Source organism: Phaseolus vulgaris, chromosome 11 (genome assembly GCF_051622355.1).
Source record: "Phaseolus vulgaris cultivar YP4 chromosome 11, ASM5162235v1, whole genome shotgun sequence".
Lineage (NCBI taxonomy): Eukaryota > Viridiplantae > Streptophyta > Magnoliopsida > Fabales > Fabaceae > Phaseolus > Phaseolus vulgaris.
The window spans coordinates 49,386,335-49,494,883 of record NC_143508.1 but is presented as its reverse complement, the minus strand read 5'-3'; the positions used below and the strand labels follow the sequence as shown (position 1 = coordinate 49,494,883).

General features: G+C 31.0%; 6 protein-coding genes across 6 annotated transcripts; 4 read left to right on the top strand and 2 right to left on the bottom strand.

The window, feature by feature from the left end:
- The first annotated feature begins 17,997 nt into the window (after window positions 1–17,997).
- LOC137809355 (uncharacterized) lies at window positions 17,998–21,644 on the top strand. Its single transcript, XM_090297873.1, has 2 exons — window positions 17,998–20,998; window positions 21,151–21,644. The coding sequence occupies exons 1-2, from the start codon at window positions 18,058–18,060 to the stop codon at window positions 21,453–21,455; spliced, it is 3,246 nt and encodes a 1,081-aa protein (XP_090153999.1). The 5' UTR covers window positions 17,998–18,057; the 3' UTR covers window positions 21,456–21,644.
- Window positions 21,645–35,332: 13,688 nt separating this feature from the next.
- LOC137831043 (embryonic abundant protein USP92) lies at window positions 35,333–37,223 on the top strand. Its single transcript, XM_068638549.2, has 3 exons — window positions 35,333–35,429; window positions 36,196–36,301; window positions 36,415–37,223. Exons 1-3 carry the CDS (start codon window positions 35,391–35,393, stop codon window positions 37,065–37,067), a joined length of 798 nt encoding a protein of 265 aa, XP_068494650.2. The 5' UTR covers window positions 35,333–35,390; the 3' UTR covers window positions 37,068–37,223.
- Window positions 37,224–42,046: 4,823 nt separating this feature from the next.
- On the bottom strand, window positions 42,047–44,881 carry LOC137811159 (large ribosomal subunit protein uL5). The gene is made up of 5 exons (XM_068612792.2): window positions 44,767–44,881; window positions 44,543–44,650; window positions 44,408–44,450; window positions 42,762–42,957; window positions 42,047–42,460 (listed from the first exon to the last, which is right to left on the bottom strand). The coding sequence occupies exons 1-5, from the start codon at window positions 44,767–44,769 to the stop codon at window positions 42,265–42,267; spliced, it is 546 nt and encodes a 181-aa protein (XP_068468893.1). The 5' UTR covers window positions 44,770–44,881; the 3' UTR covers window positions 42,047–42,264.
- A 17,222-nt stretch (window positions 44,882–62,103) lies between these two features.
- Window positions 62,104–63,845, bottom strand: LOC137828406 (uncharacterized). Its single transcript, XM_090297869.1, has 3 exons — window positions 63,582–63,845; window positions 63,046–63,415; window positions 62,104–62,957 (listed from the first exon to the last, which is right to left on the bottom strand). The coding sequence occupies exons 2-3, from the start codon at window positions 63,365–63,367 to the stop codon at window positions 62,257–62,259; spliced, it is 1,023 nt and encodes a 340-aa protein (XP_090153995.1). The 5' UTR covers window positions 63,368–63,415; window positions 63,582–63,845; the 3' UTR covers window positions 62,104–62,256.
- A 3,614-nt stretch (window positions 63,846–67,459) lies between these two features.
- LOC137811152 (uncharacterized) lies at window positions 67,460–69,514 on the top strand. Its single transcript, XM_090297872.1, has 4 exons — window positions 67,460–67,567; window positions 67,684–67,887; window positions 68,055–68,437; window positions 68,526–69,514. Exons 3-4 carry the CDS (start codon window positions 68,116–68,118, stop codon window positions 69,227–69,229), a joined length of 1,026 nt encoding a protein of 341 aa, XP_090153998.1. The 5' UTR covers window positions 67,460–67,567; window positions 67,684–67,887; window positions 68,055–68,115; the 3' UTR covers window positions 69,230–69,514.
- Window positions 69,515–101,542: 32,028 nt separating this feature from the next.
- Window positions 101,543–105,398, top strand: LOC137823506 (Protein kinase superfamily protein). Its single transcript, XM_068628679.2, has 2 exons — window positions 101,543–102,884; window positions 103,921–105,398. The coding sequence occupies exons 1-2, from the start codon at window positions 102,416–102,418 to the stop codon at window positions 104,511–104,513; spliced, it is 1,062 nt and encodes a 353-aa protein (XP_068484780.1). The 5' UTR covers window positions 101,543–102,415; the 3' UTR covers window positions 104,514–105,398.
- The last annotated feature ends 3,151 nt before the right edge of the window (window positions 105,399–108,549 follow it).

Sequence of the window (108,549 nt, the reverse complement as noted above, 5' to 3'; positions counted from 1 at the left end):
ATAGCTTAATTGGTACACTTCTTAACATTAACGGGAAGACGAAGGATGGTCTAAATGCTCGTTTGTGCTCATTCTTCTCTTCCATCTGTTGTAAAGTCATTGATCCCTCAAAACTAGATGAACTTCAAAATGAAATTTTTGTTATCTTGTGTGAATTGGAGATGTTTTTTCCTCTGTCTTTTTTTGACATCATGGTTCATCTAGTGGTGCATCTGGTAAGAGAGGTTAGATTGTGTGGACCAGTGTACTTAAGATGGATGTATCCTGTTGAGCGGTATATGAAAATTTTGAAAGGTTATGTGAAAAATCATTATCGTCCAGAGGCTTCGATGATTGAAAGGTACATAGCTGAAGAAAGTATTGAATTTTGTTCAGAGTACATGACAAAAGCAAATCCAATAGGTGTTCCAGCTAATTCATGGCACCACAGGCGTTCTACAAGTAAATGTTTACGTGGTGTGAATATTGTAAGCAAATCTCTATCAGAAGTCTTGCAAGCACATTTGTACATATTGAATAACACAGATGAAGTTGTACCTTACATAGAAGCTCATAAAGCCATTGTGAAGGCAAATAACCCAAGACAAACTGAGAAACGGGTCTTGATGGAACATAATAGAACTTTCATGCCTTTGTTTAAAGACGAGGTGTTCAAGGATTCAACGGCATCAGAGACCTTGACCTAGTTGGCTGCTGGATTGAAGTTTGATGTCATCTCATGTACAACGTACGAAGTAAATAATTGTATATTTTACACGAAGTCCATGGATGAAAAGAGTACAGTTCAAAATTCTGGTGTTACTCTTGAAGCCGAGTCAATGCAGTTTTCGACTTCGAAAGATACAAATCTAGTACTTGGATCAATGGCATACTATGGGTTTATAGAAGAGATATGGGAGATTGACTACACTAAGTTTTCCGTTCCAGTTTTCAAGTGTAAATGGGTTGACAATAAAAGTGGGGTTAAAATTGATGATTCAGGATTCACACTAGTGGACTTTCGAAAGATAGGGTATCGAGATGAGCCATTTATAATGGTTCAACAAGCATCTCAAGTTTTCTACGTGAAAGATCCTACGTCAGCACATTGGTATGTCGTTTTACACGGCAAAAAACAAGGGGAGACTATAGATGATATTGAAAATGGTGACCCTTGTTCATTCACACCAAAGATAATTAATAAAGATGACGATGTAGTTGATGATGTACATGCAACCCGTAAAGACCACAGTGAAGGAATTTACATATGAACTTTCAACCCCCATGCAACCTGTAAATAAGCATTTTAGATTTATATTTTTATGTATTATTTTTATAAGATTTTAATTCGATGCAGATTAACTAATGTTTGTTACCTAACTTTTTTAACAGAAACATGGATGACGATCAGACCCCACTCAAACCTCGATCTGGACGAGGCAGCAGAGGACCTACTAGATTGAAGTGTCTCGCATTGAGACGTGTTGCTGGTGAGAAGACACGTGTTGACATTGACGTCAACACTGGAGTGGCTTTGGTCCTAAGGCAAATGAGTTTATGAGCTATCTTGGAGTTGTTTCTCGTGAGAGGCTCTCCATTCTGATTAATTCATGGGATGAGGTGTCAGAGGTCGACCGTAACATGATCTGTGAGGATGTTCTGGTAAGCTTTACATTTTGATATAATGCTTTTTAATATTCATTGATTAATTTTAATTTGCTGATGTTATTTTGCAGGCAAACTTTGAAATTCCTGATGTGGAACCGCTTCGATCAAAGATTATATTCAATATCGGACTCAAATTTCGTACCTTTAAGTCAAGACTGACTTCGAGATACATTTTTGGCGACCTTAAAGACGAAAATCCATGTTTAAAGTACAAACATATTGATGAAGAGACATGACGTCTTTTTAAAGAAAGCCGTCAAAATGAGGCTTGGATGGTAAGTGAAGTAAATTTTTTGTTTATATAACATTAATAAGTTTATCTTATTTACTTCAGTTTGTTTATTTCAATTATGACAGGATCGTAGGAAGAAAGCTCAAGAGATAGCTTTGAAGAATCTTACCCCGCACGTTATGTCTCGCTCGGGGTATCGAAAACTTGAGCTAACACTGATGGTGGAAAAGGAGAAATCTAAACGGGGGACGTCATCTGAGAATGTGGAAACAGGGGTCACTTCTCCTCCATCACCACTTTTTCGCCATGTAAAATGGAAGAGGGCCCGAAATAAAAAGTCGGGTGCACCAAGTTCTGAGCAATCCGGGGTTATCATCGAAAAAATTGTAAGTTATTTTTGTTATTTTCATTTATTTTAAAGCATTAATTATATTAATGCTTGAAAATATGATTTTTGTGTACTCTTGCAGGATTCCTTGGAATCCGACGGTAAATTTGTTGCTGAAGGTAGTCACGATATCCTAGTTGAAGCAATTGGACGACCTGAGCACTCTAGTCGTGTTCGTGCAGCTGGACAAGGGGTCAGAATTAAACTATATTTTGGAGTTTCAGAACGACAGTCATCCTCCTCCTCCAAAGAGAACGAAACTCAAATGAAGACTAAGATACGTGAAGAATTAATGGAGGAGATGAGAAAGGAGACTGATTTGATGTGGCTAAAGATGAAAAAGGATAATGATCGAATGCGACAAGAGTTTCTATCGCAACAAGTTTGTGCTGAGCCGATTGAACCCCTTGTTAGTCCCACTCCCAAGAGCACAAAGGGGAGTTGTGCGGCTCCTCCAACATTAGGGGATGATATCAATGGGCAGATGGAGGATTGTGAGCTACTGGTAGTGGGCGGCAAACTTCCTCAGGTGGTGGTCCTTGGAAAAGTCTATCAAAACGCCACCACCTTACATAACGTTCCTCTCTCCCTGATGTGGCGAAGGTAACAGTTGAAAAAGTACGATTTCCTGATGCTCGTGTTCCACTACCTTCAGATGAGGTAACCACTGTGGCCGATGCATTTCAGACATTCGTTGCCTGGCCCAGAGAGCTCATTCGATCTATGCCCAAACCTCATGTAATAATTTCATTTCATTATATTATTTTTTATTTATATTTATATATTACATATAATTTAATACAAATGTTGTTTATCTTGTAGAAACCTTTTCGGCCACCAAGTTCGAAAAAGAAGCGTGAGGTTCCAATTGACGATCCTATAGCTTCCTTACGTCTCATTGCTAGTCAGATTGGCAATGAACCTTTTCCAGTTCCGTGGGATGATACATTTTTTCAAATAAACACTGAACTGCCACTGATGATTTACAACACAGATTTATCAGAATTTATATCTGGGAAACAGGAGCTCAATATAAGTATAATTCAATTTTTTATGATGTAAGTATCTTTACCTATTATTCAATTTACTTTATGTTAAATTATTATTGATTATGCTTTAACTAAAAACTTGTAGGTTTTTGCATAGAGTCTGTATCACTGAGGGGAAGGAAAATATGTATGGATTCTTAGATCCTGCATATACTAATCCCGTTGGACCAAACTCATCTGAGACTCAAGCATACATCACTAACACCCTGGAAAAAGAGGGAAAACAAATTTATTTATGCCCTTATATTAATGAGTAAGTTTAATTATATGTCATCAATTATTATTATTTCATGTTTTAAATATTTACTAACTCTTTTCATTGATGATATAGGCATCATTGGCAGTTACTTGTCTTATCAATGGTTGATAAGACTGCTGTGTGGTTCTGTTCCCTACACAAGAAGATTCCCACAAAATTTAAGGATATCATTGATACGTAAGTACATTATAAACTGAACTTTGTATATGTTACTAATTAACCATCTACTAACGAGGTTTTTTATATTAACCAGTTCATGACGTGGATATAACATCCTAAAAGGTCGATCCAGTTCAAATAATTTGAACTGGATAAGAATAAAGGTTTGTAATTTTTTTCTTTCTCTATTATCATTTTTTATCAATATACTAACATATTACTTTTTATTGAATTATAGTGTAATAAACAACCAGGAAGCTATGAGTGTGGCTATTACATTATGCAATGGATGATTACCATTATAAGACTAGGTGTTAAAACTGGTTGGAAAGAGGTACTATATGTTAAATCATTTTTATAATTCTTGAATATATATATATATATATCTAAACACTAATTTATGTCAACTTTGCCATGCAGTTATTAACAGAAGAAACACCAATGAATGAGGAAGGCATTTCATATGTTAGAGATTCTTGGTCCACATATTTCATAAATTTTTATAACTCTAGCATAGGTAAACAATAATGGTTTTATTATATGTAATTTGATTACTTGTAAATGTACATTTTGATGATCTCAATTGATTACTATATTTTTGTATTTGTCTGGCTGGGTTTGATCATTATGCAGGTTATTAATTTATATGGTTTATGCACAATACAAATTGCACTTTAAAAAAAACACTATTTACAAATGCGGTCATTTACTAAAACCGCATTTGTAAATGTGATTTACGAATGCGGTTATTACCAAGACCGCATTCGTAAATCTTAAACCCCTAAACCCTCATCCCTCATTCAGAATAATATACAAATGCGGTTATTTAAAATAACCGTATTTGTAAATCTAATTTATAAATGCGGTTCTATGGCGGCATTTGTATATCTCCGATTTACGAATGCGTGCTGATCAAATGTGGTTCTATAACCGCATTTGTAAATGTAAAGTAGCCGCATTTATTTTACATTTCTGCGCTAGTGCAGACTCACATCATTTCCATGGATGTCCTGTAAATATAGTTCACAGCATAAACAAATATAAATTATCAAAGAAAAACTTCTTCCAACCAGTTATATACTATTCGTTGTCAAAAGAAATAGATTGGCTTACCTCAGTTTTGTTTTTATCCTTGCATAATTCTATTTCTGACTTGTTGACATTCTTTATGCTTTGCTCGGTCTTTGATTTTAAATAAGCTTTCACGACTCCAACAGGTTTTGTCACCTTGAAAAAACAGCATGGAAATGAAAAACTAAGCAGCTATTAGACATAACAAATCTCCTAATACTTGTCTTAGGGTGCATAATAGAACTTCAGAAGGCATATTAGCAGGCATATACACAATATTTGTTTCAAAGTTCAAACAGCTTTCCCAATTCATCAAGGATACTTTTATTCTGTTAAAAGAAAAGACCATTATTGAAGTGGACATACTGGTTTTTTTGCTAACACTGCTTCTCTACTGTAGCTTAGTTAGTAAACCATTGATGTTTGTATTGTAATCAATTTAACATGTATTGTAATCAATTTAATTACATAATCCTCAAAAAGTAAATGATTTTTCATTCTAGTCCATGAAAGAAAGAGATGTAACGAAATGCTTTATTTTGAATTGGTACTATTCAGATCTTCTAGATGGGACTTTTAGTATGTTATATGTTGCATGCAGTGTGCTAGAGTGAACCCAGGAACAATAGTCAAAATTATATAAGGTGCAATACCAAGATTATATAGATTATATATTTATTATTAGGAACATCTTTATTTAATAGGAATACATATTAATAACAATAACTTTGAAATTAATGGTAAAAAATACCCAAAACAACAAGTTTGATGCTATTAGAAATTTGAAAAAGAAAACTCTAGTGTGACTTCACTCAAAATTACCAGACATGAGAGCCTCACACCTAAGATCAATCTAGGCAACAGCAGAAACAAAGGTGGTGGTGCACTCTCCTAGTCCTGCTCACTAAAGCTACACACCAATAACTGCAGGGCTGCTACTCCAAGGCACCAAACTGAAAATAAAAAAAAAGACAACCAACTGCTTGAGGCTTGTTCTCCACCACTTAATCTGTGTCTCCAGCAGCACCAAGAGGAACCGTGCCTGCAAGGGAGTATATAGAATAGCCTAGATAACCAATATATTGCCGATTATCGTTTTCTTCACCATATATAACCAATATATTGCTTACTGTTATTTGTCTTCCACTCTAATCATCCCTTCACTTACAATTACTTAAGGGTTACGTTAAGTGTGTTTTTATTGCAAGTTCTAAGTTTATTGTTCTACTGCTTTCTTTTTCTCTCATCACAATCATTCTCTTTTCTCTTCACTCTCTCTATCCCATTTCTCCAAAACCGTCACAGTTTATTACTATTCCCATCTGCATCATCATTTTAATCCTCTTATTTTATTATCATAGTATTCCCAGTAGGTTTCTTTCTCTTCTTCATTCTCTCTGTTTTTTCCTCCACCAACTACTAGTTTCTGCTAGCTTCACCAAACTCAAGGTTTGTACTTTTTATTCCTTTTAAATTATTCTTTTTTTTTATCAGCAATAAATTAATAGAATAATTAGAGACACTTAAGGGTGTCCCAACCCTTTTACAGAACCACTCTAAGGTTAAACGAGCAACAGTATAAACTAGAGTTACAAATAATTCACTTAACACTAGAGGGGCTACAAGGGAAAGCTAGCTGCTTCTTAGAACATCCTACCCACCAACTAGCCAGCCCCACCTCTATTACTGGACAGATACCATACCCTCTTATTTCTTCCCTCTTCGTACGTGACATGGTCACTACTACAGTAATATAAAGCTTTCGCTTACTCTCTGAATTAACAACTGCCAAGAAAGGTAATTATATCAGCAACAACCACTAGACAAATAGTAGCAGTAGCACTTCAATATGTATCACCCTTTATCCCTTCAATTTGCTGTCAGGCATATACTTCCCACCGTAACCAACCAACTCTCTGTAGAACATTGCACACCTTCATGATCTTACATCAACCTCCGTCTGCCCAACATGGCCGCTCCTAATACAAGCCAAATCACCCAACTCCATCTGCTAGAACAACAAACCATTCTTTTTCACTACTTCCCGAACCAGGTTCCCAGTTGAGACAACCTTATATTCGTACTTAATGCCATGAAACTCTTCATATTTGTCTCTCAACCCTTCCAATATTTCAATGATCTCATCAACAGTTGGTTCAGACATAACCACCGGTTGGAGACGCCTCTGCACTGTTGGATCCTTCGTTATGTACTTCTGGTACTCATGAACAATTATTGCTCCAGCACTTGATCTTTGCTCTTGAAAGAACTGATTTCAAATCAATGAAGAGAATTATTTCCCCATCACTTTCTTTCACTTCTTCAATCACCTTTACCAGCCTCTGCTCAAAATCCCTGCGATATTTGGTTCAGCAGCAAGACGTCCCATTTCTAGGGTAATCACCATTTTCCTATGAGTTTCAGTGGAACAGTTTCATCAACAATGCCCTGAGCAAGCCCTTCAGCAGATGCAGTCTTCCCTACACCTGGATCACCTACAAGACAAGGGCTATTTTCCTCATTTGGCATAGTATTTGTTGAACCCTCTCTATTTCTTTACTCCTTCCTATAACTGGATCTAACTTTCCCTACTGCAGCACATCACTTTTGATTCACTTTCCACTCCAGCAACATACCAACTCATTGAGGCTCATTACTTTGATAAAACAACCAGCAGATATGATGCATCATCATCAGAACATGGACTGCACAGATGCATTACCGGGCTAAGCATAACTTCATCTCTACTTTATACCAGCACTTCAGCGTTTATCGCCTTGCACCCCCTCAAAATGGTTATGTTATACCTACATAAACTTCAACAAACGTTAATTAACATAATTCTGGTAGCTACTACTTGTTGTCTTAAGTTTGTTCCGGCATAGACTTTCCTTCGAGATTGTCCCAACATAAGATTTAATTGTCTTAACATCATCACCAACAGTTATGACATCATTGGCACCAAACCATTGGGTAAATCTTTCTTTAATTGGTAAGGGCAGCATCCTTAGTTCCATAAACATATGCCATCAATACACCATCCAGAAATCAGTCCAGCCAATAAACCTGCCAAACTACACCCGTTCTGCCATCCAAGTCACTTCCATGGATTCTCAGTGAAATGGTCCCCATACGTGACTCTGGCGTAGTTCAACACCAGCTGCAACCAAACTGGATTTGCACCAAACCATGCCACAGAATAACCAATTCCAGAAACCAACATCTACATATGGCTCGAGCCTTGGCCTTCAAACCTCTACCTCCAGCAGGTATGACTAGGTCCATATATTTCTATAGGCATTCCCTACTCTCCTGTAGTCCACCACCTAGCAGAGAATCAGTCGTGACATTGGAGGTCATCTACTTCAGAATTTTCCTCCAAGAAACACGTTCACAAACCAGCAACCATCCAGGGATTATAATACTACAAATGTATTAACCATACCTCACCATAATCCACCACCAATCAACCCTTGCCACTACCTTCTTCTCACTCCTTTTAGGGATCATTTCTCCGGCCTTGGACATTCGAGTCTGCTAAGACAACCTCAAGAAACATTCATCATAAGCATCTGCACAAACCAAACAATACACCACACCCACCAGTGATGCCTTGAGACATCTCCAATACAACGGAAACAAATAACACCATCACCTCCATCAGCAACACATCAAGCTCCAACCCCTATTGACATTCCCCCAACAACCACACCAAGCCCCAAAAACTCCCATCTCCACTTCAGATCACCGTCTTATACTGCGTTCGCCCCCCACCTGGACTACTCGAGGGTTATACCTCCATGGAACCGAAACAACAGTAACATGACCAGGCTCACATTATAGCAGACTAAATTCAATTCCTTCCTCTTCCAAAGAGATCCTCGCTTTCTAAAAGTCCACATTAAGCTCAAGGGGCCCTTCTTCCACGCCTCTACTTTACTTATAACTACAGATGCAGGACCAAGGATTTAAAATCTAATCAGAGAACGAGTAAGAGAACTTGTGACCCTTGTGCTTCAACCACAACCACGATTTGAGTTGGGCCTTCTGCAACACTTCTTCAGCGTCACCTACTCCTTCTCTAAACACCACTGCATTTCTATGCTCCCATAGGCTCCAAATTATAGTTCTCCATACCCCTTTCCAAATCAAATTCTGTACTCGACTACCACTTACCAGATTGAAGCTCTCAAAGTGTATCGTAATGTCATTGTGTTGAGTAGACAGAATACCTATCCATTTATAGCACATGGACCACACCCGCTATGCATGTTCACATTCCAAGAAAAGATGTTGGTTGGACTCCTCCGCAGATAGACATAGCGCACACATGGTAGAGTTCATAACAACCCCCCTACTTCTCAAACTCAGTCTTGTAGGGATTCTCCCTAGCAGTACCCTCCAGACCAAGAGCATAACATTAGGAAAAGTTTTCACCTTCCAGAGGAGGGTATACACCTCTTTCTTTAGAACCCTTTCAGGCTTTGACAAACACTTATACGTTGAACTTACCGAAAACACGCCATCTTCACTGCTCCTCCACAGCAGGGTATCCTCCACATCCTTCCTAACTCTGACCCTGGAGATGTGGTTTCCAAGTTCATATTCCAAATCCGATTCCCATTCAAATCTACTTCTCCTCCAGTTTAGGGTCTACCTCCACATCAAATCATCCCATACTCCTACCTCTTCCACCTTCTGACCTTGATTTAGAGAAAAAGAATACAACCTTGGATACAAAGTCTTCAACATCGAATTACCAACCCACACATCCTCCCAAAATCTAACTTTATCACCACTTCCTAGATTCCCCTTGTTCTAGGAACCACCCTTCACCTCCTCCTTCTTTACACACCTTCACCAGATCTCTCCACCACCATGACTGCAATTTCACAGGTACATGACCAAAGCTTGTATCCAATCCATACTTTGAGTTTAACACTTCATTCCACCTCCCTTCATGACCAGAGATAGTCCTCCACTTCCACTTTTCCAACAACGCATAATTAAACTTTCTTATGTCTCTGATGCCCAACCCTCCATCCCCTTTCGGTTTGCAAATATCTTTCCAACTAATCCAAGAGATAGATTTATTTCCCTTCCCCCAACCCCACAAGAATCTCCTTTGTATGCTAGTAATACTCTTGCATACCACCTCAGGTGCTTTAAACAGGGACAGGTAGTATAGTGGAACCGCCGACAGGACTGACTTGACCAGGCACAATCTTCCTGCCGTAGACAGAAATCTCCCTTTCCATACACTTAGCCTGGATTTAAGCTTGCTCAACACAGGCTCCCAGAATTTCTTCTTTCTCGGATTACCCCCCACTTCTATACCCAAGTAGATAAAGGGTACCTCCATCTGAGAGCAATTTAGGGTCTTCGTATAACAATCCATATTGCTTTTCCTAACATTTACACCTGCCAGCTTTGACTTATGGAAGTTGATCTTCAGCCCAGACGCTAGCTCAAAACCCCTGAGAATGGCCTTCAGTATAAACGCATTAGAGTAAGAGTCCTGGCATAAAAACAATGTGTCATCAGCGAACTGTAGTATATTTATCTCCACCTCTTTCCTTCCAATATTAAGGCCTTTGTAAAGATTAGCCTTCGCAGCTTGCCTTACTAACCCTGCAAGCCCTTCAGCTACCACTATAAAGAGAAAAGGAGCGAGGGGGTCTCCCTGCCTAAGCCCCCGTGACAGACAAAATTCCTCCGTTGGACTTCCATTTACCAACACCGATACCGTTGCACTAGCTAGACATCCTTTGATCCATGTAATCCATTTACAATGGAAACCCAGCCTTTGGAGCATGTCAAAAAGGAACTCCCTTACTTCTCTGAACTTTCTGTTCCTTTTTTTTTCTACTCATTCTTCTATTTTATTTTCCTCTGATGTCAGGTATCACAAGCGTTGCCCCAGACTTCTAGCAACAATCACTACATCACTGGATATTATCAGCAAACACAATCTGAAATCGAGAAGTTAAGGTTAGTGCGAAAGATTAAGAAAGGAGAAGGGAAACTCACTGTGAGTACAATCGCTCAATCGTTATCGCTCCATTGCTCAATCGCTCTCGCTCAAATGCTCATGGTCCACTGCTCAATCACGTTCACGGTCACGTTCAATCACGTTCCAAATGCTCAAATGCTCCACTGCTCAATCACATTCCAAATGGCTCAAATGCTCCACTACTCAGTTACTCAAATGCTGAAGGTCACATTCAAAATGAGTTTACGCCCCAAAAATGGAACTGTTGCATATTTTGACTTTCACAAATTGTTTATTTAAATTTAATTTTAAAATCATAGCGGGGCTAAACCTTCAAAATTTAAAATAGGAATAGCGTGGGCTTAACCTTCAAATTTAAGTAGACATAGCGTGAGCTTAACTTTCAATTTTATTATTATTAATTTTATTTTTTATTTTTCTAAGTTTGTGTGAGTATAACCCACGCTTTCCCACACTTTATTTTATTCTTTAATTATGAAGGTTAAACTGACACTATTTAGTGTCCACAAGTGTGTCATCACTTTTCTTTGCAGCTAAATGTAATTTTTCTTGTAGTGTAATATGGTGATTACTTCTCTTATTAGGAAGGTAAATAATATTTTTAGAACAAAGATTAAAAGAAATGAACATATTTAAAAAGATAAATGTCTGTGTAATTAATTAAAAAAAAAAAAGTCACGAGTCAGTGTAATTTAATAAAAAAAAACACCTCTTTCATGAACTTTGCTCTTTCCCTGGTCGAAGAAATATATTTACAATATTTGTATGGCTATTTATTACAAAAGTAGGTTTAAAATAATATGCTGTAAATTTTCACTCTCTATTACATTTGTTCTTTCACTCTCTAGTCTCAAAATTTCTGTCACACAACCATGTAAAATTTACATGTAATTTAATTACTATTCCTAAATATTTAGGTAATTTGATCTACTTGATCAAACTCTCTCTCAATATAATAATTTCCTAGAAAATATTTCTATACAAATAGTATCATTACAAAGTCTTGATACCGTAAAGCTTGAAGCAAATAGTTTTTCTTGATGGGAAAAACGCACGCGGAAACAACACACACAATCACGAATCAACTGCAGAAAAATAAACAACACAAGATTTAACGTGGTTCGGTTACCAACTGCAACCTACATCCACACGGGCAACTATTAGGTTTACATTATATCCTGTTGCACACCAATTACAAGTACAATGATCTCTTTAAATAGAGATAATAAAGGGACACAATTGGTCCTAGCTTCATACCCAACAATCTCCAACTTGAAGTCACGGAACAGTGTTCACCTACGCTTCAACTGTGTACATGATGTCTTGTCAGTCCAACCCAATTGGTCTTGACTTCATACCTAACATTTCTGTCTTAATTCCAAATCAACTTGATAATTTGGTAAAGTTATTACATTTAAATTTGAGTCAAAATAAATTTAGGAAATATTTTCAAATTCTTGATCTGAACATTAACATTTTGAGTGGAAAAATACCATCATTGTTCAGAGGGTAAAAAGACCTGAACAATCAATTCCTTCAATTTGGTTCATGGAAAACATTATTACTAAAAAAATATATGTAAATGTTAGAACAATAATCATGTTTATGTATTAAGTACACTGTAATTTCTTATTGTTTTGACATATAGAACTACAAATTTTACGTGTCTGGTTTTTCTCTCTATTATGCTTTATGTTTTGTCGTTTTGTTCTATTTCTATGTTGCCTATTTAATAGCTTTCCACCCTATCTCAATTTTAATTTTTTCTTTCAATAAAAAAATGTTACTTTAGGTTTCTCTCTCTCTCATGTCCTTTTATTTCCGTTTCTTAGTGTTTACATTCCTTATGTGTCATTTCTTACTGCACTTCTTCATGCGCACACACACGAAAGTTATGCAGTGTTTCTTTCATATCTTTATGATATTGAATCTATTATTCCACACTTATACCATGGAAAATTCTCAATATGGTATCAGAGTGGGCTGAGACCCACCCTGCTTCACCTATCTCTTTTTCTATCTTTCTTGTTTTCCTGGTCTTCTGGTCTTGTTTTTTTGTTTTGTTCATTGCTTTGTTGTTTTCATAGAGAGTTTGATGGATGCCAACAATATGGACAATCCCCAAAATCCTTCCAGTCCCTATTTGTTGAACTAAGTGATGTTCAAGCTTTGAAGAATTCAAACCCTTTGAAGGATGTTGAAGGCTTGGTTGTGCTTGCTGTTGCTGAGTTGTCTTAGTTAGGATCTGGGGTAGTTTGAGTTTTGTAATCCACTCTAGATTGAATCCAAAGCATAGGCATTCTCAATCTTTTAAAAGAAAAGTGTTTTTCAAACTAAGTGAAAAACAACCGATTGTTTTGTCGAAATAACCGATTGTTTTATACTTAGACGTTTTTAGAAAAGATTGAAAACTGTTTTTCAAATGGTTGAACTGTTAAAACCAAAACAACCTTTTGATTCGAGGAAACAACCGATTGTTTGTTTTGGTACCATAACAGAAAAACTATTTTAGCTTTGACTAAGCTTTAAATGATTCTAACTGCTTACGCTCCAGTCTTTAATGCTTTGACCAATCTTTAAATGCAATGAATAAGTTTGTTAAGATTTAATAACAAACATCTTTGAATAAATTCAGAAAAACATATTTGAGAAATAACAACAATCTTTTGAGAACAACAAGATTCTGATTTTCAAAGAGTTGAGATTGCTTAGAGATTGAGATTGATCAAAGAGTGTGAGATAGGATTTCTGCTTGTATTGATTTCAGATTTTCTTCTGTAACAAGTGTAATCCTTGTATTCTGTTGAACAAGTTTATTTGTGTGTTTGCTGAGAAGTGTTGTGTGTTCTTGAGAGGATCAAGATCAGCATTCTTAGTGTTGGTGTGTTGGCCAAGAGAAGTGTGTGTCTTGAGGGGATCAAGGTCACTTTCTTGGTTGTGTTGTAAGTGATCTAGGTTTGATTACTTAGTGGAATTCCTCAGTGGTTTCTGAGAAGACTGGATGTAGCTCTGGGTTTAGAGTGAACCAGTATAAACATCTGTGTGCATTCTCTCTATCCTTAGTCTCTTTAAATTCAGTTTTGATATTTGTTTACTAGTATAAACAACTTATTGTTTCTGCGAAACAACCGATTCTTTTTCTGGTGTTGTTGTTTTTGCTTATTGTTTTGGCAAACTAGATTCCTTGTCAATTGTTTCTTGAGATAATTTCATTCTTGGCTTAAAAGTTTTCGAAAATCCTCTTTAAACAATTCACCCCCCCCCCCTCTAGTTTAAAGTCATCCATTCTAACACTATTATCTTTAGCCTAGAGAGAATCCCGGTATGATCTTGATAAACATGCAACTCAATGGTGCCAATTATCACACGTGGAGCAAGGTTATGAGGCGGTCCTTACTTTCAAAGAAAAAATTGAAGTTTGTTGACAAATCCTTGGTTATACCGAAGCAAGGAACATCTCTTTATAAAGCATGGGAGAGAGGCAATGTGATGGTGATTTAATAGATCACATGACTGTTAGTGAACAGATAACACAAAGCACCATATACATAAAAAATGTTGTATAACTTTGGGAGGATTTAAAAAAGACGCTTTCTAAGGGATATTATTTTAGGATTTCTAATCTTTTGCAATAAATTCATTCCATCATGAAAGGAGAAAGGATTGTATCTGAATTCTTTACCGACTTGAAGATCCTATAGGAGGAACTTGAGTCATTGAGACCAACACCAAAATGTAGTTGTGAGGTAAAATGTAGTTGTTCTTTGATGAGAAACATGATCAAGTATAAGGACTCTGAATATGTTATATGTTTCTTGAAGGGTCTCACCTATCTTTATGGTATTGTTAAGATACAAAAATTACTCATGGATCCTTTACCCGCCATTAATTGTGTTTTTTCTTTTGCCTTACAATAAGAAAGGCAGTTAACCGGGAGTTTAGCTTTTGATACTAAATTCTTAATGAATACTAGAAACCAAGGAATTTGTAACAAGATAAGAATAGTGTAACTAGTTGGAGATCACAAGGGAGAGGAAGAGGGCGAAATTTGAATTATGGTAAGTAGTTTAGTTATAAAATGAATCATACCGTTGATGAATGATTTTCAAAACATGGATTCCTACAAGGTACAAACACAAAAGTGATCAGGTTATCAACAATATAGTTTCTCAAAATAAGAACCATGTTGCTATTGACAAGAATGAAAATAGTGATCATGAAAACCAATATTCCCCTAGTAAAGACAATGTTCAATTCACACAAGAACAAGTTAGGGCTCTTGGAAATGCTCTATAGGCCCTTACTTGTGTGACAAGTTAGGGTTTCTATAATGTCTTAGTTTCATCGACAAAGTACTATTGAGAAGAATTCAAAATACAGTAGCTATACATGAATATTCTATTATTTACATTTTATGTAGGGATGGCAAAGCGGGGCGGGTCGTGCGGGCCGGCCCGCTGCCCGCTGGTAAAAAACGCGGGGCGGGCTTACCTTTTCAACCCGCTAACCTGCATTAGCCCGCCCCGCATTAGCCCGCAGCGGGACGGGGCGGGCTGGCCCGCTAATCCACAAGAAAAAAAAATGGATGAAAGTTTTTCTAAGGCGGCATCCAATGTTATTGAAATAGAAGAATGTCAATAATGTTTATCTTTAATGTTTTTGCATTAATGTTTATGTTTATGTTTAATGTTTTGGAATTAGGTATTTTTAATGTTTTGAAAGTGGAAGGACAGTGATATTTGATATTTATCTTAATGTTTAATGTTTTGATGTTTGACTATGTTTGAAAAAGAAGAAAAAAAAATTTAGGTTTGATAATAACAAATATATAGGTTTAATTTGACAATTTTTTAATAACAAAATGTAAAAAAAAAAAAGAACGCGGGCCAGCTATTATGCGGGGCGGGTCGGGAATTCTAGCCCACAATAACTTTGCGGGTCGGGCCAACTCGCCCCACATTTTTACGGGCCAAGCGCGGGGCGGGCCAATGCGGGGCGGGCTGGCCACCCCTAGTTTTATGCATGACTAGAAGTCATAATGGAGCACATGATGAAAGTCTTTTGACTAATGTCTCCTTTCTCTATTCTTCTAGTCATGGCATGAGTCAAAGGTCCTATATGAATGGTGTTGGATAATTATGTTGCATATTCTTGGTGTAACATCTTTAACATAATTGGCCAAGATTGAACATATTATTCTTCATTGAAGGAACATACAAAACATCATGCATATAGCTATCTTTCCATCCTTTCGCATAATCAGCACTTTGCAAATCCCTTCTACTGCAATGGTGCTATTATCAGCAAATCTCACTATTATTGACACTCATTCATATCTATAAACCATTCTCTATTTCCATTCATGTGATTGGAACACCCGGTATCAAGATACCAAGAAGAATATTCTTTAAAGTTTGTAGTCACCATTAGTAGCACATGATCTGAATCAAAACTTTCATCATCTTGTACTAAGTGTGCTTCATCATCCTTCTTGCTTTTCTTTTGTGTATTGCTATCGTGCCAACACTCATAAGAGTAATGACCAAACTTGACACAGTTGTAGCATTGCACCTTTCTTTTAAAATTCTTCTTGCCTCTGTACTGATTTCCACCTCAGGAAACATAATTTTCTTTATGCTCAAGGTTGTTGTCATCATTCACATTGTTATGAGAATTTGAATCTCTAATTCTAAAACCACCTCTTCCTTCTCTTGACTTGCCTTTTGATCTTTTACTAATTCCTCCACGTCATTTATATTTATTTGGACTCGTTCTAACTTGAAAGTCTTGTTCAACAATTTTTTCATCGTTCTTTTTCTCCATCACATGCTGCTCATGTGCATCCAAAGAATTTTTTAATTCTTCAACAGTCACGTTTCCAAGTTCTTTTGACTCTTCAATTGCAACCACAATATGATCAAATTGAGAAGTTAGAGTTCGATGCACCTTTTCAACAATCTTGTTATCTCCTATACTTTCATCACATGCTCGCAAAAGATATAGAGTAATATGAAATAGTTTCTTGATCATTCATTGAAAGATGCTCTTACTGTCTTCTAAATGTTTGCAATTTCACCTTTTTTATTTTTTGAGATTTTCCATAAACCTGTTTCAAAGTGTCCCACGTCTGCTTGGATGTAGCAGCCTTTGAAATTTTCTGGGAGATAGTTGTTAAAACACACTGGTGCATTAGTACCCTTGCCTTACAATCCAACCTCTTGTTTTCTTTAAATAATTGTCTTTTGCTCTTCTCTAGCATTCTTGGGCAGTTCTTGAAACCCATTCTTGACAATTTCATAAACTTCTTGAAAGTCAAGAATTGCATCCATGTTAACACACTAATCATCATAATCTTTCCCAGGTCAGATGTCCTAGTATGCCTGCAATAATCATGGAACACACTGTAGTAATGTATGATGAGTCACAATATTTATTGTTTTTTCACTCCTTCACAGGTCCAAAACCTCAGCTCAAGATACCAATTTGTTGGGTTAAGGCACAATAGTCACACACATTCACTCAAATATGTTAAACAGGAACACACTATTTTAGAAAAAATAAGAGATGATTTTCTAATTCTAAATATACATCAAACACGTATTTATAGGCTATATTTATCCGCTAAAGCAGTTACAATTAATTAATTTGATTATTACAACCCAAAAATAACTTCATCTTCAAATTACCATACTTGAAAGAAACATCATATAGTATGATATATTGATAAACTACTCATTATGGTTGTGTATTTTCTAACATTATAAAAATTAAGTGATCTTTTTGTTTGTTTTCTTAGGATATGACTATGGTAGGAATGTGAATAAAGATTTCTCCTTCCTGCCACAAAAGTTTATCTATTTAAATTAAATCTAATCACAACTTAGATATTTAAATTAACGTCTTATACAATTTAGAAGTAACTATAGACTCTTGACCAAAAAAAAGTTATGGAAGACTTGCAAAAGACCTTAACGCACCATGCATTGACGTCAACCATCCAACTTCATATTCACTCCACAAATCATATCCACAATTCACGTCCAACTTCAGATTCACTCCACAAATTTCAAATAATAATCAAAATTCTCATTTTTATTAAATAATAATAAGAAGAAGAATATTGAATATGAATTTTCTCATAAACCTTATATAAACTTCTGAAAGTTGAAGCATCTTCAATTCATCCAAACTTGGTTTCTCTTAGAGAATCAGTGATTGAAGAATCGATCCATAGCAGCCATGGTGTTCTTATTTCCAACGTTTCAATCCATGAAACTCCTATCATTATGGCTGCTTCTACTTGCAATGGCCAATTCTGTCCATGCAGCAGTGTATTCCTCACTCTCATCACTTCAACACACAGAAGCAAACGCTCTGTTGAAGTGCAAAGCAAGCCTTGACAACCCAAGTCAGACATTGCTATCTTCATGGCATGGCAACAGTTCATGCAACTGGCTTGGAATTTCTTGTGACTCCTCAGGATCAGTCTCCAACATAAATCTCACAAACATTGGATTATCTGGTATGCTTCAAACTCTCAATTTTTCAACACTTCCAAATATCCTCACTCTAGATATGAGTCACAACTCCTTGAGTAGAAGCATTCCTCCTCAAATTGGAGTTTTATCCAAACTCACTCATCTTGATCTAAAACACAATCATCTCACTGGATCTATTCCAAAATCTATTGGAAATTTGAGCAGTCTGTTAAGTCTAGATTTTTCCTTGAACAACCTTTACGGACTTATTCCCCAAGAAATAGGTAAGTTGCGGAACCTAAATGCTATATATATGAATGAAACCAATTTATCTGGTAATATTCCCGTGGAAATTGGGAAGTTGGTCAACTTGATCAAGTTATGGGTTTTCAATAATAGTCTTTCGGGTTCTATTCCTCAAGAAATTGGAATGATGGCAAACTTGGAAGAACTTGATTTGTCCCATAACTCTTTATCAGGTACAATTCCTTCTACAATTGGAAATTTGAACAAGTTAGTCTATTTGTACATGTATGACAACTATCTATCTGGATCTATTCCTAATGAAGTGGGAAAACTCCATTTTCTTGTGACGATCCAATTGTTAGATAATAATCTTTCTAGGCCAATTCCATCTTCCATCGGTAACTTAGTTAATTTGGAATCTATTCTCCTTCGTAAAAACAAACTTTCCGGAACAATTCCTCCGATTATGGGTCACTTGACAAAGCTCGCCACACTTGATTTGAGGCTTAACTCTTTGTCGGGTACAATCCCTTCTACAATTGGAAAATTGACAAAGCTCACCATACTTGATTTATCCCGTAACTCTTTGTCAGGTACAATCCCCTCTGCAATTGGAAATTTGACAATGCTCACCACACTTCAATTGTCCAGTAACTCTTTGTCTGGCACAATCCCCTCTACAATTGGAAATTTGACAAAGCTCACCACACTTAGTTTATTGTCAAATAAGCTTGGTGGATACATTCCAATAGAAATGAATATGATAAACAACCTGAAAAATTTTCAATTATATGACAATAATTTCATTGGTCATTTGCCTCACAACATTTGCTCAAATGGAAAGTTGACAAGATTTAGTGCTAGCAAAAACTATTTCACAGGTCCAATATCTAAGAGTTTGAAAAATTGCTCAAATCTCAGAAGAGTTTCACTACAGCAAAACAATTTAACAGGAAACATAACAGAGGATTTAGGTGCATACCCAAACTTGGATTACATAGACCTGAGTGAAAACAACTTTTATGGCCATCTTTCCCCAAATTGGGGAAAATGCCATAATCTCACAAGCCTCAAAATCTCCAACAACAATTTATCAGGTAGCATTCCAACAGAACTAAGTCAAGCAACCAATTTACATGTACTTCAATTGTCTTCAAATCACCTCACAGGAGACATTCCTGAAGATTTAGGTAATTTGACCTACTTGATCAAACTCTCTCTCAATATGAATAATCTTTCAGGAAATGTTCCTATACAAATAGCATCATTGCAAAATCTTCACACCTTAGAGCTCGGAGCAAATAACTTTTTTGGCTTAATTCCAAATCAACTTGGAAATTTGGTCAATTTATTAAATTTGAATTTGAGCCAAAATAAATTTAGGGAAAATATTCCATCTGAGTTTGGTCAATTAAAATATCTTCGAAGTTTTGATCTGAGCATGAACATTTTGAGCGGCAAAATACCACCAATGTTGGGAGAGTTGAAAAAATTAGAAACATTAAATCTCTCACACAATCATCTTTCAGGTGATCTCTCTAGTCTTGATCAGATGATAGGCTTGACATTTGTTGATATATCATACAACCAATTACAGGGTCCACTTCCAGACATTCCAGGCTTTCATATGGCTACCATTGAAGCATTGAGAAATAATAAAGGTTTGTGTGGTAATGTCTCAGGCTTGGAATCATGCCCAACATCACGTGACAAATCCCAAAATCATAAGACTAACAATGTCCTCTTGGTACTTTTACCCACTGGTTTGGGCATTTTCATGCTAGCATTATTTGTCTTTGGAGTCTCATATCATCTTTGTAGAAGGTCAAAGACAAAAGAACATCCGGATGTAGAATTATCCGGCCAAAATCTTTTTGCGATATGGAGTTTTGATGGACAAATGGTGTACGAGAACATAATTGAAGTCACAGAAGAGTTTGACAATAAACATCTCATTGGAGTTGGAGGACAAGGAAGTGTTTACAAAGCTGAATTGCAAACAAATCAAATTGTTGTTGTTAAGAAATTCCATTCAGTACAAAATGGAGAAATGTCCAATGTTAAAGCTTTCAAACGTGAAATTCAAGCTTTGACAGAAATTCGACATCGTAACATTGTGAGGCTATATGGGTTTTGTTCTCATTCCCGATTCTCATTTTTGGTGTATGAGTTCTTGGAAAAAGGGAGCATAGATAATATTTTAAAAGACGATGAACAGGCAATTGCATTTAATTGGAATAGAAGGGTTGATGCAATTAAAGGTGTATTAAATGCTTTATGCTATATGCATCATGATTGTTCACCTCCAATCATTCATCGAGATATATCAAGCAAGAATGTTCTTTTGAATTTGGAGTATGTGGCTCATGTCTCAGATTTTGGAACAGCCAAGCTTCTTAATCCTAATTCAACCAATTGGACCTCATTTGTGGGAACTTTTGGATATGCTGCTCCAGGTTAATTCCTTTCCTCTTTTATACTGACAATATAATGATTTTGTAAGTTTTCTTTGATAATCTTAAATTCTTGTAGCAAAACCTACGATGGATAGTTGTAGGTTTTGTTTTATTTTTGGAAATATTATGATAACTCTTTTAATTTTGTACAGAACTTGCATACACAATGGACGTGAATGAAAAATGTGATGTGTACAGCTTTGGGGTATTGGCACTAGAAATACTTTTTGGAGAGCACCCTGGAGAATTTATACCTTTGTTACTGTCTACCTCCAATGCCATGAATTCAACACTTGATATTCCTTCGTTGATGGGTAAGTTAGATCAACGTCTCTCATACCCTACAAATATTGCTAAGGAGATAGCTTTGATTGTAAGGATAGCAAATGCTTGCTTGACTGAAAGTCCTCGTTCTCGCCCTACCAAGGAGCAAGTTGTCAACTACTCTTCAGTGTAGAAATCATGTTTAATGGGTTAATTTCACATTGTCATGAAAGTTGAAATGTTGAATTTATCGAATATGTTTCATTGTAATTCTATTTCTTGTCTTCATGTTTCATTTCAGTTCTTCTGTTTTGTATAAGTTTGGTTTGGTCTTGCACTATTTAATTGGTGTATTTTGTGCAGTGTCATGGGTTTGTTTAAAGAATGTTCCCTTTTCATATAGCTTTGGCATGGCAAAATCTTATAAGGTTGTGATATATATTTTGAATTGGAATTGATTTTAATTTTATATGTTACTAGCTCGATAGACTTCGAAGTATAATTTTATATTTTTGTCTCTTTATACTTTTAATTAGTTTTTTCTAATTTGTTTAATTTCAAAGTTATTCGCGAATTAAATTATTTAAAAAAATTCAAAATATTACAAATAGGAAAAGAAAACATAAGGAAAAGATTAAGAGGGGATGCAAAGGACCGAGAGAGAAAATTGAACAAACAAAAGAGGAAAAGAACATTAGGGGTAATTTTGTATTTTATCCATCTTTGTAGCGGTGCAGAGAGAGTTACAGAAATGGAAAAAAGAAATACCCATTGACGGTAGTTCAAGCCAACTAATTATGGGCCACTTTTAGTGGCACCCTTTTTTTCCTGCACCTCTATAATTCTTTAAATTTTAAATCCCAAAAATATCCACTATCAAATGGCACAAAGGATTCACCATCTATCTGAGGAAGATAAAAAAGGGTGTGTGCGACTGAAGAAGATGAAGAAGGGTGAGGAAGATTAAAATGGTAATTTCATGATCCCGTGGATTTGTAGAATGAAACCATGGGGTGGAGGAAGAAATGGTCCACCCAATGTATTCGACCTATATCCCATTTTTTCTTTTGTCAAAAATACCTTTACTAAAACATATTTTCATATCTTTATACAAAAAAGAAGTGACAGTTTCTTCTTGTATCCCTACATTTTCTTCATTCACCCCCACAATGTATTTATGCATTTCCTTTTCTCTTACTTTGCATAACTTTAATGAATGATGAGTAAATAAAATATTAATGTATTCTGGATTCAAAAATCCATAATTCAATAAAAGTATTACGGATCCACCAATTCATAATAGAAATTAGGCTTTTGAATTTAGCAATTCGGAATTCAATAATTTATGTAAACTTTGTTTTCGGAACATCCCTCTTCTGGAAAGCAACACAATTCACTTATTGATTGATGAATTCGTAGCACACTCCCGAATCCCAATTTTCAGTAACCCTATAAACTTCAATTTTTTCAAATAAAAAAGGTGAAAACCAGTTTTAGGATTTACAAAATTATGGATATGCAGGAAGAAAAACGTAGAGATGCAGAACGTAGAGATGCAGAACGAAGAAGCCAAAAGAAGTTTCCCCGGAGGCGTTCACTCCAATACAAAACAAACAAAATTGTGTTTAACATAATTTTCTAAATAAAATTGAAACACACATTTACGTTTTGTTTTAAGCAAACATTATTGTTTTATCTTTTCTCTCATTATTATAAATATCTCACCATTTTTCTTAGTTCATTTGTTTATTTAATTTATTCTTTTAAATCAAAAGTAGTAAAACAAACACTTTATATTTTTTAAAAAGGAGATTGCATCACGATTCTGTATAACACCAATTTCTTAAATATTTAATAAACATTAACATACATACAATTAATTATAGTGTCTTAAGTTTTGTGCAGCATATAGATTCTTGTTAAAATAGTATTTTAGTATGTGCATAATAAATATTTATCTTTATATAATTACAAGTTATAATAAATAGAAATGTTTAAAAATATAAAGTATATTTATATTTATAAAGTTACTTGTGTTTTTTCTAATTCTTAATTGTTTTTCTTTATAGAGGTGAATAACCTTTTCTTTTGTCTTTGTCTGTTATGATTCTAGTATTTATTGATTGATTATTTCTTTCTTTATACCTAGAATGAGTGTACAACTAGTATATATTCAGACTATTTGTTCTGATTTCAATACACAATTGAAGAGATATTCATTTTCATATCATCTCTCACAAGATCTTTGTTCACCTTACCATGTTATTCATCATATAATTCATCCTTGAATAGAGTTTGCTTTCTCGTTACAAACAAGAGAGGAAAATTTTTGGTAATCAATCCAAGACAATGATTGCTACTAGCAAAGGAGGTTATAAAAACAATGCTACGACCTATGGCATATGTGATTAGCATATATTTATTCACACTCAATAGCTTTAATCATGGATTATTGGACTATAATAATAACTAAATCCATTGTTTTAATTTAGATTTATATAATTGGGTTTATTTGGGCCTTAACTATTATTATTGTTAATTTTATTTTTTTAGAGTAAATTATTCGGAGGAAGCATCTACCTTTGTGAATGGGCCAAATATTATAAAGTGGACTTTAAGCCTAACTCAACCCCATAAAACCGGCTCATGGGGGAGAGGTTTGCACTCACTTATATACAATTAAATATTTTCATCTCTAGTTGATGTGGGATCTCCATGTCCATGCCTTGAGTTGTGCCAACGTGAAAATCTCGACACAATCTACTTTGTCATTCTTAAAGATAACTTGATTTCTTTTTTTCCCATATTTCCCCTACCACCGCTATCCACATACAACCCCACATCTTATTTATCTTTGGTGTTTCCCATCCTAACTTAAATGACTCAAAATTGACTCTAGCATCCCAATGAAACGCCGTTATCCACGCGTTGCACATACACCAAACACTCCATGCAACTTTACACTTAAAGAAGACATGGTTGTTTGTCTCCTCCTCTTCCCCACACATAACGCGGGCGTTATTATCCAGATTTATCCCTCTCTTTTCCAGATTAACCCTTGTTGGGAGTCTGTTTGCCAGAACGCGCCAAGCAGTCGTCATCTTAGAGAGCAGTACATTAATACTCTAGAAAACTCGTATAAAGACCTTAATTCCCCTTCTCCCTCCGTCTTTAGTACCTTATACGCTGAGTTGACCGTGTATTCAGGTTTTTCATCTGGCGTCCAGAGTCAATAGTCTCCAACTCCTTTGACTATTGCTTTATCTTTAATAAGGTGTATTAAATTGTTCACCTCATCCACTTCCCATTCAAACAGCTCCCTTCTCCACTCCATTTTCCATTCCCACTGACAATTATTCCAAACTCCTAACTGGGACAAATTCGTTGTTTTATCAGTGAAGATTGAGAACAACCTGGGGAATTTTGCATATAAAGCCTCGTCAGCCACCCACTTATCTTGCCAAAATCTTATACTCTTCCCATCACCTATCTTCCAAACAACGTTATCCTCATAATTGTTTCCCAGTCTTCTGACCTCCAAACTCTTTTTAGATCCTTCTACCATTTACATTCCTTAGAGTTACTACTTGGATTTTTTAATTCTCTTCATCCTCCATACTTTGACTCTAGAATCTCTTTCCACAGGCCACTCTCCTTCCATTGTAATCGCCAAATCCACTTCCCTAATAATGCTTCCTTAAAGCGTCTGAGATCTTTAATTCCTAAGCCTCCTTCCGCTCTATCTTCGCATACTTTATCCCATGCAACCCAAGCTATTTTCTTTCCGTCCTTCCCCCATCCCCATAAGAAATTTCTCTAAATTTTGTTTATTGTATTCACCATAGCCGCGAGCATCTTGAAGAGGGACATGTAGAAGAGAGGAAGGGATGTCAATACCGACCTAATCATACAGACTCTTCCTGCCAACAATAGGAATTTCCCTTTCCATCTATCCAATCTTTTCCTGAACTTTTCTACGATATTCCCCCATAACCTAACTCTCCGCTGATTTCCACCCATTTTCCTTCCTAAATATGTAAAAGGGGTGTTCATAGTCACACAGTTAAGCATTGACGCATACATGCTCATATGGGATTGGTTAATGCCCACCCCTCCAATTCTACTCTTTGAGAAATTAACTTTAAGCCCTGATGCCATCTCAAAGCAACATAGCAAAGACTTTATCACCATTACGTTTTGTATGCTATCTTTACATATAAATATAGTGTCGTCCACATAATGTAGCATATTGACATTTATTCTTCTTGTCCCAACTTCCACGCTTTGTAGCATATCCTTATCTACCGCTTGTTTGACAGCTCCTGCCAGGCCTTCTGCCACTATTAGGAAGAGAAACGGGGCAAGAGGATCACCCTGTCTGAGGCCTTTCCCAGGCTTGAATTTCATTGTTGGGCTACCGTTCACTAAGACTGATATTGAAGCTAACTCTAGGCATGCTTTTATCCATATGACCCATTTGTCCCCAAACCCTAACCTGCCTAGCATATAATAAAGGAAATCCCAACTCATTGGATCATATGCTTTTTCATAGTCCAACTTTAAGTATAGGCATTTTTCTTTCTTTTTTCTCACCTCCTCCAAAGTCTCATTTGCTATGAGCACGTTGTCCATAAGATCCCCCCCCCCCTCTAAAAATGTTGTCTGTCTAGGATCTATTACTTTCTGTAGCACTCCTTTAAGCCTTCTTGATAATATCTTGGCTATTATTTTATAAATGCAACCAACAAGAGATATAGGCATGCATTTGTTTAGGTTCGTAGGGTTATTCACCTTTGGTATTAGAGCTATGAATGACGCATTTATCCCCTTCGGCCACTTCTGACTTTCCTCAAAATTCTGGACCACCTTAACAAAATCCTCCTTCATAAACTCTCAGCCGAACTTTATGAACCCAAAATTAAACCCATTTGGGCCTGAGCTTTTGTTCCCGTCACTATCCCATATTGCTTCCTTGACTTCTTCTTTAGAGAATCTCCCCATCAATCTAGAATTGCCATCCTCCAGAATAGACTTAAATGGGATGTTATCCAATCTCACATGAAAATTCTCTTCCTTCTTAAATCTAGCTTCAAAAAACTCTTTCACTTTCTTTTTTACTAACACAAAATCCTCAACCCATACATCATCCTCTAAAAATCCATTTATTCCATTATTGCTTCTTCTCCATTTCATTACAGAGTGAAAGAACCTTGTATTCGAGTCTCCCTGTTTCAGCCACTTGCATTTAGCCTTTTGATACATGATTGCCTCTTGTTTTTTCCTACTCTAACTTAGGTCTGCTAGTAAGTGATTCCTCTCTAACCTTTCACCAACGCTCAACCCACTATCATCATCCTTTTCATCCAGAACTTGTATTCTTTTACTTATCTCCTCCACCTGTTGATTTACATTTCCAAACACCTCTTTATTCCATTTTTTTATGTTGGCCTTGAGCCTTTTTAATTTTTCTTTGAGGATTAAAAGCCCAGGTCCTTCATATCGTAGCTCTTCCATTTCGAAGATACTAGGTCCTTAAAAGTTGCATCATGTTGCCAAACGTCTAAAGTACGAAAAGGCTTCGACCCCCAATCAACATCTATGTTTTTCAGGACCAAAGCACAATGGTCGGATACCGTTCTCCCCAGTACATATTGCTTACAATTCGGCCAAACATCCAACCATTCTCTTGTTACCATGATCTTGTCGATTCGACTCTTTATTGTTCCATTCGGTTTGTACCACGTGAATTTCCTTCCTAACCTCAGAATATCTTGTAGTCCTGCTTCTGCAATAAGCTCATTAAACCTTTTGATTTCTAAGTTATAATTCCCCTAGTTTCCAATTCCCTTTCTTTCCTCGTTTGACCTGATAGCATTAAAATCCCCCATTACACACCATGGTTTTGAGGTTTATTTTTCCCTTACTTGCACTATCTCTTGCCACACCTTTGATTTTTCACGCAAGGTTCCAAACCCATACATGTTTACTATAGTGACCATGCTTTCGTTTTCCTCCTTCCAAACTCCTTCAATAATACTATAATTTGCCTCATTCATATGACTTGTCTTTTCAAAGCTACTACGCCTCCACATGGTGACTAGTCCACTAGCACCTTGAACTGCCTCATTCTCAACCCAGTCAATGTCGTTATTTCCCCATAACTGAGCATACGTTGCTAAATCTAACTTCGTACTCTTAATTTCCTGTATACATACCCTACCTGCTTGTTCCTTCCAAATAAGATCCTTAATATATTTTCTTTTAACACTACCTCCCAAACCCCTAATATTAATGCTAATTATCTTTGTCAGATAAATTTTTATCCATACCCTCCGTGTTACTTAGTCTCTGTAACAGCTTATGTTACTCTGTTATACCAGCCACTGTACTCACACCCATATATAAATATACCTATGCATGGCACTGTAGTTGCAATATGTTTCATATAGAGAAATAATACAGAGTCTCTCTCTTCCCACTTATTCTCTCACTATATTCTTTTTCTCTCTCTCTCTCTCCTTTTTACTCACATGGTATCCAGAGCCAATATGGCTGACAAAACACCCACCCCGGCCGCTGCATCTTCAAGCAAAACCACAACCCAAATTTTCTCTTCTCCCGCCTTTTTTCCACATATCTTTACCACCCCTATTCACTTCAAATTGGAAGAAGGTAATTATCTGATTTGGCAACAACAAGTCATGGCCACTCTTCGAGGTCTCAATCTCACCAAATTCTTGGATGCTGCATCTACTCCTCCCCGATTTTCCTCGCTGCAGATGAATCTACCTCCACCTTCTCTCCTACTTTACTTGCTTTGGAACGCCAAGATTAGGCCATTGTAGCCTGGCTCCTTTCTTCCATTTCTCCTCCTCTTCTTACCAACATGGTGGGACTCTCTTCCTCTCATCAAATCTGGTCCAATCTTTAGATTCACTATGCATCAAAGACCCGAGCCTGTGTCAAAAAATTACGCATGCTTTCATGCACTCCCAAAAGAAAGCGTTCCATCTCTGTTTATCTTCAAGACATCAAGAAATCTATTGATTCCTTGGCTGCCGCTAGATCACCCATCTCCATAGAAGAACACATTGAAATAATTCTTGATGGCTTGCCTAAAGAGTACGATGCCTTCATTACCTCTGTCACATCCCGCACAAACCCTTACACGGTAGAAGAAGTTGAGGCTCTCCTTTTGGCCCAAGAAGAACGCTTAGAAAGATATCGCAACAACAACGATCTTCTTTATCAGGTTAATACCACTTCTTTTAATCATGTTAAATCTTCTCAAAATGCGCACAGAAACACTCGTGGCTTCTCAAGATCCAAGTTCAGTTCCAAGTCTTCTCGGTTTGCCGGTGACAAATCAACACCAAAACCATAATGGCTCTCTTCTTCATCTTCTTCCAACTTCACTTCTTCCACCAAGATTCAGTGTCAAATTTGCTGGAAAACTGGACATTATGCATTCGATTGTTGGCATAGGTATGACAGAAAACCTTCATCTTCTTTTTCTGCTAACCATTCACAGTTTGCTCCTCCATTACGTGACAATGATGAACCATCCATTCTCGGTTCTCCTCCCTCCACCCATGAATCTCTTTGGTACCCTGACAGTGGTGCATCTCATCACTTTACGCATGATGCTTCCACTCTCCATGACAAAATCCCTTATACTGGATCCGAAACTGTCAAAATAGGTAATGGTTCTGGCTTATATATCAAACATACTGGTTCTGCAGATTTCATTAATCCAACAAATCATCATATATTCTCTCTGAATAAACTATTACATGTTCCTCATATCAATAAAAATCTTCTTAGTGTCTCTCAATTTGCTCATGATAATGTTGTTTTCTTTGAATTTCATCCTCACCATTGTCTTGTCAAAAAGCAGGACACCAAGGAGATACTTCTTCAAGGAAGGCTTAGAAATGGTCTATATGTTTTCTCAGATTTTGTTCCTTACTTTCCATCATCTGCTCATCATACTATTGTTTCACCTACTACTGACACTTACACTCTATGGCATGCACATTTTGGTCATGCTAATGACACTATTATTCATCGTATTATCAAACACTGTAAACTTCCATTTTCTGCAAAAACTGGTTTCTGTGATTCTTGCATTCTTGGTAAAGCTCACCAATTACCTTTTTCTGATTCTCACACTGTTTACACTGCCCCCTTACAACTTATATATATTGATATTTGGGGACCATCTCCCACTGCATCTTCTAATGGATCATATTACTATTGCTTTTCTTGATGCTTACACAAAATATATTTGGTTTTATCTTTTACAACGTAAATCCCAAGTTGCACCTATTTTTAAATCTTTCAAAACCTTTGCTAAAAAACAAACCGGGTATCAACTTAAAGTTATTCAAACAGATAATGCAAAAGAATTTTTATGCATTAAACCATATCTTGTTGAACATGGCATCCACCACTGTTTAACTTGTCCCTACACCCATGAGCAAAACGGTTCAATTGAAAGAAAGCATCGTCACATTACTGAGGTTGGTTTGACTCTTCTTGCTCATACATCTCTTCCTATTAAATACTGGGGTGAAGCCTTCACCACTGCTGTAACCATCATAAATGTTTTACCATCACTAGTTCTTATATTTGATAATCCTTATCACTTGCTTTTTAACAAACAACCTGATTACTCCTTTTTCAAGATTTTTGGTTGTGTATGTTATCCTTTACTGCGCCCATTTTCCAAAAATAAACTAAATTTTCGCTCTGTTATCTGCTTATTTCTTGGTTATAGCCCTCAATACAAAGGGTATGTATGTGTCTCCAACGAAGGTAAGACATATATCACACGGCATGTTGTTTTCAACGAATCTCTTTTTCCATATTCACAATTCTTTACCTTACCCAATACTAACCCCACACCCTTGCATAGCTCTTCATCTCTACCCTCATTAACTGTTTTGGATTTTGCTTCCCCTGCATCTCCTTCATCATCTCCTTCTTTAGACATTATTTCTTCTCACTCTCCTGCATCACCATCCCATAATTCTCCTCCATCTCCTATTGACACACCACTCGAGCATCCACCTATCACTCAAAATATTCACCCCATTATCACAAGAGGAAAGTCTGGTATCTCTAAACCACGACTATTTTCATCTACTGTTGATATTGAGGTTGTTCCTTCCACGGTCAAAGAAGCCCTCAAACTTCCTAACTGGGTTGTTTTTATGAAGGAAGAGTATGATGCGCTTCTCGCTAATCATACTTGGACTCTGACTCAGCCACCGCAAGGCATTCAACCAATTGGTTGTAAATGGGTTTTCAAAAACAAGTACAATGTTGATGGCTCCTTTCAACGTCACAAAGCTCGCCTAGTTGCTAAAGGCTTTCATCAACATGCAGGAATAGATTACTCAGAAACATTCAGTCCTGTAGTCAAGCCGGCAACCATCCGCATCATCTTAACCATAGCTCTCTCCAAACAATGGCCCATCCATCAAATTGACATCAACAATGCATTCCTCTATGGTGATCTCCAAGAATCCGTTTATATGCTTCAACCTCCAGGTTTCAACAATGATCCCACTCTAGTTTGCAAACTTCACAAAGCAATATATGGTCTTAAACAAGCACCCCGTTCGTGGTTCCATAAGCTAAGTCAACTCTCTTTTCTTTTGGTTTCTCTGCAACTAAATCAGACACTTCTTTATTTATCCAAACTACCAAAACTATTACTTTATTTGTTTTAATTTATGTTGATGACATCCTAATCACTGGCAGTTCTCTTATTGTTATATAGTCCCTAATCTCTTCCCTACAACAACACTTTGGCCTCAAGGATCTTGGTCGCCTTCACTACTTCCTCGGCATTGAGATCTCTTGGACAACTCATGGATCTCTACATTTATCCCAAACAAAGTACATCACTGACTTGCTTCACAAATCTGGAATGCTCTCCTCCAAACCACAGCCTACGCCCATGATATCTTCCATGCGTCTCACTCGTGATGGCACTACAGTAGTTGATAATCCCTCTCTTTATAGGTTCATTGTTGGTTCACTACAATACATCCTAATCACCATACCTGAGTTATCCTACAGTGTTAACAAAGTCTGCTAGTATCTTCATAATCCTCAACTTCACCGTTGGAAAGCTGTAAAACGAATTTTGTGATACCTAGCTGGAACACGGTCTCATGGTCTTCTTTTGCAGCCTTCACCTCATCTCACCATTGTCGCCTTTGTCGATGCTGACTGGGGGTCTAATCCAGATGATCGTAAGTCCATTTATGGTTATACCGTGTTCTTCGGATCTAATCTTGTTGCCTGGTCTTCCAATAAGCAAAAGACGGTCTCCTGCAGTACAACTGAAGCTGAATATAGAAGTATTGTCGCTGCCCTAGCTGAGATCAAATGGGTTTCCAATCTGCTTCAAGAACTGAGCATCACTTTTCCAACACTAGGAGTTGTTCTTCCTGCTGCTAACCCCATTATGCATTCCAAGACCAAGCACTTTGACCTTGATCTACACTTTGTGCGTGACTCCCTTCAACAACACCAACTTCAGCTCTCTCATGTTTCTGGCCACCTACAACTTGCTCACATTCTCACCAAGCCTCTCACTGGGTCTTCCTTTCACAAGTTTATGGCTAAACTAATGGTTGTCTCTAAACCCACCATTAGTTTACGGGAGGATGTTACTTAGTCTCTGTAACAGCTTCTGTTACTCTGTTATACGAGCCACTGTACTCACACCCATATATAAATATACCTATGCATGGCACTATAGTTGCAATATGTTTCATATAGAGAAATAAAAGAGAGTCTCTCTCTTCCCACTTATTCTCTCACTATATTCTTTTTCTCTCTCTCTCCTTTTTATTCTATTCTTTTAACTACTAGATTTTCCTACCCTTCAAGAGTGTACCCCATCTCCTGACCTAAATTCCACACCCTTACCGCCTCAAAGTAATCATCCCTTACCCAGAACAATTAACTTGTTGTGACAAGTACAAAGTTTTCTATAAAATATTTTTCACTTCTCTCATATATATAATAGTCAACCATTATCTTTTCATATAAAAATATTTAAATATAAAACAAAACCACTAATAATTGGAAGGAGAGTAGCAAGACAAAGTTGCTATCATTTTATATCTCATTAGACAAATCAAATTATTGTATTTACTTTTTAACTGAAAACATAAACTTGTAGAATAAACTTTAAATTCTAAAATTAATAACCAAAATTTGACAAAACTTTTTTTACTTCCCTATCCCAAGAACAAGTAAATATGAAACAAGATCATTAATTATGAATAATTTAATCAATAAAATTATCTAAAATACATTATTTATATAATTTAAATAATAACTAAGTCATTTTATTATTGTACATAAAAAAAACATTGAAGTTTTGAATACAAAATAAACTCTACAAAAATCACTACAAGAAATAGTTACATACACGGAATCCGTAGGTAACACTTCTGGTAATTTTTTAATTAATTTTGAAATAAATTACATACGGATTAATGTTAAAAGATAGACAGGATTCGAAACCAAATCCCTTTGATAATCACGGAAGCATTAATCACTATACCACACAAGTTCTTTTATCATATTATGATTTTTATTAACTTATTATTAATAATAATAATAATAATAATAAGTATAATAAAAATCATAATATGACAAAAGAATGTCTTTTGTAGTGGTTAAAGTTTTCTAATCACTAGAGAAAGACTACGAATTTTGACTGTGTGAAATTCCAATTTTTCTTATAGTAAATTGTGACTTATTCATCATCTCTTTTTTTATATATAATATATTATATATTAGTTGATCAATTACTGATAAGAGTATACATGTCTTAAAGAAACTAAGAACTAGAATTAAAACTTATTTATTACATGAACTTTATATTATATATATTGATAAAAGTAATGATTGTGAGTACATTTTATTTTCTAAATTGCTAAGTCAAATCCGGAAGCAAAACTCTTGAAAACACTCTTACAAAATACAGCATATTACTTTTTTTTTATTTTTTCAAGTATGATTTGTAATGAATAACTGTCTTAATATACTTAGACGAGTTTCTTTACAATTTTGAAAAAAATATATAAAAATATGTAATTAATTTTCATAATTTAAAGTAAAATTTATATAACTTTTTATTTTTATTTTTTACTTGTACATAAACTAATTTTAATTTATAAAAAAATTAAATATTCTTTTTCTATAAAAAAAAGGTTATGGAAAATCTCATCACATATATCTAAGTACATTTCAATAATTGATATAAATAAATAAAAGTGTGTTTGGGTGAACAGTGATGGCGGCTATAAGGAAGGTGCAAATATAGCAGAGGTAGGGTGGGGATAGTAACAAACAAATTCAATGAAAATCAGCAAAGAAGTAATATAATATAATGTAATTGTACCTTCTCATTAAATTAGTAATGTTTGACCAACTTAAGTCATCATCCTATAAATATGTATTATAAAAAAATTGTATTATTCACATTTTAAATATATTTTTATTTTTAAGTTATCTCTTTTATAAAATTCATGGGTTATAGGTTCAAATATATAAAGATATATTAAATAGTGCATCACCAATAGAAGAAGAAAAAATAAAGATTTTGATATTTGGTCAAATACTTCAATTTAATAATATATATTCACTCTAGTATTTGATATTTGGGAGATATAACATTTATGTTTTATTTTTTCTTATATATATAATAATCTAAATATTTGTTAAATAATTAAAAATATAACAGTGTCAAAAATTCAATACTGAAATAATATATATTTTTTAATATAATAAAAAAGAAATTATAATTATAAATAAATAATCAAACAACTTAAGGTTATTTTAATAATATAAAATAAAACAATAATTAGGATGTATTTGAACTATATTTACTAGGACGAATTTATTTATTTGTCATCAATACACAATGTATTATATTTAACATGGAAGGACCATAAAAAAATTGTACAAAATTTTAAAATAATTATTAATCTTGTATTAAATATACTCTAAGCAATTTTTATGTCCTCTGACTCAAAGAAATAAAAAATTATGGTCTTATATAGATCAACTAACCTAGATTGTACCTTCTTTGAAATAGACTATTTTATCATTGAAGTACAGATAATTATGGATTATTTCATAATGATTAATTTTTCTCTATAAAAGAAGTATAAATCTTAATAGAAGGAAATGAAATTATGTATATTAAAATTAATATACGAAAATACATTTTCAATTCTATTATTTCTAAAATAATAATTTATCATTTAAAAGATCTCATATACGAAAATATAAATTATATTAAAAACGTTTCTCTTTAAAAGGTTACAATATTAATTATTAGTTTCATATATATGACACCAATACATTTCATGAATTTATAAAAAAAAAATGACATAAAAGTAAGCAATAGAAATATAATAGTTATTTGTACCTCTTAAACTCAAATAACTAATATCTTTTATATATAGAGTTGGTAAACTTCACTAGAAACAAAAAATAATTGACAATATTTAATTTTCAAATCTATAATCAAATTAACAAAAATTATCTTTTATTCGAAGTGTTTAAACTTGAAAACTCATGAATTTGACACTGAGATCATAAATTTATCTATATATAGTGATTGTGATTATCTCATTTACGGTGATATTTTTTTAATAATACAAGCACTCAATCAGGAAAAAAACAATAAAAATATTTAATAATATGAATTTTTAATATATCAATTTATTATTTAATATTCAATGAAAATGCTTAAAAACGTATTTTTAATAGATAAGTGCTTGTTTTAAATTAGTGTAATTTTTTTTTTTCATTGTATTAATTGCAGTGGTGGCTATCACAGTTTGTTCTGGTGTGCTGGGAGCAGTGTGTGGTTGGCAAGTTGCCAGAGTTGAATAAAAAATAATAGTTGCCTTAATTGATAGAAGATGGCACAATAATTTATATTTTTCTTGTTGAAATTTGATAACACAATTATTTCAAAGAAGCTAATAATTGTCACTTGAATTCACTATATATATACTATCACCAACTCACCTCATTCCCAACACATAAACTCAATAGCTTCCCATAATCTCACTTCACAGCAAAAATGGAGTTTGGACATCTAATCTTTTTAGCTTTTTTATGTGTAAGCCATTTTCCTCCATCTTTGCTATAGCTTCATCATTTTACATTGGTTTACCTTCATTGTTTTAACTTCATCATTTTACATGTTTTTCAAGAATGTATGATTTTCATATCACGAAAAAAATCTCACAAATCCTAACACTACAAAAAAAAATCATGAAATAAAAATCAATTTTTAGATACAAAAAATAATTAGTTGCTAAAGTGACTAAATTAGAAACGATTTTAGAGACTGAATTTTTTTTTGTTTTTAAATTAGTTTCTATTATAGTTAAATGATTTATAAACTTGTGTCTAATTAGCAACCAAGGTTTTTGCTATCAAATTTAGAATCTAAATAATAAGTAGCAAAAACCTCGGTTGCTAATTAGACATTAATTTAGAAACTATTTAACAATAATAGAAACTATTTTAGAAGCCAACAAAAATTTAGTTTCTAAAATAATCTCTAATTTAGTCATTATAACAACTAATTATTTTTTATCTCTAAAAATTGATTTCTATTTCATGATTTTATTGTAGTCTAACCTACCAACCACACAACAAAAATATATTTGATTAGTTTGAACTAATTATGGATACCCTTTGTCTTGACTATAAGAAACTCAGTTTCAGATTTTATTTTATCTTTTAAGTTCAATTCAGAATACATCTATAATCTTTTTATTTCTACTTGTAAATTAAGTGAAATTTTGTAATGTATGGAACAAGTTTTTCTTAACCTATAATTGCTGTAACGCTTATGTTACTTTGAACAATTTCTGCAGCTAACTCTGAGAGAAATTGATGCCTCGCAATCTGCTAAAGATTATTGGTTTTCTGTTTTTCCAAACACTACAGTGCCCAAGCCTCTCAGAGATCTAGTGTTGCCTCGTAAGTTACTCCAATTCTTTAAGGGATCAATATATGTTAAATCATGCTGCACTGTGAAAAAAATGTGATGATGAGAAAGATTTTTGTATGATTGTTCATATTTGTATATGCAGCAAGCAAAGCCAATTTGCCTATTCAAGTGGAAGAAGAGAAACAGTATTGGACTCTCTTCTTTGAACATGAACTTCATCCTAGGAAGATGATGCATCTGGGCATCCACAACAACTCCAACACTAAACCATCCTCAAGAACAACAAGCCAACCTTTTGGAGCATGGCTGCATGGACAAGTATCAGAGAAATATAATCTTGATGAGGTTTGTGGGAAAGCAGCTGGCAAAGGAGAAGAAAAGTTTTGTGCAGCATCCTTGGAATCAATGATGGGTTTTGCCACTTCAAAGCTTGGGAAGAATATCAAGGTGATTTCAAGTTCCTTTGACAAGAATCATGATGGGTACAGTGTTGAGGAAGTGAAGAGAGTTGGAGAAAAAGCTGTCATGTGTCACAGACTGAACTTTGAAAAGGTTGTGTTTTACTGCCACCAAATCAATGCAACAACAGCTTATATGGTTCCTTTGGTAGCCTCTGATGGAACTAAAGCTGAGGCACTCACCATTTGCCACCATGATACAAGAGGCATGGATCCTGTTGTGCTTTATCAGGTTCTCAAAGTGAAGCCTGGAACTGTACCTGTTTGCCATTTTGTTGGCAATAAGGCTCTTGCTTGGGTACCAAATCTAGGCACCAAGGAATCTTGCTTTGCCTAGATCTTATATGTGTATGCATATTTCATTTATGTTAGTTTCTTATGATCATCAATAATCAAGGACTTTCATGTGGGTGTTCATGTTTTGTAACATGACTTCTATTAAAGTGATTTCTATGCATATGTATTTCAAATAAATTATAGTAGTTCTGTGCTATGTGTGTTATTAATTATGTTGGTACCACAAAGTTAGCAATGGGATGTATATTTGAGGAATTTTTAATAAAGTAGTGCAATGTTATGTGTAGCTTATTAATTTATGTTGGTACCACAAAGTTAGTAATGGATGAATATGAGAAATTTTTAATGAAATAATTCAATTTATTGATAATATTATCAAAATAAATTAATTTTTTTAAATTATTGGAATACACAACTCAGTGTCAACATGTGATGATTTTATTGTTAAGACGTCGCAATGGATAGGATGACTTTGTTTAGTGTTGGTCAAACATAATTTTAGTGTTAATGATGAAGTCGCATGATTCAACCACAACTTTATTTAACATCTCTTAATCTTTCTTTTCGTAGTTTTTAAAAGTCGTGTTAAGTTTTGATAACTTTGATTATGAAACATTAAAATTTATTGTTATGCTTGATTGACACAAGTTCAATTATGTGTAGATTGCAATTAAGTCGTGATTGATTGACATAAATTCTACATGTAAATCTTTTCTGTTATTTTTTATTATTATTATTATTATTTTCATTTTCTTTCTTATTTTTTGTTTTGTTATTAAATGTTTATATAAAAATATATTTTATAAAGAAATGAAAAATATTAATTTGTTAAAAATAACATTTGAAGTGATTTGATAAAAAAAAAGTAATATAATATAATGGAATTCTACCTTCATTTCGAGAGTACCTACTCATTAAGTCAGTTATAATGTTTGACCCGTTTAACTCATCATCCCTATAAATGTGTATTATAAAAAAATTGTATAATTCACATTTTAAATAGATTTTTATTTTTGTAAGTTGTTTCTCTTTTATGAAATTCACGGGTTAATTAAATGAGTCGGTTCACATATATAAAGATAATATATTTTTTAATATTAAATAATAAAAAATAAATTATAATTAAATAAATAATCAAACAACTTAAGGTTATATTTACTAATACGAATTTATTTATTTGTCATGAATACACGCTGTATTCTATTTAAGATACCATAAAAAAATTGTACAAAAATTTTAAATAATTATTAATCTTGTATGAAAGACACTCTAAGCATTTTTTTCCACTAACTCAGAAGATTATGGTCTAGATCAACAAACCTATACTACTGTACCTTTGAAATCGACTATTTTATCATTGAACTACAGATAACTATGCATTATTTTATAATGATTAATATTTCCCTTTAAAAGAAGTATAAATCTTAATAGAAGGAAATGAAATTATGTATATTATAATAATTAATTTAAAAGTTCATTTTCAATTCTATTATTTCTAAAAAAATACTTAAATAGTAATTTATCATTTAAAAGAGGTCAATTGTAATATAGTTACATTACCTAAAGGTTATATTATATAAGTAAATTTATACCTAAACATATATATCATTAAAGGAAATTTATTAAAACAATCAAATTTAGAGAAAAAAATAAATCATTATTATATTAATTTAAATATATATTATTTTAGAGACTAAAAAATTATTGGTATCTAAAGTGGTTTCTATTATTAATAAAAATTTATTAAAAAAAATTAAATTGATATCTAAATTAGTTACCAAAATTTTAGCTGTTAATATCTTAGAACACTAAATTTTAATGACTTGTTGTATTAATGTATTACCTAATCCCAACCTCTCTCAATTTCTACTCGCACAATAGTTGATATTTGTTGCATGACATAATAATAACCGCATTTATAATTTTCAAATTGCTTATTACATACTAGTCAAAATAAATGTTATTAAATCAATGAATGACACGCATTAAATTGAGTGAACAAATATACTTTAAATTCCTTGAGGTGCATCAAAGTAAGTTTTTTTTTTGAGTTTGCACTTCTCCTTCCACTTAACATGTTATATCAGAAATAAGCACTGAAATAATAATATTTCATGTTAAAACACATAATACTATGTAATGTATAAGTAATAATAGATGTTAATTGAAATGCTCTAACCTATCTATAATGTGTTTAAAATAGCTATGAGCTTTCTTATGCAAGGAGTAAAATCATGCAACAGTACGATCTTGAACAGATATGTTCAATAGTTGTCAATGACGCCTGCATAAAAAATTAGTTAGTCTCTCTTATTTCAATAATTTAGTATAACTTATTTAATGTGTATGGACTTACTCATGGATATACGGAGCAATATACAAATATTTTTCTCTATTCTTTAAGGCAGTGGTGATGTATGTTCGTGTTTATGACTTATTGTTACCTACTAATTAAATGAGTTAAGAGTCTAAAAACCCATATATATAGTGTTTCCCCACATTGAAACATAATCCACAAATATACCTAAATTTCAATAAGTTATTAGTAATATATAATAAATAAAAAGTATAATTGTTTTAGTAGTAAAATTTACATCATCCATAATTACATTGTTGTTACGTTAATCTCCTGATTTTCGAATGTAAGGTCCAACAAATCAGACATGTGAAAGTACAATGGTACATCACTATGCCTACCAAAAACATTGACATCTCACGGAACCTCTACGACGATTGTATCTAAAGTCATAGCAACTTCCACCAATGGTATCACAAGATCATCAATGGAGAATGTTTTCTTCTTTTCCACAAGCAATTTTTTCTTGGTTTCTTGTTACTCATTAACAAACAAATAATTAAATTAGTTAGAATATAACATATTTCAAATGTAATCATATTGGTGCAAAGATATACCATAGATTCTGATATAAGTCTGATGAGATGTCTAGGTCAAACAATGAAAGTATGTAAGGTCTCTGCTACAATTGTCACATCTGATGTCGGCACAGGAACTGCAACATCGCCATAAAGGACCTTTTTCCGCGTGACCTTTATCAAATTAGAAGGAAGAGGCACATTGTGTAACATTGTGACCCCTTCATAACACTTACCTAGGGCCACGAATCGGGAGGAAGAATCATAATCAACATACAACTCACATTCGACAGTTGAGCCAAAGTCTGACCTTATGGATCAACCGTTGAACAACTCCCTTTAGTGTGACTCTCTTAATAGGAGGCGAGTCATGTTGTATCATAGCATATTTTGGCTGCGAAAGTCCTAAACCCTTCAGTCACTTTTCAAACTCCCTATTCATCCGCTTATCAAATTCCTCCATTAAACTTTCTTTAATCTCTTAAGTGACCTCAGCCTTTATCTGTTTCCATAGTTGTAGCAAATGCTCGTGGCTAGGTTCACTGGATGAATGTTCCTTACGTTGTGATGAGGTCCAAAGTATGAGGAAATCCCCACACCATATCCAACAACACGAACACGTCCAGGATGCTCAGGTCGTCTGATAGCAATAGTAAAAATATCCTCCCGACCATAAGAATTAAAATTCCCCTGTGTTGTTTGCTCAACAAGAGAATCCTACAACAAGGATTAATAATCAAACAAATTATAGTATATTTGAAGTCAATTCCTACCTTAAAGATCCTGAGAACAATTATTTTACCTATAATTATATGACTTCCAATCATTCTTTGCCAAAATAACAAAATAGACACCAAAAGTTATTTTAAAAATAAACTATATTAATTCCAATGTTTTTAGAATTATTGAATCTGTTCAAAATGAGAATGGTTTTTTATCTTAATAATTTAACACTTCCTTGATTAAATGTCTAATATATAAAAAATAATTATATTTAATAACATTTTAATTATAACATAAAAATATATGAATTTAATAAAGATTTAAATATTATTAGTGATACGAAAAATATAGACAAAGAGACAATTCTACTCGATACTTTTGCTGAAAAAATCATCATTATTTTTATTTCATTTACTTACGATATCAATATAGAAACCGAGTTTAGAATAGAAGATAGAATGAAATTAAATAGGTAACGGTTTTTCAAAAGTAAATAAAGAGAAAAGAAATAAAACTATGGTCCAGAGTAACGGTTGACTACAAATCTCAATTTTAAATTAAAAATAAAAAATAAAAACAAAAAGTTTATGAAAGAGTCTCTTTTCCACGTTAATTGGAATACATAATAAATAGACACTAGAATATATATTAAATAGAAACAAAAATAAATTTAAATTTCAATATTTAAATATAGTTAACTTTAAATATTATTATATGTTTTATTTATTTTACGACTAACTGTGAAAAGTATAATATTTTAAAAAAAAAATTTAGATCATTAAAAAAATTAATTAAAATATAAATAAATATTTCATACATTAATCATTTTAATAAATTATAACACTGTATTAAAAAATTATATTTAATTATTGTAAAGGATATCAATTATAATGTTAATTATAAATAATTGCATTTAAATATAATTTTAAAATAACTATAATATAACTATATAAACGTATATAATTTCCAAAATAAAGATTTTTTTGTAAAAATGATTTTTTTTACTTTTAATCTCTCAATAATAAACCTTTTTCCAAAACTATTTTTTTAATATTGGAAGAGGGAGATCATTGCAAAATGTTTATTATTTGGTTGAAGAGAATTAAGTGTATTAATTTGGTTGTGAATTTACATTGACATGGTAGTTGGAAAACGTGCAATACCTAAATCTATTAAAAGTTAACTGAAAAAAAATTTGAAATCATATTAATAAATATAAAAAAGTGTAATAGTTACCTTATAAATTAAAAGATATAATATTAAAATTTCAGTTTACGCATAATTAACATAAGTGAGAAATAGTGATACATTTTTTCCAGTGAGTTTTATGCACCAGAGCCTTCAACAATTGAAAGCATTCTTTCACCCTCACAACAATTGAAAGCATTCCTCAGAAGGGGCAAAAACTTAAAGGCAATGCAATGAGAAAACCAGTGTTCTATGAATGAATATGTTCTTCAAACACAACGGCTAGAGGAAAGGCAAAATATAGAACATCCAATTAAGGGTCAAGGCGTATTAATATGGATGTCAAAAACAAGTACCTTCAATATTCCAGTAATTCAAGCTATTTAAATGAAGAAGCATCGAATTTAAAACAACAAAACTTGTAAACTCCTCAAAACAACTAGCTAATTTAACTAAACAATTGCCTGTGACTTGTTGAGGATCACACCTTCGTATTTCACCTGGAACCACTTCATAGAATCCTCCTTGGTAACACGATGCTGGATCCCAACACGAGACTTGCAGCGGCGGCGGCGGCCGACGCGATAGCCAGGGCGTTCCAGAACAACAAAGAAGTCCATCCCATAAATACCAGTTGAGGGATCATACCTGAAGAAGAGCCAACGTTCAACATTGATGAAACAATTTTTTTTAATTGAGCATAGTTAGAATGGCATGTCAATTACAATAACATTATACAAATAGAAGAACAAACCAAATTCAATGGGCATAACAAAGAAAACAATACATGAAGACAATCATAGATTAAATTTCAATCTGTTCTCATGTAAGAGAAAAAGTGATGCAGTTTTGTATCTTTTAATAACTGGTTCAAGTACTGCATAATAAGTATAACAACAATTAAATAACATGTATTTTATAATAAAGTGCAAAGAGATTTTAAGCTTACTTGATTCCCAAGTCAATATGCTCCTGAATACCAAATCCAAAGCACCCAGTATCACTGAAGTTTCTTCGCAGAAGTTCATATTCCTTCACCTTCAATCCACTCTCCAGAAGCTGCATTGCCTTGTCACCTCTAACAGTGACATAGCATGCAATCTTTTCATTTCTTCTGATACCAAAAGAACGGACAGTGTATCTTGCTGTCAACAACAAAGAACAAATAAACAATCAGAGAACAGCCAGTTGCAACTAGAAAAATTGTTGGTGGAGCAGACAATGTTCGCCTAATACAACTTATACTAGCAAACATGTTGCATGTAGGAACATTAATCTTCAGAAATAACCATCCCACCACCGTGAAAGACGTTTTGTAAGAAAAATATAAAAAACCACGCATTTAAGTTTAAAATATGAAACATGATACGTTTAAAATTTCCAATGGTTTACAGAAATTATCATAATCTTTGGTCAACACACTTCGCCTAGACCTGTAGTTTAACCAGATATTGTATCTTGAAAACAACCAAGGGATATTGTATACTGAAAACAATCAAGGGGTTTCAAGGATCTTCGGGTATTATCATTTTGGCTCCATGCAGCAGACAGGTGGATAAAGAATGAGGCCCTGTTGGTGACTCAACTACAGAGCCAAAATATTCCAATTTAAAGCAGTTAGTTTGAGACCCAAACAAGGTAAAAATTGCAGTCCAATACGGCTTGTTGCAGGACTGCGGCCTTACACACCCAAATACCCTTAATATTGTTACATATTTTCAGAAATTGAAAGACCCTTAACTAAATACAATTCTATGAGGCTAGAGAATATCAGCCCAAGTATTTCACCAGATCTTGTGTCTTGAGAACAACCAAGGGGTTTCAAGGATCTTCTAGTATTTTCATTTAGGCTCCAAGCGGCAGTCAGGTGGCCAACGAATGGACCCCTGCTGATGACTCGATTATAGAGCCAAAAATATCCCCATTCACAACAATAGCTTCTTGAGTTTCCAAACAAAGTTTTAAATTATAACCAACAGCAAACAAACCAAGCCCACAGTTCTATCACAATCCTTAATATTTCAATTGCAGGAAAATGCAGCTTGCATCCACGACACAGACACAGATCAAAAACGACTATTGTAACATTGCAGCCACAGATATGCAGTACCCAACAGATTTCTAAAATGTAACCTGACTCAAACAATCACATTACGACCCTATCCTCAATTCCATGTTAATTAAATTAAGGCAATTGATATATTAGCCTTCTGCACTGTTAGCCAAAGTGATATCATAAACTGAACATAGTGAACTTCAATGAATACATAACTCACAAAATAACAATCTAAGCTACACAATGGGAGGAATGAGTATGAGAAACTAAATTCCCAACACCAATAACAACATTCCTCTCGTTTAAAAATCTGAGCATTCCAAATTTTTTAGACACCTACTTCCCCCAAAAAATAAGTAATTCAATCAAGCACATATTCCAGTTAGAAAAACCGAGAATAACGGTTACATGGTTACTACATAAACACCCGATCTCCCTTATTACCATTAGAAAACAGAGAAAATTTACAGAAGAGGAAATTATATAAAACCAAGTTTAAGTAATCCTAATAATGAGAAGAAGAAGAAAAAAAAAAAAACCTTTGGAAAACACTGGGGTTTGGCCACTAAGCTGTTCCAACACCTGTAACAACAACAATAAAAAAAGGGTTCAAATCAAAATTAAAATAAAGCAAAAAAATAAGATTTTGAAAAATAAAACGAAAAAAAAAAAACCTTTGCGGCTCTGGTGAGACGATCTCCGCTCTCTCCGACGGAGATGTTGAGGACGAGCTTCTGGACCTTGATTTCCCGCATGGGGTTGGATAGTTTCTTCTCCGAAGCCTAATGCAAACAGAAGAGAAAACACAAAGGGGTTGAATTGAGAAGAACGTGTGAGAAAGATGAAGCGCGTGGAAGAGATGAAGAGAGAGGAGGAATGAAGAGAAACAGAGACTCACCATTGCGAATGGAAGCTGAAGAGAAGGAAGAGAGTTGCAGCGGCAAGATGCAGTGGTAGTGGGTATGGGGACAGAGAACAGAGTAAATATGAGAGTGGAAGAAACTAGGGTTTTGGTATGTGTGGGCTATGACTATAATACCCCTGATTAATAATACAGTTTTTGTAATTAATAATTAATACTTTGATTTTATTTTGTTGATAAAATATTCTATAATATTGATTTTAGTCTAATAATAATGATGATATAAATCTAGAAAATGGGTATTTTTTATCCCCAATAAAAAAAAACAAAATTGTATCACTCCTAGTATTAAAAGTGAGAGATTATAAACATATGAATCTGTGTAGAGATTAAAATCAAAAGCAGGTTTTCTTCGTAATTGACTTATTGTTAAAACATTTAAATTGGTAAAAATAAATATTATCATAACATTTTCTTAAGGAGAGAAATCAAACAGAAAAAGGAAATAGAACAAAAAGGTTAAATGAAGAATATACTATTTGAATGAAAACAAATTAAAAAAAAATGAAAAATATTTTTTTTATTGATTTATATTTGTAGAAGAGGAACGGATGAATAAATTATGTTAAATGTTTTTTGTATAGTTAAAAAAATGATTTTCTAAAAAAGATTAAATATTTATTATTTTAAATATATATTTTCTTTGAATTATTCTACTTAATTTTAAAAGTTTACAACAAATAAAAGTATATCAAACTCGTGATCTTCAATTGTCTCTAATGAGAATTGAACTATTAATTTTGGGTCTGATATCAATGGAAGCCAGATTGAAAATTTATCAATTGGTCAAAAGTAAAAATTAATATTTATATTACAACTTTTTTTATTATTACTTGAGAGTATAATAATAATACAAAATATCATGGTTTTATAAAGATTTAAGGCATCTAGTTTTTACAATAATTTTTTTCTCAACAATTATTCATTGTCATCTTGTTAATCAAACTTGTAACCTTAATTTCAATATAATTTTTTTATCAAATATCTATGGTGAAAAAAATAGAAAAATTATAAAAAGAAAGAGTTAAATTGAGATTTAATTAATTATTAAAAACTTTTCGCAAATTAAACACACAATTTAATTATTAAAATAACCAGACTAAAAATCTTCCACTAATGTGTTATGTTAGATTTTGTTTGCATGATCATAATATTCTTTTATTTAACATACAACAATTCATACATATTACACTTATAAAGGTACATTGAGAAAACAGGATTTAAAGCGAAATTATTTTACAAACACATTTCAATAGGTTTGTATGATGAAACTTGAAACATTTCTCTTTAAAAAAAATTATAACGAATATTATTAGTCTAACATAGTCAAAAACTTATTTTATGAGTGGACTCATACACAATTCAACTAAATCACTTTACTAACATATATTCATGTTTACTTTAACAAATTATTGGATCATAGCCTTAACATCTTACCAACCAATTCAAGAATAGATAAAACACTTAGTTTAAAAACGTTTAGTAAAGCATCTTGATAAGTTTTCATGCATTAGTTCTCCTTCTTGGGACAGTGCAGACAATGATAATATGTATCATAAAAGAGATAAGGAAGAGAGAACACATACACATCCATTTATATTAGTTTTTATGTCTTACAAACTACATTAAGTTCTTGGCTAACTTGTAAAGTTCAAATAAGCATACTAACGTTGTGAAGTACATATTGAGTATTTTTTTTTTTGGCTTGTAGTCGATTCTGGCTAATCTCTTAAGTGTTTTTGACACAATCAACTTTTGACTTAATTGAGTATTCTTCGGGTTCGTAGTCACTCCCAGCTAACCTTGAGTATTCTTTACACCTAATCACTCCTAGCTAACCAAGTATTCTTTTGGATCATAACCAATCCTGATTGATCCGAGCAAGGAGTATTCTTTACTCAAGTCACTCTTAGTTGTACCTGAGTATTCTTTGTCAAACAATCACTTCTGACTAAGATTTGGAGATTTAGTATGTGATCATTCGGTTTGAAGACTAGGGAGGATTGTGTTTGATGATGAATACAATGTTCAAGCTTTCTCTCCTAGTTTAGATAATCTTTTTCTCTAAGGAGGATAAGGTCTTTCAACATATACAATAATTGGGCTCACTCTCTTAGGTCATTGGATAAACACTCAAAGTGTTTTCCATTAAGTTTTCTTTGGATCATATTACATTAGTTTTCTTTATGCTATAGGAACCTTCTATAAAGATATAAGGTGTTCTTTATCATTTGATTAGCATATTTATATATTGCAACATTTGCTTTATTGGTTTGGAGGAGTGATTTTCCTTTGAGTAGTTAACCAATCTCTTGTTGGACTAAATTTGTTTTAATAAAAAGACTGAGAGCTTTGGTTGTTGGGTGAGCTAGATTCACTAGACGATTTATTTAATAAAAGTTCCAAGGGATTTGGTTGTGGTTGTTGGGAGAGTAAATTCACGTTGGACAAAATTCATTTAATTGAAAACCTGGGAGTCTTGATTGTTGGGTGAGTCAATTCTCATTGAGAAAAAGCTTTTCTTATGAAACGCTCCTAATGATATAGTCATTGGATGAGCATTGTGTTCGTTGGGCGACTAAAATTTGTTGGGTATGTTAATGTATTTGGTTGGGCGAACAAAATGGTGGTTGGACATGTGCTTAATTTGTTGGGTGAGCCAAATTCTAGCTAAGTGAGAAAGGATTTGCTAAACTTTAAAGAAACATGTTTTTAAATGTTTCTAAATGTTATAATGTCTTTATCTTTTATTATATTGTTATATTTGACCAATATATTGTATTTGAATATTTTTATAATGTAATATATGATAATTTTTTAATTTATTAGCATTTGATTTAAGATGGATGTGTATGTATGAATGAAAATTTGTAATAGAATGATTGTATATGATATGAAGTATGATGTAGATATAGTTATTTCTAGGGAAAATAGTACTATGTTGAGATGTATAAGATATGTATTGAATTTGAGATTCGTACTAAGGAGATATACCGACTTTACTAATATATTGGAATCACACAAAAAAGATCGTGTGGTTAGAGTTGAGGGAGCTTCTATAACTTAGTTTGCGTAAGGTCATAAGAGTTTATCCTATCATATAAGAGGATTTAGTTCATATTGATGTAATTATGTTGAAGAAACAGCATATAATGTAGTAAATTTTTTTAAAAAAAAGTTTTGTGATATCTGCGAAAGAGAAATACGCTCTGAGTTCTGATAGAGAACTTCACTACGCTTGAACAGGTTCGTTGCGCTTACACACACTTCCTCTTCTTCAATCAATAGATTTAAATTATGTTATGATTCCTTTCTCTGCGTTCAAAATGTTGTTGATTAATTGCAAAACAAAAACATTTTGATGCTTCTCTTAGTTTGGTAACTTAGAACAAATGTATTCATTTTGTTTGCAGTTTGTAGAAACTGTTTTGTCTTAGAGAGTTTAAATTTTGTTGGCTGGCATGGACGTAGCACATTGGTATTTAAAGGGGAATGCTGATGCTGTGGAGTTTTGTCCGTATGATTCATACCTTAACGTTTTAGCAGTATCCACTTACACATTACAAGAAGGTTCTCAGCCCAGTCGACAGGGAAGCATAATGGTATAGCTATTATGAATAAATTTATATTAATTTTAATATACATAATTTCATTTCCTTCTATTAAGATTTATACTTCTTTTATAGAGAAAAATTAATCATTATGAAATAATCCATACTTATGTGTACTTCAATGATAAAATAGTCTATTTCAAAGAAGGTACAATCTAGGTTATGTTATCTAAGACCATCTTTTTTATTTCTTTGAGTTAGAGGACATAAAAAATGCTTAAAGTATCTTTAATACAAGCTTAATAATTATTTTAAAATTTTGTACAATTTTTTTATGGTCCTTCCATGTTAAATATAATACATTGTGTATTGATGACAAATAAATAAAAATTCGTCCTAGTAAATATAGTTCAAATACATCCTAATTATTGTTTTATTTTATATTATTAAAATAACCTTAAGTTGTTTGATTATGTATTTATAATTATAATTTCTTTTTTATTATATTAAAAAATATATATTATTTCAGTATTGAATTTTTGACACTGTTATATTTTTAATTATTTAACAAATATTTAGATTATTATATATATATATAAGAAAAACATAAAACATAAATTTTATATCTCCCAAAATGTATATATTTAAAATGTGAATTATACAATTTTTTTTATAATACACATTTATAGGGATGATGACTTAAACGGGTCAAACATTACTAATTTAATGAGCAAGTACTTGGAAAAAAATGGGTAATTTTCCCACTAAAACAGAAACCTAACAGAGCTACCCGACAAATAATATTTTGAATAAATAAAGCAGAATAATAAAAGAGATAAAGAGGAAAAAACACACTAGAAAATTGTTAACGGAGTTCGACCAATTTAGCCTAATCTCCAAGCATAGCAAAAACAGCTCACTTTTATTATTATGGGAGAAAATATTACAAATTGGGATATATAACAGTGAAGGAGGAGAGTTTAATTTATAACTCTCAAACCTCATTCTCAAACAATGAACCCACCGATGTGGGACTTGGGATTAAGCCAAAATCAACAAATCTCCACCTTGGCTTAATTTCAAGTCCCACCTAAAACAAATCTTCTCAAAACATAACAAAAACAAACTTTGCAGTGCTTCAAATTTGTGCCTCCGGGCGCTAACTTCAAATGTGCAAGATATTAACCAAGTCCAAACAGTGTTTAAACTTGGTTCTTGTAACCACCTTGCCTTGTAGCGAACATCTTCTTTATTAGGAAATCCTTCTTTCTTTGCAAATACCCATTTGCACCCAATTGTCATCTTACCTTTCAGTAATTGTGCCAGCTTCCACGTCTTGTTCTTCTTCAAAGACTACATCTCCTCTTCCATCACACCTGCCCAATTACCACTCTCTGAACTCAGAATGGCTTCTAGGTAAGTGGATGGAATGTCATCAACAACTGGAAGTGCATAGGCAACCATATCCATGAAACGAGCAGGCTTCTGAATATCTCGTCTTTGTCTTCTAACTGCAATTGGCGCTGATTGCTGTTGAGATTCTTGGGTAGGAACCTCTTCCTCATTTGACTCTTCTTCTACCATAGGAGAGTCACTTGTGGTATTTCGTGTTGGGATCACCACTGTCGGCTCAAACTCCACCTGCTTCCGGGCATACTCCACCTGTTGCGGAATACTATCAGCTCCTTCTGGATTTACCTTCTTTAACATGGCAGATTCATCAAAGGTAACATCCCTGCTGATAATCGTCTTCTTTGCCTCTAAACACCACAAACGGTATCCCTTCACTCTAGGACTAAAACCCATGAAAAGAGCTTTCTTTGCCCGTGGATCCAACTTTGATTCAATCACATGATAATATGCAATAGAACCAAAAACATGCAAAGAATCATAATCAGTTGCAGGTTTTCCAGACCATACCTCTAACGGGGTTTTGCCATCTATAGCAGAAGATGGCAAACGATTGACAAGATGTTGAGCGTATGTCACAGCCTCAGCCCAAAACTCTCTGCCTAACTCAGCATTAGACAACATACAACGAACTTTCTCCACAAGTGTCTTGTTCATACGCTCTGACACCCCATTCTGTTGTGATGTTTTTCTAACAGTGAAGTGTCGAACTATGCCACAATCTTGACATACCTTCAGGAATTGATCACTCTTGTATTCTCCTCCATTATCTATTCGGAGAACCTTAATCTTCCTTCCTGTCTGGTTTTCAACTTGAGATTTCCACTTAAGGAAAATTTCAAGCACATCATTTTTGTTCTTTATAGTAAACACCCAAACTCTCTTGGAAAAATCATCCACAAAAGTGACAAAATAATGCCTACCTCCAATTGACGGAGTCTTGGCAGGTCCCCACACATCTGAATGCACATAATTCAGAATACCCTTGGTATTGTGAATTGCAGTGCCAAACTTCACTCTTCGTTGTTTTCCCATAACACAATGCTCACAAAATTCAAGTTTGCAAGCCTTCGTACCTTTCAACAATCCCTGCTTGGTAAGAATTTGCAAGGATTTCTCTCCAGCATGTCCCAACCTCATATGCCACAACTTCGTTGCCTCAACATCCTTCTTAGAGCTAGAAGTTGTTGTCATTACTGTCCCCACCACTGTACTACCTTGGTAGTAATACAAATTGTTTTTCCTCACGCATTTCAACATCACCAGTGCTCCTGAAGTTGCTTTAAGAATTCCATCTCGTATCGTCACAACTAGGCCTTTAGATTCTAAAGCCCCCAATGAGATGAGATTCTTCTTCAACTTTGGCACGTACCGTACATCCCGCAAAATTCTGGTGGATCCATCATGATTCCGCAACTTGATTGAACCTATCCCAGCTGTCTTACATAGATTATCATTACCCATGTAAACAACCCCGCCATCGAGTTCTTGAAATTCAAAGAACCATTCCCGAATGGGACACATATGATAGGTACAACCTGAATCCAATATCCACTCATCTGGATACGATGATGCTGAAAGCGAGACAATTAAAGAGATATCTGATTCCACATCACTTTTGCATTCTGCAACATTTGCATCTTGTGGAGCCTTCCCTTTCTTTTGCAGTTTTGGACAGTCTTTCTTCCAATGTCCTTTCTCATGACAGAAAGCACACTCATCTTTGACAACGGCTCGACCTTTAGATTTACACCTCTCTCTTCTCCCCTTTGTTTGGCTTTGTTGACGACCTCTTGCCACCAATGCTTCTTCTAATGTCGTTGATTTGGTTTTCATCTTATCTTGCTTTCTCAATTCATGACTATATAAAGCAGAACAAACAGCATCTAATGACACATTCTCCTTTCCGTGAAGGAGCGTAGTCTCCAAATGTTCAAATTCATCAGGAAGAGATGATAACAACATCAAAGCCAAATCCTCATCCTCAAACTTCACATCTAAATTCAACAGGTCTGCTACTAATTGATTTAACATAGTGATGTGTGCATTCATAGTAGTACCTTGTTGGTAGTCAAATCGGAACAACCTTTTCTTCATCAGGAGCTTGTTCTGACCACTCTTCTTCAGAAACTTGTTCTCCAATGCCTTGCACAATTTGTGTGCAGAAGTCTCGCTTTTTACAGCATACTTCTGCTCTCTGGACAGACAGGATCGAATAGTTCCGCATGCCAACCGGTTGATGATGCTCCAGTCTTTCTCCTCTACCTCTTCTGGTTTCTCTCCTTCAATAGCAATATCAAGACCCTGCTGAAAAAGAGAGTCCAAGACCTCTCCTTGCCACATGCCAAAATGTCCAGTGCCATCAAATATTTCCACCGCCAATTTCAAAGTAGACACCGGGAACCTCGACCATGATGACGAGGAGCCCGACACTCTGGATACATCATTCGCTTCTTCTTCTTGATTTGCCATTACAAACTCAAAATATAATATTCAATATTACAAATAATTTCAAACAACCCAAGGCGAACCTTGGACTCTTGATACCACTTATTGGGAAAAACGGGTAATTTTCCCACTAAAACAGAACCCTAACAAAGTTACCCGACAAATAATATTGAATAAATAAAGCAGAATAATAAAAGAGATAAAAAGGAAAAAACACACCAGAAAATTGTTAACGGAGTTCGGCCAATTTAGCCTAATCTCCGAGCATAGCAAAAACAGCTCACTTTTATTATTATGGGAGAAGATATTTCAAATTGGAATATATAACAGTGAAGGAGGAGAGTTTAATTTATAACTCTCAAACCTCCTTCTCAAACAATGAACCCACCGATGTGGGACTTGGGATTAAGCCAAAATCAACAAGTACCCTTGAAATGAAGGTAAAATTCAATTTGTTTATTACTATCCCCACCCTACCTCTGCTATATTTGCACCTTCCTTATAGCCGCCATCACTGTTCACCCAAACACTCTTTTATTTATTTATATATATCAATTATAACTTTTTTTTATAGAAAAATAATATCTAATTTTTTATAAATTAAAATTATTTTATGTACAAGTCAAAAACAAAAAGAATATACAAAATTATATAAGTTTTACTTCAAATTATGAAAAATTAATTATATATTTTAGATTTTTTTTAACAATTGTAAATCTATTTATAATAGATATTAAGATAGTTATTCATTACAAATCATGTTTGAAAAATAAAAAGTAATATGCTGTATTTTGTAACGAGTTTTTCAAGAGTTTTGCTACCGGATTTGACTTATGCAATTTAGAAAATAAAATGTACTCACAATCACGACTTTTATCAATATATATAATATAAAGTTCACCTAATAAATACGTTTAAATTTTAGTTCTTAATTTTTTCGAGACATGTAACCAATATATAATAGCTGAGATGTCGAGTTGCATAATGATGTCTAATAAAAAATTTTATAAAAAAAAAATCAATATATAATATATTTTATATAAAAAAAAAGATATTACTAATAAGTCACGGTTTTTGGTGAGTTTATTTTGTATTCAAAACTCCAATGTTTTTTATGTACAATAATAAAATGACTTAGTTATTATTTAAATTATATAAATAATGTATTTTAGATAATTTTATTGATTAAATTATTTATATTTAGTGATCTTGTTTCATATATTTACTTGTTCTTGGGATATGGAAGTAAAACAGTTTTATGAAATTTTTGTTATTAATTTTAGAATTTAAAGTTTATTCTACAAGTTTATGTTTTCAGTTAAAAAGTAAATATAATAATTTAATTTGTCTTATGAGATATAAAATGATAACAACTTTGTCTTGCTACTCTCCTTCCAATTATTAGTGGTTTTGTTTTATATTTAAATATTTTTATATGAAAAGATAATGGTTGAGTATTATATATGTGAGAGAAGTGAAAAATATTTTTATAGAAAACTTTGTACTTGTCACAACAAGTTAATTGTTCTTAGTTGTGAGATTTAAGATATGATTTAACTAAGGATCTTAATACTGGTTATGAGTACAAGATATGAATAATTAATCAAAGTAAAAGTTATGTGGTTATCACGATTTATTAAATTTAAAGATTATAATAGCAATAAATTCAAAATTCTTGATTTTGGAATGAACTCTTGAATGTAGATAAGAATTGGAAGGATTCTCTACCAATACTATTTTCCTTAATTGATTTTGTTACAAACTTTTGGTCAAAGATCATTTAAAAAAAAGTGAGAAACTTATTTATGACGATTATTGAATGGATTCTTTTATTGAATTATGGATTTCTGATAAACATTACGGATTGATGGATTCTTTTATTGAATTATGGATTTCTGTAATCATTTTATTTACTCATCATTCAATAAAGTTATGCAAAGTAAGAGAAAAGGAAATGCATAAATACAAATATTGTGATGATAGTTAAAATTGACCTGATGTTCGTTATAGATGTTCTGAAACAAAGTTCCAGTTTTGGGAACCATATTGCTTCACAAGTTTCTTAAGTGTCTCATCTTGGGAGGGTCTCCAATGTCCTCTTCTGCAACTCTTTTTACTCTCACCACTGTTGCTGCTGCTAGCTCTTTCCATGTTGCTTCCTTCAATATGCAGCTTTAGATCTAATTAAATTTCTTCTGTTTGAACACTTTTTTAGCAGAAAACAAAAAAACAAAAGGAAAAGAACACCAAAAACCAACTAAAAAAAAGAAAAAAAACATAAAACTAAAATTAAATAAAAGTGAAATGAGGAGTAGAAAACTTGTTCGAAACCTGGAAATGTTGGAGCAGAGGGTTGGTTTTCTCTCATTTGAAGTTTTTCACTTTTATTCATGATTCTCTCAACATGCTTTCACTTGTTTTATTAATTGACTAGTTTTTTTTATCAACATTGTCAATCATGTACTATCGGAAGCATCCGTCTGGGAGGTTACCGGATACACCAATCCAAAATTTTATCGAAAACGTAAAACTAAAATTTTATCGGATTTCATAATTCAGAATGCAAAAAAATAAATACGGATTTCCTATTCTGTAAAACTATCGACTGTATTGTGGAACTGCAAATCCAAAAGACAAAAGATTTACTCACCTTCAAGAGAAACCACCCTTCTCCCACCAAGTTTCTGAGCCACAACCCTGAACCACCAACAAAAACGTCAAATGGAACTATGCCACTGAGAGGAATGGGGTCCATGGAGGGGCAATGGAACGGTGCTGCTCTGAGAAAGAGGGATGGGACGAAGAAGAAAATAATAGTTTAGATTTTTTGGACATTTTAGGGTTTTTAAAAATTAATAGAGACAATTTTATCTTTGCATAACATTGTGGGGATGTAGGAAGAAAAATATAGAGGTACAGAAAGAAACGGTCACTTCTTTTTTTAATAAAGATATGAAAATATGTTTTAGTAAAGGTATTTTTGACAAAAGAAAAAATGGGATATAGGTAGAATACATTGGGTGGACCATTTCTTCCTCCACCCCACGGTTTCATCCTACACATCCATGGGATCATGAAATTACCATTTTAATCTTTCTCACCCTTCTTCATCTTCTTCAGTCGTACACACCCCTTTTTATCTTCCTCAGATAGATGGTGAATCCTCTGTGCCATTTGATAGTGGATATTTTTGGGATTTAAAATTTAAAGAATTATAAGGGTGCAGAAAAAAGGATGCCACTAAAAGTGGCCCATAATTAGTGGGCTTAAACTACCGCCAATGGGTATTTCTTTTTTCCATTTCTGTAACTCTCTCTGCACCGTTACAAGGATGAGTAAAATACAAAATTACACATAATGTTCTCTTCCCCTTTTGTTTGTTCAATTTTTTCTCTGGGTCCTTTGCATCCCCTCTTAATCTTTTTCTTATGTTTTCTTTTTCTATTTGTAATATTTTGAATTTCATTTTGATTTTTTTTTAATTTAATTTGCAAATAACTTTTAAATTATACAAATTAGAAAAAACTAATTAAAATTATAAAGAGAAAAAAATACAAAATTATACTTCGAAATCTATCGAGGCTAGTAACATATAAAATTAATTCCAATTCAAAATAATATCATAATAATGTAATAATAAAAAATTCAAATCAATAAAAAGTTTTATTATGTTATATTAGTAGAAACACAGTCACTAAAATCCACATTTTATTATTATTATATTATATATTATTATATGTATTAATATTTTTTAAATATAAAATAACATAGAAACATTTTTTTTCGTCTTTTATGAGTTTCAACTTACTATTTTAGTAATTAAGTTGTAGTAAAATATATATTAAACAAATTTAAATTTACAACACAATAAACATAACCAATTTTGATTTGTTGTTAGTAACATTAAACTAAAAAAGAGAAATATAATAATAAAAAGAAAAAATAAGAAGAATAAGATGAGAAACTCCGTAAACCTTAAAAAATATTTATTTTCTAATTCATTTCCTTCTCTCTGCAAGAATGTCATATTCAAAACGTATTCATCCTCTCCGTAGATGTCCACATCAACAATGATGTCAAGATAACTATGTACATGTGCAATCTGAATGCTCTGTATTCAGCCTTCAATGTACGAAAATGAAAAGCAAGAGCAAAAAAAATAAAAATGAGTAACATTAACAATTAAACAACCAAGAAAAGAAAATTCACTTACAGATACTAACTAACGTGGGGTGCGTGTTCTTCTTCTTACTCTTATATTGAAGAATGAATATTTTTATCTAATGGAAATGACATGAACTGAAGAGATAAAGTGAGAAAGAGGGAGGAGAGAAAAATGATAATAAATATTCCAAACATAAATTCAAATTGAAAAGAAATTGTGAGTGAAAACTGAAGAAATAAAGATGTATTTCAAAAACTAAATTAAAAACTGATAACTGTTTTAATATTTACAAAATTACAAAATAACTAAAAAAAATTAATTTTTTTATATATATCAAAAACAGTTATGGAGGAATCCCCATTATATATAGGTATAGATTTTCAAATTTTCAAATTTTCAAACTTTCAAATTTTTTAATTTTCAACATTTTTTAACTTTCAAAATTTTTAAATTTTAAATTTTAAATTTTTCAAATTTTTCAAATTTTAAATTTTCAAAAAATTTAAATTTAAAACTAAACCGATCAAACCTCTTTTTTATTTTCTATTTTCATATTTTCATTTGACATACCACAATTTTCTGCACTTTGAATAAGCGAGGGAGCAATTTTCTATTTGATATACGGTTTAGTTTTCCATTTGATATAATAAGAAAATTTCTATTTGATTTCGTCATTTCTTATCATTTTAGTTAGTTCAATCAAAGAACTTAAGATCGTATTGGCACATGCTCCTTTTTTTTGTTGAAAGTTAGTGTTGTTCTTTTTGTTGTTGATTGGTTCTGGATCTTTGGATCGATTGGAAAAATCTCTAAAAGCTTTGGTATTTGCATGTTCTGGAAACATCTTTACAAGGTTGCCTTTATTGGTGTTGGTTTTGTTTCAGAGTATGCAATATATCGATCTAAGTTATTGGGAAGAAGTTGTTGAAGACCTTCTTGAGCATCATAAGAGGTTTGTTTTCTAATAATTAGTTTAACATTTCTTCCCTTTAAAAATGAAAAAAAAAATATATTCTACAATAAAAAAAACAATCCGTGATAATTTTCCACTGCAGATTAAATTTTAAAGTAATTTAATTATAGTGAGTCAGTGTAATTAATTGGAATACGAAATTTTTTTAACAAAAAAAATATACTTTAATTTAATTTTCAAAAAATATTAAAACATATTTTAATGAAATCTCACTAGCGGTTAACTTATGATTAGTTTAAACAAAAGTAAGGTAAAATATTTAAATGAGAATAATTATTTTTCAAATTTTCAAACTTTCAAATTTTTTAATTTTCAAAATTTTAAATTTTTTAAAAATTTAAAATCGAAATACTTCAAATTTCAAAATTTTGAATTTTTAAATTTTCAAACTATAAATTTTTCAAAATTTTAAATTTTCAAAAATTTTAAATTTAAAACTAAACGAAAGGCTTTATAAACCCATCAAACCTCTTTTTCATTTTCTATTTTCATTTGACATACCACAATTTTCTGCACTTTGAATAAGCGAGGGAGCAATTTTCCATTTGATGATATAAGGAGCAATTTTCTATTTGATATACGGTTCAGTCTTCCATTTGATATAATGAGAAATTTTCTATTTGATTTACAGATCAATTTTCCATTTGATTTCGTCATTTCTTATCATTTTAGTTAGTTCAATCAATAAACTTATGGCGTATTGGCACATGCTTTTTTTTCTGTTGATGTTCGTGTTGTTCCTTTTCTCTCTCTTTTGATTTTTATCTTTTGTTGAGTGAAAATGAATTGCCTTTTTTATTGTTGATTGGTTGTGGATGTTCGGGGTTTTCTGTAGTGGTTTTTGATCTATTGGAAAGATTTCTAAAAGCTTTGGTGTTTGCGGTATGTTATGGGAACATCTTTCCAAGGTTGCCTTTTTTTCAAGGAACAAAAGAAGTTGACAATTTAATGGTTTTTGGTTTTGTTTCAGAGTATGCAATATACCAATGTAAGTTATTGGGAAGAAGAATTTGTTGAAAACCTTCTTGAGCATCATAAGAGGTTTGTTTTCTGATAATTAGTTTAACATTTCTTCCCTTTAAAAATGGAAAAAAAAAATCTTCTACAATAAAAAGCAATCGGTAATAATTTCCCACTGCAAGACTGAGCTATAACTGGAAACACACACTCAAACCAATCAATCTATGTCCAACTGTTTTAGTTTTGTAAGCCAATTTTCACCAAAAATTCAAGTACATTTCGAATTTTCATATTAGAAACACCAAATGTGTTTATTTGAAAATGAGAATAGCAAAATTATAGATGATTCAACAAAATAGAGTACAAAAGTTATATATTTTAAAATATGATGTTAATTTTCATGTATATTGTAATTTTTACATTATCAATTAATTACAATTTTATCTCAAATAACTTAAAAAAAAAACTTAAATACGATTATAATATTGGATACATAATAAAGGACAAAAATTATATATTATCAAATATTAAATATATAATAACAATAAAATACTCGATACATAATAATAATAATAACAATAATAATAATAAAATATAAATATATATTAAAAATAAAAATAAAAAAATACGGATACACCGGTGATAGCATGTGTTTCCACTAGTATATATTATTCAAATTAAAATATTAATCAATGTGTTTTTCATGTATTACCTTAATAAAAATGTTAAGTTAACACAAGTTTCTTTAAAATATGTTTTAACATTTTTTGAAAATTCTATTAAAATATTATATTTTTTGTATAAAAAAAATTGTATTTCAAAGAGCGAGTCATATAATTCAACAAGTTCAAATTTTTGTCAAAGTTGAAGTTTTAAAAAGTGATGACGTTTAAAAAGTGATATAATGAATGATATCAATGTAACAATATTTTGAAAGTGATATTAAGATTTTATGATAATTTTTATTTGAATGCGACTAATATTTTGAAAATGTGAATAACACTTCTTTTAAAAACACCTTTTCAAATAAATTTAATAAATTCAAAATTTTAAATAGGAATAAACCTATTTGAAAAAAATAAGGCGGTATAAAATATTCCAAAAAGTGTTAGAATCACGTAAAGAGTTCCACTTGTGAAATAGGTTTTGGGTTTAGGATTTTGGTCTGAATATGATTTAATAAAATTTGATGGTCCATTGGTCAATGTGAGAAGTTATATATATCTTATGACACCTAATGAAAACTTAATTTGACGGTGAAAAAATAGAAACGGGTTTGGTCTCTGCAAATAGGTTTCCTCATTGGTTGGTCATCAAGAAAGAACGAGAAAAGAAGATTAAAGAACAATTAAAGAACTGCTTACATAGGACCTCTCATGAATCAAGGTAAATGTTTATCTCTATTATAATGGATGTATGAGATGTGAGAATCATAGTTTGTAACATTCTTATGATAAACTGCATTAATTGTTTATTATTGTACTATTTGATTTTACAATAAAATTTAAAAATAAATTAAAACAACATGTTAAAATTGTCACATGGATTATACAAACTCATACAAATCTTAAAATCTCACAAAATCTAAGCCTTAAGTCTATCCTAAATCTTAATCTATCTATATATATATTTAAAATAACCTTTTTCTTGAAAATTAAAATATTCTTGAAATAATATCTTTTAAAACATTTTAAAAATTACTTTTTCTTTTAAATTGGTATGAATTTTTCACAAATGTATGTGATTCTAACACTTTTGGAATATGTTATACCGTCTTATTTTTTCAAATAAGTTTATTTCTATTTAAAATTTTGAATTTATTAAATTTATTTGAAAAAAAAGTGTTCTTAAAGAAGTGTGATCCATATTTTCAAAATATTAGTTGCATTGAGATAAAAATTATTATAATAAAAAATTCAAATAAATAAAGAGTTTTATTATTACATTATGATATCATTCATTATATAAACGTGATAACTTTTTAAAACTTCAACTTTGAAAAACAAAAATATATGCGTCACTGTAATTAATTGAAATACGAAATTTTTTTAACAAAAAAAATATATTTTAATTAAATTTTCAAAAAATATTAAAACATATTTTAAAGAAATCTCACTAGCGGTTTACTTATGATTAGTTTAAACAAAAGTAAGATAAAATATTTAAATGAGAATAATTATTTTTGTTCGTATCTTATTTTATAGTTATTTCTGTTTTTATAAATTTAACGACATTTTAAAATCCGTGGGACATTGTCATTTAAATTTTACAATAAGATACAAAACAAAAAAAAATATTGTTATTTAAATATTTTATCATACTTTTGTTCAAACTAACCACGAGTAAACAGCTACTGAGGTTTGTTTAAAAAAAAATTAATATTTTTTTAAAATTTTATTAAAATATATATTTGCTCTTAAAAAAAATCGTATTTCAATTAATTATACAAGTTCAATTTTTTGTCAAACTTGAAGTTTTAAAAAGTTATCACGTTTAAATATATATATATATATATATATATATATATTCAGATTTAGGATCTTATTATTAAGACTCAAGTCTTAAATTTTGTGAGATTTTCCATGTGACAATTTTAACATGTTGTCTTAATTTATTTTTAAATTTTATCACATATAAATAAATATTTTAAACATTAATTTTGTTCAAAGTGATCTTAAATTTTATTGTTTTTATAGATAGATATTTAGAATTTGAATTTTTCAAATTTGAAAATTCTCAAGAAACACATATTTTCAAATTTGAACACATATAAATAAATCTTTTAAATATTAATATTGTTTCAAAAAAATTATTTTCATGAATATTTTAACGTGTATTAGCTAAATTAAATGTCAGTAACTTACTAATATTTTCAGTTACAAATAATCTTTTTTATATATTAAACATAAAAAATAAGAATTTAAAATAACAAAATGAAAAAAAAACAATTGAAAGGTGTATTTAATGTTTAATTTGATGTATACTCTGAGGGAAAATTATGTACAACTTGATGATCCTTTAACCTTATATTTTTTTTTTCTTTTATAATGCTATTTCTACTCTACTCACCTCACAAAGCAAAACATGGACACGTTCTCAATGGTAAAAATGAAATAGACCTTTTATTTTATTTTGTTTTAATTTTTTACTATATTTTAGTAAATAAAGATTATAAAAAAAATAGGAATTATTGACATTTAATGTAAAATTAACGTAAACATGTTAGACAAATTATTTGTGTTTTTCAATGTTTAAGTCTATAAGTGAGAGCTTGAGAAGTATGAGTTATTTTATTTGGAAGTTGGTGATTCTCTTATTGAAGAAGGGTTGTATGTATAATATACCCTGTTTTTTGTTAAACGTTTTTATTTTTTAATATAGATTGGAGTATTCTAAGTAGTCCTATTTTTTTTATTTTTTTTATTGTTGAATCCTTTATTTTATTTTTTTTGCATTTGCAATAACATTGTAATATTGTTTAAATAATTAAAAATATCACTAGATATTTGATAAGAGTTCAGCAGCTATCTGCATAGTTTATAAATTCTCATTTATGAATTTGGAATATGTTTTTCCTCCATTTTTAATCTATGTTTTCTCCACAACTTTCACAATTTCTATACTTGTATTTCACAAACTATTTCCAACAAAAATTAAACACATAAAGATGTTAACAGTAGTAAATCATGCACTGTTCAATCAATTAACTTCCACTGTTGTTGGCACATAAACTTGGGTTTATACATATAGGTTGTTCTACTTTTTCTTTGATTAACCGTAAAATCATGATCAATCAACCACCAGAATGAAACAGTGATAGTTAATTCATTCTTCAAGCAGTGAATAGGAGAAAAAACGACTAAATGAAAATGAAATTGTCAAAATAATGCAATAAGGATTCAATAAATAAACTATGTATCATATTTCCTATTAGGCTAAAGTCAAGCAAAATCTAGATTCTACAAGATAATATCATTTGCTGACCTCCACACCCGAAGATGTTTGTCATAGAATGAGCAAGTAGCCACAAGTGGTTTGTGATTTGCTTCTCCTTTCTGCCAGTCTGCTCCATAAGCAAGAGAATCGTGTTTGTTGTAAGATTCCAATACTTGAGCATTGCCATCTTTAATAGCAACAATAGCAAAACCATTGTGCATACATGCAGCCAAGACCAAGCCTGGAATGAAGGGGTGGTGCTTAACCCTCCAAACACCTCCCCCTAAGCTAATTGAAGTGTTAAGGGGTTTTGAGATTGATCTTAAATCCCATACCCTCAGGAATTCATCATAGCTTCCAGTCAACAAGATATTTGGGTCATGTGGACTCTTCTCAATGCAAGTAACACCCATTTTGTGGAATTTAGAGCTCTGAAATACCACATTGGGAGGTCTATCTCGCAAATCCCAACAACTGAACTTACAATCATCAGAGCCAGTGTATACCAAATTTGGTTGGTGGGTATCAAAGGAGGTTGTCCAAACTTCAAAATCATGTGCCTTCCACTCTTGTTGTATTTCCAGCTTGGATTCAAGAACAGAAACAATAGACACAGAGCCGTCAGAAAGTCCTACTGTGATACACGTGGCTGAAGGGTTCCAATCTAGGTACAGGCACATAGAGTTACTCATTTTTTCATTACTCATCTCCTTTAGATTAACCCCTGACATAGAATCACAACAACTCTCTTGAACAAAATACCAATTTAGAAATAAGATAACTCAGAAATGAATGAAGAAGCAAATCCATACCTTCCACTCCATTGCAGCAACCTTCCAGCATTTTAATTCTCAAGTATCCATCAGCATCTGCCTGAGCTAGAAGAGGATTGACATGCCCTTGAGGTGGGCTCCACTTTATATAAAAAATTCCAGCAGTTTCCTCACTAAAAAGCAGATCAAGGTGGGGTGTGTCAACATCAACATTGAAAAGTGAAATGCTTCCCTGTCGACTGGGCTGAGAACCTTCTTGTAATGTGTAAGTGGATACTGCTAAAACGTTAAGGTATGAATCATACGGACAAAACTCCACAGCATCAGCATTCCCCTTTAAATACCAATGTGCTACGTCCATGCCAGCCAACAAAATTTAAACTCTCTAAGACAAAACAGTTTCTACAAACTGCAAACAAAATGAATACATTTGTTCTAAGTTACCAAACTAAGAGAAGCATCAAAATGTTTTTGTTTTGCAATTAATCAACAACATTTTGAACGCAGAGAAAGGAATCATAACATAATTTAAATCTATTGATTGAAGAAGAGGAAGTGTGTGTAACGCAACGAACCTGTTCAAGCGTAGTGAAGTTATCTATCAGAACTCAGAGCGTATTTCTCTTTCGCAGATAGTTGCCCTGAACCATGTGGTGCCTCTCGCGGTGGTTTTCTTGATGATTCTGGCGGCGACGGTCATCGTGGTGGCGACAAGTTTGTGGCTACCACCGGAGAGGGAATGTCACGCCTTTTGGCATGCGAGCTTCAACTAGGGATTGAATCAAATTGAAGACATATATAATAATAAATAATTATAAACTAAATAATAAAATTAGTGCAAAGTGAAATACACTTGAGACTACTATATATTAATTATGTGAAATACTTCCACCCTGTGTGTTTTTAGGTGTGGAATTTTTTACAGAAAATTTATTTTTTTATCTGTAATTTTTTAAATTGTAGATTATGCAAATTTTTAATTATATTCTTAATTTAACTCGTATGAAGAAAACAAAATAGTTGTAATAATAGTAAAAGGATATCATTATGCATAAATATTTATTGAAATAAAAATTTAAACAAATATAACAAATAACTTGCTTAAAATTACATCCAAACAAGAAAAATTAAATAATTATTTCAATTTCAGATGAGAAAATATTATTAAAACTTGCTTAAGATAGAAGAGTGAAAGAGTGGGTTAGAGGAAAAAAATTATTTATTTTATAAAATAAATAAATTTTTATTATAATACTCTAACATACTCCTAATATAGTTTTACTATTTATTATTAATCATAATTTATATTAGAAGACTATTAATATATATCACAAAAATACTTTTTTTTAAAAAAAAAACTTTACTACATTATTTATGATGTCAATATGAACTAAATTCTCTTATATGACAAGATAAACCCTTATGACCTTTTTAGTTATGTTTTACAACGCAAACTTAGTTATAGGAGCTCCCTCAACTCTAATCACTTGATCTTCTTTTGTGTGATTCCAATATATTGGTAGAGTCGGTATATCTCCTTAGTACGAATCTCAAGTTCAATACATATCTTATACATCTCAATATAACATTATTTTCCCAAGAAATAACTATATCTACATCATACTTCATATCATATACAATCATTCTATTACAAATTTTCATTCATACATACACATCCATCTTAAATCAAATGCTAATAAATTAAAAAAACTATTATATATTACATTATAAAAATATTCAAATACAATATATTGGTCAAATATAACAATATAATAAAAGATAAAGACATTTTAACATTTAGAAACATTTAAAAATATGTTTCTTTAAAGTTTAGCAAATCCTTTCTTACTTAGCTAGAATTTGGCTCACCCAACAAATTAAGCAATGTCCAACTACCATTTTGTTCGTCCAACCAAATACATTAACATAGCCAACAAATTTTAGTCGCCCAACGAACACAATGCTCATCCAACGACTATATCATTAGGAGCGTTTCATAAGAAAAGCTTTTTCTCAATGAGAATTGACTCGCCCAACGATCAAGACTCCCAAATTTTCAATTAAATGAATTTTGTCCAACGTGAATTGACTCTCCCAACAACCACAACCAAATTCCTTAGAACTTTTATTAAATAACTCGTCTAGTGAATCTAGCTCACCCAACAACCACAACTCTCGGGCTTTTTATTAAAACAAATTTAGTCCCACAAGAGATTGGTTAACTAGTGAACACATTACTCAAAGGAAAATCACTCCTCTAAGCCAATAAAACAAATGTTGCAATATATAAATATGCTAATCAAATGATAAGGAACACCTTATATCTTCATAGAAGGATCCTATAGCACAAAGAAAACTAATGTAATATGATCCAAAGAAAACTTAATGGAAAACACTTTGAGTGTTTATCCAACGACCTAAGAGAGTGAGCCCAATCATTGTATATGTTGAAAGACTTTATCCTCCTTAGAGAAAAAGATTATCTAAAATAGGAGAGAAAGCTTGAACATTGTATTCATCATCAAACACAATCCTCCCTAGTCTTCAAACCGAATGATCACATACTAAATCTCCAAATCTTAGTCAGAAGTGATTGTTTGACAAAGAATACTCAGGTACAACTAAGAGTGACTTGAGTAAAGAATACTCCTTGCTCGGATCAATCAGGATTGGTTATGATCCAAAAGAATACTCGGTTAGCCAGGAGTGATTAGGTGTAAAGAATACTCAAGGTTGGCTGGGAGTGACTACGAACCCAATGAATACTCAATTAAGCCAAAAGTTGATTGTGTCAAAAATACTTAAGAGATTAGCCAGAAGCGACTACAAGCCAAAAAAAAAAAGTACTCAATATGTACTTCACAACGTTATTATGCTTATTTGAACTTTACAAGTTAGCCAAGAACTTAATGTAGTTTGTAAGACATAAAAAGTAATATAAATGGATGTGTATGTGTCCTCTCTTCCTTCTCTCTTTTATGTTACATATTATCATTGTCTGCACTGTCCCAATAAATAAAACTAATGCATGAGAACTTATCAAGATGTTTTACTAAACGTTTTTAAACTAAGTGTTTTATCTATTCTTGAATTGATTGGTCAGATGTTAAGAGTATGATCCAATCATTTGTTAAAGTAAACATAAATATATGTCAGTAAAATGATTTAGTTGAATTGTGAAGTATGAGTCCAATGTGATCTTACTCACAAAATAGACTTTTAACTATGTTAGACTAATAATATTTGTTATAAGTTTTTTTTTAAAGAGAAATGTTTCAAGCTTCATACAAACCTATTGAAATTTGTTTGTAAAATAATTTAACTTTAAATTCTATTTTCTCGATGTACATTTATAAGTCTAATATGTATGAATTGTTGTATGTTAAATAAAAGAATATTATGATCATGCAAACAAAATCTAACATAACACATTAGTGGAAGACTTTTAGTCCGGTTGTTTTAATAATTAAATTGTGTGATTAATTTGCAAAAAGTTTTTAAGAATAAATTAATCTCAATTCAACTCTTTTTTTTTAATTTTTCTATTTTTTCACCATAGATATTTGATAAAAAAAAAATATTGAAATTAAGGTTACAAATTTGATTAACAACATGACAATGAATAATTGTTGAGGAAATAAATTACTGTAGAGGCTTAAATCTTTATAAAACCATGATATTTTTTATTATTATTATACTCTCAAGTAATAATAAAAAAAGTTGTAATATAAATATTAATTTTTACTTTTGACCAATTGATAAATTTTCAATCTGGCTTCCATTGATATCAGACCCAAAATTAATAGTTCAATTCTCATTAGAGACAATTGAAGATCACGAGTTTGATATACTTTTATTTGTTGTAAACTTTTAAAATTAAGTAGAATAATTCAAAGAAAATATATATTTAAAATAATAAATATTTAATCTTTTTTAGAAAATCATTTTTTTAACTATACAAAAAACATTTAACATAATTTATTCATCCGTTCCTCTTCTACAAATATAAATCAATAAAAAAAATATTTTTCATTTTTTTTTAATTTGTTTTCATTCAAATAGTATATTCTTCATTTAACCTTTTTGTTCTATTTCCTTTTTCTGTTTGATTTCTCTCCTTAAGAAAATGTTATGATAATATTTATTTTTACCAATTTAAATGTTTTAACAATAAGTCAATTACGAAGAAAACCTGCTTTTGATTTTAATCTCTACACAGATTCATATGTTTATAATCTCTCACTTTTAATACTAGGAGTGATACAATTTTGTTTTTTTTTATTGGGGATAAAAAATACCCATTTTCTAGATTTATATCATCATTATTATTAGACTAAAATCAATATTATAGAATATTTTATCAACAAAATAAAATCAAAGTATTAATTATTAATTACAAAAACTGTATTATTAATCAGGGGTATTATAGTCATAGCCCACACATACCAAAACCCTAGTTTCTTCCACTCTCATATTTACTCTGTTCTCTGTCCCCATACCCACTACCACTGCATCTTGCCGCTGCAACTCTCTTCCTTCTCTTCAGCTTCCATTCGCAATGGTGAGTCTCTGTTTCTCTTCATTCCTCCTCTCTCTTCATCTCTTCCACGCGCTTCATCTTTCTCACACGTTCTTCTCAATTCAACCCCTTTGTGTTTTCTCTTCTGTTTGCATTAGGCTTCGGAGAAGAAACTATCCAACCCCTTGCGGGAAATCAAGGTCCAGAAGCTCGTCCTCAACATCTCCGTCCACCACGACGACCGTCGCCGCCAGAATCATCAAGAAAACCACCGCGAGAGCCACCACATGGTTCAGGGCAACTATCTGTGAAAGAGAAATACGCTCTGAGTTCTGATAGATAACTTCAATACGCTTGAACAGGTTCGTTGCGCTTACACACACTTCCTCTTCTTCAATCAATAGATTTAAATTATGTTATGATTCCTTTCTCTGCGTTCAAAATGTTGTTGATTAATTGCAAAACAAAAACATTTTGATGCTTCTCTTAGTTTGGTAACTTAGAACAAAGGTATTAATTTTGTTTGCAGTTTGTAGAAACTGTTTTGGAGAGTTTAAATTTTGTTGGCTTGAATAATTTTGTTGGCTGGCATGGACGTAGCACATTGGTATTTGAAGGGGAATGCTGATGCTGTGGAGTTTTGTCCGTATGATTCATACCTTAACGTTTTAGCAGTATCCACTTACACATTACAAGAAGGTTCTCAGCCAAGTCGACAGGGAAGCATTTCACTTGTCAATGTTGATGTGGACACACCCCACCTTGATCTGCTTTTTAGTGAGGAAACTGCTGGAATTTTTGATATTAAGTGGAGCCCACCTCAAGGGCATGTCAATCCTCTTATAGCTCAAGCAGATGCTGATGGATACTTGAGAATTAAAATGCTGGAAGGTTGCTGCAATGGAGTGGAAGGTATGGATTTGCTTCTTCATTCATTTCTGAGTTATCTTATTTCTAAATTGGTATTTTGTTCAAGAGAGTTGTTGTGATTCTATGTCAGGGGTTAATCTAAAGGAGATGAGTAATGCAAAAATGAGTAACTCTATGTGCCTGTACCTGGATTGGAACCCTTCAGCCACGTGTATCACAGTAGGACTTTCTGATGGCTCTGTGTCTATTGTTTCTGTTCTTGAATCCAAGCTGGAAATACAACAAGAGTGGAAGGCACATGATTTTGAAGTTTGGACAACCTCCTTTGATACCCACCAACCAAATTTGGTATACACTGGCTCTGATGATTGTAAGTTCAGTTGTTGGGATTTGCGAGATAGACCTCCCAATGTGGTATTTCAGAGCTCTAAAGTCCACAAAATGGGTGTCACTTGCATTGAGAAGAGTCCACATGACCCAAATATCTTGTTGACTGGAAGCTATGATGAATTCCTGAGGGTATGGGATTTAAGATCAATCTCAAAACCCCTTAACAACACTTCAATTGGCTTAGGGGGAGGAGTTTGGAGGGTTAAGCATCACCCCTTCATTCCAGGCTTGGTCTTGGCTGCATGTATGCACAATGGTTTTGCTATTGTTGCTATTAAAGATGGCAATGCTCAAGTATTGGAAACTTACTACAAACACGATTCTCTTGCTTATGGAGCAGACTGGCAGAAAGGAGAAGCAAATCACAAACCACTTGTGGCTACTTGCTCATTCTATGACAAACATCTTCGGGTATGGAGGTCAGCAAATGATATTATCTTGTAGAATCTAGATTCTTGCTTAACTTTAGAGCCTACTTGGAATGTGATACATAGTTTATTTATTGAATCCTTGTTGCATTATTTTGACATTTTCATTTAGTCGTTTTTTCCCCTATTCACTGCTTGAAGAATGAATTAACTATCACTGTTTCATTCTGGTGGTTGATTGATCATGATTTTACGGTTAATCAAAGAAAAAGTAGAACAACCTATATGTATAAACCCAAGTTTATGTGCCAACAACAGTGGAAGTTAATTGATTGAACAGTGCATGATTTACTACTGTTAACATCTTTATGTGTTTAATTTTTGTTGGAAATAGTTTGTGAAATACAAGTATAGAAATTGTGAAAGTTGTGGAGAAAACATAGATTAAAAATGGAGGAAAAACATATTCCAAATTCATAAATGAGAATTTATAAACTATGCAGATAGCTGCTGAACTCTTATCAAATATCTAGTGATATTTTTAATTATTTAAACAATATTACAATGTTATTGCAAATGCAAAAAAAATAAAATAAAGGATTCAACAATAAAAAAAATAAAAAAAATAGGACTACTTAGAATACTCCAATCTATATTAAAAAATAAAAACGTTTAACAAACAACAGGGTATATTATATATACAACCCTTCTTCAATAAGAGAATCACCAACTTCCAAATAAAATAACTCATACTTCTCAAGCTCTCACCTATAGACTTAAACATTGACAAACACAAATAATTTGTCAACAATTTGTCTAACATGTTTACGTTAATTTTACATTAACTGTCAATAATTCCTATTTTTTTATAATCTTTATTTACTAAAATATAGTAAAAAATTAAAACAAAATAAAATAAAAGGTCTATTTCATTTTTACCATTGAGAACGTGTCCATGTTTTGCTTTGTGAGTTGAGTAGAGTAGAAATAGCATTAGAAAAGAAAAAAAAATATTAAAGAATCATCAAGTTGTACATAATTTTCCCTCAGAGTATACATCAAATTAAACATTAAATACACCTTTCAATTGTTTTTTTTCATTTTGTTATTTTAAATTCTTATTTTTTATGTTTAATATATAAAAAAAGATTATTTGTAACAGAAAATATTAGTAAGTTATTGACATTTAATTTAGCTAATACACGTTAAAATATTCATGAAAATAATTTTTTTGAAACAATATTAATATTTAAAATATTTATTTATATGTGTTCAAATTTGAAAATATGCGTTTCTTGATAATTTTCAAATTTGAAAAATTAAAATTCTAAATATCTATCTATAAAAGCAATACAATTTAAGATCACTTTGAACAAAATTAATGTTTAAAATATTTATTTATATGTGATAAAATTTAAAAATAAATTAAGACAACATGTTAAAATTGTCACATGGAAAATCTCACAAAATCTAAGACTTGAGTCTTAATAATAAGATCCTAAATCTTAAAATATATATATATATATATATATATTTAAATGTGATAACTTTTTAAAACTTCAAGTTTGACAAAAATTTGAACTTTATAATTAATTGAAATACGAAATTTTTTTAAGATCAAATATATATTTTAATAAAATTTTCAAAAAATGTTAAATTGTTTTTTTTTAAAAAAAAACCTCAGTAGCTGTTTACTCGTGGTTGGTTTGAACAAAAGTATGATAAAATATTTAAATAATAATATTTTTTTGTATCTTATTGTAAAATTTAAATGGACAATGTTCCACGGATTTTAAAATCTCGTTAAATTTATAAAAACAGAAATAACTGTAAAATAAGATACGAAGAAAAATAATTATTCTCATTTAAATATTTTACCTTTCTTTTGTTTAAACTAATCATAAGTAAACCGCTAGTGAGATTTCTTTAAAATATGTTTTAATATTTTTTGAAAATTTAATTAAAATATATTTTTTCTGTTAAAAAAATGTCGTATTTCAATTAATTACAGTGACGCATATAATTTTTTTTATCAAAGTTGAAGTTTTAAAAGTTATCACGTTTAAAAAGTGATATAATGAATGATATCATAATGTAATAATAAAAAATTCAAATAAATTATCACGTTTATAATAATTTTTATTTCAATGCAACTAATATTTTGAAAATGATGGATTACACTTCTTTAAAAGAACACTTCTTTTTCAAATAAATTTAATAAATTCAAAATTTTAAATAGAAATAAACCTATTTGAAAAAATAAGACGGTATAATATATTCTAAAAGTGTTAGAATCACAGAACAAGTTACACTTGTGAAAAGTTCATACCAATTTAAAAGAAAAACTAATTTTTTAAATGTTTTAAAATATATTATTTCAAAAAAATTTTATTTTTTAAGAAAAAGGTTCTTTAAAAGATAGACACTTACCTTGATTCATGAGAGTTCTTATGTAAACAGTTTTTTAATCTTCTTTTCTCGTTCTTTCTTGATGACCAACTAATAAGGCAACCTATTTGCAGAGACAAAACCCGTTATGATTCTCACATCCTATACATCCATTATAATAGAGATAGACACTTACCTTGATCCATGAGAGTCCTTATGTAAGCAGTTATTTAATCTTCTTTACTCGTTCTTTCTTGATGACCAACCAATGAGGCAACTTATTTGCAAAGACAAAACCCATTTCTATTCTTTCACAATCTCCGTCAAATTAAGTTTTCGTTAGGTGTCATAAGATATATGTTAGGTGTCATAAGATATATATAACTTCTCACATTAATCAATGGGCCATCAAATTTTATTAAATCATATTCAAGCCCAAACTCAAAATCTATTTCATATTTGTCACATAATAAAATTAATTTTAATCATTTTCTAACATTTATCACATATAAATAAATATTTGAAACATTAATTTTGTTCAAACTGATCTTTAAATTTTATTGTTTTTATAAATAGATATTTAGAATTTTAATTTTTCAAATTTGAAAATCCTCAAGAAACGCATATTTTCAAATTTTACCACATATAAATAAATATTTTAAACATTAGTATTGTTTCAAATTTATTTATTTTCATAAATGTTTTAACGTGTATTAGCTAAATTAAATGTCAGTAACTTACTAATATTTGCTGATACTAATAATTTTTTATATATTAAACATAAAAAAAAATAACAAAATGAAAAAAATAATTGAAAGGTGTATTTAATGTTTAATTTGATTATCCTTTAACCTTGTATTTTTTTTCTTTTATAATGCTATTTCTACTGTACTCAACTCACAAAGCAAAACCTGAACACGTTCTCAATTGTAAAAATGAAATAGACCTTTTTATTTTTATTTTTGACATTTTATTTGGTTTTAATTGTTTACTTCAACTTATTTGCTGACACATTAAAACTTCAACTTTTGAAAAAAATTTGAACTTGTTGAATTATATGACTCGCTCTCTGAAATACATTTTTTTAACAACAAATATAATATTTTAATAGAATTTTCAAAAAATGCTAAAACATATTTTAAAGAAACCTGTGTTAACATTTTTCTTAAGGTAATACATGTAAAACACATTATTAATATTCTAATTTAAATAATATATACTAGTGCGTATTTTTTACTTTTGTTTTTAATGTATATCTGTATTTTATTATTATTTATCAAGTATTTTATTGTTATTTATATATTTAATATTTGACAATATATAACTTTTGTCCTATGTATCCAATATTATAATCATATTTAAGTTTTTCTTATAAAGTTATTTGAGATAAAATTGTAATTAATTGATAATGTAAAAATTACAATATACATAAAAATTAACATCATATTTTAAAATATATAACTTTTGTACTGTATTTTGTTGAATCATCTATAATTTTGGTATTCTCATTTTAAAATAAACATATTTGGTGTTTTTATTATGAAAATTCGAAATGTACTTGAATTTTTGTTGAGAAAACTAAAAAGACACAGCAAATTGGCTTACAAAATTAAAACAGTTGGACATAGATTAATTGGTTTGAGTGTGTGTTTCTAGTTATAGTTCAGCCTATGCAGTGGGAAATTATCACCGATTGCTTTTTATCGTAGAAGATTTTTTTTTTCATTTTTAAAGGGAAGATATGCTAAACTAATTATCAGAAAACAAACCTCTTATGAAGCTCAAGAAGGTCTTCAACAAATTCTTCTTCCCAATAACTTACATTGGTATATTGCATACTCTGAAACAAAACCAAAACCAATAAATTGTCAACTTCTTTTGTTCCTTGAAAAAAAATGCAACTTTGGAAAGATGTTCCCATATTATACCGCAAACACCAAAGCTTTTAGAGATCTTCCCAATCGATCCAAAGCCACTGCAGAAAACCCTGAAGATCCACAACCAATCAACAACAAAAAGGACAACTAATTTTCGCTAAACAAAAGATAAAAATCAAAAGAGAGAGAAAAGGAACAACACGAACATCAACAGACAAAAAAAGCATGTGCCAATACGATCTTAAGTTCATTTATTGAACTAACTAAAATTATAAGAAATGACGAAATCAAATGGAAAATTGATCCGTAAATCAAATAGAAAATTTCTCATTATATCAAATGGAAAACTAAACCATATATCAAAATTGCTCCTTATATCATCAAATGGAAAACTACTCCATCGCTTATTCAAAATGCGGAAAATTGTGATATGTCAAATGAAAATATGAAAATAGAAAATGAAAAAGAGGTTTGATGGGTTTATAAAGCCTTCCATTTAGTTTTAAATTTAAAATTTTTGAAAATTTAAAATTTTAAAAATCTGAAAGTTTGAATATTTGAAAATTTAAAAATTCAAAATTTAGAAATTTGAAGTGTTTCGATTTTAAATTTTTAAAAAATTCAAAATTTTGAAAATTAAAAAATTTGAAAGTTTGAAAATTTGAAAGTTTTTAAATTTGAAAAATAATTATTCTCATTTAAATATTTTACCTTACTTTTGTTTAAACTAATCATAAGTTAACCGCTAGTGAGATTTCTTTAAAATATGTTTTAATATTTTTTGAAAATTTAATTAAAGTATATTTTTTCTGTTGAAAAAATTTCGTATTTCAATTAATTACATTGACTCACTATAATTAAATTACTTTAAAATTTAATCTGCAGTGGAAAATTATCACCAATTGCTTTTTATTGTAGAAGATATTTTTTTTTTCATTTTTAAAGGGAAGAAATGTATATTAGAAAACAAACCTCTTATGATGCTCAAGAAGGTCTTCAACAAATTCTTCTTCCCAATAATTTAGATCGGTATATTGCATGCTCTGAAACAAAACCAACACCAATAAATTGTCAACTTCTTTTGTTCCTTGAAAAAAAATGGCAACCTTGTAAAGATGTTCCCATAACATACTGCAAATACCAAAGCTTTTACATATTTTCCCAATCGATCCAAAGCCATTGTAGAAAACCCCGAACATCTACAACCAATCAACAACAAAAAGGACAACACTAATTTTCACTAAACAGAAGATAAAATCAAAGGAGAGAGAAAAGGAACAACACAAACTTCAACAAAAAAAGAGCATGTGCCAATACGATCTTAAGTTATTTGATTGAACTAACTAAAATGATAAGAAATGACGAAATCAAATGGAAAACTGATCCGTAAATCAAATAGAAAATTTCTCATTATATCAAATGGAAAACTAAAACATATATCAAATAGAAAAATTGCTCCTTATATCAAATGGAAAATTGCTCCCTTGCTTATTCGAAGTGCAGAAAATTGTAGTATGTCAAATGAAAATAGAAAATGAAAAAGAAGTTTGATGGGTTTATAAAACCTTCCGTTTAGTTTTAAATTTAAAATTTTGAATATTTGAAATTATAAAAATTCAAAATTTTGAAATTTGAAGTGTTTCGAAAAGTCTTTAGGGTTTAAAAATTTGAAAAAATTAAAATTTTAAAATCTTGAAAATTAAAAAATTTGAAAGTTTGAAAAATTTGAAAATCTATAAAAAAATTATTCTGTTTTTAGTTATTTTGTAAATATTAAAACAGTTATCATATTTGAATTTAGTTTTTTGAAATATATCTTTATTTCTTCAGTTTTCACTTGTTAAATTCTACGAGTCGCTATAATTAATTGAAATACGAAATTTTTTTAACAAAAAATATATATTTTAATTAAATTTTCAAAATATATTAAAACATATTTTAAAGAAACCTCTTTAGATGTTAACTTTGTGGTTAGTTTTAAAAAAAAACTAAGGTAAAATATTTAAATGATGTATTGAACCAGACCTCGGACATCGGCGTCGGCATCGGACATCGGCACCTGTGAGCAAGTCGGCTCGGTGGTTTGGTTGCATTAGTGGTCACGTAAGTGGACCCCAGAGATGTGTGTGTTGAAATCCGTATATATGAAAGACCTAGTTAGCGAGAAAGTGCATGCAGGTGGTGTGTATAGTACATTCGGGTCTAGCACAAGTAAATATCCCCTGAAGACGCCAAGGCCCAAGAGCGCCAGGGTTTTCAGAGAAAAGTTGCATGCATGATACATAAAGAACTAGGGAGCCTACAGAACATATGAGCCCCGTAACGCTGGTGCATGAGTTGGTACCTTGACGGCCTTGCTGTTAAGATTGTGCACTCCAAAGAGGAAGATTTTGTGCGGTTGTTGTGCTAAGATTGTGTAACAAAGTAACAAAATTTCCTCCCAACAAACCTAATTTCACTAGAGATAAGGCTCTGGATCCAAGAAAAAAGTCATAGCTGATTTAAGAGTGAAACGACCAGACTCATATAGAACCCAATTAGGATTATCCTGTTTCACCCTAACCATGATATGACTAAAAAGATGAGGCATCTGTTGTAAAGACAATGGAATATTCCAATAACCACCTGTTCAAAACTGAGAGATTGTATCCGAAACGCTAGCACCATCAGATAATCCTACAATATTTTCTAAAAAAGTAGTACCACACCATTTATCATTCCAGAAATTAATAAAAGAACTTATACCAACAGTCCAAGAAGTATAATAAAGTATAGTAGAATAAAACTGCTTAATTCTAGGCCAAAAATATGAGGATCTATAAACCATTCGAAACTCGTATTTTGATTTAAGAACCCTGACTTTCAAGAGCAAATACCAAGGCTTGTTGCTATAAGCAAAATTCTAAGCAAGCTTAAGTATGCATTATTGTTAATATATTTAATTTTCTATTTTAAATTATTGGGCTTTGTTTGTTTGACCCAACTTTCCTTTTTCTGTTTCAGCTAGGTCTTAATCTTTTTCTTATATATACACCATGTATTTTACTCTCTAATATACAAGTGAATAAAAGTTTCTTTTATATTTATTTTTCTCTACAATTAGGGTTCATCAAAACTTCTCTTTCTTCATTACGATTACGTGCGATTACATACGCTACATTAAAGCATCACATCAGACAAGGAATATTCATCTTCATTTACTATAATATGGTATTAGAGCTCTTCGAATGAAGAGTTCTGCTGCGTTTCTCTCTGATTTTTATTTCCCTCTTTGCTGTTCTTCGTTATTTTTTTTTTTTCTGTTCTCTTTCAAAATCTTGATTGGTTTTAAAAATCTTTTAGGCAATGTTTAATGAAAACCCTAGTCTTCATAGTCTTAATAGTAGTCACACTATTACATGCAATTTTTGTGGTAAATATGGTCATACTGAGGTTGTTTGTTTTCGCAAAGTGGGTTTTCCTTCTGGTAATAATGTTAAAACCTCAAAGTTTTCTTTTACTAGAAAAGTCTGCACTTTTTGTAATCGTCTTGGCCACACTGTTGACACCTGTTATAAAAAGCATGGGTTCCCTCCTGGCTACAAATTCACCAATTGGACATCCCAAGCCAATAATATGATTACTACTGACACTTTTTCTGAGTTTTTTCCTAAAGAACAGGATGTAAAGGGGATTCAACTTACATCACAACAGTGCCAATTCCTTACCAACATTTTGCGTCAGCAAAACCTTGAGGATCCTGCCCCTCACACTCAAATTAATCAAGTCGGCACCATCTCTACGGATGAAATCCCCAATACTGAGCATTCTTCAACAGGTAAGTTTCTCTCTTCACTATCTTCTATAAAAGAATCTTGGATTATTGATTCTGGTGCCACTGATCATGTTTGTCACAATTTGAACGTTTTTACTACTTATACTAAAATTAAACCTGTCTTAATTAGTCTTCCAAATGGCCAAACTGTTTATGCCACATATTCTGGTTTAGTACGTTTTTCTGATCAGTTTTATTTGTTTGATGTGTTATACGTGCCTCATTTTCAATTAAACTTAATATCTGTTTCTAAACTCACACACAAACTTAAATGCACTTTAACTTTCACTTCAACCCACTGCATTATACAAGACAATCTCACTCAAGAGAGGATTGGTACAGTTAAAGCCACCGATGGCTTGTACCTTGTCACTACCTTGCCTGCTTCTAGTCATTCTAAACCGCATTGTTTTGCCCCTTTTATTAATTGTAATATCACAGACAAAACACTATGACATTATAGACTAGGACACCCTTCACATGAAAGATTACATGTCTTAAGCAAACAATACTCTTTTATTACTGTTGATACTCATCATGTATGTGACACTTGTAGTCGTGCAAAACAGAGAAAACTTCCTTTCCCTTTAAGTAATACTGTTACCTCTGCTATTTTTGATCTTGTACACTTTGATATTTGGGGACCATGTTCCATAATTTCTATGCAAGGTTTTCGTTATTTCTTGACTATTGTTGATGATTACTCGCGTTATACTTGGGTTATTCTACTGCATAACAAATCTGAAGTGCGTCAACACATCATTAACTTCACTGTTTTCGTTCAAAATCATTTCAAAACTAATATCAAAACGATTCGTACTGACAATGGTGTTGAGTTTGCTATGTCAAATTTTTATGCTTCAAAGGGAATTATACATCAAAAATCTTGTGTTGAAACACCACAACAAAATGGCATTGTAGAACGTAAACATCAACACATACTAAATGTAACCCGGGCTTTACTTTTTCAAGCAAATCTTCCTCCTATTTTTTGGGAATTTGCTGTAAATCATGTTGTTTTCTTAATAAATGCTATTCCTACTCCATTACTTGATAACATCACTCCTCATGAAAAGTTGTTTGGAAAACCATATGACATTTCCTTTCTAAAAGTGTTTGGTTGTCTTTGTTATGCTAATACCATTACTGCACATAGAAAAAAATTAGATGATAGATCTATCAAAGGTATTTTTCTTGGTTTCCCACAAAATACAAAAGGTTATATTATCTTAAATTTAAAGTTTCATAGCATAGAGATATCAAGACATGTAATCTTTCATGAAAACCACTTTCCATATAAATTGGACAGTGGCTTGCCTAAGGACCCTAACACTTTATCTCTCCCTGTTTCTAATGCATATAATTCTGCTTTTGATTTTTTTTCTGATACTGCACTTCCTGTCGAGCCATGTGCCTCTACTCCTGCACCCAATACTGTTCCTCCACCAGCCTCATTATCCTATGATCTTCCAACAAATAGTGCCTCTGCTCCTGCATCCAACATTGCATCTCTATCAGAATTATCACCACCTGCATCTCCAGGAAGCATCTCACCCCAATTTCCAAGAAGATCAGCTCGTCCTCATCGACAACCTGCCTATCTTGCAGATTTCCACACTGCAACCAACACTGTAAGTAGTAGATATCCTATTCATAATTACTTGTCTTACAATTCCTTATCTTCCAATTTTAGAAATGTTATTTCCTCTATCAATTCTCATCCTGAACCTCGGACATATAACGAAGCATCCAAACATGCTTCTTGGCAATCTGCCATGCAAGATGAGCTTCAAGCTCTTGCTGCTAACAATACTTGGCAACTTACCCCTCTCCCTCCAGGAAAGAAAACTATTGGTTGTAAATGGGTATATAAAATCAAATACCATTCTGATGGCACTGTTGAGCGTCACAAAGCTAGAGTTGTTGCCAAAGGGTTTACCCAACTTGAAGGACTTGATTTCTTAGACACTTTTGCACCTGTTGCTAAACTCACTACCCTCCGCCTTCTGCTTGCTATTGCCACTACCAAAAATTGGATTTTAAAACAACTTGATGTCAATAATGCATTTCTTCATGGTGATCTCCATGAAGAGATATACATGACCCCCACACCTGGCCTCTCTCTTCCTTCTCCCCAGCATGTTTGCAAGCTTCAACGGTCTTTGTATGGCCTTCGTCAAGCTGGTCGCCAATGGTACGCCAAACTTTCTACTTTTCTTTTATCAAATAATTACTCTATTTCTGTTGCTGATCACTCTCTTTTTCTTAAATATAATAATGATAAACTCACTGTTATTCTTGTTTATGTTGATGACTTGCTCTTAACTGGTGATGACACGGAGGAAATCAATACAATTACTGCATCCCTTCACCATCACTTCAAGATAAAAAATTTAGGTAATCTCACTTACTTTTTGGGACTGGAAATTGCTCGCAACAGTACTGGTCTTCATTTAAGTCAACGCAAGTATACTCTTGATCTCCTTCAAGAAACTGGCATGCTTGACTCTGCACCTGTGGCCACTCCTATGACTCACACCTCCCGTCTCTCTCCCGACCAAGGCTCACCTCTCAATGCTGATGCCACTTCTCAATACAGAAGACTCCTTGGACGTCTAGTTTACTTAACCAACACGCGACCAGACATCGCCTTCACTGTCCACAATTTAAGCCAATTCATATCTGCACCCACAACTCATCATCAGCAAGCTGTCTCACGTCTTTTGGTACCTCAAGGGCACCCCTGGTGAAGGACTATATTTTTCTCACACTAGTTCAGTTCACCTTCAACGGTCTTTGTTGGGCCTATCGTGCCACCCGCTATCGGGCCGCTATCGGACCACCCATAATATATAGTCCCACGCACGAGTTGGCAGTCTCGACGTGAGGGGGGTGTGTTGGAGATCCCACATCGATTAGAGATTAGAGCCTTTCATTGTATATAAGTGGGTGCAAACCTCAACCCTATGAGCCGGTTTTATGGGGTTGAGTTAGGCTTAAAGTCCACTCTTTCTTAATATGGTATCAGAGCCATTTTGAGCCTATCCTAGCGAGTATTTGTTGGGCCTATCGTGCCACCAGCTATCGGGCCGCTATCGGACCACCCATAATATATAGTCCCACGCACGAGTTGGCAGTCTCGGCGTGAGGGGGGTGTGTTGGAGATCCCACATCGATTAGAGATTAGAGCCTTTCATTGTATATAAGTGGGTGCAAACCTCAACCCTATGAGCCGGTTTTATGGGGTTGAGTTAGGCTTAAAGTCCACTCTTTCTTAATAATTATTTTCATGGTGAAGGTTAATAATCTTCAAACCTCATTCTCAAGCGGAGAACAAATCATAGCCCAATTAATAGTAGCTATACCTTTTTTTTTTCTTCAGAATATCACCCGTCCAGATAAAATTTCGATACCACTATTCAACTTGCTTAAGAGAGACAAGCCATTTATACAAATTAAAACTATAAGCTAGAAGACCCGTAATCACCGTATTGACCAACTGAACCCGACCCATCATGCTAAGAGATTTAGCTTTCCAAGAAGCAAGCTTCAATTTGACTTTATCAGCTAAAGGTTGAAGAAAACAACCCCTTGGAGCACCAACAAAGACAAACACTCCTAAATAAGTGAAAGGCAAACAACCATGACTAAAAGAAAAAATATGTTGAATTTTGGTTTCATACCATGACATTTTGTTCAATTGTTCTTTGACATTTTTAGGTTTCTGTCCAGTTTCCAGAATTGTATGATTTACACAAAAATATCTTAGACTTGATTTCACAGCCAAATATTGTGAATTTTTTTTTTGAGTAAAAACCTTAACATATTTTAAAGAAACCTCATGTTAAACAAAACTAAGGTAAAATATTTAAATGACAAAATTTTTCTTTCCTATCTTATTTAATAGTTATTATGTTTTTATAAATTTAACTAGATTTTAAAATCCATCAATTTAAATTTAAAAGAATAACAATTCAATTTTCATAATTGTATTAAAATATTAAGATTTATAAAGCTAATTTATTTTTAAAGTCTCGGAGTTCGCATCTGCATTGCGTGTTTTGGTGGCCACTGATAGGGGAGTATGCGTGGATGGCGGAGGTGGCCGAGGAAACAGGCCGACGATGTGGCGCGTGTAGAAGGGTGGCGGAGGAGTGCGCGGAGTACGTGAAAGTGAGTGACACTGGCAAAGACGTGTAATCTTTATTAATATTCACACGTCTTTGTCATCGTCACCCACTTTCACGTACTCTGCGCACTCCTCTGCCACCCTCCTCCACGTGCCACATTGTCAGCCTGCCTCCTCTGTCACCTCCGCCACCCCCACTTACTCCCAGTCAATGATTACCGAAACACATGATGCATATGTGCATTCTGTGATTTAAAAATAAAATAATTTCATAAATCTTAATATTTAAATATATAACTGAATTGTTATTATTTTCAAATTTAAATTGATAAGTTCTCACATATTTTAAAATCTAATGAAATTTATAAAAACAAAAATAATTATTAAATAAGATACGAAAAAAATATATTATCATTTAAATATTTTTACCTTAGTTTTGTTTAAACTAACCATAAATTAACCACTAATAAGGTTTCTTTAAAATATGTTTAAATATTTTTTTAAAATTTAATTAAAATATATATTTTCTGTTAACAATATTTCGTATTTCAATTAGTTGTAGCGACCGCTATTTTTAATTTTTTTTTGTTAAAGTTGAAGTTTTAAAAAGTTATCACGTTTAAAAATTGTATAATGAATAATATCATAATAATGTAATAATAAAAAATTCAAATCAATAAAAAGTTTTATTATGTTATATTAGTGGAAATACAGTCGCTAAAATCCACATTTTATTATTATTATATTATATGTATTCATATCTTTTAAATATCAAATATCACTAAGTAAAAATAAGATAGAAACATTTTTTTCATCTTTTATGAGTTTCAACTTACTATTTTAGTAATTAAGTTGTAGTAAAAAATATATTAAACAAATTTAAATTTATAACACAATAAACACAACCAATTTTGGTTTGTTGTTAGTAACATTAAACTAAAAAAGAGAAATATAATAATGAAAAGAAAAAATAAGAAGAATAAGATGAGAAACTCCGTAACAAACCTTAAGAAAATATTTATTTTCTAATTCTTTTTCCTCTTCTCCCTAAGAATGTTCACATCAATAATGATGTCAAGTTAACTCTATACCTTAAAGAAATTAAGTCATCATTCTTGTAAATCACTAATTTTGATTTGTTGTTACTAACATAAAACTAAAAAAGATAAATATAATAATGAAAAGAAAAGAAGAAAAAGAAGAATAAGATGAGAAACTTCATAACAAACCTTAAAAAAATCTTTATTTTCTAATCCCTTTCCTCTCTCCGCAAGAATGCCATTTTCAGAACACATTCATCCTCCCTGTCGATGCCCACATCAACAATGGTATCAAGATAACTCTGTATCTGTGTAATCTGAATGCTCTGTATTCAGCCTTCAATGTACGAAAATGAAAAGCAAGAGTAAAAAAAATAAAAATGAGTAACATTAACAATTAAACAACTAAGAAAAGAAAACTCCCTTACAGAGACTAACGTGGGGTGCGTGCTCTTCTTACTCTTACCTTGAAGAATGAATTTTTTTATCTAATGGAAGTGACATAAAGAAAAAGAAACAACAAAATAACAACAAGATACATTTAAAACAATAAAAAAAATTGCTCTAAAACAAATAATCAATCAAAATTATTTGAACTATCTCCTAATCAATAGAATTTGTTTAAAAAATGAAAAATTACTAAAAAAAAAGTTAAGGAGAAATATAAAAAATGAAAAAAAAGGTAACAAAAAAAAAGTGAACAAATATTTTTAAAAAATCAAGATGATTAAATAACTCTGTAAAATTGATCTCTTTTACAAATACACACTCTAAATTTGAATAATTATGAAATGAACAATTAGTCATGAGCTATAATTTGTTTTAATTAATTTTTTAACTATATTGTTCTTATAAATACACAATTAAAGTTTTAATTTTATTTTAATTAATGCTTAAAATTTATCATTTTCTTATAAATAATTTGTTCTAATTAGTTTTTTAACTATATTGTTCTTATAAATACACAATTAAAGTTTTAATTTTATTTTAATAAATGCTTAAAATTTATCATTTTTTATAAATAATTTGTTCTAATTAATTTTTAACTTTATTCTTCTTATAAATACAGAATTAAATTTTTATTTTAATTGTAGTTAATGCTTAAAGTTTATCATTTTTTTTATAAATAATTTGTCTGACATGTTTACGTTAATTTTACATTAAATGTCAATAATTCCTATTTTTTATAATCTTTATTTACTAAAATATAGTAAACAATTAAAAAAAAATAAAATAAAAGGTCTATTTTATTTTTACCATTGAGAACGTGACCAGGTTTTGCTTTGTGAGTTGAGTACAGTAGAAATAACATTATTAATATTTAAAAGATTTATTTATATGTGTTCAAATTTGAAAATATGTGTTTCTTGAGAATTTACAAATTTGAAAAATTCAAATTCTAAATATCTATCTATAAAAACAATAAAATTTAAAATCACTTTGAACAAAATTAATGTTTAAAATATTTATTTATATGAGATAAAATTTAAAAATAAATTAAGACAACATGTTAAAATTGTCACATGGAAAATCTCACAAAATCTAAGACTTGAGTCTTATTAATAAGATCCTAAATCTTAATATATATATATATATATATATATATATATATATTTAAACGTGATAACTTTTTAAAACTTCAAGTTTGACAAAAATTTGAACTTGTATAATTAATTGAAATAGATTTTTTTTAAGAGAAAATATATATTTTAATAAAATTTTCAAAAAATGTTAATTTTGTTTTTAAAGAAACCTCAGTAGCTGTTTACTCGTGGTTAGTTTGAACAAAAGTATGATAAAATATTTAAATAACAATATTTTTTTGTTTTGTATCTTATTGTAAAATTTAAATGGACAATGTCCCACGGATTTTAAAAAATCACGTTTAATTTATAAAAACAGAAATAACTGTAAAATAAGATACGAAAAAAATAATTATTCTCATTTAAATATTTTACCTTACTTTTGTTTAAACTAATCATAATTAAACCGCTAGTGAGATTTCTTTAAAATATGTTTTAATATTTTTTGAAAATTTAATTAAAGTATATTTCTGTTAAAAAAATTTCGTATTTCAATTACAGTGACGCATATAATTTTTTTTTTGTCAAAGTTGAAGTTTTAAAAAGTTATCACGCTTAAAAAGTGATATAATGAATGATATCGTAACGTAATAATACAAAATTTAAATAAATAAAGAGTTTTATTATGTCACATTATTTGTTTAAGGTTTTATAATAATTTTTATTTCAATGCAACTAATATTTTGAAAACGATGGATCACACTTATTTAAAGAACACTTTTTTTTTCAAATAAATTTAATAAATTCAAAATTTTAAATAGGAATAAACCTATTTGAAAAAAATAAAACGGTATAACATATTCCAAAAGGTTAGAATCACATAACAAGTTACACTTGTGAAAAATTCATACCAATTTAAAAGAAAAAATAATTTTTAAAATATTTTAAAAGATATTATTTCAAGAATATTTTAATTTTTAAGAAAAATGTTATTTTAAATATATATAGATAGATTAAGATTTAGAATAGACTTAAGGCTTACATTTTGTGAGATTTTAAGATTTGTATGAGTTTGTATAATCCATGTGAAAATTTTAACATGTTGTTTTAATTTATTTTAAAATTTTATTGTAAGATCAAATAGTACAATAATAAACCATGAATGCAGTTTATCATAAGAATGTTATAAACTATGATTCTTACATATCATACATTCATTATAATAGAGATAGACACTTACTTTGATCCATGAGAGGTCCTATGTAAGCAGCTTCTTTAATCTTCTTTTCTCAATCTATCTCTTATCTTTTATGTTCTTGTCACACTCTTTCTTGATGACCAACCTATTTGCAGAGACAGACCCGTTTCTATTCTTTCACAATCTCTGTCAGATTAAGTTTTCATTAGGTGTCATAATATATATATAACTTCTCATATTAACCAATGGACCATAAGATTTTATTAAATCATATTTAGACCCAAAACCCAAAATCTATTTCATATGAGTCACATTATAAAATTAATTTTAATAATTTTTTAACATTTATCACATAAATAAATATTTGAAACATTAATTTTGTTCAAACACAATCTTCTGAAATTACATTATAAACACAATCTTAATTGCTGAGGAAATCACACAGAGATTCCATCAGCATGATACATGTTCGATGAAACCTTCATGTGCTTTTTTTCTTGAGCATTCATAATTTCAAATACAACCGAATCTCGTTTCTCCTAAAGTCTCTGCAGTGAGAAATTATTGTAGAAGATATTTTTTTTTCATTTTTAAAGGGAAGAAATGTTAAACTAATTATCAGAAAACAAACTCTTATGATGCTCAAGAAGGTCTTCAACAAATTCTTCTTCCCAATAACTTACCTCGTATATTGCATACTTTGAAACAAAACGAACACCAATAAATTGTCAACTTCTTTTGTTCATTGAAAAAAAGGCAACCTTGTAAAGATGTTCTCATAACATACCGCAAATACCAAAGCTTTTAGAGATTTTCCCAATCGATCCAAAGTCATTGCAGAAAACCCCGAACATCCACAACCAATCAACAACAAAAAGGACAACACTAATTTTCACTCAAGAAGATAAAAATCAAAGGAGAGAGAAAAGGAACCACACGAACATCAACAAAAAAAAGAGAGCACATGTGCCACTACGATCTTAAGTTCTTTGATTGAACTAACTAAAATGATAAGAAATGACGAAATCAAATGGAAAACTGATCCGTAAATCAAATAGAAAATTTCTCATTATATCAAATGGAAAACTAAACCGTATATCAAATAGAAAATTGTTCCTTTTATCAATTGGAAAATTGCTCCTTCGCTTATTCAAAGTGCAGAAAATTGTGGTATGTCAAATGAAAATATGAAAATAGAAAATGAAAAAGAGGTTTGATGGGATAAAGCCTTCCCTTTAGTTTTAAATTTAAAAATTTTGAAAATTTAAAATTTTGAATATTTTGAAATTATAAAAATTCAAAATTTTGAAATTTGGAGTGTTTCGAAAAATCTTTAGGGTTTAAAAATTTGAAAAATTTAAAATTTAAAATTTTTGAAAATTTAAAGGGTTTTGATTATTAAAAAATTTGAAAGTTTGAAAATTTGAAAATCTATACCTATATATAATGGGATTCCTCCATAACTGTTTTTTTTATATATATAAAAATTATTATTTTTTTAGTTATTTTGTAATTTTGTAAATATTAAAACTTATCAGTTTTGAATTTAGTTTTTGAAATATATCTTTATTTGTTCAGTTTTCACTCACAGTTTCTTTTTAATTTGAATTTATGTTTGGAATTTTTATTATATTTTTCTCTCCTCCCTCTTTCTCACTTTATCTCTTCAGTTAATATCACTTCTATTAGATAAAAAGATTCATTCTTCAAGGCAAGAGTAAGAAGTGAGCTTTCTTTTCTTGTTAATGTTACTCATTTTTTTTTACTCTCGCTTTTCATTTTCGTACACTGAAGGCTGAATACAGAGCATTCAGATTGCACAGGTAGAAAGTTATATTGACACCATTGTTCGACGGGAGGATGAATGCGAATATGGCATATTTTTTTAAGGTTTGTTATGGAGTTTCTCATCTTATTCTTCTTTATTTTTCTTTTCATTATTATATTTTTCTTTTTTAGTTTTATGTTAGTAACAACAAATCAAAATTAGTGATTCACAATAATGATGACTTAATTTCTTTAAGGTATATAGAGTTAACTTGACATCATTGTCGCGGGAAGGATAAATGCGTTTTGAACATTCCTAGGGAGAAGAAGAAAAAGAATTAGAAAATAAATATTTTCTTAAGGTTTGTTACCGTGTTTCTCATATTATTATTATTTTTATTTCATTATTATATTTCTCTTTTTTAGTTTTATGTTAGTAACAACAAATCAAAATTAGTGATTCACTAGAATGATGACTTAATTGCTTTAAGGTACAGAGTTAAGATACATAGTTATCTTGCCATCATTGTTGATGTGAGCGGAGATGATAAATAAGTTTTTTAATACGACATTCTTGCGGAGAGGAGGAAAAAAATTAGAAAATAAATATCTTTTAAAGGTTTGTTACGGAGTTTCTCATCTTATTCTTTTTTCTTTTCATTATTATATTTCTCTTTTTTAGTTTAATGTTAGTAACAACAATTCAAAATTGGTTATGTTTATTGTGTTATAAATTTAAATTTGTTTAATATATTTTTTACTACAACTTAATTACTAAAATAATAAGTTGAAACTCATAAAAGATGAAAAAAAATGTTTCTATCTTATTTTTACTTAGTAATATTTGATATTTAAAAGATATGAATACATATAATAATATATAATAATAATAAAATGTGGATTTTAACGACTGTGTTTCCACTAATATAATATAATAAAACTTTTTATTGATTTGAATTTTTTATTATTATATTATTATGATATTATTCATTATACAATTTTTAAACGTGATAACTTTTTAAAACTTCAACTTTAACAAATTTTTTTTTGAAAATACGAGTCGCTACAATTAATTGAAATACGAAATATTGTTAACAGAAAATATATATTTTAAAAAAATATTTAAACATATTTTAAAGAAACCTTATTAGTGGTTAACTTATGGTTAGTTTAAACAAAACTAAGGTAAAATATTTAAATGATAATATATTTTTTTCGTATCTTATTTAATAATTATTTTTGTTTTTATAAATTTCATTAGATTTTAAAATCCGTGAGAACTTATCAATTTAAATTTGAAAATAATAACAATTCAGTTATATATTTAAATATTAAGATTTATGAAATTATTTTATTTTTAAATCACAGAATGCACATATGCATCATGTGTTTCGGTGATAGTTGACCGAGAGTAAGTGGGGTGCCGGAGGTGACAGAGGAGGCTGACCGACAATGTGGCACGTAGAGGAGGGTGGCAGAGGAGTGCGCAGAGTACGTGAAAGTGAGTGACGATGAAAAAGACGTGTGAATATTAATAAAGATTACACGTCTTTGCTACTGTCACTCACTTTCACGTACTCCGCGCACTCCTCCGCCACCTTTCTTCACGCGCCACATTGTCGACCTGTTTCCTTGGACACCTCCATCATCCACGCATACTCCCCTATCAGTGGCCACCAAAACACGCAATGCATATGCAAACTCCGAGACTTTAAAAATAAATTAGTTTCATAAATCTTAATATTTTAATACAATTATGTTAATTGAATTGTTATTCTTTTAAAATTTAAATTGATGGATTTTAAAATCTAGTTAAATTTATAAAAACATAATAACTATTAAATAAGATACGAAAGAAAATTTTTGTCATTTAAATATTTTACCTTAGTTTTGGAGGTTTGAAGATTATTAACCTTCACCATGAAAATAATGTATATCTTAAGCTTGCTTGGAATTTTGCTTATAGCAACAAGCTTTGGTCTTTGTTCTTGAAAGCCAGGGTTCTTAAATCAAAATACGAGTTCCGAATGGTTTATAGTGTTAGAATATATGGCCTTAAATGAGAGGGGGGGTGAATTGTTTAAAAGGGGTTTTCAAAAACTTTTTAAGCTAGAACAAAATCCTTTGAATGAAACTCAATCAGAAATTCAGTTAGCCAAGACATAAAGCACAAAACAACAAAGCATCAGAAAAATAATCGGTTGTTTCTTCGAAACAATCAGTTGTTTATATCAGCAAATCAATAACAGTTGAATTTAAAAGAGTTTAAGGGAAGAAAGATATACACAAACAGTTTATATTGGTTCACTCTTAAACCAAGAGTTACATCCAGTCCCCAAAATCCACTGGGCAATCCACTAAGCAATCAAATACAAATTACACACAAAACCACCAAAGAAGTGACCTTGAACCCTTCAAGAAACACACTTCCTTTGGCACAGCACACCAAGAATGTTGATCTTGACAACCTCAAGAACACACAACACTCTTTGGCTTACAACACCAGAAAGTACAAAGTATTCATAAAGAATTATACTTGTTTACAGAATGAACTGAAATCAATACAGATGTAATCTTATTCCACTCTCTCTTGAGAAAATCAAAGCTGAAAAGTGAATGTTCAAATCTTGAAAGCAATCTCTCACAATTGAAAAACTCAAGTATGTTTTTCTTGTTTGTTATAAAACATAAACAAATTTTTATAGCTTTCAAAGATTGGTCAAAACATTTAAAACAGGAGCGTATTTAGTTGAAAATCATTTAAAGCACACTCAACTAACAAAACAAATTTTGTTAGGATTTTCAAACAATCAATCAATTGAAAGCACGAAACAATCGATTGTTTTGGTTTGACAGCAAGTCAACCAACCAAAACAATTTTCAACCTTTTCAAAAACACCTAAGAGTAAAACAATCGATTGTTTCGACAAAACAACAAGTTGTTTTTCACTTAGTTTGAAAAACACTTTAATCTTAAAAGATTTGAAAACACTTTATCTTTAAATTCAACAAAGAGTGGATTACACAAATAAACTACCCAGATCCTATTCTAAACACAACAACAACTTCAACCTTGCATCAAACACTTGGATTTGGATTCTTCAAAGCCTTTGATCACTCTTGATTCAACATATAGATCCTCATCTTTTTGGCCTAGAACTTAGCAGTTTTATTCTACTATACTTGATTATACTTCTTGGACTGTTGGTACAGGTTCTTTTATTAATTTCTAGAATGATAAATGGTGTGGTACTACTTTTTTAGAAAATATTGTAGGATTATCTGATGGTGCTAGCATTCCGGATACAATCTCTCAATTTTGGACAGGTGGTGATTGGAATATTCCATTGTCTTTACAACAGATGCCTCATCTTTTTAGTCATATCATGGTTAGAGTGGAACAAGATATTCCTAATTGGATTCTAGATGAGTTTGGTGGTTTCACTCTTAAATCAGCTATGACTTTTTTCTTGGATCTAGGAGTTCCCTGTGGTTGGGGTAAATTTATTTGGTCTTCATATCTTCTGCCTTCCAAAACTCTTGTCCTTTGGTAAGTTTTTCATGGGCGGCTTCCTACAGATCAATATATTCAAAATAAAGATTTGCATATTTGTTCTATGTGCACACTTTGTGAAAAACACGAGGAATCTATTAAGCATTTATTTTTTGAATGTTCTAATGCTTTGTGTATTTGGAGTTGGGTTCGACAAATTTTTCCTACTTCTCATTTCTATAATAAGGATGATTTTCTCTATTTTATTAAGAGTGATGGTAGTACTTTGGTTAAATTGATTAAGTTTGTTGTGATAACTCTTTCTATTTAGATGATATGACATACGAGGAATTATGCTCGTTTTTAGGATAAGATTGAGGTTTCTACGACTATTTCAGTTATTAAAGATTAAACTCATCTAGTGGGTAATTCGTCTAAAGCTTCAATGAAGAATGATATGTTGGATTTCAATGTGATCAAGTTTTTTGGTATTAATACTCGTACTAGTAATGTTCTTTGTCCTCTTCCTGTTAGATGAAAGTTATTTTTTGTGGGAGTATGGAAGAATTTATTGGAGCTTTCTTTGCATTTCTTGAAGTTCAGATTGCTCTGGTTGCTGAGTTTTATGGGGTTATACATGCTATGGAGGAAGCTCAAAAGATGGGGCTTACTAATGTTTGGTTAGAATGTGATTCTGCTTTGGTTTGTGCTGCGTTTACTACTAGGACAAATGTTCCTTGGATGCTTCGTAATCGATGAAATACTTGTCTTAATTACTGTGGAAAAATCAGGTTTAGGATTACTCATATTTTTCGTGAAGGAAATGTGTGTGCTGATAAGTTGGCTAATTTATGATTTATTCATAGAGATTTTTTTCATTGATATAATAGGCTACCATCTAATCTGTTCTTAGAATTCTTTATGAATATGTATAGTCTACCTATGTATCGTTTTTGTTAACATATGTGTTTTGGTCTAGTCCCCCTATATTTTTGTATTTTTTTTAATAATACTTTTTTTCTTCATGTGATTGCAAATGATTGTTGTTACTTGAGGTGTCAGCATAGTTGAGATGTTAAGTTGCATAGTGATGTATAACATGAAAGCTTTTATTTAAAAAAATAACTTTATTCTTACAAATTAAAATATTCTTGAAATAATATCTTTTAAAACATTTTATAAATTAGATTTTTTAAATTGGTATGAATTTTTCACAAATGTAACTTTTTATGTGATTCTAACACTTTTTGGAATATTTTATAACGTATTATTATTTCAAATAGGTTTATTCCTATTTAAAATTTTGAATTTATTAAATTTATTTAAAAAAATTGTTCTTAAAAGAAGTGTTATCTATATTTTTAAAATATTCGTCGCATTGAAATAAAAATTATTATAAAATCTTAAAAAAAAATGTGACATAATAAAACTCTTTATTGATTTGAATTTTTTATTATTACATTATGATATCATTCATTATATCACTTTTTAAACGTGATAAATTTTTAAAACTTCAACTTTGACAAAAATTTGCACTTGTTAAATTATACGAGTGGCTATAATTAATTGAAATACGAAATTTTTTTAACAGAAAATATATATTTTAATTAAATTTTCAAAAAATATTAAAACATATTTTAAAGAAACCTCTTTAGATGTTAACTTTGTGGTTAGTTTAAAAAAAACCAAGGTAAAATATTTAAATCATGTACTGGACCAGACCTCGGACATCGGCATCAGAATCGGCACCTGTGGAGCAGGTCGACTCGGTGGTCTGGTCGCGTTAGTGGGTCACGTAAGTGGACCCCAGAGATGTGTGTGTTGGAAACCCGTATATATGAAAGACCTAGTTAGCGAGAAAGTGCATGCAGGTGATGTGTATAGTACATTCAAGTTTAGCACAAGTAAATATCCCCCGAAGACGCCAAGGCCCAAGAGCGCTAGGGTTTTCAGAGAAAAGCTGCATGCATGATATGTAAAGAACTAGGGAGCCTATAGAACAGATGGGCCCCGTAATGCTGGTGCATGAGTTGGTACCTTGACGGCCTTGCTGTTAAGATTGTGCACTCCAAAGAGGAAGATTCTGTGCGGTTCTTGTGCTAAGATTGTATAACAAAGTAACAAAATTTCCTCCCAACAAACCTAATTTCACTAGAGATAAGGCTCTAGTGTGAAAGGGCTTGTTACAATGAGGTAACCTAAAATCAGTCTATAAAAGGGAGTTGAGATCCCTGGTAAAGGTACACCGTTTCTAAGACTGAAACTACTTGCTTATTTACTCATTGTTTCTTAGCCAAGTTCTGACTTGATCGTCGGAGTGCAATCAACAGGTAGGACCCTTTCTGTTTCAACGGAGCAGCTTTCCAACATCTAAGAGTAAGCACAGATCCACCAAAAATAAGAGGAGCTACCGCTTGTCTTTGAAATCAATTGGCGACCAGGTCAACCGGCAAGAACAAATGACAATATTGTTTTGTTTTGTATCTTATTTAATAGTTATTTCTGTTTTTATAAATTTAACTAGATTTTAAAATCCATGAAACCTTATCAATTTAAATTTGAAAAGAATAACAATTCAGTTATCATAATTGTATTTAAATATTAAGATTTTTGAAGCTAATTTATTTTTAAATTTTCAGAGTGTGTGAGTTTCGGTGGCCGTTGAGTACGCAGGTGGCGGAGGTGCGAGGAGGCAGACCGGCGATGTGACAGTGGAGGAGGGCGGCGGAGGAATGCGCGAAGTACATGAAAGTGAGTGACGATAGCAAAGATGCGTGAATTTTGGACATTCATGAGATTTTTCGTTTCCTTTTACTCTAAATTATATCATCTTAAGTTTTCGATAAACTTCTTTGTTAATATTAACTTTTCTGTAATAAGAAAATTAAATTTTAAGGTGGTTTAGAATTAGTTTATGTAATTTTATTTTTTTCAGAAGAGATAAGATCTGATACACGTCTAATAATTCATTGGAACAATTTGCGCAATATTATTATTTTTTATATTTTCACCACATTATTTTATTACATATCATATTTTTCTGATTTTCACTTCTTTTTTTTTTAGTTGTTCAAATTTTGTATGGTTGCCATGACAAATTTAACGATTGGGTGGGGAATGGTGTAACTCCAGCCTTAGAATTTAGTTTAAAACTCTATGAAGATGTTCTCAAACTAGGATTCAAAGTTATTCTGCTCACTCGATGTACTGAAAGACATAAGAGTGTTACAATTCATAATTTGGTTAATGTTAGAGTTAAGAAATAAGAACAATTCTTGTTAAGCTAATTCCTAAAACATATTTACTATGGCAGAAAATTATACATGTTTATTTAAAAATCATACATAAGTTTTTATCCGAAGGCTATGTTTTAGGAATTAGTTTAATAAGAGTTATTCTCATTCCTTAAACTCGACCTTGACCAAATTATGAGGAGTAACACTCCCTTGTCTTTCACTCCGTCATCCCCTATTCAGAATATCTCCATAGAATTTTACACTAGCTTCTATGGCTGGAGCTACACCGTTCTCCACCTAATCATTAAATTTCTCAAAGTAAAAAATCTGAAGCCTGCAAGAACATTCAAACACAAGAAATTTGAACAAGATAAATAACAAAAGTTAACATGGTAAATGTAGAAGAATACTAAAGGCATTTTAGAAGATGATTGTTGTTACTTGAGGTATCAGCCTAACTGAGATGTCAAGTTGTATAGTGATGCCTAACATAAAAACTTTCATTAAAAAAAATAAAAATGTAGAAGAATACTAAAGGCATTTTGGTCCTTATACTTAATTACTTACTTTCATGTTGGGACTTAATTAAAATTTTGAAATTTCTGTGAGATACTAAAATGATAATAAGCGGCTAAATTAAAAGACAAAAATGGCAATGGTTTTTTAATAACGAACTAAAGTGATAAGTATTATAAGGATGTTTTGATTTTTAATGAAATTTAAATTTTAATTATACTAATAAATTGATTAATAAAATATTTCATTAAATATATACAATTTTTTTAAAGTAATACATGTAAACACATTATTATTATTTTAATTTAAAAAATAATATATATATATATATAATAATAATAATAATAATATATTTGAATTTTTATTTATAAAAGATTAAGGTATCACCATTGTATTTAACAGTGAAACCTATACAATTTATGCATTTCAGAAAGACAAAAACACATTATTAAATATTAAAAACTCTTTATCCAATTTCTTGAAGGTGTTAAGAATTAGGGACAGATGGAAGTTTCTTCCTACACCTCAATGTCTTCCTTCTTTCACCCTATACTTAAAAAAAAATATTCAAATTACCCTTCAACATTTTTCATTGAATGATTTTTTTTTTTAATTTCGGAATATGGAATTCAAAGACTTTATAGAATCTGGAATTTAAATTTTTGTTTCAAATTGTACAATATTCCATAATCCAAAATACAAATTTGTATTCTAGATTATAGAATTTGAATGAAAAATTTTAGAATTGTTGAGAATGAGACTAAAAGAAGTAATTATTGAAATGTAGAAATAAATTTTTAAAATTTTAAAATAAGCGGGTTATGCGGGTCAACTCGCCACAGTAACTCTATAACCTATTTTATTAAATAAAATTAACAAATCTTTATTCTTGAAATCAATATAAAATATATGTTAAGTAATAGAAAAATATTAAAAAATAAATAACATTCCAATATTTTATATAAAAAAAACAATTATCTTTACACTAAAAGAACATAATATTTATTTAAAAATAAACAACAACTAAATTACATAACTTAATGTTCAAAAATATATATCAATTTTATTGTTACATCATGTACAATAGTATAAAGTCAAGAACAAACTCAAATAATATTTTATTTTATTTATAAGGAATTTTCGCAAAGAAATTTTTATAGGGATGCTCTTAACTCCATGTTTAGAAACAAACCAAAAAACATGTAGTGCAATTTGGTTTTCCACTCCTACAACTCACCATAACTGAGTAGCTAACCTGAACCAACCTTCACCCTTTGTGGTGTTTGGCTAAAACAATAACTTGTTCATTCAAACTCCAAATAATCTCTCAAATATTTTTCACTTTCTTTTCCTTTTTCTTCTTTTATCTTTTCTCAAAGAGCACTTGTCACTATCCAAAGCCACCCTTCAATAAAGATTGCATTAATGGCTACCTCTTCCTTATCTCTATCTCTAGTCCTTTCCTTCACCACACTTCCATCTTTAGGACCACAATATGCTTCCATGGCCTCTTTTCTCAATCTAACATTTTCAGCATTCAGTTATGGATGCCAAAGTTGGCCCCTTATTCACCTTACTTCAATATGGAAAAACTTTCTTCATTTAGAGGTTTCATCTTTGCAATTCTCAACTATTGAAGTGGAACCATCTTTTTGCAGATGCATTCAGATCAGTTGCAGATACTTTCTTTCCTTTCAGGACTTCTATCTTCATTTTACTCAGATTTCTTTCTTTTTTTTTGACAAATCTTATGTCATATTTAATCTACTACATATTGATAATATACAATAAATAGTTAATTTTTTAAAATTTGATTTCAAAATATAAATTTTCAGTTTACCAAAATTTCACTTCACTATTTTACCTTCAACATGATAAAAATAATTTTAGAATAATAAATAATATAAAAAAAATTAAATATGTTTTCATTTACATAGTTCAAACTTTAGATTTTTTTAACACTATATTAGAAAATCTATTGTAATAACTCATTGTAAGATTTGTATACCTGAGAAACATATCTATAATATGAAGTAGAATGTCAAAAATCAATTTTCTGTTATGAAAAAATATATTTATATAAAAAACTTTTATATTAGATATTATTATGCTACTTGCCATCTCGATTAGATTGTCACCTCTAAAAAAACATATTTAACTCAAATATAAATTACTTTTAAATTTATTATTTTTAATTTGTTTTATTAAAGGATAACAATTGGATTAAATTTTTTATAAACATGAATGGAGAAAGTATTGACATACTTTTATGGATGGAAGTGGCAGAATATTAGGTATTAGTGGGAACATCAAGAAATTTGAATAGAAGTAAGTCATCTTTTGTGGTAAGGACCTGTTGCTTTTACAACATAAAATTTTCTTTAAACAATTTGAGAGAGATCGGTGTGGTAAAGAAATGAAAGGAAGAAGAAGAGGAGAAGGAAGATGAATAAGTCATAGAGACTCTGGAGGTAGCGGAAAGTATGACTGATGAAAAAGAAAAATGACTCTAAATACCATATTACATATTAATGGGACAAATAAAAGAGAAAAACTAAAACTGATATTATTATAAAAAGCTAAAATATTAGCTTATATAGAAGGGTATATATAAAAATTTGATGGTGTTACACAAAACATACTCTTACATATGCTATCACATAAACCAAAATATGGAGTGTTTTACTGTATATTAGGAATTAAATTGTGATTTATCCTAATATACAATACAAAAGAAAAAAAAACCTTTAATAATATTTAATTTCTCATATTTTAAATGAATCATTCCCAAATCAATAAGAAAAAATATTTTTTACAACAATTAAGAAGAAATAAATTGAAAAAACGAGTTTTTTTTTTATGAATCTCAGCCATTACACAGTTCTGTCTCTCTTGTGATAATCAAAATCTTAAACACATGACATGATACTTTAATTACGGTTTAGTTTTTAATTGTTTAATTATTTTTTTTTCCTGTTATGAAAAGATCGCAGTCATTTGAGACCAAACGAATACTTAATGGATGCCGTTTTTCTCGTTTAGGTTGTTTTCTATTTAGCCGCAATCAGCGCATGATGAGAACTAGATTATGATTCCAAAATTATTATTTTTTAAATATAAAAAATTAAAATAATAATCACCAATTTCAATTTCAACTGCTTCACAATTTTTTTAAAATTGATATTTTTATTAGTCATACTTTGACGAAAATTCTTATTAATTATATTTCAAAAATAAAATAAAGTTGAATAAACGACGTTACTCATAAATTATCTTTTAAGACAATAATAGTCCATAATTATTAAAAAATAATTTTATTTTAAGATAATTAAAAAAGTAGAAAAAGAACATTATTGTATCCCAAGAAAGGCTGCAATGTGGAACGGCGAGAAAGTCTCCGTACATTCACCTGACTCCCTTTTAAAATATTAATTTATTTAATTTTATTGTTATTTAATATTGAAGATAAATAAATGTAAACTTTGCAATTACACTATATAAAAAAAGTATTGAGAAAATAAAATATGATGATAGAACAACAAAATAACAAAATTTAAGTTGCTAATTAAGTATACAATGTTTATAAATTTAAATTTGACCATTAACAAAGATTAATAAATCTTTATTCCACAAATCAATATAAAATCAATGTTAATAATGATATTAATAGAAAATTATTTAAAAAAATTCTAATATTTTATATAAAAATAACAAAAAAATACAATTATCTTTACATTAAAAGAATATAATATTTATTTAAACAATATATAACAATAAATTATATAGCTTAAATAAAAATAATTTCTTAAACTTATGTATGTGATAAAAACGGTTAGAACTATGATATTTTTCACATATTAAATTCTTTTTCTTATACTTATTATTAATTCAAATTTTATTAGTCTTAAATTATTTATGTGGTATTACATTAGTTATATTCCATATGTTAGTTATTAAATCAAATATCATATTTGTTTAACTATTACTTACAATCAGTTTGTTTTTACAATGTTATTTTTTTCAATTAATTTCCACATTTCATTGGTTGCACCAGAAGTTAATCACAAGTCATGCATATTATGAACTTCATGGAAAGAGAGAAAAAGGAATATGAAAGAAAGAATAAAAGAAAAAAAAAGAGAAGAGAAAAATAGTGAAGGATAGTCATAAAAAATGGCTTTGACTATGAACCACAAAAATACCAAAAGGACAATCACAGAAAATAAAAGACAGAAACAAGGAAAGGAAACATTTTTACAAAAATCCAAACACCCCAGAAAAAATTCCAGCAACCTAAGGTAAAGAAAAAGGAAAATGAACTCAATGAAGACAAAAAAAATTACATTTCTAGTTAATGGAAGTGCAACGACAACAACTTTTTGTGTTCTAGATTTTAAGGTTGAAAAAGAGGGCATTGTGGATATTATATGTTATTAAAAATCATAACACCATCACATGTCTTGTCAAAGTTATATTTCTATGCTGTTAACTAGGTGAGAAAACATTGTAACTAGTACAAAACTTTAGGTAAAGGAATTTGATTCATCTTTAGGAGGATTCTATAGTTTACTCAAAATAATGTGATATATTAAAACTATATACTTACTAAGAATAAATACCATTCAATTGTAATAAAAAAATACCACATTAGGGAAAAGGAAAATTAAAGTGGTAGATAACTAATTATCAAATTAAATAAATAAAAATTAAAAATATCATGTCACCATAAATTTACTTTTATCCTCTTAATAAATGGATTAATTATTCTTAAATTCACTTTTAAGTATTTCTTTTAGCTTTAGGGCTCTTTCTACTAAAACTCTATCACTTTATTGTTAGTGAGACTTTTACTAGCAAGACTTCTCATTTATCTTTAGGATTAAATATGTTTATTCGTTCGTGTAACATGAAATTGATTTTTGTTCGTAGTAATGAAATTATTGGAATGAGTCTCTACTTATGTTTCTTTTACGCAACAAATGAATCTTTAACGTTGACTGTATTATAATATTATAGCATTCATGTCATCGATGAGTCAACCTGAAATATTTTAACATCCTAGTTGAGACTAGAAATCTATTTGTCACGTAAAAAAATCACAATAATTCATTCAATAGTTTCTTTATTACAAGTATACAAGAGGTCTAAAGTTTAGATTAGGGACGAAAACCAATTTCACATGAAAGTATATAGACGAAAAACATATTTAACCTTTATTTTTATATCATTTGTAATTGCTTAAGGTGAGAGGACCATATCTATGTTATTTTTTTTTCTTATTTACATATATTTATTACTAACTAAGGATTCTTTTGTATTTGTGGATTGTTTATTAACAAGTATTATTCTGTTTAATTGCATTTTTTTGAAAAAGTTCCAAAATAAGAGAACATTTTGTCAAAAAAATTTATGAAAATTGTAGAACAACAACCCATAAATCTTTCAACTCAAACTTTAGACGAACATAAGTCCATGAAAATTTATATTACATTCTACTCCAACAAATTATTTGAGACCAATTTAGTTAGAAAGTAAACTTAAAAAGCTTCAATTTAGGATTTGGAATCACCGTTTAGAAAGGAAAGAGTTGTCAACCTTAAAAGTTCGTATTCTCATTCTAAAAAAATCTCAGATAGAATAATGCAACTTAAATGAAATTATAATTTGTAAGAAATTTTTTCAAATCTAATTGTGGATTTATTGCAAGAACATTATTAGCATAAATAATTTTTTAGTTAAAATTTTAAAATTTAAATAATTGGAAGTTAATTAAATACAAATTTATAAACTTTTTATCAATAATAAAAACTAATTTAAATATCAATAATTTTTTTTAAAATAATATATAATTTAATTAATATAGCAATTAATTATTTTTAAAATTAATTTTTATTTAATATTTTTCTAGTATGATTCCAAACCTAGATTCAACTATATTTCTAACAATATACAATTTATAATTTTGGACACCATTTACTATTTTTAATAAATTTTCTTTCGCCTAGATATAAATGTATAGACGAAATCAATCTTCCTTCGCCTAATACCTATTTTTTATGTTTTGATTGAAAAATAGAGTTAAATCATACAACATATATCATACAATGCATTTGATTAGGTTGTCATAGCATTTCCTAAGGTAGGTTCAGTTTTTAAATAATCTCTATTGAATAGAATGTACTTTAAACTAAGAAAGGCTAGGTGTAAGGGTTAATGCCCTTAAAAGAGGGTCAATTGTTTTGCCTTTATATTAATATGCAGCTATACAAAGGCAAAGATCTGCAAAAACCATGCCTGTCAGAACAGTTGGAGCAACATGTTCATGGCTAAATCGGATGACTAAATTACCTAGGTTAGTGTTGTTGCATATACTTTCATTCCGTATTATTATAATATTAGGTCTTCGATTTTCCGTCATTTTAATTATCGGTCTTTTTGTATGATGTTTCTTGATCTTTTTGGTAGAAGTAATCGTAATGACACTCTAACAGTTAAGTTAGCTCGTGATTTAAGTGAAAGAGAGTATTTTGGGTACGATATTCATTATCTTTGATTCTAAGGAGTTTGTCTATTTATAGTTGTGTTTTGGTGTATGGAAGTGTACGAACATACCCTAATGAAGTCCAATTGTCTCTTGATTATAGTTTTGTATGATTATCGTGTAATGGTTGTCAAAATCACTTCACAAGACATGGTGTAAGATAGGTCACAAAGCTGAGTAGTTGAATAGTGACGTATTTAGAGACCAAAATTTAAGAGTAATGGACAAAACAAATGGATTTTTGTGGATTTAGCTAATCTATTTACTAGTCAATATATAAGTTCTTTTGATATTTAGTGTACATAATATTTATATAAGAAATCATCATTATTTGTTTATATAAAAATAATTAAAATGAATATGATATTTATATCTGTAATGTTTTATAAATTATTATTATGATTGAGAAATGTGCATTTAATAAAATAAATACATTTGAAGAAGACGTTGAGTGTGTTAGTATAAATAACTTTCATACACCAATCATTCAATCTCACAAATCTAGCAATTATCTTCGTTAAGATTCCAAATCTCTTTCATTCGCTCACACAAATGATATAATAGTGGAGACCAATATTTTATACCACCTGAAGTATAGAATCACATTATTGGTAATTGTTAGAGGATAATTTATTTTAATACAAAATTTAAAACATATTAAAAAAATTAATCAATTTTATTTTCAATCAATATCAATGAAAAAATATAACAGAATTCTTTTTGAAAGTATAAAATTGTAATCTTATTATGCAAGAATTATAAATACACATACACATTCAAGAACCAAACAAAGTAATGATTTTGACATATACTTGAAACTTTTACATTCTTAATCAATAAGAAATCACTCCAACTAATTGAATGATTACTTTACTTGCAACTATGTTGAAGTTAGTGTGTTTCAATTAAATTCATTTGAAAAGTATTTTCATTTGTATATTTCTTGGCATAAACAGCTATACAATCACTATGCTTAAAAGTTGAAGCCAGAACAATTTATAAGCACTAACCTTTTACTCTATTAAGCCATTTTTGAAGAATAAAAGTGTGAGAGAATCATCAGATTTTAGAGTAAACAAAAAGTGAGATATTTTGTAGTGATATTAGGAGAATGAAGTGATGATATTTTCTGCAGCAAAGTTTTGAAGTATAAATATAAATGTAGGAGTGAGCAGAATCATAGAAGCAGGGTTTGGTGTTGTGGTGTGGCAAATGAGTATTTTCACATCACAGAACATAACATCAGCAACACTCAGAGACAGAGTCAAATTGGGATAGAACATCACATGTCTTAGATCTGTCTCATACTGCATTCACATTCAGTCATTCCATCCAGAGTGTATCTTCCAACTCTTTCCACATTTTCCACCCAGAAATCCTCCATTCCTCTCTCCTACTACCTATGTCCATTTCTGCTTCAATTATTGCACACTTTAGCCACCTCATTCAATTTCCATCCACCTTAAAATTGGGTTCCACAACCACAAAGTTCTCTTAACCATGCTTCTCCTTGTCCTATATACCCACATGGGAATATTATCATTTTTCATGTAAAATCACTCCACTTTTTCATCTACATGTGCCCCTTTCAATCTCTCTCATCACACCCCAGATCTTAATTATCCCATTTATCTAACACTCTTTTGTGTGCCATTCAGTCCAATTGGGTTGCTAGTAGTACTCACTACTGGGTGTACTGAAAGATCAGGTTTTTCGGTGGAACAAGGAGAACCACCCTCCATGTTGATACTAGTTCTTGGACTAGCTTCAGCTACTTTGTTAGTGATTGTTGCAGGTTATGTGTTGTATTGCCAGAGAAGAGTGTCAGGATATGAGAGTAAGGACATTGAAAGCTCAGAACACAAGGAGGAGGAGGTGGCTCTGAAGGAGGATTTGATGATCTTTCAAGGTGGGGAGGACCTTACAATATGTGACATATTGGATGCTCCAGGGGAAGTGATTGGAAAATCCAACTATGGAACACTGTACAAGGCCTTGTTGCAGAGGAGCAACAAGGTGAGGCTGCTCAGGTTTCTGAGGCCTGTGTGCACTGCAAGAGGTGAAGAATTGGATGAGTTGATTCAGTTTCTTGGAAGGATAAGGCATCCTAACTTGGTTCCTCTTCTGGGGTTTTACACTGGGCCAAGGGGTGAGAAGCTTCTTGTTCATCCCTTCTATAGACATGGGAATCTCACTCAATTCATAAGAGGTAATAGATTGTTCTCTTGCCTTTTGTACTTTTAATTCTGTTATTTGGTCTTGCAGGAAATCCGTGCGGCTTCATTCTTTTGGGATGTTCATTTGGTATTTTGTTCCTGATTTTGTCAATATAATAATGGGTTTGAAGGCTTGTGGCAAATCTTGATCTGCAATTAGTTTTAAAGCATTCAGTACTTAGTTTGTATTACTGTTAGTGTTTTGTTAGGAGATGGAAAATGTTGAATTGTGGGGATTTGGGAATTATAGAAGAAACATAGAGTTTTTTTCTCACTCTAAATCTTCCTTCCACCCTTGCAAAACCATAGTTTCTTAAGATTCTAACACAAATCAATACAAATTTACTAGTAAAAATATCTCTTACTTTTCGACAGTTTTTGTGTTTCTTTTCAATGTTTTTGGTTCTGTGTTAATAGCTCTTAATTATGTGTAGGAGTATTATTATAAAAACTAGCTTGAAAAAAACTAAAAAAAAAATTACTTTAGAATGGATGGACTAATAGTTATTTCAATAGAAAAGTGAAATGAGATTTGTACAGCAGAAGAGTTACATCATGTTTACACTGTAGAGAGAGAATGTTGTGTTGGCATATATATTATTTGTTTTTGTTTCATTATTTTAAAGGGAAGCACTATGAGCATTGTGTAAGGCTTTTATTTTTGGTCTGCTGTGTACTTTAACGAAATAGACTTTTCTTTAATGGTGTCAGAAAGCTGAAAACAACCCCATCTTTCTTCTTCTTTTAGTATTTTACTGACATTTTCTTGGCTGATACGATCACTACTCAATTTTTATTGCCTTATGTTTTGGTCATTTTCATGGCACTGGTATTCATGCATCTGTTAATAAAATTTCAATTAGATTAGGAAATGTCTACATTAAGAAGAGCAAGTGATCAAATAGCAAGGCAGAAGGTTTCAAACCAAGATACTATTTGATTCATTAGACCTACTCTTCACACCTTCTGGAGTGATTTTTGTTTTGCATTATATGTTTCATTTGTTGATAAAAAATGTTCACTATGCAGATGGAAATGGAGAGTGTTACAAATGGTCAAACATATGTAGAATATCCATTGGAATTGTCAAAGGATTGGAGCATCTTCACACATCACAGGAGAAGCCAATTATCCATGGAAACCTCAAGTCTAAAAACATCCTCTTGGACCGCTCCTACCAGCCCTACATCTCTGATTCTGGCCTACATCTTCTGCTGAATCCTACTGCTGGCCAAGAAATGCTTGAAAGTTCAGCAGCTCAGGGTTACAAGGCACCTGAGCTCATCAAAATGAAGGATGCTAGTGAGGAGAGTGATATATATAGCCTTGGTGTGATCTTGCTGGAACTGCTTTCAGGAAAGGAACCTATCAATGAGCACCCTACTCCTGATGAGGATTTCTATTTGCCAAATTTCATGAGAAATGCAGTCCTTGGACACAGAGTTGCTGATTTATACCACCCTGCCATTCTTCTCAGAAACAGCAGAGAGGATAGTATTCCAGTCACAGAAGAATTCATTCTCAAAGTTTTTCAACTTGCCATGGCTTGTTGCTCCCCTTCACCCTCAGTTAGACCTAACATAAAGCAAGTCCTCAAGAAACTTGAAGAAATTATGTTCTAGAATCCATAGGGGGCTTTTTGTGATTTTTTTGTGTAGTATTGGCCACTCTGGCAGAAGTGATGCTGCACACTTTATATTCTTCAAGCTCCTCATTAGCAATGATGTGGTTAGAGACAATATAACATTTATATATGAGAAATTAGGAAGAAAAAAAAATTGTGCAACTGACTACCAAACAAAGACTTCAGAACAGTTGATGTTGATGTTAAGGGTTAAAGTCACATGAGAAATCACAGCTTGAAACCAAAGCTACCAAATTCTGAACTCCAAATCTAAAATCTGGCTCCCAATTACTGAATTGATTTTTGAGATTTGTGAGACTAAGTGAGCTTGTGAAATGGACAATGCCACTCATCCTGGTACTAATTGTAGAGATTTGATGGGAAACTATTCAGATTATGTGCTGCTGTCCAAGAATTTTTAGCAATAGTATGTGAGTTTTGCTGTTGTGGATAACCACAGAATCTGCAATGAGAAGTGGTCTTTATCCACAGTGGCCCTATAAAAAATTCCATGTTATGGCCAAAGAGTTGAACATGCAATAGTGAAAAGGAATCTGAATAATTATGTAGGCCAGGAAGTGGGATCATTTGGTGGCAGATTTTCAAAATCTCACCAAGAACAACTTACATTGTTTGTTATGGTTGGTTAGGTCTCTCAGCAGTACCATTTCATTCTGAGAGTATGCCCTTTATTTACATCAGATAATTTTGCAGTTCTTTTATCTTGAGAGAGACCATAGTTTCCCAGTTAGTTGTAATCTTCTTCATTTGGTGAAATGCTTGTTTTCAGTTATGCAACTTACAGTGAAAGCAACTCATTATTGTTCCCTCATTTCAGAGGATTCTGACACTGCACGTTTATGAATGAGAATGAAATCATCAACCACCATTGCAAATTTTTTAATTTTTGATTGATAGATTGTAGGTGGTGGAGGTGGTGGTTGGAAGTTAGGTGAGGGAGGGTGTACTAATTCATTACACTCATACATCACTATCTAGTTCATAACAAATGCAAGATTGTTTGCTTTGCATTTTCTTATCCCTCAAAAAGACCACAATTACAGTTATGAAATTGCAAAACTTAATGGTCAAATCTATCTGTGCTTTTGGAAATGTGATATGTCACCTTGACTAAGGACCAATCAACCCTAATTTCTCCATACACATTGGGAACATGTGGGGGCAAAGTACAGTTTGTGGTAACAACATGCAACATTGTGGTTCCCACCTTTTTCCCTTTATATATGTAGTACTACCTTTCTCTCATGCCCTTCTCCACATTCACATAGATACCAACATAGTTTCTATTCACAATATTTCTAGATAAAAAAAAATTCTGTAAAATTTCCTTATGAATTCCTTTAGAACAATTTTTGTGAAAAAATGAAGAAAAAATGATTTTTTTATAAGTTAAACTTAATTTATATGCAAGTCAAGAATAAAAATTTGTAAAACTTTGGAGAAGTTATATATATGAGAGAATTTTTTATAAGTTAGTTAATAGATAAACTAATTTTAACTCATCAAAACAGGAAAAAAAAGTGGGTTCAACCTCAAAAGTTAGAGTAAAAGATAAAGGTTATGATTATATCTACATAGTTAATATTTATATATATGTTATTTAGGTAAGGATATTTATGCCATTTTCATGTGTTTGTTTGTTTTATACCAAACAACTAAATTATTATTTTTGAACAAATGTGTTTCAGATCTATTAGGTTTTTACTTCTTTAACTTTAAATTTAATATTTTAATAAGATTAACAAATATTTGTAGTAGTATATATCTCCAAATACTAATGAAAATCATGAACATCTATGTAACAACTCTTTAAATATATATATATATATATATATTTGGATCTTAAAGTACTTCCATTAAAGAAAGATAAATTTTACTAATTTGTTAAACATTTAAATATTATAAACAAAAAATGTTAGCTGAAAAAGAAAAATCTACCAAAAGTAGCTAAAAGGGTTACTAAGATCAATAAAAAATCATGCAATAATACTAAAAAAAGTATTATTAATGTTTTTCTTTAATAATCTTATTATTATATAGTATAATTATACAAATATTTTTATTATTCTTTTTACTTGCAAGTCAGCAAATTTATGCTTTACTGAATAATACTATTACTTTTCATTGTATTTAAGAATTCAGCCAATAATGCCAACAAAATAGTCAAAAGGATGGTGATGCTTTTGTTTATGTTCCCAAAAAAGAAAATTTTTCTTTCCTTTTGGTGGGTGTGTACAATTGTGTTACTATGTAGTCTTGTTTAATTGTTTTACATACTTATGGTAGAATTTTGAGTAAGTCTTGTTTTAACCCTTCTTCATGGTGTTCTTGAGAATTAAAAGCAAAGAAAAAAGTGATTAGAAAACAAAGTAGAAGTTCATCTTTAGAAGATTAACATCATTGTTGCATCTTAGTGATTTATTAAAGGTAGTAGAATCCCATGAATGCTTGCTTCACTATTCATTAATTAATGAATAAGATATATGCTTATGGATGTCATTATCCATCACATGATACTATAATTGCAACATAAATAGAATGGTTATTATTATTTTTAAAAAAATGAAAATTTGATAGAAATCAATTATTAGTTAAGTTGTGAAATGACCTACAACCTAACCAACCAAACTCTTTTTCCCATTGCAAATAATTGGGAAGAAGAAATGCCTCAAATGAGTTTGGATCCACAAGCATGATGCAGCAATAAATTGTGCTTGAACATCATAAAATATAGCTACTTTTTCTATTATATATGTTATAATTATTGGGTAAGGTTTTAACTCCACATTTTGCATATTTATAATCCATTTATTAAGAAGTTTGATAGAAAGAAAATGTTTCATTTTATTTCATGAAATCCAAGTTAAGAAAGTAGGAGTTTTCTTTGTTTTATCTGTTTAAAAATTAATAGTTTTAGAAAATCATTTTTTTTAAATTAATATGAGGAAACAAAATCTAACTTTTTGAATTAAAATAAAAGTTTTACAGAAAAAATATCGTATTATTTTATTAATTTTTATTCTTTATGAAATGCATCTGGTTTGATTTTGGTTTATGGGAAAAATTGTATTTTTTTCTTATGAAATTAAAAGTCACCATTTTTAATTGCTAATATTATATGACACTGATTAACTTTTTATGTGTTGAACAAAATGTTAAAAGAAAATTGAAGTGATACTACTAGTATTGAAATATAATATTCACATGTATTATTAAGAAAATCTTAAAATTTGTAAAATAACTATTATTAATCTATCTTAAAACACATATTGGGGATTAAAAATGATGATTAAAAATTTGGAAGAATATGAAAATAAATAAAAAAGACTACTTTACATGGATTAAAACAAAGATCTTTACCTTTTATAAGGCTTAAAAAATGATTTAAATTTTACAAGAATGAAAAGAAAATTTCAGAAACCAAAATCTAAACTTACTATTTTTTACAAAAGGTATAAATATATGTAAACTTAAAAAAGTGGATTGCTTTTGATTTGTAGAAAATTTATATAAATATTTCTAATAATGTTTCTTACTAATCAAATGGAAATTTAGCTATGAAAATTGATGATTTTCAGAATTCTTTAAATAAATTGAATAAATTTAAATGGTTGATAAAAGAAAAAGTTTAGGGAGAAAAGTGTTCAATGCATTCCTTAATTAATTAGGTAAAGTTATTTATGAATATAGATTTTGTGAAGACAGATTTGGAATTGATGCGTGTGGTGTTGTATCAATTTGTATGGCTAGTTCATAAATAGTTATCAATGAATTTAACTTTTTCACAACAAATATTTTTATACAAATATTTAAGACAATTTTTCTCCAGAGATCTACACTGTATTATTACTCTTTGTTCCTGAGAGATTCTATGACACAACTCAATTTTTTATTTTTATTTTCTACTAAAATTCTATTTACCTTTTTATTAAAAAAAAATTATAAATTTTTTTTGTACAATTTTAAAGTTCTATGTACTTTCGAGTAAAAAAAATTTATTATCAAATATTTTT

Excerpts from the sequence above, each read along its gene's own strand:
- LOC137828406 (XM_090297869.1), bottom strand. The coding sequence starts at position 63,367 with ATGGACGTAGCACATTGGTATTTAAAGGGGAATGCTGATGCTGTGGAG. Across the intron at positions 62,958-63,045 it reads TTGCTGCAATGGAGTGGAAG|GGGTTAATCTAAAGGAGATG; the intron begins GTATGGATTTGC and ends ATTCTATGTCAG.
- LOC137811159 (XM_068612792.2), bottom strand. Across the intron at positions 44,451-44,542 it reads GTCTCACCAGAGCCGCAAAG|GTGTTGGAACAGCTTAGTGG; the intron begins GTTTTTTTTTTT and ends TTGTTGTTACAG. Across the intron at positions 42,958-44,407 it reads AACCCCAGTGTTTTCCAAAG|CAAGATACACTGTCCGTTCT; the intron begins GTTTTTTTTTTT and ends TGTTGTTGACAG.
- LOC137823506 (XM_068628679.2), top strand. The coding sequence starts at position 102,416 with ATGTTGATACTAGTTCTTGGACTAGCTTCAGCTACTTTGTTAGTGATT. Across the intron at positions 102,885-103,920 it reads TCTCACTCAATTCATAAGAG|ATGGAAATGGAGAGTGTTAC; the intron begins GTAATAGATTGT and ends TTCACTATGCAG.
- LOC137811152 (XM_090297872.1), top strand. The coding sequence starts at position 68,116 with ATGGACGTAGCACATTGGTATTTGAAGGGGAATGCTGATGCTGTGGAG. Across the intron at positions 68,438-68,525 it reads TTGCTGCAATGGAGTGGAAG|GGGTTAATCTAAAGGAGATG; the intron begins GTATGGATTTGC and ends ATTCTATGTCAG.
- LOC137809355 (XM_090297873.1), top strand. The coding sequence starts at position 18,058 with ATGGTGTTCTTATTTCCAACGTTTCAATCCATGAAACTCCTATCATTA. Across the intron at positions 20,999-21,150 it reads TTTTGGATATGCTGCTCCAG|AACTTGCATACACAATGGAC; the intron begins GTTAATTCCTTT and ends AATTTTGTACAG.
- LOC137831043 (XM_068638549.2), top strand. The coding sequence starts at position 35,391 with ATGGAGTTTGGACATCTAATCTTTTTAGCTTTTTTATGT. Across the intron at positions 35,430-36,195 it reads TCTTTTTAGCTTTTTTATGT|CTAACTCTGAGAGAAATTGA; the intron begins GTAAGCCATTTT and ends CAATTTCTGCAG. Across the intron at positions 36,302-36,414 it reads CAGAGATCTAGTGTTGCCTC|CAAGCAAAGCCAATTTGCCT; the intron begins GTAAGTTACTCC and ends TTGTATATGCAG.